General features: G+C 40.8%; 2 protein-coding genes across 2 annotated transcripts; both read left to right on the top strand.

The window, feature by feature from the left end:
- Positions 1-42,034: 42,034 nt before the first annotated feature.
- On the top strand, positions 42,035-99,052 carry LOC113566061. The gene is made up of 3 exons (XM_026989969.1): positions 42,035-42,296; positions 63,918-64,014; positions 98,918-99,052. The coding sequence occupies exons 1-3, from the start codon at positions 42,275-42,277 to the stop codon at positions 98,964-98,966; spliced, it is 168 nt and encodes a 55-aa protein (XP_026845770.1). The 5' UTR covers positions 42,035-42,274; the 3' UTR covers positions 98,967-99,052.
- Positions 99,053-99,057: 5 nt separating this feature from the next.
- On the top strand, positions 99,058-102,353 carry LOC6603522 (eukaryotic translation initiation factor 5). The gene is made up of 3 exons (XM_002028465.2): positions 99,058-99,757; positions 100,842-101,318; positions 101,392-102,353. Exons 1-3 carry the CDS (start codon positions 99,545-99,547, stop codon positions 102,118-102,120), a joined length of 1,419 nt encoding a protein of 472 aa, XP_002028501.1. The 5' UTR covers positions 99,058-99,544; the 3' UTR covers positions 102,121-102,353.
- Positions 102,354-144,179: the final 41,826 nt, after the last annotated feature.

Genomic DNA, 144,179 nt, shown 5'->3' on the forward strand with positions numbered 1-144,179 from the left:
CTTAAATACGAGCTTACCGATCTTAAAGCTCGGCTTCGAAAGCTCCGTTGCGATGCGCTGCACAGCACTTACGGCAGCTCAGCTCAGCTGTTCCCTACCTCGAGCTTGCTTGCACCCACCCCAACTATACTATGCCCTGCAGCGCTAATTGGCCCAAGGTTATTGCATGCGATATCCGAGCACCATAGCGATAACCTATTTTGAATCGGTATTGTCCAACCGCAACCGTTACACCACCCGATAATATGCCACCGTTAGACGGAATATTAGCGGGAATCAGGATCGAATGTCTTTCGCATGAAAGGTTCCTATTTCTCGGCCGTGCAGATTTTCCAGGAGGTAGAAACAATTACCCAGTTTTTTCCGCACGCGACATTTCAGAAATTTAGGAGCCAATTTGGCATTAAAATTTTGCGTGAATTTGCTCAAGGAAAAATTTCGGTGAAATACTTCCTGACCTTCTCGGAACGACACAGGCTTGGCTCGTAAATTGTATTGAGCAACGTTGCGCTCATACGCTTTCTTAATATTGCCCTGTATATCTTTTCGAATTAAAGCTAAATTGTCTGACCTAGCTACCGGGACAATGGGTTCGTCCAGCAAGTCTAAATCCTTCAGAAGCTTATAATCCATGAGTGAGCATATCTAAGCCAAACAGGGCTCGATATGGTGAACAACCTAAGGACTGATGTAGTGACGATCGCAGCGAACAAGATATACTTGAGAGATGCTGATCCCAGTATGTCTGATCCTGCTGAAGATATGCTCGCACGGCAGCTAACAATGAACGATTTACTCGTTCCGCCGCATTACTTTGGGGAGAGTATAGTGCCGTGTACATATGTTTAATTCCCAGCTGTGTCAAGAATGCGTTGAATTCTGTAGCTTTGAATTGTTTTCCATTGTCGCTAACAATAGTTTCCGGCACCCCATATGCATGAAAGATATGCTTTAGCAGAAATTCTTGGATTACTACGGAAGTAAATTTCTTCAGGGGGTGTAGCCAGTGGTATTTACTGAAGTGATCTAAAACAATTAGCAACCCAACATGTCCATTTTTGCTGCGTGGATAAGGTCCAAGCAGATCTATGTATAATCGTTGAAAGGGTCGACAAGTTGGTATGTGGTTTCCCATGGGTGGCCGCAGAGTATAATTAGGAGCTTTGCATGCTTTGCACACCTCACAACTACGAATATACTCTCGAACATCTTTAGCTAAGCCAGGCCAAAACAGACTTCTTCGAACTTTTTCTATGGTCTTTTGCATGCCGGCGTGCGCGGAAGTAGGATTGTCATGAGCTTGTTTAAGAACGTCGGTCTTCAATCGCTCGGGAACCCATAACTTCCTGACATGCTTTATGGAAAACGAGATTGCACGGAGTACAAAAACACGGCTGAGTATTGGACATTTCGGAGCAACAAATGCCGCGAAAGTTTTCCGAACTCAGCGGATTGTTTTGCTGAGGACTATGTCGCAGCGGCATTTTTTATAAGATTTTTTTATTATTATTTGTTTTCTATATTCTACCAAATTTTTCCTAGGGTGACATTTAATGGGTGACATAATAAGATAGGGATGGGAGTTGCGAATCTTTGGAACAGCGACAAAAGAATGGATTTTGTTTGGGCTATGGTTTCTAATTTGCATTGTCTTAGTATCAGTGCACTGGTTTAAGTGTCCACATATGATTCGGCAAGGGTACGCAAGCAGCATACGCTCTAGTTCCAGACAACCATATGCAGCCACCGCTGCCACTGGAATAATACCCGCCAATGGTAAGGGTATGAGTGAAGACCAAATCTGGGACCGCAATCTCTGTGCTTCCATCACCCGTACAGGGACAATCAGTACTGATATCCGGCCTAAACCAAATATGCAATATTCTGCAATTGTATGCAACCGTATGCTATGCGCAAAGAGTAACAATACCAAATCCGAATCAACCTCACAATTCAATCTATTGAAACTAATATCCGCTGAATTAACTGTAGCTTGCAGGACGCGACCTAAACCAATCTCGCTTGTTCGGTATGAATACGCAAGCAGCATATATACACATTCCAGACAACAAGTTTGACTAGCCCGACAGGATGCGTCAGCATGGGAACTACTTTCTTAATTCCGGATTATCACTTAAGCTTCCCTTCGTCGTAGACTCGACGACTTCCCATTAAAACTCAGAGGAACAACCAGTATTAGGATCCAAGCAGAATCCGCAATATTCTGAAATTGTATCGGAGCAATGACCAGATCGTTTAGAGAAAACTAAAGTCAGCATTAAGCATATGAATACAAACGAGCAATAGGTGGGACGAGCCAATAGCTGATTTTGTTGCTAAAGTGACCAATACTTTCTACTGTCACTATAACTTTTGCTAGTGACCCACGTTGGGCGCAAAAAAATTTATGTAACAACGTTACACCCTCGCGTCCAACTGGGTATAGACAGTAGCTAGCCTTGGAAAAAAACCTGCCCCACGTTGGGCGCCAAAAATTTATGTAACAACGTTACACCCTCGCGTCCAACTGGGTATAGACAGTAGCTAGCATTGGAAAAAAACCGGCCCCACGTTGGGCGCCAAAAATGTATGTAACATTTCCACGATATATTTCTATACGTGAGTAGGGGATGGATTGGAGGGGATGTCGAGGTCACGGCCGGTGGGGATTCTTTGGTTCCGTGCTCATTCGGTAACTTGGGGGGGGTTCGTTTGACCGCGTCTCGACTCCTACTACATAAACTTTAAAATGTTAGAATCCCGTGACTCTACAGGGAGCGAACTCCGAAAACAACACGATGCCTCTTCCGAGCATAACGGACATTACATGGCACAATCATAGGGCGTACCCGAAAGTACCAGGGGCTTTCGTCGGCGTGTTCCAAACTCTCGCGGGCGTGAGGTCTTGCGATGGAAGTCGACCCACACGATTCTATACCCACCCTTCCATAATTTCCAGGGGTGCGAAGGTTCTGGAAATCCCTAATATTCTTACCCTACCCCTTTAGGTCACCCTGTCCCTAGGAAATTATAAGTCTACTCCATGTTCATTGCTAGTACAATTCAATATATTTCGTTGTACTTCATCATAGACATTTTGCTTCAATCAAAACTAACAAACCAAGTTTCACTTCTTAACATAACACTAGTCTTGCACTACAATCAGCAGGCAACTCAAGAAAAAAATTAATGGAATGAGAAAAAAATAGGAGGCTTAATCACAAAAGAAAAAAAAATTTTTATAGCTATAGGTAGATATAAATGGTGGAGTATAATTAGATAAGATAGGAATATAATATAAGATATTAGAAATAAGTAAATTAGGTATGTATCAAGGAATTAAAAATTAATTACCAGCGATCAGCAATGGTGAGCCAAAACGAAATTTAATTTAACATTATAAATTTATTTAAAATTTTTTTTTCTGGGTTGAGGAGATTTTTTTCTATGTTGGTTAGTGTATTGCTTGGCTACGTTTCCATGCATTAAAAGAATGCAGGGAATGCGAGCAATGCAAGCTTAGCAGCATTGGCACCGAAGAGACCGAAAAGCTTCGAGCGTGTGGAACGCAAGCGTTGCGCTCTCTTATCAGCAGCGGCTGGCCGCTGCGCATGCGTTTTAGATTTGAACGAAGACAGGCGCAAAGGAAAAAATGGAAATTGGGTCACTTACGGCTTGCATACAGTGGTCCCTCGCTGAAAGGCGCCTTTCGTTGTGGAGCTGTGGAGACCCTGCAACCCGCAAAAATAAATTCCGTTTTGGGAACTGGCACATTCACGCCTAGCGAGGTAGGACTGTACCTCAGAGTTAAAGAATATAAGTGCTTAAAGAACAAGAAAAATTACAATTAAAACTACACTATGCTACAAAATCTCGGTCCGGATCCGTGGCGGCGTCTTCTAGGCCGTCGCAGACAGCGAGTTAGCGGCGCATAGGGAGGGGGGGTAATCACGATGCCCTCTATGCGTGTACGTTAGATATGGCGCAAGGGTTAGGGCCGGTGGCGGTTATGTCGCCGGGCAGGTGGATGCTTCAACGACTCCAAAAGGGAAAAAAAAAATCTCGGCCCCACACCAAGGTCGACTCCGAAGAGTACTCCCGTCAAGGGTGGGAGTTTGGTGTGGGTGGGGGCAGAACTTTGGGAGAGCCGGGTGGCTACCGCTCGGGGCCAGGGCCCTATGGGCGAAACAGAACCAAAACCACGAGGCTAAGAAAAAAATCTAAATTTTCCCTACAGGGCACTTTTACATACCGGTTTTTCCGGGCTTTTCCACGGAGACACGAGTGTTGGGTTCTCCTGGCCGAGTTGTGGGACGCACGGGTTTGCACCAAGAACAACACTTGCTGGCGAGGCGAGGCAAATATGCACTTTTCGCCAGGGTAGTTTCTTGCCAGTTTTCTCGGCGCACGGTTATTAATTGTCGCCCGATTTTTGCGGCGCGCCCACCGGGTGGGACTTTCCCCGTTCCGTTTTATTTATTTTCGGATTGTCTTTGTGGCACTTATTTGGGTTGTACTTTCTTACTTTTCTTTTATTTTGGGATTACACGTGGTCGATTTAGTTATATATTTTTTTACCGAAGCGGAGATAGCCACCGGCTGCACAGATTTAAATTTTCGAAAGAGAACGTTCTGGTGCTTTTGCACTGCTTAAATACGAGCTTACCGATCTTAAAGCTCGGCTTCGAAAGCTCCGTTGCGATGCGCTGCACAGCACTTACGGCAGCTCAGCTCAGCTGTTCCCTACCTCGAGCTTGCTTGCACCCACCCCAACTATACTATGCCCTGCAGCGCTAATTGGCCCAAGGTTATTGCATGCGATATCCGAGCACCATAGCGATAACCTATTTTGAATCGGTATTGTCCAACCGCAACCGTTACACCACCCGATAATATGCCACCGTTAGACGGAATATTAGCGGGAATCAGGATCGAATGTCTTTCGCATGAAAGGTTCCTATTTCTCGGCCCTGCAGATTTTCCAGGAGGTAGAAACAATTACCCAGTTTTTTCCGCACGCGACATTTCAGAAATTTAGGAGCCAATTTGGCATTAAAATTTTGCGTGAATTTGCTCAAGGAAAAATTTCGGTGAAATACTTCCTGACCTTCTCGGAACGACACAGGCTTGGCTCGTAAATTGTATTGACTAACGTTGCGCTCATACGCTTTCTTAATATTGCCCTGTATATCTTTTCGAATTAAAGCTAAATTGTCTGACCTAGCTACCGGGACAATGGGTTCGTCCAGCAAGTCTAAATCCTTCAGAAGCTTATAATCCATGAGTGAGCATATCTAAGCCAAACAGGGCTCGATATGGTGAACAACCTAAGGACTGATGTAGTGACGATCGCAGCGAACAAGATATACTTGAGAGATGCTGATCCCAGTATGTCTGATCCTGCTGAAGATATGCTCGCACGGCAGCTAACAATGAACGATTTACTCGTTCCGCCGCATTACTTTGGGGAGAGTATAGTGCCGTGTACATATGTTTAATTCCCAGCTGTGTCAAGAATGCGTTGAATTCTGTAGCTTTGAATTGTTTTCCATTGTCGCTAACAATAGTTTCCGGCACCCCATATGCATGAAAGATATGCTTTAGCAGAAATTCTTGGATTACTACGGAAGTAAATTTCTTCAGGGGGTGTAGCCAATGGTATTTACTGAAGTGATCTAAAACAATTAGCAACCCAACATGTCCATTTTTGCTGCGTGGATAAGGTCCAAGCAGATCTATGTATAATCGTTGAAAGGGTCGACAAGTTGGTATGTGGTTTCCCATGGGTGGCCGCAGAGTATAATTAGGAGCTTTGCATGCTTTGCACACCTCACAACTACGAATATACTCTCGAACATCTTTAGCTAAGCCAGGCCAAAACAGACTTCTTCGAACTTTTTCTATGGTCTTTTGCATGCCGGCGTGCGCGGAAGTAGGATTGTCATGAGCTTGTTTAAGAACGTCGGTCTTCAATCGCTCGGGAACCCATAACTTCCTGACATGCTTTATGGAAAACGAGATTGCACGGAGTACAAAAACACGGCTGAGTATTGGACATTTCGGAGCAACAAATGCCGCGAAAGTTTTCCGAACTCAGCGGATTGTTTTGCTGAGGACTATGTCGCAGCGGCATTTTTTATAAGATTTTTTTATTATTATTTGTTTTCTATATTCTACCAAATTTTTCCTAGGGTGACATTTAATGGGTGACATAATAAGATAGGGATGGGAGTTGCGAATCTTTGGAACAGCGACAAAAGAATGGATTTTGTTTGGGCTATGGTTTCTAATTTGCATTGTCTTAGTATCAGTGCACTGGTTTAAGTGTCCACATATGATTCGGCAAGGGTACGCAAGCAGCATACGCTCTAGTTCCAGACAACCATATGCAGCCACCGCTGCCACTGGAATAATACCCGCCAATGGTAAGGGTATGAGTGAAGACCAAATCTGGGACCGCAATCTCTGTGCTTCCATCACCCGTACAGGGACAATCAGTACTGATATCCGGCCTAAACCAAATATGCAATATTCTGCAATTGTATGCAACCGTATGCTATGCGCAAAGAGTAACAATACCAAATCCGAATCAACCTCACAATTCAATCTATTGAAACTAATATCCGCTGAATTAACTGTAGCTTGCAGGACGCGACCTAAACCAATCTCGCTTGTTCGGTATGAATACGCAAGCAGCATATATACACATTCCAGACAACAAGTTTGACTAGCCCGACAGGATGCGTCAGCATGGGAACTACTTTCTTAATTCCGGATTATCACTTAAGCTTCCCTTCGTCGTAGACTCGACGACTTCCCATTAAAACTCAGAGGAACAACCAGTATTAGGATCCAAGCAGAATCCGCAATATTCTGAAATTGTATCGGAGCAATGACCAGATCGTTTAGAGAAAACTAAAGTCAGCATTAAGCATATGAATACAAACGAGCAATAGGTGGGACGAGCCAATAGCTGATTTTGTTGCTAAAGTGACCAATACTTTCTACTGTCACTATAACTTTTGCTAGTGACCCACGTTGGGCGCAAAAAAATTTATGTAACAACGTTACACCCTCGCGTCCAACTGGGTATAGACAGTAGCTAGCCTTGGAAAAAAACCTGCCCCACGTTGGGCGCCAAAAATTTATGTAACAACGTTACACCCTCGCGTCCAACTGGGTATAGACAGTAGCTAGCATTGGAAAAAAACCGGCCCCACGTTGGGCGCCAAAAATTTATGTAACATTTCCACGATATATTTCTATACGTGAGTAGGGGATGGATTGGAGGGGATGTCGAGGTCACGGCCGGTGGGGATTCTTTGGTTCCGTGCTCATTCGGTAACTTGGGGGGGGTTCGTTTGACCGCGTCTCGACTCCTACTACATAAACTTTAAAATGTTAGAATCCCGTGACTCTACAGGGAGCGAACTCCGAAAACAACACGATGCCTCTTCCGAGCATAACGGACATTACATGGCACAATCATAGGGCGTACCCGAAAGTACCAGGGGCTTTCGTCGGCGTGTTCCAAACTCTCGCGGGCGTGAGGTCTTGCGATGGAAGTCGACCCACACGATTCTATACCCACCCTTCCATGATTTCCAGGGGTGCGAAGGTTCTGGAAATCCCTAATATTCTTACCCTACCCCATTAGGTCACCCTGTCCCTAGGAAATTATAAGTCTACTCCATGTTCATTGCTAGTACAATTCAATATATTTCGTTGTACTTCATCATAGACATTTTGCTTCACTCAAAACTAACACACCAAGTTTCACTTCTTAACATAACACTAGTCTTGCACTACAATCAGCAGGCAACTCAAGAAAAAAATTAATGGAATGAGAAAAAAATAGGAGGCTTAATCACAAAAGAAAAAAAAATTTTATAGCTATAGGTAGATATAAATGGTGGAGTATAATTAGATAAGATAGGAATATAATATAAGATATTAGAAATAAGTAAATTAGGTATGTATCAAGGAATTAAAAAAAAAAAAAAAAATTCAAAAGCAGCAGGGGTCATACCAGCGATCAGCAATGGTGAGCCAAAACGAAATTTAATTTAACATTATAAATTTATTTAAAATTTTTTTTTCTGGTTTGAGGAGATTTTTTTCTATGTTGGTTAGTGTATTGCTTGGCTACGTTTCCATGCATTAAAAGAATGCAGGGAATGCGAGCAATGCAAGCTTAGCAGCATTGGCACCGAAGAGACCGAAAAGCTTCGAGCGTGTGGAACGCAAGCGTTGCGCTCTCTTATCAGCAGCGGCTGGCCGCTGCGCATGCGTTTTAGATTTGAACGAAGACAGGCGCAGAGGAAAAAATGGAAATTGGGTCACTTACGGCTTGCATACAGTGGTCCCTCGCTGAAAGGCGCCTTTCGTTGTGGAGCTGTGGAGACCCTGTTAGTGTGTGCCCAGATCGGAGGGGGATTGGGAAATAGGGGGGGGGGGGGGGGGGTATGAAAAGGTTTTTTTTGTAGTCTGTTATTTTATGATTACATCGTTCAGTCTCCAACCCGCAAAAATAAATTCCGTTTTGGGAACTGGCACATTCACGCCTAGCGAGGTAGGACTGTACCTCAGAGTTAAAGAATATAAGTGCTTAAAGAACAAGAAAAATTACAATTAAAACTACACTATGCTACAAAATCTCGGTCCGGATCCGTGGCGGCGTCTTCTAGGCCGTCGCAGACAGCGAGTTAGCGGCGCATAGGGAGGGGGGGTAATCACGATGCCCTCTATGCGTGTACGTTAGATATGGCGCAAGGGTTAGGGCCGGTGGAGGTTATGTCGCCGGGCAGGTGGATGCTTCAACGACTCCAAAAGGGAAAAAAAAAATCTCGGCCCCACACCAAGGTCGACTCCGAAGAGTACTCCCGTCAAGGGTGGGAGTTTGGTGTGGGTGGGGGCAGAACTTTGGGAGAGCCGGGTGGCTACCGCTCGGGGCCAGGGCCCTATGGGCGAAACAGAACCAAAACCACGAGGCTAAGAAAAAAATCTAAATTTTCCCTACAGGGCACTTTTACATACCGGTTTTTCCGGGCTTTTCCACGGAGACACGAGTGTTTGGTTCTCCTGGCCGAGTTGTGGGACGCACGGGTTTGCACCAAGAACAACACTTGCTGGCGAGGCGAGGCAAATATGCACTTTTCGCCAGGGTAGTTTCTTGCCAGTTTTCTCGGCGCACGGTTATTAATTGTCGCCCGATTTTTGCGGCGCGCCCACCGGGTGGGACTTTCCCCGTTCCGTTTTATTTATTTTCGGATTGCCTTTGTGGCACTTATTTGGGTTGTACTTTCTTACTTTTCTTTTATTTTGGGATTACACGTGGTCGATTTAGTTATATATTTTTTTACCGAAGCGGAGATAGCCACCGGCTGCACAGATTTAAATTTTCGAAAGAGAACGTTCTGGTGCTTTTGCACTGCTTAAATACGAGCTTACCGATCTTAAAGCTCGGCTTCGAAAGCTCCGTTGCGATGCGCTGCACAGCACTTAAGGCAGCTCAGCTCAGCTGTTCCCTACCTTGAGCTTGCTTGCACCCATCCCAACTATACTATGCCCTGCAGCGCTAATTGGCCCAAGGTTATTGCATGCGATATCCGAGCACCATAGCGATAACCTATTTTGAATCGGTATTGTCCAACCGCAACCGTTACAAATTGGCGTTTATGCAAACCGGAACAGTAACACCAAACTTCTTTCATTTCAAACCACCATATCATCTGAATGAATTTGATAATGAAATGATTAAACAACAAAATATTAATCGTCAAACCATAAATGGATTGGAATGGTCAGATGGTGAAATATCATATTTAGTTTAGGTGAAATACTTTCACCACTAAATAGATTTAGCACCGTCATTGTACGTGGTGAAATTAAAAAAAGTTTTTATCTTAGTATTTAACAAATAATATTGCGGATCTCACTTAGAAAAAAACTGCCTTAGATGCTAGAAAACATTTATAAAATATTAATAAATAAAACATAACCAAAAATGTTTAAGCAATTTATACATCCTTTTACAATGCTTATTTGCGGACCTTCAGGATCTGGTAAGACAACGTTTTTAGAAAATTTAATAACCAAAAGGAATGATTTGCTGAGCATTTCAATTAATCGAATAATTTGGTGTTATGGAGAGGAGCATGCTAAACCAAATTTAAATACCATCGAATACTATAAAGGAGTTCCCGAAACCATTGAAAATGAAAATCATGAGCCTATTCTTTTAATACTGGATGACTTAATGATGGGTGCATTTAATAAAAATGTCTGTGAGCTATTTACAAAAGGATCACACCACAATAATTTATCCGTAATGGTAGTCACACAAAATATATTTCAGAAATCATCACATACTCGAGATATTTCATTAAACACAAAATACATCGTTGCGTTCAAAAATCCTAGATATAAATAGTGAAAAATTCCTTGGGTCGATTGCTTGATCTGTGCTTTGTATCAGATCCGACAATAGTGTTGTTAACCCGAGCCCTTCCGCTCACTATACCTGAAGACGCCTACCACCCTACTTTCGAGGTGTCGCTAGATATAGGACCAACCGTATTGGATCGGTCGAGTAGACTACCTGAACGTGTCCGCTGCTTTCGTAAAGCCGAAGCTTAATAACCTCATTAGGGAATTTGATTGGTCCGCTTTGTACTTGTGCACTGATGTCACAAAAGGCACAAACATTTTTTACAATGCTCTTGGCACATTTTTTTATTCTTGTGAAACAGTAAGCGTAGAACGTCCGCACACCCATCCTCGCTATCATTTTGTAATACGTCGGCAAATAATGATCAGGCAATTGCCGATCTTTTTGCCCAGTTTTTTCAAACCACCTATTCTGAGGAAAGCTACTCTGGTCAACCGTACCCATACGGATTACCGGGAGGAGGGCTGCGTTTTGCCTGGGATCCGCGCGTAACAGCCTTCTGCTGGTTTCACACGGGCTACTTGACGGTGCAGTAACTGCATCGCCTCTTGAAAGATGCAGTCATTGCATGTCAACGTCCAAGAAAGATAAGATTCAATTTCAACGCTTAGCAAGACAAATTTATCCTGAAAATTCTCAGGAGCTCTTCAGAATATATAAGGAGGTGACAGATGAACCACATGGTTATTTACTTATTGATCTTACTCAGGGAATAAATGATCTCCTTTGATTTCGTACACATATTTTTAGTTCTGGGTATACAGTTTGCTTTTCAGATGAAAATGGCTTACAAAAAAAATCTAAATCGACTGAAAGCGAACAAACTTTATTGTATGTGCTCAAAAGGGCAAATAATAAACTTCGAAATGCAATTATAAGTCATTGTGACATTGAGTTAGTAAAATCATTAGTGGAGATAGTGTTGAATACTCTACGAGGACATCATAAGATATCAAAAAAGCAAATATATACTCCAAAAAAGTATAAAAATGCATTACGTTTTATTTCATGTCCAAAACGGTCAATAAATTTTAAGAGATCCAAAAAGGAGGAATTTTACCCGTTTTAATAAGTTCATTGCTTTCGGGGATTTTTGGAAAAATATTGAACAATGCTTAAAAATAAGCATCAATTAAACAAAGTTATTTTAATGCATCCGAATGCATATCAAAAATTGGTAAATAATGCCCAGAAAAACGATTTAATAAATATAACGTTTTTGCCTATTTTAAATGATAAAAACACTAGTGACTTTAATAAATGGATTAAAATACGTCAAGAATTGTGTTAGGTTAGGTTAGGTTAGGTTGACCCGGACGGCCCTCAGAGGGGGCCCCACATAGGCCAGTATGGCCCTTAGTTGTCCGGATAGGGGGGGTATGAACCGTCGCGGCAGTGTTTAGTGGGTTTTGAAGTCCTCGAGGATCGAGGTATTTTTCGCATAGGCCAGTAGTTGCTGTGGCGTCCTCTTGGAGGCATCTTCCAGTGATGCCAGCACTGGGGCGCCCAGGTATCTCCTCCTTGCACTTAAGAGCGCAGGACAGTTGCAGATGAGATGTTCTAGGGTTTCGGTTGCCCCAGGTTCGTCACATTTCCTACAACTGTCTCTGTTTGTGATTCCTAGCTTTGTTGCATGCGCCGCAGCCAGGCAGTGTCCCGTTAATATTCCCACTAATAATCTGCAGTCCTTCCGTGGTAGGTGCAGCAGGTAGTGGCTGGTTTGTCATTGCGTTCCTTGCACATGATTTTCGAGGTTCTGCAGGTGGTGGTACTCCTCCACCTACTTTCGGTTTGTGATCCGGCCTGCTTTTCTAGATCGCTTTGCAGCGTTCTGAGGGAGACAGGCACGTTCTCGGTTCTCGTATTCGCCAGCCCGACGCCTTCCTTAGCTAGTACGTCCGCCGTCTCGTTCCCTTCAATGCCCTGGTGGCTGGGAATCCAGCCGCACTGACTTTGTCGTGCTAAGGGTATCTAGTGCCTCCCTGCTCGCCAAGACATTTCTGGAACTGTCTGCGGACGACTGCATGGATCTTATCGCCGCTTGGCTGTCGACGAATAGGTTGACCGCATCGTGTGCTCTTTCAGTGAGAAGAGCGACCTCTGCTGCTTTCCTGATGGCAAAAACCTCTGCCTGGAATATGCTACAATGGTCCGGTAGCTTATATGACAGCCTTATCTCAGTGTCTGTACAGTATAGGCCCGCTCCTACTCCTCCGTCCATCTTGGAGCCGTCCGTATATATATTGAGGTGCTCCGTTTGGTCTCTTCCGATTTTCCAGTCTTCAGGTCCCAAAGATGCAGTTGTTTTTACGTCGAGGTATGTTTGGGGGGTCATGTAATCAGTTCATCTGTTCATTTCCCTTCCAATTGAACTATGCCCGTATTCTTGTGGCGACATATTTCCTGAAGCGATGAGGCGTTGTGCTACCTTTCCTGCAGTCAGACGGGCGTGGATGTCTAGGGGTTCGATTCCGAGTAGGGTTTCGAGTGCTTTTGTTGGGGTTGACCTCAGCGCCCCTGTAATACAGAGCAAAGCCTGTCGCTTAGTCCTTTCCATAAGCTTATGATACGTTTTTTTTCCAGTAGCTTGCCACCACACTAAGACTCCATACAGCAGAGTTGGTCGCACCACCGAGATGTAAATCCAGTGCATCAGACCCGGAGACAGGCCCCATGTGCTGCTGAGCATCTTCTTGGATGCATAAAGCGCAATGGTGGCCTTCTTCACCCTTTCCAATACATTGGGTTTCCATTCCAGTTTACTATCCAGTACTGTGCCCAGGTATTTGACTTGTGTTTTTGGGGTTAGCCTAGTTTGATTGATCTTCGGGGGGGGTCCATATCGGTACCTTGTGCCTCTTGGTAAAGAGGATGAGGTCCGTCTTGTCCGCGATGATACTGAGTCCTACTTCTTCCGCCCACTCGCGTATCTCCCTGAGTGTTCGTTCCATTAGTGAGCTGAGGGTCGATGGGCAAACACCCGTAATAAGTATGCTTATGTCGTCCACATAAGCTGTTATTATTGGGGCCTTCCTTTCGTATCTCTTGATGAGGTCGTCAACCACCAGATTCCACACACGGGGCGACAGGACTCCACCCTGGGGTGTGCCTCTGTGAGCCCTTTTTACCATGGAAGCGATGCCCCACTCTGATTGCACCCGTCTACAACTTAGGAGGTCCTTTTTCTCACTCTCCAGCATCAGAATTGCCTGACGCAATCCACGTCTCCTGGACTAAAGCTATGTCAGCGGGTCTTTGCTCCATGTCAATGAGCAGCTCCATCAAACGTGGGCGTGGGAGCGCGGGGGTCTCCTCCATTAGAGAAGCTTCCACTACGCCGCCGTCATCTTCCTATTCTCATCACTGCGGTCCATCAAGGCCACAATGAGATGTCTCTTGGACACCTCGCTCATGGCCTTCTGTCTAGGCTTCCTCGGCTTAAGCTTGGGAGTGGTCACCTTGGGGCCGCGTTGCCGCTTGCTCGCCGGAGTGTCTTTGGCAGCACTTTCGATCGACTGCTGCCTCATGTTGGCCAACACCTTGTTGGTGCATCTGGGGCAGCTGCGCGGAGTGTTTGCGGCCCTCCTGTAACCGTTGCTCGGCCCAGGAGAGCTTTGATTGCTAATCTTGAGAGATATCAGGCTTGCCTTGGAGCCGGCTCAGTAACTTGAGTCCTTCATTGTATTGAGCTTTCGCCTTCATCCCCTCCCTGGAACGCTTCGGCCCTTCCCTACGCAGGGAGCTCGTACCAGATTCCGACGAGCGGGGACGGCTTTCGTCTTTGGTTTTGCTAATGGATAGCACGCTCTCCAGGTCCGAGTCTGCATCGACAGCGGTCTTACCGCTAGGCCCCTCTAGCCATGGACCTGGCTCAGTTCCCCAGACTTTAGATCCGGACCAAGCTGCACCATTGCCTTAGCTAGACACTGGATTACCTAGTTAAGAGAAAGCGACAGTGCATTACCCTTGTCCAGAAAAATGCAGTGCCAATAGTACAGCCGGCACTCTCGTGGAGGATTCAGCTAGAGGATTTTCGCCAGCCACAGTGCTGGAAAGCTAATAATAAAAAATAAATATAAAAAAAGCGGCAAAATGGGCATGAACAGCAAGATAAACATCAGAATCCTCCGGGATCAAACATCTGAAAAAACGTCAAGATGCGAAATATCACAGAATAAACGAAGGAAATTGACATCTAAATGCAGTGCATAGGCTGTCCCAATGCGGGGCTGAGATAACCCCTGTTTGTACCGGGAAACTTTGGAGATGTGTGGGAGGCAGAGAAGAGGCTGTCCTGATTCTGGGTCCGGGATCCTCGGTCTATCTACAGCCGTCGGTCGTCTTTCATTTCTAGAATGGTTCGTAAGGTCTTACCGGTTCGAAAGTTTTTAGCTATTCCACAATCCATCTGTGATGTTCCTAATCCGCACGTTTCCGCTGATGGTTTACAAATTAAACCCCATAAAACAAGGAAGAGCAACTGGAAGCCAAGCGAAGATACTCTAAAAAATTACGAGCAGCCATGGCCAAGCCAACCACCAGGGCTGCTACAATTTTTAAGGGAGGCCTTATAGCCAATAATAAGCCCAATTAACTAATTTAAATTTGTTGAAATTTCGCAATTCAGACCAAAACTTGTTCACATCTGTCAGATATTCCCACCGTTCCTACGAGATGTGATCAGTGTGCAGAGCATATTAATCGTGGGTAACAGTGGCGATTGACAACTTGCGCCGCAGCTGACTAACCACTCCAATTAAAAATATTAAAACTATTATTTAAAAAAATTTCAATTAATGTTAAAGACTATTGTTATTGTATGCTGCATTGCATACGGTATATAAATCGTCTAAAGCTTTGTCTTTGAAACCAGAACTTCAACTAGTTGGACTGCGGATATGAGGCCTAAAGACACGGCGACAGCCTCTGATCAGTGCAAAGGAAATTATTAACAGACAGTTGGTTGTACTGAGACCAGACTGTTTCTGATACTAATCTGTTAGATATAAAAGTATCCTTTATATTCAGGAGTATTGATTAGGTTATAATTCATTGAAAAAATTAAAGCTGATGGAAGAAAGCTGCGAAAGCAAGGACATTTATCTCCATATAAAGTATACCAATTAATAAATTCGAAACATCATGTAATCGACGTGCAGTCGACTTTATTTGTTCAGGGATTTCTTCGTTAATAGGTCGTTTAGGTGCTGCAACAAGAGTCGACAATCTCTGATATCATTGCTTGAGTTTTTTTTTGAAAAAGACAGACTGTTAACAGAATTACATTTTTAATTCATACTCTGCCGCTAGCGAATCATATAACATATATGAAATATGTATTACCTTATGACTGCTAGGCCTAAACCTGAACACCCTAACTATTTTGTGTCTTTCAGTTTTCGATTATTTTATTAATGTATTTTATACCTTTAAAATAGAAGAGGTATTCTTTTGCGTCTCCTCAACGGTCATACTGAAAAAAGAGTAAAAATCCTACGTTTTGCTATTTTTATGAAAATATATACCTAAATCGCTTAAGTTAATGAGAGTCACATGTGCTTTGACTACTTTGAGTAATAAATTTTAAAAAATTACGATATAAAGGTACAAATTTTAGCATTCAAATTCAAATTAAACACAACCTCAAAAATTTAAATGGCGTGGCTTTTACAATAATGTACATACATATATTTGTATTATGTATAAGTGAGTTCCGTGATTATATTCTGACTATTAGTGTTGCAGATAATATACAAAAAATTAGAATTGTTTATTTCTTATTTTCAGAAATTATATCTATAATCGCCCTTACCCCACATAACAGAAATAATATTCTCTTTTGAATAAATACATATGCATGTATGTACATTTATTAATGCATCTGACTAAATTTACTAATACGTAAATATATTTTATTTCTTTATTTAATTCTTTGTCTTTCGGTAAGTGTGTTTTATATTTTTTGCACGTAAAGTATAGGAAATTTCGAGGAAAAAAAGGTTTGATGTAAAAATACTTAAACATTAACATACGAATGTACGTTCGAATGGCGTGTGACAAATGCGGTATATACAAAATAAATATGTATTAGCGCAGGCTATAAAATTACTAAGATATTGAATTAGGCACAAAAGAGGTCTTCCCCTTGAAAAGAGGTTCGCACGGGGTTTTAATTCTCTCCACCTATGCTTCGTCTCTGATCGCGGCACCGCTGCCCACTCGCTTCGTGTTCGTCAATAACTTGGACAGCTGAGTCGGACCTAGAATCCTAGAACAATATAACAGACTTTGGCGAGGCGCATAAAATAGTACATTCTTGCGGTCTGAAGAATCTAACAAAATACAGTTTTTGGCAGCGCATAAAGGTCCTTTTCAAGGACCCTTATTTTTTCTGCACGCAGCATATGTAAAATTCAAACATGGACAAAATCAAGTGAAGGAACTTTAGTTATACACCGTCTTTGTTATTTATCCAGCTAAAAAACTCTGGAAAAATGGATCCATTTAAGAAGATTTCTGGCGAGTCATTATTACCGCCTGTTGTCTACGAAACAAAACGCTTTTCATATAGAACAATTCTAGTAGCTTCTGGTCAATAGCTAGCTTCAATAGTTCAATTGTTGAAAATTAACTATAAAATATTCCTGGTTAACTTCTTCCGTTTTTATCTGCTTTCGGCGTTTTAAGATAGCCTTTTCATAGCACCAGAACAGCATAGCACTATGTGACCCATTTCTCATGCCAGGTTTATATTGGCTTTTTCATAAGCAATGTGCCGAAAAGAAATAGCACTCTTTGTTATACCCGATACCAAAGACTATACAATACCAAGATGTTGCATGAGGAACAAATTCTTTTTCAATTTTCGTTTGACGCTTCATGGTACGGGCGCGCGGGGCTATTACTTCAATTCTCTTTTACGCTACCTTCGCCTCCGAAATGCTACTCGGCTTCGTCAATGCCTCGGTCAGCGTCGAGTCGGTGTGTCTCGAGAGAAAGAATACAAAAACAAAATATGAATCGTCTGCGTGCCGAAACCGTAGGGCAGCGAGGTCGCTGATGTCTTTGGTGCGGCACAGTGGGGACTCAGCCGAAATAGTAAAAAAATTCTAATAGAGAATTTTCCAATCGAATTTTCAAGATAGTTTTAGTTTAGGAGATATAAGCACTCAAAGTTTAACATTTTTTCAGTGTGCAAATATTTATTGAACTCATATTCACTAACTAATTTAGCAAGCTGAGACGGCCAAAGGTCCCACTGTGCCGCTCCAAAGACATCGGCGATCCGCGACCACCGCTTCGACGGTGCTGAGGCTCGAGAGTCCAGAATTGCCGAACAGGCGAAACCGATGGGCAGCGGGGTCGAGGTAGAGACGAAGTGCACGCGAAAAGGGAATTGAAACCCCGCGCGCTCCCTCGTGCCTTTTGGGTTCTAATGTTAGGACCCGCCATAGAACAGCTTTTTGGTCGCTCATGCAACATCTTGGTATTGTATAGTCTTTGCCGATACTCAAAGATTATAGGGATATGTTTGTTTTGTGAGATGTGGATGTGTGTAAAACAAAATGAAGCGTTTCCAACCCCATAAAGTACTTACATATATTCTTGATCAGCATCAAGAGCGGAGTCGATATAACCATGTCTGTCTGTCCGTCCGTCTTTATGACTATAAGCTAGAGCCTATAATAGCAGGAGCAACCAAATTGTGTATCCAGACTCTTGTGATATCCCATTGTTACAAGTCTTTTCAAAATTCTCCCCGCCCCTTCCGTTGCATCCACAATTTTTAAGATACGAAATAACTGAACGCAGAAACGTACGAAATTACAATATCTACCAGATTAGCGAATCTGGTTCGGATCGGATCTTTATTATAGCCAGAATGCACAAATCAATATATACAAAATTCACTAATCTGGCTGTGATCGGATGGGGGCGAAATTGTGAAATACTTGTAACAGTGAGATCTAACAGGATTGTGGATAAAAAATGTCGTTGCTCTAGCTTTTATAGTTTCTGAGCACTAGGCGCTCACAGGGACGGACATGGCTCTATCGACACGGTTATTGATGCTGATCAAGAATAAATATACTTGGTGGGGTCGGAAACGCTTCCTTCTGGGCGTTAGACACATCAATTTTCACCACAAATCTAATATACCCCTATACTCATTTTGAGTAGCGGGTATAAAAATTCTAATCAATTAGTATAAACGGATAAACGGGGTGCAGGAATTAACAGAAGAAAATAAGTACGGGTCGCGATTCCTCTCTTTCTATGTCTATCCCATCTCTACTGACAAGTACGAGTAAAATTCCATTACCAAACAAATCAATTCATAAAGAGAAAAACGAACTTATTAAATAAATTGTATAGGTTGTTAATCAGGTCACATACACTAGTCGGCATAATTATGTTGACGAAGTAAAAATCGTGTATTTTTTAGCATAACTTTTTTTGACTTTATTAAGAATTTTTGATTTATTTTTCTTTTAAATATATAACTAATAGAAACTTAAAAATAAGGAAACAAATATATTTTCATTCAAACTTAAAAAGATTTTAATTAATAAGTAATTTCACAGTATGGCATAAGTATTTTGACAAGATTGTTTAATTTAAATAACAAAGTTTAAACTTTACAAAAGTGAAAGAATCCAGCAAAATTTAATAAAATATATATACTCCTTTAGCTTCAATAACTTTTTATAGTCGCCGTGTTACAGAATCCACTAAATTTTGAAGGATCTCCGGAGATACCGCTTGCCAAAGGGAAGTGAGCTCAGAAATTGTCTTTTCTCTCGTCTTGTTGAACGAAACTGTTCACTATAAATGTAATAAGTTTAAAAAAAATAATGGTTTCAGAAATTTAACCAGATCATGCGCCAAGCGTAAAACAACTCCAACTGAAGTCCGAGTCCTACGAGCATTTACAAAAAATGTGTTTCTGAAGCCTTAAATTGCTGCAGACTTCTTCAACTTGACCGCAGAGAACCCAATCAGTTAATGCAGCCTGACGACGTTTAAAGAAATGACATTTTAATACCTCTAAGTCCAAGGACGTGCTGTTTATGACAAAGGCAAACAAACTAAAAAGACTGGCCTTTTCAAAGGAGTATGTGCATAAGCCAAAGAAGTTCTGGAGAAGCGTTTTGTGGACTGATAAAAGCTCATTTGAGTATAACTCATAAAAAACTAAAGTTTTCATAAGAATGAAAACAAAGCAAAGAAAAAGTAAACGGTTTGTAAAAAAGTGAGCCGTGGCGGAGGCTCTGTCATGTTTTGGGGATGTGTTGCATACAGTGGGCTAGGAGACTTTATTCCTATCACCGGCTCAATGAACCAGGGCAATTATTTATACACCCTACATGAACACGCATTCCCCTCCGGTAATAGGCTGATTGGAGAGACATTAATCCTGCAACAGGATAATGCCCCAGGCCACAAAGCCCGTATGATTACCACATTTTTGAGGGATGTTGGTGTTACCACCTTGAACTGGCCTCCTCAAAGTCCAGATTTGAATATTATTGAAACGTCTGGTTTGTTTTAAAACGCTAAAGAACAGTTCCGTTCAACAATACGAGAGAAAAGACAATTTCTGAGCTCACTTCCCTTTGGCAAGCGGTATCTTCGGAGATCCTTCAAAATTTAGTGGATTCGGTAACACGGCGACTTTAAAAAGTTATTGAAGCTAAAGGAGGATATATATTTTATTAAATTTTGCTGAATTCTTTCACCTTTGTAAAGTTTAAACTTTGTTATTTAAATTAAACAATCTTGTCAAAATACTTATGCCGTACTGTGAAATTACTTATTAATTAAAATCTTTTTAAGTTTGAATGAAAATATATTTGTTTCCTTATTTTTAAGATTCTATTAGTTGTATATTTAAAAGAAAAAAATCAAAAAATCTTAATAAAGTCACAAAAAAGTTATGCTAAAAAATACACGATTTTTACTTCGTCAAAATAATTATGCCGACTAGTGACTGTCTATCGGGCATAAAAGAAGAGCTGCGGCTCAGAACTTTCCCGCTCGTTGAGGTAACCCAGTAGCGTATTCCCTAAAGATGTTCAATTGGGATTTGTTTCGACTGACCGCTCTCCACTGCAACGTCAGTATTTTTTTAGCCTCCAAATTTTTTTCTGTTTTGTGTGGGGGGGTTCGGATTTGCGCGTTGTCTTCCAGAAAGATCTCTCAATCTCCGTATAAGTATCCAGAATATGCTGTTTCTGAAAACTCTACATTCATGTCTGAATTTGTTTGGTGTTACCACTAACCATACAGTATATACAGCGGCGAGCACGCGTGAATAAATGCTCATCACTTTTCAGTTTAATCACCTGTAAAATCTTACAAAATGAATTAATCCTTGTGATTTTTGTTCATAGATTATTTAATTTAGTAGGAAGGAAAACAAACAATAATTTTACTTCAAAGAGCTGCTTTTCTTTAAGATATTTTAATATTTTCATAAAAAATCCATGTATCAACTTTTGCACGTTTCAAATGTTTTACATAAATAATTTTTCTTTTTTAAGTTTTTCTGAATAAGTTTTGGCATACTCTCGAGTAAATTTAGTACATACTTGCAAGGTATCATGCCTCACTACGACTTCACGCGCTCCCAAAAACTCATCCAATCCCTTTGATCCAATGTTTTTTAAGCAGAGCCCATCGATGTTCAATGGGATTTTTATCTGGGCAGGCTTTTTCACGAATGTAGCCGTGTGATTCGGGTTACCGTCTGTGATCTCGACTATGGGGTAGACACATTTGTCTAAAAAATATGACAAATTGACTCCCAAAATATGAAGATCATTTTCTTTCTTCATTATTCCATCGATTTTAACCGATTGGACAACATTCCACCAAGTGGAGCAGCCATACACCATCAGGCTTCCTCTTCCGTGCTTTATTATTTCCTTGACCTGATGCTTTTTCAGCTTTCCACTTCCAGTAGTATTCATTTCGATCAGATTAAGACCGTTTTATTTTGGTAATATATGACAAAATTTCCTTCCTACAATCTTCCGTGGTCCAGTTTCTGGTCAAGTTGACAAGTTAGCTGTATCACCGTGTACGCAAAACGCCAATATCGGCCATATCCGCGTTAAAGGAGCGGATTTTAAGGATCTACAGTTTTCACATATTTTTGCTGTTTGCACCAAAACGAATTGTTATTGCCCTGGCCAATTTCCGAGCCAAATTTGAGGTTGGGTTAAAATAAAATTATTTATAAAGAAATAAAAAGTTAAATTACCCTGATATACACACTTAATCATAATAATAGGTACACACATCTACGTAAACTTTAACATAACAGAAAGCAGTTTTATTCAATATTTGAAACTTAAAATTAGTTCTCAATTATTCCAACAGTATTTGTTTTCAATAAAATAAACTTTATTAATATATTATAGGATAATGTTATAAAAGAAAAGAGATCAATTTGTACTTCAGAGTCAATGTCAGGCTGCTCAAAATAATAGGTACACTTCAAGTTTTGTTATGAAAAAAGTTTGTTAACTGATTATTATTATTTTTTTATTGCCTAAATGGAATTTAATAGTTAATATCCGATGTATCCACCTTTATTTTTTGTCACCTTTATAATTATTTTTGGAGTACTTTTAATAAGCGTCTGGCAGGTGTCTCAAACCACAATTTTTGGATGCCCTCGCATAATTTTTGATTATTTGAAAATAAAAACTTAGCTAATTTTGTTTTGTAAATCTCCCCACAAGTTTTCGATTGGATTTAAGTCGGCAAATTTAAAAAGCCACTTTAAAACGTCTATTGTTTGGTCCTCAAAAAAGTTGGTCAAAAGCTTGGATGTGTACATTGGGTCGTTATATTACTTAAATACCCAATGGAAACTCATGTTTTCTTCAACATAAGGTAGCATAACTGTCTGCAATCGGGGTTTGTATTGCTCAGCGTCTATTCGGATGAGCAGCCCCATTTCTTTAACTGGCACCTCCATGTTTGACAAATTTTTTTTTTGATACATGGATCAAAATTCTTTCGTTTAGGGCTTCCTACATTGCTTTCACATTCATTCCCTAATAAATTTTTTTAGTTTCGTCGCTCCACAAAAGGCTTCTCCACTTTTTCTCTCCGTCGCATCCTGCGCAGTCTTTATGATCTTTAGCAAAAGTTTGCCCCATGGCTAAATTTTTTTGACGCCTAAGTGGGACCTTTCTTTCTATTCTCCTTGGAAGGCTGGCTTGTTGTAGCCGTCTACGGATCGTTGGAGCACTAACTTCTAGTGCAATTTCTGATGCAATTCCCTTTGACGACTTAAATGAGTCCTTATTCCTCAAAGAAAAGTATGTAGTGGTCAAGTGGTTATGGTTGTTTTCTGTGGCTTTCCGCGAGATTCCTGACTAGGTTTTAATTTTTAAAGCATTTCAACAAAATTATGAGACCTTTTCATTAATTTGGCAATGGCCCGAAGAGATTGGCCTTCTTTTTTAAGACTAAGGCCTATTCTTGTAAGAAAAGAAATAAATTTTTGTTTATATTTAGACTGTAGTTAAATGAAATGGATGTTTAATTGCCAAAACGTCAAGAACTTCCAAATTATTCACTTGATATTCAAAATTTACTGACACTGTACCTATTATTTTGATCAGCCAAAATGTGATGTCAACTGTAATAAGTGTGATAATAATAGTAATAATGTGATAATAAGATAACTTCAATTCTTGGAGCGTCTGCTCCGCAGTGTTACTTTATTCCGAATGATTCTTATAATTTCATGTTGGGTTCAGCTAACTCGAAACATGCAATGCTTATATCTATGTCTTATATTTATGTGTAAGTATATTGGTGTATGCATATTTGTGTGAATGTACATGCAGAAGGCATATACATTGGAATGCTCATTTGACCACTTGGAATATATTGCCGACACTGCAGTTCTCACGCTGCAGGCCAGTCCACATATAAGGGAATGATCGTATTACGGCTCTTGAGTGTGGTTGTGTTACGTAAACATTGGGACAAAGTGTCTTTATGTTTATGAGCGTGATACTCTACATTAACTTTAGGCATATGACCACTTGACATATTGTATACACTACAATACGGTGGGCATATGCCTATTTGGCATACAACATACTACACCTCCCTTTTTAGAGAAATAACGTAATATAATTATGTAGTTATTTTGAAAAAATTATTTTTTTTTTGATATCTTGTATGTTGATTATCTCTTTTTTAAAATATTTGTGTTCATTGATAAATAACTTCTTTTTTTTTATTTTAATATATTTGATTTACTTCATTCAACCTTAATTTTTCATTCGACCTTCCTAGAAGAATTTAAATCTTCTCTATTTTATTCCCAATTGTTTTTTATTATATATTTCATTATATTATATATATATATATATATTTTTTTTTTTAATTTTATTAGGTTGATCAGACCCCTTTTTTTTCTCTTTCATGAAACGTTTCATTGATTATATATTTTTAACCTATCCTTATGTACTTTTTGTTTCTTATTCTTACTATCTTTAATGTAAATGTTATCATTATCCTCTATTTTTTCTACTATATTTGGTCCTAAATATACTGGGAGATAAGTACCTTATCTCCTACTTTTAATTCAAAATTTCTTGTTTTTTCATCGTATGCTTATTTCCTATAAGCCTTGGCTTTTTCTAACATAATTCTAGCTCTTTTGTATGCTATTTCTAATCTAAACTTTATTTCCTTAGAGTAGTCACCTAAATTGTAAATAGGATCTATGTAATATGTTCTGTTTAAATCTATGAACTGTTTTGGTAGTCTGCCAAATACTAGTTCGTATGGACAATACTCATGCGTTGCTGATGGTGTCGTGTTGAAACAATAAGTGAAATATTGAATCCAGACATCCCAATCAGTTTTGTCTGCAGAGATGTAAGAACGAATGTATTCATTAAACGTTCGATGACTTCGTTCTTTTGTCCCTAATGTTTGGTGATGATATGCAGTAGAGGTGAGATTCTCGATCTTCATATACATGCATAGATCAGTTAAAATCTGGTTTTTATACTCTGTTCCCATGTCCGAGATGAACGTCTTCATTGGACCAAACTTGAGTATGAAATTTTCGAATATAGCTTTTGCGACATTATTTGCGCTTTTGCTTTTTATTGGAATGGCTACTAAGTATTTTGTAAGGTCACAAATTAATGTGACTATGTATTCATTACCATTTTCTGATTTAGGTAGCGGACCAACTGTATCCACTATTACTATATCGAAAGCATTCACAGGTGTTTCTGTGAGAGTCAAAGGAGTTTTTGTGTGAGTCTTTGTTTTAGACATTTGGCATTTTTATACCCGATACTCAAAATGATTATTGGGGTATATTAGATTTGTGGTGAAAATGGATGTGTGTAACGTCCAGAAGGAATCGTTTCCGACCCCATAAAGTATATATATTGTTGATCAGCATCAATAGCCGAGTCGATTGAGCCCTGTCTGTCTGTCCGTCTGTCCGTCCGTCCGTCCGTCCCCTTCAGCGCCTAGTGCTCAAAGACTATAAGAGCTAGAGCAACAATGTTTTGGATCCAGACTTCTGTGATATGTCACTGCTACAAAAATATTTCAAAACTTCGCCCCGCCCACTTCCGCCCCCACAAAGGACGAAAATCTGTGGCATCCACATTTTTAAAGATACTATAAAACCAAAAACGCAGAATCGTAGAGGATGATTATATGTTCTAGAGTGTAAAATCTCAACCAGATCGTATAATTATTATAGCCAGAATCAAGAAAACAATTTCATTTTTTCTCGCTGTGTCTCTCTCTAACACACAGGTTTCATGGTCGGTTTTGCCAATTGCAAAATATGAGTTCAAGGATCTCAGAACCTATAAGAGCCAGAGCAACCAAATTTGGTCTCCACACTCCTGAGATATCGGACCTTGACCGTTTCGTGTCTAAATTTCGCCACACCCCCTTCCGGCCGCGCAAAGGACGAAAATCTGGGGCAACCACAAATCTCAGAGACTATTAAGGCTAGAGTAACCAAATTTGGTATCCGCTTTTCTGTTAGATCTTACTATAAAACGTATATCTCAGAATTTCGCCCCACCCCCTCCCGCCCCCACAAAGGACGAAAATGTGTTGCACCCACAATATTGCACTTTCGAGAAAACTAAAAACGCAGAATCATAGAGAATGACCATATCTATCCGGTTGCTGAATCTGGATCAGATCGGATCATTTTTGTAGCCAAAAGCAAGAAATCAATTTGCAGTGGCTACGCAGCGCCCGACGTCACGCTCAGACTGATTTTCTGTCTCTCTCGCACGCATTCTTTTTCGTGTCGTTCAATATTAGCGGCGTCTGCTGGAGGAGAGCCATACTGACTTAGTATCGGGTATAACTGTAGAGTTGCGGTGTCCGCAGCAACTCACAACGTTCCCCCTCGTTGACATCTACGTACGTACTCTTTTATATGACGTGTCATATTTTTCCAGTAGTAGTGTCTTTTTATTTTCGCTAGCGTTCTTGTTATGCCACTGTGGCCTCCTTGAATTGGGTCGTCATGGTATGTAGACAATATTTGTTGTATCTCTTTTTCATCTGTTATTTGGGTCACCGGCTGGAGTAGTGCTACTCTTAAAGATTTTAATATTTCATTGCCCATATTTTTAAAAGAATCTATTGAAACTGATTCAAAGATCTTTTCGCTCGGTGCCACTTTGAGTTGGCTGATTTTTAATATACCGGCCTCTTTTTCGAGCCTTTGGAAGAACTGACCTAGGTCGAGAATTCCATTAATATATAAATCGCTAACTTCAATTCTTGCGATAATTTTATTTCCATGTTTAAATAAACATTTATATTCTGTTATGCGCAAGGTCACTACTTTTCGTACTTCATCATTTGTAATGACTTCATGTACGTTGGGCTTAGATACATTTTTATGACTTTGCCTTGGCAGAAGTTCATATTTTTCTACTGTACAGTTTTTATTTTGTCTACTTTGTCGCCTGGTAGTTACTTTCAGGACTTTATGTTGCATGTCTTTGAGTTCGTTTATAGTAATACGTGAAAGTGCGTCTGCTACAAAATTATCTTTCCCCTTTAGGTATTCTACTGAGAAGTCAAATTCTTCAAGTTCTAACCGCATGCGAGTTAATTTCGAACTGGGATTAGTCATAGAAAAAAGATATGTTAATTGTCTGTGATCCGCCTTTAACAGTAAAGTGTTTGCCATAAATATATGGTCTGAAATGGGTAATTGCCCAATGAATTGCCGCTAACTCTTGTTCTGTTGTGCTCTTATTGCTTTCCCCTTTTGTAAATGAACGAGATGCATAAGCTATTGGGAGCTGAATTCCGTCACGGTTCTGAGTTAGAACCGCTCCGCAAGCTTGTTTACTAGCATCTGTTATAATGCAAAATTCTTTGCGAAAATCAGGATATTGTAATAATTTGGGGTGCATAAGCTTTTCTTTAAGGTATTGGAATGCGTTTTGGCATTCACTTGACCATTCAAAAGGAACATTCTTTTTACATAATCTAGTTATGTGCCGTGAATAGTCGGCGAAGTTTTTTATAAATCGACGATAATAATTGCAGAATGCTACAAATCGTCTCGCGCTGTCCGCATCTTGAGGGACAGGATAATTTTTGATGACGTCAAATTTCTTGTCATCTGGCAATACTCCTTTGTCAGTGCATTTGTGACCCAAGAATGTCACTTCATGCATGAAAAATCAACATTTTTCTGGATGCAACTTTAGGTTATATTTCCTACATACATTAAAAACATCAGTTAAGTTTTTAATCATGTGTTGGTTAGCCGTTTTGTTTTTCTGTTGCAGATTAAGTAGCTTGGCAGATACAACTTCTACCGATTCTCCTTTTACTGCATTTGACAGTTGCATAATGATTGCAGGAATTGTCTGCTCATTACTAATATTAATTTTACCTTGACATATGGTGGTGTTGAAAGTACCATTGCCTTTTCTGCTTTTTTCCTTATCGCAGTGAATAAGTGGGCTACAGATTGCGTCGAAAGCTTCTATATAATCAGTCTCAAACTGATGTACTGATATGTATTCGCTATGCGAATGTAAAACATTAATCGCATTAATGCGAAAATTTGGATAGCTTTCGAAGACGTGATCTATTTTCTCTTTATTCATTTCTAGATATTATCTAGGTCATTTGCCCTACTCATGTATCTTTTCTTGATAATTTTGTTATGCTCAACATAGAGTGTCAGCAGAAATTGCAAAACCAATACTATCGTGATAATTAATAACACGATCCACAATGAGTTTATGTCATCCGTGTGATCAATTATCTTGACGTTGTTTACAACGTTGGCAGTATTGTCTTTTGCCTCACTAGAATCACTAAACCACCCCATTATGTAGTTTTAATTGTTTTTATATATTCAATGAAAAGAATTTTTTTTTCGTTCTAACGTTCATGAAAGAAAAATGAATTTTATTTCACGCTGCAGGCCAGTCCACATATAAGGGAATGATCGTATTACGGCTCTTGAGTGTGGTTGTGTTACGTAAACATTGGGACAAAGTGTCTTTATGTTTATGAGCGTGATACTCTACATTAACTACAATACGGTGGGCATATGCCTATTTGGCATACAACATACTACACAACTCGCAATTTCGCTTAAAGCTCAGCTCTGTTATTCGGCGGTTTCCCTGTTTAATTTTTTTTTGTCACGGAACTGTAATACATTGACAAATAAAACATACCAAACAAAATTTTGTTTTCAACACTTAAAGTACGATAAAACTAATTATTAATGAAAATCTTCAAGGTGTACCTATTATTATGTAGTGTGTAGGTGTCAAGTTTATTTTAATGCATCAATAAGTCATCTATTTTATCCTTTTGCAATTAAGGTTCGTTTCTTTGTATAAAATGCCGTTTACTTTTCATTTCGTCAACGAAAATGTTTTTGTTTTGACAACGAATAAATCTTGCGGAATGTGAAAACGGGAACCTCAATTTATGTGTATTCAAAAGTAAATCGGAAAACTTTTGTGAATGTGAAAAACGGAGCCTGGCTGATTGACAAATAGTTGGTATATTTTGAGATTAAGAAAGTTTTTTTAGTCATAAAAGAAAAGACTAAATATTAAAGTAACGCAAAAATGTTTAACATGTTTTATTTAATTTAATTTTTTTTTTTTGTATTTAAAACAAATTCATTAATATATTTAGTGGCGAGCACGCCACTTGAGTTCTTTAAAAATTCATCAATCCTTCTGATTATACCCGATACACAAAATGAGTATAGGGGTATATTAGATTTGTGGTGAAAATGGATGTGTGCAACGTTCAGAAGGAAGCGTTTCCGACTTCTTAAAGCATATATAGTATGTCTATTAATTGTTTGCACGGCACATAACTTTGACATAACATGGAAAATATGAGTAAAGGCATAAGTTGGGGGAATTTTTTTTATTAACTGTTATCAAAATCTGTTTAAGCTGTAGGTATGACGAAAAAAAAGAGCAAAAGGAGTACCAATCGGATTTTATTTTGCCACAAATCATCCTTTTTTTTTGTGGAATTATAGCCAATTCTTTTTGTTAAGGCCTCCAAAGGTGATCAATGGGATTTAGGTCCGGTGAGTTTGAAGGCCATTCCATTAGGGGAATTTTGTTGTCCAGGAACCATTTCCTAGTCAGCATTTCGGAGTGATTCGGGTCATTATCCACTTTAATGCATTTTCTTTTCGGCATTATACTGTCGTGTATATTTACATAGAAGGTACACATTTTTTTGTTTATTTAATTAGACCAATCCAAATAAGATATTTCCACCACCATGCTTAACCGCTTTAAGTTTAAGAGTACCTTGTATCATGAACAGAATTCCTAAGGTGCCTAATATGTGGTTTTCCATCTAATCCAAACCAAATGATCTTAGTTTCATCTGAATACAACACAATTTTCTAATTTTTATGTGAAAAATGAACATTCTACAAAATCCGGAATTAATTGTTGGCAAGGCAATAACTTTTCAGGCTACTACTGTTTTAAGAGCTTTTCCATCGCGATTTTCAAAAGAATCGCGATAAAGGAATCAATTTTCTATAAGATTAGGTAATTTTATAAGAGTAACCTTATTGCATTATTTTGTACAATTTTGTAAACTAAAAAAGGTCAGAAATAAGGTAAGCAAAGTACTGGCACACTTAGCATTTATTTTTTTTAATGAGCTATGTTCTTGTAATTTGGCTATATGGTCACTTTTTTTTGGCAAGGATTTACATTAAGTTCTAGTTCTGTGGAACTGGTTGATATTCAATCTCAAAATACCGCCAATAGCTTAAATTTAAACAAGTTAGAGGTAAGGAAAAGAAACCACTAAATCTCAGAGGTAAATCATCCCACATTTTCCCAACCAAGCCCAATCGCAAGTTGAAAATGTGGAAATTACAAATAAACTTGATCAATGGTTCAAAAGATATTAAAAACTTTAAAATTCGAAACGCACAGGCCGAACCAGGGCTTTAATCATCCCTGAATCGATTAGTATTTTCAAAAAGATTAAAGATTTAAGATAAAATATAATCATTGTTTTATAGGATTAATGGAGTGCCACTTGTGAATAGCAAAGAATTTTTAAGTACGTTCCCTCTAGTAGTTACCATTCTCACTTACCTGGTTCCAGATCGATTGCCGAGAATGCATTTCAGCGGAGAATTGAACACATGCATGTCCTAGTGCGAAACCACCCCTGGTTCCACGATCCATCCCCTTCGATTACCCGTAACTAGTTGCTCAAGGGGTAGCTCCGAACAAGTTACCATTAGAACGACACCACTAGGTTCTCGATCGACTCCTCTTCGATTACCAGTATCTAGTTGCTCAGGACGTAGTTCCGACCTAGTTACCAGTAGTCGATCTGGAACTATTTATAATAAATAAATACAAATACAAATTCGATAAAAATGTATATTATATTAGAATATATATATATATATATTTCATATATGTACATATAAACTAGCTGACCCGGCAGATGTTGTTCTGACACACAACAAAAAAATGTTCTCAATTAAATGTGGCTAATTTATAAAGAACAATTTTTATATGACCCGGTGAAGTGTTTTCGGATTAGAGGCAATAAATAAGCAGATTTTTGATTTTATCATGTTTTTTTTTTGTAATTTAACGATTCTTTGATAAGTTTTAAAAAAATTGTTTAAGGCTTTCTTTTTTTTCCAGTCAAGCACCTTGTGATCACAAACTTTGCCCCGCCCACTTCCACCCCCACAAAGGGCGAAAATCAAAGATACGAGAAAACAGAAAACGCCGAGTCGTAGAGGATGACTAGAATGCAAAATCTGAACCAGATCGTACCAGAATCAAGAAAACAATTTCATTCTTTCACGCTCTGTCTCTCTCTAACACACAGGTTTCATAGTCGGTTTTGTCTATTGTAAAATATGAGTTCCTAGATCTCAGAGACTAAAAAAGCTAGAGCAACCAAATTTGGTATCCACACTCCTGTGAGATCGGACCTTGACGAAATAGTTTCAAAATTTCGCCACACCCCCTTCCGCCCCCGTAAGGGACGAAAATCTGAGGCAACCACAAATCTCAGAGACTATTAAGGCTAGAGTAACCAAATTTCGTACACACACTCCTTTAAGATGTCACTATAAAACGTATATCTCAGAATTTCGCCACACCCCCTTCCGCCACCGCATAGGACGAAAATCTGTTGCATCCACAATATTACAAATTCGAGAAAAGTAAAAAAAACCCACAATCATAGAAAATGATCATCTATCTAATTGAGGAGTCTTGATCAGATCCGATAGTTTTTATAGCCAAAAGGAACAAATCAATTTGCAGTGGTTACGCAGCACCCGACGACACGCTCAGACTGATTTTCTGTCTCTTTCTAACGCACTCTTTTTCGTTCAATGCAAGCGCCGCACAGTGGCGAATTCCGCCGTTTCAGCTTGCTAAATTAATAAATTCTGAACAAATAGAGATAACTTCATGAAACAAACTGCATTTGAAAGAAAAATCTTTCAAAATTGTATCTGCTTAAGTACATTATGCTACAGTGTCTAAAAGCTTCACAATAATGGGTTAAAGTTTAACTTTGTTGCTGGTGCATATTTTCCAACGTAAAATGCTCAATTTCTACTTTTTTTTTATCGAAAATTACTTTTTATGGTGTTTACTACAAAATATTATTTTTTAATTCATTTTCAACTAAACATAATACTAAAAAAATTTAAATAAAAAAAATTTTTTTTTAATCTGAAAGTTGGTTTAATTTTGTTGTTTCTGTAAAATAATCCTCCACTTCCTGTTTAGTGGGAGGAATATCTAATAAACTTATCATTTCTGAAGAATAACTGCTTGCCGATTTCATTTGTGATCTCACATATCTAATGGATGAAATATATGGATCTGAAGAGGCTGCCAGCATGTTGAAAAGGTCGTTGGTTTTGCTTAATTCGTGATGTCTTGCACGTATTCATATTCCTGTATTTTTTGTAATCTTTGTTTTTCGTTTCCTGGGCTTCCTCTGACATCTCTCCAATTGGTAGGCTCTGATGTTCAATTAAAATTTGACCATGTGCCAGAATTTCATGAAGCGTGGGAGCTAGCTTTGTTTTCAGGATATTTTTCCAGTAACAGCTCTGCAGTCTTCGAGGCATATTTACCAAACTTGCGGGTATTTTTTGTTCTTTGCAGTTTCAAATATTTAAAATAACACCCAATCTTCTGATAATGTCAATATCTTCAGTTATTAATACAGTAATTTTATTTTTCTCAAAGAATGTCGGTGATGGGCTTCTATCGCTTGTGTTTCCAAATCCTTGTTTGGGGCAGTCCATTTTTAGTGATAGTTTGTGTAAGAATTTTTCTTGAATAATTTTTTTCCTAGTCTTTTGTATTTCCTTGGCTAGCGTGCTGTTTTCGAAAGATTCTCCCTCTCGAAGAATGGTATATGCAAGTTTTAAAATGAACTCCATACATCTATGTTAAGTCTTGCATGCAGAACCTGGTCAAAACGCCAGGTAAAGGTCCAAATACTAGCCTGCATATTCATACATAACCAACAACATAATTGAGGTAGCGCGAGATTGAAAATTATTCTAATATTAAGTGTACCTGAGCATATGGATTCATTAGTACCTACATTTTGAGCAGTTTTTCAACATTGACTGGACTTTACAAAAATATTTACCTACATTTTCCCGAGATTTTTATTGTATATGTTCCTTGAACTATTTATTACCTAAGTCTAAAAAAAGCCCTTTCTGCGCTATGGAGCCGTTTTGTTTCTATACCGATTTACCTGTCACAACCTCGCACGAAAAACGGTCAAAATATGATTTTGTATGGGATTTAAGAGCTGTGATAGCCATTTTTGGGCTCGCTCGGAGCCCGTCACACTTAGGCCGGTTTCGGCCGGTTGTGATACCGCATAGGAGCATTCCTTCCTGCGTTGTGAGACTTTCTGTAAGCAATTATCCCATCCAGATGCTCTCACAAAGTTCGCTATCTTCCTGGGACATAGTTTGGACATCTCTGAGATGTCGTGTAGAAAGGCTGAGGCCAGGTGCTGTAGCCTTCTTCTGCTGAGAGCTGGGCAGGAGCAGAACAGATGTTCCACTGTTTCCTCCTCTTCCTCGTCTCTACAGCTGCGACAAAAATCGTTATGTGGGGCCCCCAGCCTGTTAGCGTGGGTGCCTATTAGCCAGTGTCCCGTGAGGGAACATATGACTACGCTGCACCTTTTCCTGCTTAGCTTGAGGAGCTCGGACGTGCGCTTCATGTCCATGGTCGGCCATGTTTGCCGAGTTGTGCGACATCGTGGCACTATTTGCCACATATCGTTTCTTAGTTGCTTGTATTGCTCTTTTATAATGAGCTTACAGGTGGCCAATGGCATACAGATATCCTCCTTGTCTTGGAGAAGGGGGATTGTAGTGACAGATCTGGCCAGCTCGTCCGCTATACAGTTGCCCTCGATGTCCCGGTGGCCCGGGACCCAAATCAGGCTAATAGCAAATTGCTGAGCCATCTCGTGCAGAGATTTGCGGTAGTTTGCCACGGTGGCCAAGTTCGAAGAAATCGCACTTAGCGATTTGATCGCAGGCTGGCTATCGCTATAAATGTTTAGCTTGGTTGCCGTAACGGCAACCGCTTGTAGGCAGTCTAGAGCCTCCCTGATTGCTATGACTTCCGCTTGAAAGACACTGCAATGATCTGGGAGCCTGAAGGAATGCCTTATGTTTAGCTGTTCAGATTAGATTCCCCCTTCGACTCTGTCGTCCAGCTTTGATCCATCTGTGAAGATGTTTATGGCCCCATCTGGGCCTGGGAGTCCCTCGAGCCATTCGTCTCTGTGAGGGATGATTGTGTCGAAGGGAGTGACTGTGTACTCTCTTGGAACTTGGTAGTCTGTTTTTGAGGGGACGGTATTGCTATTATTTAATATGGCTGAGTGACCTATGCACTGTGTCACCCATTGATCTGAGTCTCTTAGACGTATTGCTGCTGCTTCTGCCCGTTCCTTTCCTGCGAGGTCAAGGCTCTGTAGGCATAGGATGGCATTTAGCGCATCATTTGGGGTGGTGCGAAGAGCTCCGCTGATACATAGGGCGGCAGGTTGCTGGACTTTGCCCAGTTGATTGGTGATCGCCCTTTTTGATAGGGTCGGCCACCACACCGTAACTCCGTAGAGTAGTATTGGTCTAACTATAGCTTGATATATCCATTGGACTATGCTTGGGATCATACCCCATCTTAGCCCAATAGCTTTTTTGCATGTGTAGAGTTCAGTCATTGCCTTCTTCACTCTGTCTTTGACATTCAGGTTCCAGTTAAGCTTCTTGTCAATTACCAACCCTAAGTAACTGGCACTGTCGCTAAAGGAGAGCCCGCATCCTTGTAGTATTGGAGGGTTGAGGGGCGGGATCTTGTATTAATTTGTGAATAATACGAGTTCCGTTTTTGAGGGATTTACTCCCAGACCACGCGATTCTGTCCAATCCGACAGTTGCGCTAGCTTTGCGGTCATTAAGTCGCACAGTGTTTGGGGGTATTTCCCCGAGAAGATAATCGCAACGTCGTCCACATAGGCCACGACTTTGCAGCACTTCATGAAGAGCCGTTTCCGTGGATTTTCCTTTCCGGTAGGCATGCTGTGCGCCTGACAGCAACTGAGGGTGTATAGTTGTCCTCAGTTGCAGCCCGACGAGTCTCTAAAGTCTTTTGCAGCTGAGTGCGAGGCTTTTCCTGCTTTGGGAATGAAGACTATCTTTGCCTTAAGCCATGTTCGCGGGATTGTACCCACAGCCAGTATCTTCCTGAAGATACCTTGTAGCCAGTTGATGGCCGTATCCCCGGCCTTCTGAAGTTGGGCCGGGATTACCTGGTCTGGGCCTGGCGATTTGAACGGGTTGAAGCTGTTTATTGCCCAGCTTATGTTACGTTTTGTGAGGATGTGATCCATCGAGGTTACCGGTCCCTCTCCTGAGAGATGTACCGTCTCGATGGTTGTGCACCCTGGAAAATGCGTGTCTAGTAGCATGTGCAGGGACTCCTCATTGGAGTTAGTCCACGTGCCGTCATTCCTTTTAAGATACCCTACCGAGGGGTTAGTTTTTGAGAGAATCTTGCGAAGCCTTGCGGCCTCTGACGTTTCCTCAATTTCCGAGCAAAATTTTTGCCAAGAGGCCCTTTTTGCTTTCCTTGTTTCCTTTTTATATAGTGACAGACTGATTTTATAGTCTGCCCAGTGGCTCTCCTCGCTCGCGCCTTTGGCCCTGTTGAAGAGGGTCCTGCAGCTTTTACGTAGGATGTCTATTTGTTTTGACCACCAGGGGTTTTTCTTTTTCCCCCTAGGTTTGCTAGAGGGGCATGCTGCCGCGAAGGCTTTGTTGCATGCTTCTGTGAACCTGTTCACTAGGCGATCTAGGTCGTCTTTTGTGTCCGGGCATGATGGTGCTTTGGAGGGGAGTAAGTCCTCCAGGGCTGAGCTATATTTTTCCCAGTTGGCTTTCCTGGGATTAATATAGTCCTTAGGTTTCGGACACTCGAGGGATAGTGTGGTCTCGATGTATCTATGGTCAGAGAAAGGGGGGTCATCAAGGACTTGCCAACTCTTGACTATGTCTAACAGGTTGGGGGACACTAAGGTGATGTCAATAACCTCCTGTCGATTTTTAATTATAAAAGTGGGGTCGTTGCCCCGATTACAAATAAATAGATTTGAGTTGAGGATGAAGCTGAAAAGTGACTCACCCCTTACGTTTGTGTCCGTGCTTCCCCATTGGGTGTAGTGAGCGTTGGCATCGTAACCTATTAGCAGGTCTCTGTCCGACCTTTCGCTGTCGCTGGCTAGTTTGCGAACAAGGTCGTTGGGAGGATCGTTTCCCTCATGGGCCATGTAGGACGACATCAGCCTTAGATGTGTCCCTTTCAGCTCTAGGCTTGCCGCCGTGTTGTCACTATCGCTATAATTATGGAGCAAGAAGATATTAAGGTGCTTTCTGGCGAGAATGCAGGTGCGGGTTTTACTTTCATGTTGAGCTACAATTATCTTGTACTCCTTCGACCCTAGTCCACAAACCTTGTCTCCCACTATCCAAGGTTCCTGGATCAGGGCTACGTCTGCTCCGCTCTCTTCGAGGCGGAGTATAAGAGCAGCGGATGCTTCTGTACAGTGGTGGAGATTGATCTGAAGGAGCCTCAAGGACATCCTTAGTGTTCTCCACCACTGTAATGTCGGCATCCGGATCGTCCTCGACTTCCTCGTGGCAACACATCGCCTCGAAGTCGCATCTCAGTGTGCCATCGGTGGAGTAGCCCTCTGGGTTTATCTCTGTGTGATCGTCGTGTGCTTCGATCTCCGAGGCAGCGTCCTGCTCGACTGGCTTGTCGACAGGACGTGCCCCGGCCGCCGCATCCGACCTGTAGACCTTTACGGTCACAGAGCTGAACCCAAAATTGAGCTCGCCTTTGGCAGCCTCAATCGGGGCCAGCGACTCTTTGTTGAGGCCGACCACCGCCTGGTTTGTGGGGCCCTGTGTCGTCTCAACTTTGACCACCTTCCAATCCGCTGTTGGGAGGTGGGGGTTGCATTTTTACAACATTTTTAGGATGCGTTCCGGGTCCATCATGACGGCCTGGGGGTCCAGGCTGCTTTTCCAGCAGCTCGAAGAAGCGGTCGGCCAGTGCCGCTTCCACCCACTTCCACTGCTTCCTAGGGATTCGGGAGTCCGCGCTGCCTTTGTCCAGGACGCCAATCAGCGTCCTTTCTCTGGCAATCTGCGCGAATGATGTGTTAAGCAGTACGGTGGAGCGCTTCGGTGTTGGCCCCGGAGTCTCTTGCGAGCGCTGCCTTTTTGGCTGAGGGGCTTCCTTCTTCGGTGCTTCCTTGCCAAAGTTCGGCAGCACCTTCGAGGCCCACTCAACCTTCTTTATCCATTTGTCCGTCGGGCTGGACATCGCGGAGTATATTGCCAGCACTCCTTCTATCGGCATATGTAAAAGATTTGGCTTGGACACTAGTAGATGGTGACTCATCACCCGCCACTTTACCAGCAGGCAGAGCTGCCGCTGGATTGCATAGCCACTCTGCCAAGGTATCGGTTTTGGGAGCCAATTCACCACCCACCCCGACACCGGGATGGGACCCCTTTGGGCTCTCCCTAGCATCTTCCGCCGCGCAGGTTTTCACTGCTGATTTGCGGGTCGGGCCAGGCCTTTGGGCCGCTGCCTTCCCCTGTTTGGGATTGCTCCCTGTTGGCATTTGGGGAGTGCCAGACTCATTTTGGTCTTCTTTTCCCGTTTTTTTCCCACGAGCTGCAGAGAAGGTACGGTCCGTCCGGGCAGAGATCCACGTTGCCCGGATAAGGCATACTTAGAACAGGGGGCTGACAAGTCCCTGAGCTCTCCGTTAACGACTGGGCTAGTTTTATATACCGGGCCCCCAGCCAGGCTGACTCTCGACACGGGTCGAATAACACACTTAGTCCGGCCCGGTGTGAGGTGGGTGTGGGGGTTGGGATGTGGGTAGGTATTGTGTATGGATGGGAGTGTGTGAGCTACTTATACGAGGCGGCAACACAAGCGCATCGTCAGTGTTGCTACTTCGCGAACACCCGCTGGCTGTCCAGGGCTGCTTATTTTCGGTACTCTCCCTAGGGATGTCCGCTTATTCGCAGCTGACCCACCTATATGAACTGTATATAGGTAGGTCGTTCGCTATCCGCAACCTGCGACCCGTCCGGTGGCCTCAGCTAGGCCCCCTTTGAGCCACCTCACGAGCTCATCAGACCAGACCATACTGACTAAATATCGGGTATAAATGTAGAGTTGCGTTCGCAGCAGCAACTCACAACGTTCTCCCTCGTTGGTGTTATATACATATATATTTGCAATAATATTAATTACATATCATACGTCTGTGCCTAGAATTAAAAGCGATGTGCAATATTTTTAGCGCATGACACTTAACAGAAAGATTTATATGTCTTTCGCTATTCCTTAAATTTTTTGCAAAACTACATCTGTCTCTGCTTTTGTATCTTTTAGTCCAACTGTTACTTTCCTCTTTCGATCGCAGAGCATCCCTCGGCGGTAGCAGAAGTGAAGAAAAACCTGAATATTGGCGTGACCGACATGCACAAGCCACAATGCGCGCAACGATCACACACTTTATTCTATTATATAGAATCTATAAATATTATTGAAAAATGCGAGTTCAAGGATCTCAGAAACTATAAGAGCTAGAGCAACCAAATTTTCGATCCACACTCCTGTGATATCGGACCTTGACGAGTTAGTTTCAAAATTTCGCCAAACCCCCTTCCGCCCCCGTAAGGGACGAAAATCTGAGGCAACCACAAATCTCAGAGACTATTAAGGCTAGAGTAACCAAATTTAGTATCCGCACTCCTCACTATCTCACTATAAAACGTATATCTCAAAATTTCGCCCCACCCCCTTCCGCTCCCACAAAGGACGAAAATCTGTTGCATCCACAATATTGCAGATTTGAGAAAACTAAAAACGCAGAATCATAGATAATGACCATATCTATCAGAATGCTGAATCTGGATCAGATCAGATCATTTTTATAGCCATAAGGAACAAATCAATTTGCAGTGGCTACGCAGCGCCCGACGTCACGCGCAGACTGATTTTCTGTCTCTTTCGCACGCACTTTTTGTCGTTTCGTTTAATATTAGCGCCGTCTGCCGGAGGAGAGCCATACTGACTTAGTATCGGGTATAACTGTAGAGTTGCGGTGTCCGCAGCAACTCACAACGTTCCCCCTCGTTTTTGTTTTGTTTTTCAAGAAAAAAACTCATGAAACTAACTAAACAATACAAAAGGATAACGGAACACATTAAAATTTGAGTCCAAACGCCTTTTTTTCAAAAGAATCCTTAAGTCAAAAAGTACTCACTAGGTGCTTAGTTCGCAAATAAAATTGTTCTGTTACCACGTTTAATTCCATGAATATTAAATATATTTTTGTTTACCTCGGTGTTTTAGAACTAGTTTTCTACGGGAAAGCTTGGGACCTCCCAATTTGCAGATTGATGCTATGTTTATATCGTTATGCCATACTTTTTCAAATATTTCTTTAAATTTATGTTTGGAGTTTTGAGCTTTCATATTACAACGTTTATGGTGTGCTAAAGATTCTCAATCGGATTAAAACCAGGACCATTTCACGGCCAGTCCAATGTCCTAATTCCCACTGTTGATAAGGATTACTTTAGCTAAGAAAACCCATCGTTGGAAAATGAAGCTTTTTGAATATATCATTACCATCAATAAAATAAAAAAGTTGAAAAAAATATGCCTGACCAATCTTGCACGGTGGCAAGGAGCAGAAACGTCCTAGAAGATGAGGGCGTCAGCAAGCGGAAAGTGGTCCTCAACGTGACCGCATTTACATATCCGTCAATTAATGCCAGATGCCCTACTCTAAAATGCAAAGTAAAAAAATGCCCAGAACATCCTGTTCCCTCTTGCTTTTCCGACTTCGCGACGATCATTGGTCCTACTTTCCCAACGAGCCACGTTTATCTTAGATCAACAAGAAACATTACGTTTACAGTGAAAGTTTCGTTGAGTTTTGACCATTGGAGACTTTGCTGGAGCATTTCTAGTGTCAAAAGTGGTATTTTTGCTGGCCGCCGACCAAGTTCTATCTCCTGAAGACGCCACCCTAAAGTTTTGGTGCTTATATCGGTACCTAACGACTGAATATCTTATGCCATTTTGATCTGATTTTAGATGCTGAAGTGTGTAAGAATACGATCCTACTTTGATAGTCCCTTGAGGAGGTCGTCGTCCTCCTACTTCCTAAGGGATAGTTTTACCGTACCGTTTTTTTTTTTTTTTTTTTTTTTTTTGTTTGTTTTAAATTGTATATAAAATTGTTAAAAGGAGACTATCTCAACCCAAGTTTGGGGCTAATAGTACCAAAACTAATGTTTTTTGACCCCAATGCCAATATACATAGCTGCCCTATTATCTTCAGTAATTTTTGGCGTGTTATACATTTTTTGTTTGGTTTTAACTTCTTGCTTTTTTTAAGAAAAAGATACGTTAATTAACAGCTAATAAGTGTATCTACACAATAAAAATTGTTCCCAACTGACTTTTAAGTTTCTGGTTTAAAGTTAGATAACATGAGTGTCCCCATTTCACTGTCCACCACTGTATATAGTGTATGGTAAGTGGTTGTACTGAACAAATTGGAGACTTTCCAGCATACCCAAATCCAGGCCAATTAATAGGGACTAAGAATGAGTTCGAATAGTATGAATAGAATAAATTCTAGATTTTGTTTTTATATTTTGATGCTTTGCATTTTTGAATAGAATAAATTCTAGATTTTTTTTTATATTTTGATGCTTTGCATTTTTGAATGTGTGAAACGTAATTCGTAACTTAAATTCTTTTTTTTTTATACCCGATACTCGAGGTGTATTGGGGTATATTCGATTTGTGGTGAATAGGTGTGTAACACCCCGAATGAAGTGTTTCGGACCCCATAAAGCATTAATATCCTCGTCGATATACATAGCTATGTATGTCTGCCCGTCGGTGCATACGTTTACAAATTGGTTTGGTTTTGTGTGTTGTAAAAATTTCATATTTTTATTTTTATGGAACTCCGATTTTCAGACGTCCATAATAATTTTTCTGAAAGCCAAACGCTTTTCTTTCGATGCTATTGTTTCTTCCCGAAAATAAAGTCAAGTCAAAGTTAAAAAATAACTCAAAATTAAGATCAGTATTAGTATTACCCAGCGAGATCAAAAGCAGCACTCTGAAATTTTATGTATTTTTGACTTCTTTGACGATGTTTTTTTTATTTTTTGTTGTCGCTTAGTCAATTTCAAACAAAAGACAGTGTGTGGTCTTTGTCTGTTTTTATGTCATAAACATATACTAAGAAACAAACTATTTTTAAAATCACACGCTTGTAACGCTTTTTGGGTAATTTTGACCCAACGGAAGAAAATATTTAATTTATTAGAAAAACGTATTTTTTCCAATAAGATAATTTGTTTCTTTTACACTTATTCAAAATTAAATATAATTCTGCCTTTTTTTTTATCAATAATGAATTAATAATTTGTGGTACCAATCTTAGCAATGGGGTAAGGAAAGTTATTATGAAACGAGCCTCTGGATCGGCTTAAAAATTATGTTGGTAAATCTGAGTGTTCACGAATCATACACTCGGATGAGTCCAAACTTAATCTTATTGGTTTGCGCACAGTTCGCCGCAGAATCGGAGAACGCCACCATAAAGCATTCCCCATTTATTATAATATGGGCATGCATATCTAAATATGGAAAAATATGGATATATGGATATCTGGAAAACATAAAGCTTTCAAATTCAAAACTGCTAATTTTTTTAGTGGTTGTATTAAACTTTGCAATTATGGAAAACTGATCAATGCAGCTTTAAATCGTCCCCCAACTGTAGCTTCAACTTACCGTCTGGATTATATTAAGCTTTCAAATGCCAAATTTATATTTTTTTGTGTTATTGTTTCCAGAAATGTTGGACTTTAAAAGCTCGGGAAAAGTCGAAATATATTCATTCCTTATGTTTTTGTTTTGTCGTTAGAGTGCAGCCGCTTGACCAACCCTTCAAATGCCGTATTTTGCCGTTAGATTTCGTTTTTGTAGAATGTCTTTGTAGTAGAATGTGTGCGCCCTCTGGCGGAGAGGAGCCATTTCGACTGAGTAGTGGGTATAAATATAGAGTCGCGGCCGTAGCAGCGACTCAAAACGTTCACCCTCGTTTTTTTTGTTAAATAATTTTTTAATAATTTTAAAAATTTAGGTATTAGTACATATTTAACAAATAATTTTCTTCTTTTACAGAAATTTGCACATCCAAAAAGAAATAAATATTTTGAGGTACAAGCGTGTCCAGGGTTACTATTTCAAATGCTTAATCACTGAAATACTACAAATTCAACAAAATAATTTTCTTCTTTTACAGAAATTTGCACATCCAAAAAGAAATAAATATTTTGAGGTACAAGCGTGTCCAGGGTTACTATTTCAAATGCTTAATCACTGAAATACTACCACACATAAAATTGTTCACAATCATTGCATATATGCACTGAATGTTACTTTAAATAGGTGCGATTGGCTTGCTCTTGATTTGCACTTATAAATACCAAGTCATCCTGCAAGTGACTTCATAAAGGGAAACCGAGCTCAATTACTTACGTGTTTTAATCGTGAGCTGGCATTCCACACCCCAAGGAGAGGAAAGACAATATCTTATATGACTTTTGAACGATTAAGTGGTAAGTGCAATAGTGGCTACTATATCATTGATTTATTGAAGAATGGCTTCACCATGTCAAATTTAATTTTGATTTTATGTGTTTTTAAGTAAATACACTAATTAAGACAGAAGCTAAAATAGCACGTAATCTACATAAATGCGCAATTATAAGTGGTAATACTGGTATTTTACATTCGACTTTAAGGGGCGACTATAATTTGTGAAAAGGTGATTGACTGTTTCAAAAGTAAAATTTCGTCGTTTGATGAATTGTATTCCCGCAATCTTCAATTGATCTTCTTCCATTCCGGCCGTGCAGAATTCCAGCCAGTTTATTGTCTCCCATTCTCGCTGTGCTGAATTTCTACCATCTTCAGTTGATGCTTGGATGCTTCGTGTGTTTCTCTCTCGTATTATTGATCCTTCTTTGTAGCTAGTGTGACGACACAAATTTTTTATTTATTTTGTTTTGTACAACTGTGAACACTGAAACAATTTAAGTTAGTTTATTTTTACCAAAAACAATAATACGTTACATAGTTTTTTTTTCACCTAAAAGACGCAGTATTTTAATAAAAGTTAAAACAAATTTTGCATACCGAAACAATTTTCAACTTTGAGTGCTCATTTCTTTTAAACTTAAAGTCCGATTATTTGAAAATTTGATTTTTAAAAGCACTGGAAAAAACTATTAGATGCGTATATTGTATGCAAAGCGTTAAAAGAAATCTACGACTTTTGTCACCACTTTTCGTCTGATTCGCCACCGTGCGCCGCCCCCTCCCCTCCCCTCCCTTACTCATTGTCTCGCTGTCTCTCTCTCTCTCTCTCTCTCTCTCTCTCTCTCTCTCTCTCTCTCTCTCTCTCTCTCTCTCTCTCTCTCTCTTTCTTGCTCTCGCTTTCTCTCTCTCTCTCTCTCTCTCACACACCCACACTGTTCCTCGTGCGCACCCCTTGTAAAGGGGAGCGAGATCTATTAGATCATTAGGTGAAAAGACGATAAAGGAAGTTCAAGAATTAAAACAGAATTAACATTAACATTAAACATGGTCGTGGTTTTTCCCTTTCTCTCTATGTTTTTCGAGTCTCCCATGCAAGCGTGAGCATACGAGCCAAATTAAGATTGATTTGTGCGTTGCGTTCCTACCAAAATTCCACCCTCCCCGCATTAACCAACAAATCAATTCGTCCCTGTTTCGAACAGCGATACCAAAAGACTGAAAGAGAGAGAGATTATGCGGCAGTCATCGGATCCGATACCAACTCCGGCATTTACTCACTTAAAATATGTTGTATTCGTTACATAAATCATACAATCTCACATATGTTCTGACAGATAATTGGCTGTAAAAGTTCCTACAAAGTTCCCGCTTTCTTTTGGTAGTTTTTTTGCTTTAGCCTCCTCCTTTGCATAGATAGTAACCCTAATGCTTGCACACATCCATTTTTTTTCTATGTATTCTGAAAGACTTTTGTTCGGAGCAACAACCGTTCATAGCTCTTAAGTAACGTCAATAACCTCTCTCTAAGTTATCTGTTATCGCGCTCATCTATGTACACTCTCAGTACATACAAGCACACACATATGCAACGTCCTTTTTACTCATAATCCACTGATTCGACCCTTCCGTTGGCAGTCGGTCAGTCCTTTTCGTCGAAAGCACCTAACACCTAAAGCTAAGTTCACGGCCACTGCTTCTAAAATAAACACACAAATAATATCGCACAATAAACGCCAAATTGTAACCTTAACAACGGAGAAATTTTTTATTTAACGGCAGCTTCCAACAACTTTTTAAACTTTCGATTACCAATAATCCAATAAGCTGTCCAAGCTCTAGACAGTATGGTGGGTCTACTCTTTGCCTTGAAATTTATGTTTTTATAACGTTGCCCGTAAGCGTGCATGTTGCGCGGGGCATAAATCGCCACAAATCGCCATAAAGAAGCCAAGCGGCTTTCGTTGTGTATAAATTGTCTCAGAACAGGGCATCGATTACTTCAGTGCACCTCGAGCAACTGTCGTACCTGCGGGGGTAGACACCATACCCTCCTTCATTTTGGTAGCCCTGAAGATACCGCAGTCCAAGAGAAATCAGCGCCGTATACTCCATCTCAGTCTGCGCTGTCTGAGACTACGCCGGCTGAGCATACCACTGAGCCCTCTACTTCAGCGTCTGCCCTTATTACCCAAGATCTCAGGAATGGTGTTGTTCTACTTGCCACGGCTACGGTCTTAGTCAAAAATCGTTCCGGAGTTTTAGTTCCCTGCCGAGCGTTGCTGGATTCCGGCTCCCAGTTGCATCTAATAACTTCTCGTTTCACGAATCAGCTTCAGCTACGAAAAATGAAATCATCGACTGCAGTCTCGGGAATAGGCGACTCTAACTTCGTCACGGATAGATTTTCGGTCAATGTTAGCCTGCACTCTCGCTCATCGGATTACTCAACTCTCATCACTGCCATTGTAGCCTCTAGCATAACCGATCGACAGCCAAGCTTTGGAATTGACACTCAAAACTGGAACATTCCTTCTAACATACCACTAGGTGATCCGGAGTTTTATAAGCCGCAGCGCGTCGATCTGCTAATCGGCGCAAGTCTGTTTTTCGAACTCCTGTGTGTTGGTCAGGTCAAGCTACTGCCAGGATTGCCTTCAATTCAGAAAACGCGCTTGGGATGGGTCGTGTCTGGAGGTTTTTCGCGTTTAAAAGGTTCCTCGTTGATGGTCTCTCGCGCTCGGGCCGTAGCTGCTGAGGATAATAGTCCAGAGGACCGGCTTGAGGTGCTTCTTCGGACGTTTTGGGAGGAAGAAAATTGCATCGAACCAATAGTAAAGTCTACCAAAGAAGAGCTAGATTGTGAAGCACACTTTGTCCACCATTTCCGTCTATTACATAAAGGCGATTATTGTGTTCGTCTGCCAGCAAAATATAATTTGGATCTCCTTGGAGAATCTTACAATCAAGCGGTTCGTAGATTCCCGACCCTTGAGAGAAAGTTTGATCGTCGCCCTGATATTAAATCTCAGTATGCAGCATTTATAAAGGAGTACCTTGATTTGGGCTATATGGCTCAGTCAATCAGCAACTGCCGATATTTTTTGCCTCACCATTGCGTCATGAAGGAAGATAGTTCTACGACCAAGCTTCGCGTCGTTTTTGATGGATCCGCTTCAACCTCATCTGGATATTCCCTGAACGACGTTTTAATGGCTGGTCCCGTAATCCGACCCAAACTGTTTCATATTCTTGCTCGATTTCGGTCATACGCCGTTGCGATTACGGGGGATATCTGTAAGATGTATCGTTATGTAAGAGTCTCGACCGAGGATAGCAACTTGCAGTGTATTCTGTGGAGAAACTCCAGGGAAGAAGACTTGCGTGTGTTTCAATTGGACACCGGTACTTATGGGACGAAGTCTGCCTCCTATTTATCTGTGCGAGCGATGCATCAGTTGGCAATGGACGTGCAGATGGCGTTTCCAGTTGGAGCTGAAATCCTTCGCCGTGACTTCTACGTGGATGACTTGATATCTGGAGCCAGCTCGCAGGAGGAGGCTATCCGAATTCGGGAGCAAGCTACTGGAATTTTGTCTAGAGGTCAGTTCAGGTTAAGGAAATGTTGTTCGAACGTCCGTGCTGTGCTGGATGGAGTTCCGGAAGAGGACAAGGACAAGGGAAGGTGTTACTGTTGGTGTGATTCTGCCGTTGCGCTCTCTTGGATTCGGGACGAGCCGTCAAGATTTAATATATTTGTTGCAAATAGGGTGTCAACGATTCAGGAAATGACCGAAAAAATGGAATGGCGCTATGTTCCTACAGCTTTAAACCCAGCCGACATTCGGTCTCGAGGGGCTCATCCGACTGAGGTGCATGAGTCACCTCTTTGGTCATGGTCCTCATGGTCCTCCATTTCTTTGCGGCTCCACAGATGACTGGCCACCCACTGTGCTACCTGATAAGCCAGCCCTTGAACTTCGTCGGAAGGCTCTTCTGGTTAAATCGCCCTACATGGACATTGTTGCTGATTCCAAGTATGCGAATTCATTTGAACCTTTGCAACGCGTTTTCGGATATGTACATTGACAAGTTTTGCAACCGAATTCGGCGCCCCGGACTCACTGTCTCAAATATTGAACATGGAACCCAGGTATTGCTACGACTAGTCCAGCGTACTCAGCTATGGGAGGGCATGAAGTCACTGCGGGCAAGGGGAGCAGTATCCCCATCGAGCTCAATCGCATCGTTATCGCCATTCATGGATCGACTAAAAAACTCTTCGTTGGATTTTGATGGCTGTCATCCAATCATCTTGCCCAGCAGCCATCCACTGACTCTTGCAATAATCTCCCATTTTCATGAGCGAAATCTGCACGCTGGTCCTCGAGCTTTGCTTGGAAATTCGATCCCAATATTGGCCTATTGGGTAGAGGAAGACGGTAAACAAGTACGTAAGATGCTTTCGACTGAAGCCCAGGGTGTTGGAGCATATTATGGCGGATCTTCCAAAGGAGCGGCTCGATGGTTCTCATGCCTTTGAGATCACAGGCGTGGAGTTCTGTGGGCCGTTTTTCTACAATCCGGAGGCACGCCACAAGGCTCCAATCAAGTGCTACGTCTGCGTCTTCATTTGTTTCGTCCACAGTTGCTTTTCTACATGGACTAAAGCGCTTCATATGTACCAGACGAAAGCCGCGGCAAATTTGGTCAGACAACGCAACCAATTTTGTCGGCGCTAAGAATGAGCTGATGGAATTAGAGCGCCTGGTCCTCAGCGCTGACCATCAGAAGGCGCTGCTGGGTTTTTGCTTGGTCGAGGCTATAGACTGGCATTTCATTCCTCCGCAGCTCTCCTCATTTTGGTGGTCTATGGGAGGCTGCAGTAAGGACGGCCAAGTACCACTTCTACCGTGCGATAGGCAACTCGGTTCTTGGATTTGACGAGCAGCGGACGCTGTTGTGCCACATCACGGCAGTGATTAATTCAAGACCTTTAGTTTCAATTTCAGAGAGCCCTGCCGATCTAGATGTTCTAACTCCAGCGCATTTCTTGAATGGTGGCCCTCCTGCTTCGTTCGCTGAGCCTGACGTCACGCAGCTAAACTTCGATCGCCTGGACGGCTGGCAGCGCGTTTCGTATCTGCAGCAGCTCTTTTGGTCCCGGTGGAAGGAGGAGTACGTAACGTCCCTGCAGCAGCGCTCAAAGTGGCGCACTGCGAAGCCTAGTTTAACAGTCGCAGATTTGGTTCTTGTCAAGGATAAGAAGTGAGAAGTGGCCACTGGCGAGAGTGGTCGAGCTTTTGCCTGGACGAGATGGCGTTTCCCGAGTTGCTGTGCTGAAGACGTCATCTGGAATCACCAAGCGCGCAGTCAACAAGCTGTGCCTGCTGCCCCTTAAAGATGCTGTTGAAAGTCAGGCTTCCAACGGGGGGAGTATGTCGGGTCAAGCAGCTTAAATATTGTAAATTATTGCCAGTGGTGCGACCCAAAGGAAATGCATTTTGTTGTTGTTGTCATTTCCAACGCGCACTGTAAAGATCATTTGTGACCGCATATGCACATGCAGCGGAATTCTTTCGTCTCTATATATCGCAATCTCTCGTACTCGGCTTAACAGCGGCCCGAGCAACTCTAACGCTCTCGGGCTATCCTACTCTCTCGCTCGCTTGCTGCATAGGGCCTGGCAATTTGGCCCGTCAGCCCTTGCATTGTCAGTCTTAAGCTAATCGTCGCAGCTATTGGATTAACATCCTCGCATCAATCGTGCGCCCAATCATCCCCATATGTACATACGCGATAAGTTGGTTTACCTATGCAAATAAATTGTGAATTATATACAACCTCTCGACTTTCATTAACTTCAAAAATTGCAACAGTTATTAAAAACGCTTAATAGCTTAACAGTCTGCCAACACATAATCTTGCCACTTAGTTTTATCAATATTGAAAGACTTTAATGGTAAAGCTTTCATCAGTTTCAGGAGAATAATTGCTTCAATATTTAGAGGACCTTTATTATAATCACGAGTTTTTACCGATTAAGTAACTTTGTACTTTGAAGTGCAAGAGTCTATAGATGACACTCCACTTACCTCGGTGTTCGCTCTTTTTCGTACTAAGTTTAATATTTGCGCAGCTTCTGAAATTATGGTACACTGCGACCCACAATCAATGAGAGCTCTAAGGTTTTGATAGCCAGTATTCCTTGACCTTACTTTTATAAGTACTGTGGCTTGTTCTTTTGTCAAGCAAGTGTTAACATTTTCCCTTTTTTCGTAGCGAATATGGAGCATCGTTTGATGAAGTTTTTTTACAAATCCCACATAAAATTTCAGATAAGCATTTCTTATACAAATCATGCCTACAGCATTTTGTGCAAAGGCACTGTTTTTTAATAAACTGGCCTCTATCTATCGGACTCATTCCCTTAAACTTATAGCAGTGAATTATGGCATGTCCTGCCATTTTACATAGCGGACAATTTTATTTTATTATGCCATAATGCACTACGTTTTTTAACGGTTTCCATTCTTTATTCTGCGACGTGTAAAGACAAGTGTTGCGTTGTTCTAAAAATTCCATTACATCTGGCAATGCTTGGATCTCTTGTCCTTTTTATATGATTTTCATATAACTGTAATGCATCTTTGTTGAATTTTTTCAAAACAATGTGCGCGAAAATCACATCAACTTCTTCTGTTAATTGTGACTTTAATTTAATTAAATGTATTGACTCATTTATAGAATCAGAAAACCATTTAATATGTTTCGCTGAATCGTGATCTAACATTGGTAAGTCTAGTAATCGATTCAGCTGATCCGAAAGAATGTTTCGCTTATTTTCATACCGCTTGGTCAGCAATTCCCAAGCGGCATTATAATTCTCCAGCGGCCCAGTTAAAAGATGAGCTACCATACTCCGTGCCTCACCCTTTATCGCGATTTTCAAATAACTGAATTTTAGAGATGTACTCAGACTATCTCTGTTATGAATTAATTCACAAAATATTTGTGAAAAGCCGTCTCACTCTTTTTCTTCGCCCGAGAATGTGGGTACTTCTATTTTCGGAAGAGCAGGCAAATCGATCAAATTCCAACTCGCCGATTTCGTCTTCGAAGCTGTCATTTGATTCATAGCTATTATAAAACTCCTTGTTATACCCGATACTCAAAATGAGTATTGGGGTATATTAGATTTGTGGTGAAAGTAGATGTGTGTAACGTCCAGAAGGAATCGTTTCCGACCCCATAAAGTATATATTCTTGATCAGCATCAATAGCCGAGTCGATTAAGCCATGTCTGTCTGTCCGTCTGTCCGTCCCCTTCAGCGCCTAGTGCTCAAGAGCTAGAGCAACGATGTTTTGGATCCAGACTTCTGTGATATGTCACTGCTACCGCACCCCCTTCCGCCCCCGCAAAGGACGAAAATCTGGGGCAACCACAAATCTCAGAGACTATTAAGGCTAGAGTAACCAAATTTGGTATCCGCACTTCTGTTAGATCTCACTATAAAACTTATATCTCAAAATTTCGCCTTACCCCCTTCCGCCCACACAAAGGACGAAAATCTGTTGCATCCACAATATTGCAGATTCGAGAAAACTAAAAACTCAGAATCATAGAGAATTACCATATCTATCAGATTGCTGAGTCTGGATCAGATCAGATAATTTTTATAGCCAACAGGAACAAATCAATTTGCAGTGGCTACGCAGCGCCCGACGTCACGCGCAGACTGATTTTCTGTCTCTCTCGCACGCACTCTTTGTCGTTTCGTTTAATATTAGCGCCGTCTGCCGGAGGAGAGCCATACTGACTTAGTATCGGGTATAACTGTAGAGTTGCGGTGTCCGCAGCAACTCACAACGTTCCCCCTCGTTTTTGAGTTCAGTTTTGTACTGAGGAACTCAATTTTTCCCTTTCTGATTCTACACTCTCCCAGTTTAGCCTGATCAAACCTCTGCATGGTTTGCTCTAAATACGTCTTCAGATTTTCCACTATTCTGTCGAATCCCTCAGATACTTTTTCTATGCTATTGTCAATTTTGGGCTCATATCTTCCTTCAAGGTTCCAGTCTCCACTGATTGTAACTTTGTTTTTTCTACCTTCCCTTTCATTAGGGTTTCATTATTTTTTGACTCTACATACTTTTTATGTATGTCCTCTACATTTTTAATCATTTTTTCGTACTGCTGCCTCTTATAGTAGTCATGATCGACTACTCCATATGCTAACAGTGCAGAATTATTGCCTGTAACTTTGATCTTAAGGTCTCCTAACCTTAGGATTACATCGCTGGTCAAATGACCAGCTTCAATATTCTTAATCTCCTTTGCTATCGCGGCTTGAGTCTCTAATAGCTTAATTATTTGTTCCGACATCTTAGTTAAAATTTTTTTTTTTTACTTAATTAGACTTAAAAACAATTTGAGATATGAGTCTTAGCTGATGAATTCTGCTTCTGTTTTTGTTGTTACTGCTACCGCTGATCTTCCTGTCGCTGCAGTTACTGTCGCTGTCGCTGATCTTCCTGTCGCTGCAGTTATTGTCGCTGGCTCAGTGGGCTCACACAAACCAATTTATTTATTTATTTTCTCAAAGTCACAGTTATTTGCCACCCTTTTTTTGTTTTTTGAATTGCTAGCCATTAAGTACTTTCGATGTTTCGGATTACTATTTTTTTTTTCTTTCGATGTTCCGGCCTCGAATTATCTTTCAATTACAATAGATATACATCTTTCGTTATCTATTAAAATACAGCCTGTCCAGCTCGTATTTTTCCAAATTATTAATTGAAACTTCTGTTTCATTAATTTATTTTATACTCTGTTCCTTCCTATAGGAGGGAAATCAAAGTTTTTTATTTTGCTACCTTTAGCTGTCAGTGATCTAGACACTTGTTCAGTCTCAAAGGAGCTGGTTTAACTCCGTGCTCTCACCACAGGGGGGAAACAAGGTAGAGTCTCGAAGGACCAAAATGTTAAGACCTTAAAAGAAAAGTCTAGACATTTGCGAGTTGAGTTGTAAATTCAAACTAAATTTTATTCTTAAGATCAGAGTCTTATATGTGATTTGACAATGAGGTAGGAGGTACAATTTGGTAGTCTATAATTATCGTTAGACCTACGCAGAGGATACACTTCACTGAGGGTGTCTATTTGAGTACATGCTTACATTAGTTTTATTTTAGGACCGCATTTGTTAAGTGTTTTCTCCACTTGTGTTTTGTTGTCGTATTAATGGGTTACAGATCTCTGTTTACACCAGTGCAGTCATAACTTGTCTACTTTATGTGATTTCTTTAGAAATCGGTGTTGTTACATGAGTGAATGTGTACAATAATCTATTTATGTTTAAACATTCTGCAAGGGGCCGAAAGTGGCATTGTATTGACGATAATATGTTCATGTTTGAACATTCTGCAAAGGGCCGAAAGTGGAATTGTTTTGTATTTTGATTCTTGTGAACCGTTTTGTGTAAATTTTCTTTATTGCTATATTTACAAGTACAGATAATCATTTACAGTCATTACAGTGGGTAGGGAAGTGCTATCGTTTGCAGTCTTCGTGCTACTTTAATTCTTCTTACGGCATAGATTATTAATATTATCATTATTATGATTCCGATAATCAAGGCCGCATGTCCAGATACATGATGGAACTTAAGTCCTTTTAAGTCATGATGACCTTCTTTTAACAATTTTATTTCGTTTCTAACTTATCCATTTCTTCTGTATGGTTAATTAATGGTACTGTTAATGGATTCCAAACAATTTTTGGTATTTTGCTTATATTACTTATATAAAAGGATGAAATTGGCTCGTAGCTTTCTGTTTGAATACTGTGATGAGGTACTAGTATTTTATCATCCGTTCGCACAGTACAACCATGTATTATTGTTAAAATTCCTTGTTGCGGAAGATCAATTAGTTCTTGATTTGAGTTACTACATTGAATTCTAGCATTAGTGTTTACTGGAACTTTGAAGAGCCAACTACCCTGCCTTTCTAATTCGACCCAAAACTATCTTGTCTCTGCTATCTTCCTATACACGCGATTTGAATTACCTTTTACTACTACGAGAACTTCTGGTCTCTTTTGGAGTCATTCCTGAGTCTTGCTCTTCTGACTCAATTCCAGCTAATGAACAAATTTTAGTTATAGGTCGTTTTATCAACCCGTCTTTATGTTTTATAGTTACTACTCTGACTCTATCGTCCCTACCTTTATGTATTTCTTCTATTTTTACCAAGGGCCATCTAGCTGGGTGCCAGGTTTCATCTTTTATTAATACAATCTGTCCTGTTTTAATATTCTGCATTCCTATTTTCCATTTATTTCTTTGTTGCAGTGTGTGCAAATAATCTTCTTTCCATTTAATCCAAAATTCTCTTTTCATTTTCTGAATTAATCTCCATCTATCCAGATTCCCGATTTTTTCCTCTGAAATTGTCTCAATCGGGCCAAATATTGGCCTTCCAATTATAAAATGACCTGGTGTTAATACATCCAGATCGTCAATATCATTTGTAGCTGTATACAAAGGGCGTGAATTTAGTACCGCTTCAATTTGACATAATAGAGTTGCCATTTCCTCATAGGTTAAATTATTGTCCCCATACGAGTACGGCAATATATCCCTTATAGGATTTCTGCCCCCGGTTTTCAGAGCATCGGATATAGTAAGGCCCGGCGAAGTCTACACCTGTATTTGTAAACGGGTTCGACATTGTAGCTCTGTGTTTCGGCAGATTTCCCATAATTAGCTCTGCAGTATTCTGTCGATACCTAGCACAGGTGACACACTCTTTAAGTTTTTTCTTTAAGCAATTTTTTAGCCCAAATATCCAAAACTTTCGCTGGATATAGTTTCGCATCAGATTAATTCCACCTTGCAATGTTTCTTTATGTGCATTCTTGATAATTAAAGACGTCAAGTGACACTTATCTAAAATCAAGGGATGTTTAACCTCAAATTCCGCGTTGGAGTTTTGCAATCTACCTCCAACTCGTAACAATCCGTCTTTATCTAAGAACGGATTTAAGCTTAATAGTTTATTTTTTGTTTCTATTTCCTTTTTATTAATTAGGCTAGCTATTTCGGAACCGAATTGGCTAGCTTGTTGTTGTTTTACTATTAATACTTTGGCGCTCTTAATCTCCTTCACTGTCAAAAATGAAGGAAATTCTTTCTTTTTGGTTTTGATTTGAATAAACCTCAATACATATGCAATGACTCTTTCTAGTTTATGCATACACGAATATTTTTGTAATAATTCACAAAAAATTTTATTTTTTGCTATTACCATTGTTGTGCCAACAACTAATTTTTCTTCAATTTCCTCTTTTGGCCAATGTTCCTTAGATTTCGGCAACCATTGAGGCCCTTTCCACCAAATCTTAAAATCTTTTAGCTTATCTGCACTAATGCCCCTTGATGCTACATCTGCTGGATTGTCTTCAGTTCTAACGTGTCCCCATTTAATTTCCTTAATCTTTCTTACTTCGTCAGTTCGACGCCTGATAAACTTGTCTTTATTGTCTCCATTCTTTATCCAGGCTAGAGTAATAGTAGAATCACTCCAGGCATAACACTCTACATTACTTCCAACCGCTACTTTCACCCCTTGAATTAATTTTGCCAGAAGATGTGCTGCACAAAGTTCTAATTTTGGAATAGTTTTCCGATTCTTCTTTGGATTAACTTTGCTTTTGCTGGCTATTATAATTGTAGAACTATCTACCTTGGCATACACTACGGCAGCATAAGCCTTTTCGGATGCATCGGCAAGCCCATGAATTTGCATCGACTTATTGTGCTGAGAATTTAGCCATCTCGGTATCCGAATGCGCTCTAACTCTGTTAAACTATTTTTAAACGAATTCCATTCCCGAGTATCCTGTTCTGATAATTCTTCATCCCAATTTTTGTCTGCTAGCCAAAGTTTTTGAATAAACAATTTTCCGACAAGTGTCACTGGAGACAACCAGCCTAAGGGGTAATATATCTTGGCTAAGGTAGATAATACTATTCTTTTGTTATTTTTCTTAATTGGTTCATAGTGGAAATTGAACCTAAACTCGTCTTTAACCGGTTCCCATTGTAGTCCTAATGTTTTGACGGATTCGTTCTCCTCAATGGTTAATACTTTATTTTTTTGGTCATCTCTAATACCTTCTATAATTTCTGGGATATTTGTTATCCACTTTCTCAAGTTAAACCCAACCTTATTAAACTCCCGGGTAACTTCCTTTACATGCTTTTTAGCATCCAGTATCGTGTCGGCACCTCTCATCAGGTCGTCCATATAAAAATCATTCTTTATGATTTCCCTAATTGCTTGATTTTTGCAAATTTCTGCTATTGCAACAAGCACCCTGGTTGCTAAGTAGGGTGCTGAAGCTGTACGTAACGGTTGTAAGTTTATAATCTTTTAACTTTTCGTTTGGATTATCTCTCCAAATTATATGCAAATATTGTTGATCGTCTTTATCAACATTAATTTGCCGGAAAATTTGTTCAATGTCCGCAGATATTACAAATGGCCATTTACGCCATTTCACCATAATATCGAAGATAGCTTTTTGGACCCTTGGTCCAACCCACATGATATCATTTAAACTTTTATTGTTTGTGGTTTTTGCTGAAGCATCGAAAACCACCCTCAGCTTTATCGTTAGACTGGAATCTCTTATGACTCCTTGATGGGGTAAATAATATTTCCCATCTTCTTTGGACTCTACCATATGTTCTAAGTTTTTATATTCATGCATGAACTTTACATAATTTTCTTTTAATGTTTTATTATTGCTGAGCTTTCTTTCTAAACTATAAAATCGCGCTATAGCTTGGTGTTTTGAATCTCCTAGATCCTTTTCTTTTTTAAATGGTATTTTAACTACATACCTACCATTCTCATATCTTCTTGTTGTTTCCAAGAAATGCTCCTCGCACACATCTTCTTCTACGTCATTCTTTTCACTTTCCAATTCCCAGAACCGCTCTAAGTCCCCAACTTCAATTGTTGTCGCCACAGTAAATTTATCACCTTTTGATTTGGTGCAACCGGATATAATCCATCCGAATTCTGTATTTTGTCCAAGTAGTCCGTCTATTTTTACTACTCCGTCTTTTAAAATATGGGTATACAAATCTATCCCAATTATTACATCTACCCTACTTGGTTTGTTAAAGTTAGGGTCTGCCAACACATAATCTTGCCACTTAGTTTTATCAATATTGAAAGACTTTAATGGTAAAGCTTTCATCAGTTTCGGAAGAATAATTGCTTCAATATTTAGAGGACCTTTATTATAATCACGAGTTTTTACCGATAAAGTAACTTTGTACTTTGAAGTGCAAGAGTCTGTAGATGACACTCCACTTACCTCGGTGTTCGCTCTTTCTCGTACTAAGTTTAATATTTGGGCAGCTTCTTCTGAAATTATGGTACATTGCGACCCACAATCAATGAGAGCTCTAAGGTTTTGATTGCCACCATTCCTTGCCCTTACTTTTATAAGTGCTGCATTTCTTATACTTATTCTTTCTACTTTTATCAACGGATTCCACTCTTTATCCTGCGACGTGTAAAGAGAAGTGTACCGTTGTTCTAAAAATTCCATTACATCTGGCAATGCTTGAATATCTTTTGTCCTTTTTATATGACTTTCATATAATTGTAAGGTATCTTTGTTGAATTTTTTCAACACAATGTACGCGAAAATCACATCAACTTCTTCTGTTAATTGTACCTTTAATTTAATTAAATGTATTGACTCATTTATAGAATCAGAAAACCATTTAATATGCTTCTCTGAATCGTGATCTAGCATTGGTAAGTCTAATAAAAGTTTCAGCTGATCCGAAACAATTTTTCGTTTATTTTCATACCGATTGGTCATCAATTCCCAAGCGTCATTATAATTTTCTAGCGGCCCAGTTAAAAGGTGAGCTACCATACTCCGTGCTTCACCCTTTATCGTGATTTTCAAATAACTGAATTTTAGAGATGTACTCAGACTATCTCTGTTATGAATTAATTCACAAAATATTTGTGAAAAGCCGTCTCACTCTTTTTCTTCGCCCGAGAATGTGGGTACTTCTATTTTCGGAAGAGCAGGCAAATCGATCAAATTCCAACTCGCCGATTTCGTCTTCGAAGCTGTCATTTGATTCATAGCTATTATAAAACTCCTTGTTATACCCGATACTCAAAATGAGTATTGGGGTATATTAGATTTGTGGTGAAAGTAGATGTGTGTAACGTCCAGAAGGAATCGTTTCCGACCCCATAAAGTATATATTCTTGATCAGCATCAATAGCCGAGTCGATTAAGCCATGTCTGTCTGTCCGTCTGTCCGTCCCCTTCAGCGCCTAGTGCTCAAGAGCTAGAGCAACGATGTTTTGGATCCAGACTTCTGTGATATGTCACTGCTACCGCACCCCCTTCCGCCCCCGCAAAGGACGAAAATCTGGGGCAACCACAAATCTCAGAGACTATTAAGGCTAGAGTAACCAAATTTGGTATCCGCACTTCTGTTAGATCTCACTATAAAACTTATATCTCAAAATTTCGCCTTACCCCCTTCCGCCCACACAAAGGACGAAAATCTGTTGCATCCACAATATTGCAGATTCGAGAAAACTAAAAACTCAGAATCATAGAGAATTACCATATCTATCAGATTGCTGAGTCTGGATCAGATCAGATAATTTTTATAGCCAACAGGAACAAATCAATTTGCAGTGGCTACGCAGCGCCCGACGTCACGCGCAGACTGATTTTCTGTCTCTCTCGCACGCACTCTTTGTCGTTTCGTTTAATATTAGCGCCGTCTGCCGGAGGAGAGCCATACTGACTTAGTATCGGGTATAACTGTAGAGTTGCGGTGTCCGCAGCAACTCACAACGTTCCCCCTCGTTTTTGAGTTCAGTTTTGTACTGAGGAACTCAATTTTTCCCTTTCTGATTCTACACTCTCCCAGTTTAGCCTGATCAAACCTCTGCATGGTTTGCTCTAAATACGTCTTCAGATTTTCCACTATTCTGTCGAATCCCTCAGATACTTTTTCTATGCTATTGTCAATTTTGGGCTCATATCTTCCTTCAAGGTTCCAGTCTCCACTGATTGTAACTTTGTTTTTTCTACCTTCCCTTTCATTAGGGTTTCATTATTTTTTGACTCTACATACTTTTTATGTATGTCCTCTACATTTTTAATCATTTTTTCGTACTGCTGCCTCTTATAGTAGTCATGATCGACTACTCCATATGCTAACAGTGCAGAATTATTGCCTGTAACTTTGATCTTAAGGTCTCCTAACCTTAGGATTACATCGCTGGTCAAATGACCAGCTTCAATATTCTTAATCTCCTTTGCTATCGCGGCTTGAGCCTCTAATAGCTTAATTATTTGTTCCGACATCTTAGTTAAAATTTTTTTTTTTTACTTAATTAGACTTAAAAACAATTTGAGATATGAGTCTTAGCTGATGAATTCTGCTTCTGTTGTTGTTGTTACTGCTACCGCTGAAGTAACTGCTGCTGATACCGCTGTTGCCGCTGCTGGTGTTGCCTCTGCTTATGTCGATGCTGCTGATATCGTTGTCGCTGCTGCTGGTGTTGCCTCTGCTTAGGTCGCTGCTGCTATTGTCGATGTTATTGATGTCGCTGCAGCTATTGTCACTGTTGCTGATGTCGATGCTGCTGATGTCGCTGCAGCTATTGTGGCTGCTGCTGGGGTCGCTGCAGTTACTGTCGCTGGCACAGTGGGCACACACAAACCAATTCATTTATCAATTTTTTCACAGGTGCAGTTATTTTGGCACTTGTATTTTTTGTCAATTGCTGGCCATTAAGAATTTCCGGATGTTTCGGATTAAATATTTTTTTCTTTTCCTTTCGATATTTCGGCCTCGAAAACGCCACCGCCACGAAAAAATTTTTCTTTTCACTTACAATAGATTGTACATATGTAGTTATCTATTAAAAATACAGCCTGTCCAGCTCGTATTTTTAAAACTTATTAATTGAAACTTCCGTTTCATTAACTTTTTTATACACTCTGTTCCTTTCTACAGGAGGGAAATCAGAATTTTTATTTTGCAACCTTTAGCTGTCAGTGAACTAGACACTTGTTCAGTCTCAAAGGAGCTGGTTTAACTCCGTGCTCTTACCACAGGGGGGAAAAACGGAGAGTCTCGAAGGACTAAAATGTTAAGACCTTAAAAGAAAAGTCTAGATATTTGCGAGTTGAGTTGTAAATTCAAACTAAATTTTATTCTTAAAATCAGAGCCTTATATATGATTTGACAATGAGGTAGGAGGTACAATTTTGTAGTCTATAATTATCGTTAGACCAACGCAAAGGATACATTTTACTGCGGGTGGCTATTTGAGTGCATGCTTACATTATGGTTATTTTAAGAATGCATTGGTTAAGTGTTTTCCCCACTTGTGTTTTGTTGTAGTATCTTTTAATGGGCTACAGATCTTTGTTTACACCCGAACTGTCATTACTTATCTATTTTATTTGATTTTTTTAGAGATCAGTTTTTTGGATACATGAGTGAATGTGTACAATAATATGTTTATGCTTGAACATTCTGCAAGGGGCCGAAAGTGGCGAGTGGTTTCGACGATAATATGTTCATGTTTGAACAATGGTTCTTAATAATTGATTTTCAAACAGTCTTTAACGTCAAAAATATTACCACGATTCGGCATAAGTCCTACCTTTAAACGTATTAGAAAAATAATGTCCGGGAAATTCGAGCCCAAAGAAAAACTTGAGTTTCGTTGTCCATTACAATTCTTTCAATTGCATCATTGCAATTTGTTTCGTTGTTTTTCATAAGTACGCCCTCATATTGCATTTAGCCTCTCATCTCGTAGCTTTTGCTTTAGTAACTTTCTGAATCTTTTCCGAAACTTTCTGTGCAGTAGCGCTGGCTTTTGCTGGAACCCCTCTCCTCTCAGTTTTAACTAATTCCGCTTTAAGCGTTTGTCTGGCATACTGTCTGACAGCTATTTGTTTTAAATTATCAATATTTTTTAAAACTTTAATTAAGGAATTTTCCGATGCCATAAAATACATTTATTCTTGATCAGCATCAAGAGCCAAGTCTTCAGTCCGTCTTTACGAGCGCCCAGATCTGAATATCGGGTATAAATGTAGAGTCGCGGGAGTAGCTGCGTTTTCTTTTGCAATTAAGATTCGTTTTGTTGTATAAAAAACTGTTTTTTTACTTCGGCACGGAAAATGTTTCCGTTTTAAAAACGGACAAATTTGGAGTTTTGTGAAAACAGGATCATCAATTTATGTGTTTTCAAAAGTAAATCAGAACCGGTATCGCTGCATATAACCATTGAAATATATGGGCGTTACTCATCTTACTATTTATATGGTCTTTCCTTGGGCCGAGTGGAGTATGCCATTTCCGAAGGTAATGGTCTACATTATAGTTGCAAGGAATACCGCGCTTCGACGTTCGATCGTTCATTAGACGTAGAAAGAGCTAATCGTGGGTTTTATAAAGCAATATGTTCAGCTTTTGGCCTACTGCTGCTGGCTGAGTCTCCGATGTGCAAGATGCTTACTCCGCGGGAAGTGCAGGTGCCAACTACCTTCTGGCCTGCGGCATCTGTAAAAATAGCTGCAACCACTCCTTCAGTGCAGAAGCTGATATCGTTTGCGACACCAAGTGCAACGGAAGCCACTGGTGATGCAGATTCGGTAGCCGAACTTAGTACCTCGGAAAGCGTGCAATCAGAAATGTCTCTAGCACCCATGTCCGCTGAGTCCGCAAATTCACTAACTATCCCGTCCAATTCGATACGTCCAGTAAACAGAGGTCCCGGACCACCGGATATTGCAATCACAAGTGCCATGTGCCAAAACACCTGTCCGGGTTCCCACCAAAGCGGCAAGTTTTTTCCCCAGAACTTGCCCATTTAATGATGTACCTGCTTTCATACAAAGTGAAATAAAAGATGGCGGCTAAAAGGGGAGAAGTTTAATTTCTCTTATGCCAGGAAGTAGAGTCCTTTAAGATCATCGCATCACGACTCAATTCGAAACCATTTACTCTGTCAAATTTTAGCGGGAGCACTTGGTTTTGAAAGAGTACAGTACATCCTATTCCCTTCTACTACCACCCGTACAAAAAAATAACTTCTTCCCTTATTAGTAACTTATTAGAATACTATAGGCTTGCGCAGTAAACTTTGCACTCTCTTCCTGGAGAGTCCCAAATTTTCATCCCACGTTATTGTATTTACCGAGATTTGGTTAAGGTCGGACATCCTTAGCTCCGAAGTTTTGGTAGGTAGGTACACAACGTTTAGAAATATCCGTTCTTCTTGACGTGGAGGAGGGGTTTTGATTGCTGTTACTCATTTGCGGTATTATTTGATATGTTTTCTTTATCAATTCTTCACATGAATCTTGCGTCTTGCTCGTCTTTTTATTGATCATATTTTCTTCTTCCTCAAGCATAGATATCACTCAGTTATCGCAACAAACTATCCAATGTAACTACATATATTCAATACTAGCTAAACCGGAAGACTTTGTTCTCCAACGCAACAAAAAAATGTTCTTAATTATATGTGGTTAATTTATAGCGAACAATTTTTAGAATACCCTTTTTTTCCGCCTTAGAGGCAATATATAAGCAGATTTTTTTTTATCATGCTAATTTTTGTATTTTAACATCAGGGTATATGGCTTATCAGGTAGCAAGATGGGTAGCCAGTCATCTGAGGAGCCGCAAAGAAATGGAGAACCGTGAGCCCAAAGAGCTGACTCATTCAGCTCAGTCGGATGAGCGCCTCGAGGCAGAATGTCGGCTGGGTTTAAAGCTGTGGGGACATAACGCCATTCCATTTTTTCGGTCATTTCCTGAATTGTTGCCACTCTATTTGCAACAAATATATTAAATCTTGACGGCTCGTCCCGAATCCAGCAGAATCACACCAACAGTAACACCTTCCCTTGAAGACATTCATTCCAGCTATCTCAGCATAGCCAGCAACTCTGCTCCACATAGCTCCAACTTTGGTACCGTAAGTGTCTTCAAAAGAGCCACACGAGATTTGGCATAAAGTGACTGCTGGAATGCTGACCCTTGGACACGACATAAATGCATGCACCATAAGCCTTGATGCTGGCATCGCAAAATCCGTGAATTTCCAGCGTAGCGTATGGAAGGAGTGCAAGCCTAGGAAATTTAAACCGACGAATCTGACCAAAACTGGTGAATATTTCCTGCCACTCGGTGTTCAGTGCGACTGGAAGGCTTTCATCCCAGGACAACTTCTTTCGGCACAAACGCTGGAGAAAGATTTTGGATTTAGTAATTACGGAACCAACTAGACCGAGAGGATCGTAGAATCGCGGAATGGATGACAAAACAGAGCGCCTGCGGGAATTCAAAGAAGATTGTAGGGCCAAGTCCTAAAGTTTAAGTCTCATGGCTGACATCGTCGAACTTTAAAAATGTTTCCTCTTCCGGAACTCAATCTAAACTGACCTCTAATCTACGAACCGCTTGATTGTAAGATTCTCCAAGGAGATCCAAATTATATTTTGCTGGCAGACGAACACAATAATTGCCTTTATGTAATAGACGGAAATGGTGGACAAAGTGTGCTTCACAATCTAGCTCTTCTTTGGTAGTCTTTACTATTGGTTCGATGCAATTTTCTGTCTCCCAAAACGTCCGAAGAAGCACCTCAAGCCGGTCCTCTGGACTATTATCCGAAGCAGCTACGGCCCGAGCCCGAGAGACCATCAAAGATGAACCTTTTAAACGGGAACAACCTCCAGACACGACCCATCACAAGCGCGTTTTATGAATTGAAGGCAATCCTGGCAGTAGCTTGACCTGACCAACACACAGGAATTCGAAAAACAGACTTGCTCCAATTAGCAAATCGACGCGCTGCGGCTTATGAAACTCCGGATCTGCTAGTGGTTTGTTCGATGGAATGTTCCAGTTTTGAGTGTCAATTCCAAAGCTTGGCTGTCGATCGGTTATGCTAGAGGCTACAATGGCAGTGATGAGAGTTGAGTAATCCGATGAGATAGAGTGCAGGCTAACATTGACCGAAAATCTATCCGTGACGAGTCGCCTATTCCCGAGACTGCAGTCGATGATTTAATATTTCGAAGCTGAAGCTGATTCGCGAAACATGAAGTTATTAGATGCAACTGGGAGCCGAAACCTTGTGAGCACCATCGTTGCACAGCGCGCAGCGTGCTACGGTTTGGTTCGTTGTAACCAATGTGCACCTAGAATTATTATGCTTTCTACGTCTGCCCACTTGACTGCTCGACGCATAGCTTGCCAAAGAAAAGTCCATTGTGTCCAATGATCTACATCGCTGCTCCAAGAACGAGGCAATAGATTCCCAGAATTAAGTTTGCGAATGCGGGTTCGTTGAATCGCTCCTCCCACTTCTCTTGGTTCGCTAGATCCAGTTTTCGGAGAAGCTCCTGCACGACGATGCATCCTGCGATCTGCTCAGTGGTGCCCAAGCCGTGGAGCGAGCACATATGAGAATTCAACGTGTCTGAAAGCTCCCGAAGCATGACCACTGACCCAGGTTTCATAGCCATCGACGTAAGATGCAGTCATTGCATGTCAACGTCCAATCTGATTTGGGCGTGCCCCAAAAAATTTGTCTCTTTGACTAGCGGTTTTCCAAATTTCCTCAGATCCTCGTGAGCTTTCATTTTTCGGACACTTCGGATTTCATGCGCAACTAAAGAATATTAGTTTTTTCTAATTTTTACTTATGGCAGTCTCCATAATAATAAATGAACGATAAACATATGTATATTATATGGTTTCGGAAATGTATTTTTCACTGCATTTCAAGCATCTGGTAAAGACCTTTATACCCTCTGTTCTCTGTCATACATTTGACAACACTTTCACTTAAATCCACAACAAAGAGCGTCCACTAAGATCAAATAAATTAAAATAAAATGTTTAGCGCTTCATTAAGTCAATTTGGAAATCACTCTGGCCACCAATAAACTTAACAAACTGACCTATGTAAATTGTATGGGCAGTGCCTTTCATCTAGTATCGCATGTAAACACTAGATATTCTAATGAAATCTGGTTTGAGATACCGTTGTACTGAAATATTTGTCAGTTGATCGAAGGTGAAGTTATGAATATCCTAGTCGGTGTATTGAATGGAAATTATCTTAAATTTGTATTACTTATTTTTTTGTTACTCCCTATCTCTCTTTTTTTACATACACAGATCATTAAGAATAAGACCGTGACCAAATCTAAATTTTCTGTGAAAGCGAAGGTACAAAAAGCGCTTTCAAGTAAAAGTAGACCAAGTGCAGCCACGGGATCAGATTTGATGTGGTATAACTTTTGGTTGAATTTCGGTTCAAAATTGCTTCCCATTACACGAGAGCGTTTGCAGTTTAAGAAGGGCGGTATTGAAAAGGAAGAAAAAGAACTGCAAGCCTTATAATTTGTATAGTCTTTGTGTCCATTTTTATTCAATGGTAAATATAAGATAGCTTTTATCAAACAGAACTTTTTTAGTTCTGCTTTCAATTCGGCTATTGTTTATCTTTTTAATTTTTTATTATTATTTTAGAACAACCTGCGAAAAAAAGCGCACCTCCAATTCCACAAAAGCGAAGTAAAAGCTTTCAGCTGTGTATGAAAAACCAGAGGCGAACTATTAGTCACCGGTAAGTAAACATCCTCAACTGCATCGCATCTAAAGTTTCGGTATTATATTCCACATTATATGTAAACTAGAATGCAGATATGTGCATACGTGAGCTGTTCAATAAGTCCATGAACTTTTGGATGATTTTGGTTTTTGGATAAGCAATCATTTTACTTTTCAACGTAGTCCTATACATATGTCCACCGATTCTCCAATCTTTATATCCCTTCCAAAAATATGATTTGTCGAGTTCCTCAAAATGGGAATTTGTTTGTAAGATGATTGACTTAATTGTTTGATTTAAATCTCTTTCCGCCGAGCCATTTCTTCAGGTTTGGAAACAAGAAATAGTCACTCGGGGCTAAATCCGGAGATAGGAGATATCCGGAAAATCGCACTGAAAACCCCAGTCTTTGACTGCTGTTTGGTCTTTGGTGTGTGGTGGTGGATCCACGTTATACCCGTTTTAGAGCGCTGTCATTGCCTTCTTCACTCTATCTTTGACGTTCAGGTTATAGTTGTCCTCAGGTGTAACCCCCACAAGTCTCTCAAAAGTTTGGAAAAGGAAGGACTTTAAACTTTGGTCTAAAGTCTTTGGAGATTGAGTGTGAACCTTTCCCTGTTTTGCACCTCGCTCCTTGTATTTTTTCCATATTCGTCCAATGAGATGCAGAGAAAGGGAAAGGGCAGAGATCCCTTAAATCAGCATCATTAGAACAGGGAGCGGCCAAGTCCCTCAGCTCTGCGTGAACGACTGGGATAGTTTTTATATCGGGCACCACAAGCGCATCGTCAGTGTGGATGTTCATCCGCTCGCTGTCCGGGACTGCATATTCTCGGTACTCTCCCTGCGTTTATTCGCAGCTGAAATACCTACCGAGGTAGGCCGTTCGCTATCCGCAACCTGCGACCGGTCTGGTGGCCTCTGCTAGGCCCTCTTTGATTCTCCAGCTTATCACACCAGACTGCCAATTGGTTAAATTAGCTGAATTTCAATCAATTTAGAAAATAATATTGGGAAAGAAATGTGTTTTTATTGTCTTTTCATTTTTTGGCCTCGGTTGACATTTTCATGGAAATGGTAAGTAAGTATAACAAGTATTTGGTTTACAATTTTACCAATTTAATTTAAAGTGTACCAGTATTAATTCGAAATCGCTCAATGTTCATATAATTTGTTTTGTTGAGAGGATTATTATGAAAGAATTTCTCAAAACTCTAAGCGAAGCCATTCTTCATTGTGCTTAAATCAATGATAAAGTTACTTGTGTCATTGGTCTGATCGCGATATTACTTCAGATTTTGAAAGTGAAGTAATTTGGCGCTCTCCATGTCTTTGACAAAAATAAGTCATTTATTATCGAAATAAACCACAATAAAGTTGAATCAAGAAATATTTTGTTTCACCCAAGCAAAAAGTTCAAGACGTTACCACTACGGTTACCCCGTTACCGTGCAAAAATAAGTCGGAATACTGGCTGTCTATTTCTTCAAGAAATTCCTCAAATTGGCTGTGGTAGAGTGGGTTTGCAATAATGCTGTTAATGATCTTAATAACCAAGTCCATGATCTCAACTATTTCGGCTGGAAAAACCTGTTAAAAAACCTGTTAACCTGGATCAGATCAGATAATTATTACAACCAAAAAGAACAAATAAAATTACAGCGGCCACGATAGTCTAGCCACGCGCTTACTCATTATCTCTCTCTCTCTCTCAAACACACTACACCGTTCAGTGTGCGTGATCTGGTGGTAGGGAGCGAAATAAAACGACTAGTGTTGGTGTGAGATTAGGAAAAAGAATTTCAAGCAAAGTGGAAACAGATAAAACTTAATGTATAAAATCTCCCAATTGGTTCTAGCAATTTTTATGATATATATATATATTTTTTTTTTTTCTTTTTTTTTGTTTTTTTGTTTGTTTGGCAAATAACCAGCTTAAGCATGTGAGTCGTGGGGTTGGCAGACGGCTTGACCCCTAATATGTAATATGTTATTTAATATTATGTTTATTGATTATATGAGATCGTGCTAAACTGATAAAGTATAAGAACAGTTAACAGTAATGTAAGATATATTTTAATATTATGTGTATTGGTTATATGAAATAGTGATAAAGTATAAGAATAGTTAGTTTGAACGGCTCGGCTCTGATATACACTCCCCGACACTTGAATACGACACACTAAAAATGTACACTTCAGGCACTAATATTTCTGGCACAAGCCAAAGAAAACGGTGAATTTGAATTTTCATCAAGTCTCTATTCAGTTTAGCACAAATTAAACAAAAAAAAACAAACACATTCACTTAAGTAGATTAAAGAAAAAAATTTAACTGAAATAACTAAAATTTCCGTTCTTAAAAAATGAGACACTTGAATACGACACTCAAATTGAAATACAGTAGAGTCCGGTTATAACGACACTCAAGGGACCGACGATTTTACGTCGTTATACCCGGCAGACGCTCTAACCGAAAGGAGAAAAAAAAAATTTTTTTTTTCTTTATTTTATGGTTGCTATGTTCGTAATAGGTTTTTAAAAAGATTTAATAAAAAAAAAAATGTAACAAATTTAATTCAATAACATGTTTTTTTTTATAAAAACTCGGATATATATACATAATTCATAATATAACAAGATTAATTTCTATGTGTGGTTTTTCTTTTTATTCTTATTTTAAATAATCAGTAATTTTTGATTGTTTAGCAGTAGTTTGTGACATATAAAAACAATCGCGCACAGAATTATTTAACGTGATATGCTGTGCGTTGAGCACTCGTCATTAAAATTTGAATGGAATCTATTCAATATTTCAGATCGTTCGTTCTCTTTCGTAGTGATCAGACGCGTTTTTGTTTTGCGCTCCGCATTTTTTCCTTTTGTTTTGAATAAACAGCCGGTGTTTTCCTAAATAAACTTTAATTAACTTCCTAACCAGCCAACAATCTATTCTATTCCGCGAGTGCATGCCTTTTGATTTGTGTTAAGACATTATTTAACTATTTATTTTTCGGCGTCGGCTTGTCGTGTTTGTGTTGTTGCAGTGAGTGAGTACGCATTACATTGCATTGCAGTCCGCTCTCGTCTGGTAGCTTTTGTTGTGTTATCACTCTCTCCCTATCACCTAAACTTAAATAACTATTCTTTCTCTCTCGCTCTCGTAACTTTCTGTTCAGTAGCTCTCTCTCTCTCTCATTAGCTGCTGCTGCAACTGTTCTCCTCTCCTCCTATTAGCGTTTGTCTGGCACACTGTTTTGATAGCCATTTGTTTTGAAATATTATTTGATTTTAATTCTAATTTGGTTCAAATTTTTTAATATCGAGCTTTCTGTTGTATGTGCCAAAAAATCATGCAAAAAGCAGATCACCCACGATCAGCCGATTATCCCCTGCTGGCTCTGCGACAGCGTAGTGCACGCAAAATGCGCTGGATTTTCTGGCCTTGTGAGTGATGCCATTTCAAAGCGTAATGGTTTGCATTACAGTTGCGAGGCATGCCGTGCGGTGGAGAAAGACATGGTATCTTTCATGAGGCAGACGGAGCTGACCGTTGGTTTCAAAATCCAATACGATCGGCTCCTAGCCATGGAGGCTCAGTTTAGCGGTTTAAAACTGCTGAATGAGTCTCCGAGGCGCAAAAAGGTCACTCCGCGGGATCTGCAAGTGCCAACCGTCACTCAGCCGTGCGCCGCCGAAAAACTGACTCCGACCACTCCAAGTGTGCAGCAGTTGATCCCGTTTGGCACTCCAAGGGCAACGACAGCTGCTGGCGATGCAGATTCGGTAGCCGAATTCATCGCTTCGGAGAATGTGCAGCCAAGTACGTCTGCAGCGTCCGTGTCCGTGGTGTCCGCAAGTTCGCTAGTTGTCCCGTCTATCCCGATCCCACCAGTAAATAGACGTTCCGGACCTCCGGATATTGCCACCACAGGTACAAGACCTGTGGTGACGAAACCACTGGTGGGAGTCCCACCAAAACGACAAGTTTTTGTCTCACGGCTGGCCCCTGACCTCACATCTAATGATGTAATTGCTTTTATTCAAAGCAAAATAAAAGCCGTGGGGTTAAAGGTGGAGAAATTCAACTTCTCTTATGCCAGGGAAATAGCCTCGTTTAAGATAAGCATCTCCCCAACTAAATTTGACACCATTTGCTCCGCCAAATTTTGGCCGGAGCATTTGTTGGGGAAGGAGTTTAAGGCTAAGAAGAAGAATAGGCCCCCCATATCCCTTATCCATATCTTTCCAGTGTGCCACCCTCAACCTCAACCTCAACTACCTCAACTTCCCGTCTTGCTTCCACCTTTCCAAAAAACTAACTTCTCTTTTAGTAACCTATCAGAATGTAAGAGGCTTGCGTAGTAAGCTCAGCATTCTTTTCCGGGATAGTGTTGCATTTGCTTCCCACGTTATTGTGTTTACTGAAACCTGGTTAAAGCCGGACATTCTTAGTTCCGAGGATTTGGCAGGTCGGTACACAACTTTTAGAAAGGACCGTTCGTCTCGACGTGCAGGAGGGGCTCTAATTGCAGTGGACTCTTACTTCACGTCAGAACACTTCACAGTCCAAGTTCAACAGGAACTGGAATTCCTGTGTGTAAAACTGATTCTTCCCGCTTTCGCTATATTCATTACTTGCTCGTATATCCCACCTTCTTCGGATATTTCAATTTATGAGCAGCACTTGTCCGCTTTAACCGCTGTTTCTTCCTCGCTATCTGATAAAGATCGTATGATAGTTCTTGGTGACTTCAACTTGCCAGGAACTGTTTGGTCTTCGGTAAACGAGTCTAGTATCCTAGTGCCCATGTCACGACATGACTTTGTTGACGGCTTGCTTCACCTGTCCCTGTCTCAAGTCAATCATGTGAAAAATTCCTTGGGTCGATTGCTTGATCTATGCTGTGTATCGGATCCGACCATAGTGTTGTTAACCCGAGCCCTTCCGCTCACTATACCTGAAGACGCCTACCACCCTACTTTCGAGGTACGCTAGATATAGGACCAACTATATTGGATCGGTCGAGTAGACCACCTGAACGTGTCCGCTGCTTTCGTAAAGCCGAGTTTGCGAAGCTTAATAACCTCTTTAGGGATTTTGATTGGTCCGCTTTGTACTTGTGCACTGATGTCATAAAAGGCACAAACATTTTTTACAATGCTCTTGGCACATTTTTTTATTCTTGTGTCCCGCTTTCTTGTCCAATTAGATCTGGAAAACCCCCTTGGTTTACCAAAGAGTTATCCAGTCTAAAAAACTTAAAATCAAGACTTTATAAAAAATTTCAAGAAGTGGGCTCTCCTACTTCTCACTCTCGTTATTTAATAGCTCGGGTAAACTTTTCAGTTCTTAATGCTCAATGCTATAAGAACTACCTATCTCGTTGCAGGATACGTTTTTCTCAGGACCCTAAACAGTTTTACTGCTTCGTAAACAGTAAGCGTAGAACGTCCGCACACCCATCCTCGCTATCATTTTGTAATACGTCGGCAAATAATGATCAGGCAATTGCCGATCTTTTTGCCCAGTTTTTCCAAACCACCTATTCTGAGGAACGCTATTCTGGTCAACCGTACCCATACGGATTACCGAGGTCGAACGGCATTTTCAGTCCCTTGTTAAATGAATGTTCCCTACTTCATGATCTTCGACTAGTTAAGCCGGTGTTTTCACCGGGTCCAGACGGGGTTCCAGGTTGTGTACTCAGGTATTGCGCCGAGGCTCTGTGTGGACCATTGCTTAAACTATTCACCCTGTCCATTGATTCCTCTTACTTCCCCCCAATCTGGAAGGAATCGTTTATAATTCCTCTCCATACAGTCTGATGCAAAAAATTATAGAGGTATAGCAAAGTTATCCGCTATTCCTAAAATGTTTGAGAAGGTTTTAACTCCGCACTTGCAACATTTCTGCAAGTCACTTATATCTCCAACTCAGCATGGATTTATAAGGCGGCGATCAACCACCACGAACTTGTTAGAGTTTACCTCTTTCATTATTAAAGGCTTTCAATGTAACTTACAGACGGATGTTATTTACACCGACTTTAGTAAAGCATTCGACTCTGTAAACCATTCCCTTTTAGCACATAAACTTGACCTCTTAGGGTTTCCGCCCAACCTCCTGAGATGGATTTCTAGCTATCTTTGTTCTAGGTCTCAAAGAGTCCTCTTCAAAAACTCCCTCTCTTTACCAGTAAAGGTTTCTTCGGGAGTACCACAGGGCAGCCATCTAGGCCCCTTACTCTTCACACTCTTTATTAATGACTTGCCTTCAGTATTAACATACTCTCGAGTACTTATGTATGCGGATGATGTTAAACTCTGTGTCCAGTACAAGGACATTTCATTTCATTCTCGCTTGCAATCCGATCTCAATAACTTTCAGTCATGGTGTTGTGCAAACTTGTTACACCTTAATGCCTCGAAATGCAAAGTTATGACATTTCATCGTTCTAGCCCTTTGCTGGCTCCCTACACCCTATTTGGGGGTTCTCTTGAGATAATTACCCTGGTGGATGATCTGGGTGTTATGTTAGACCCCAAGTTAAAGTTTTCCGAACACATTTCTACCATGGTAAATAAGGCCATGGGCGTGCTTGGGTTTATAAAGAGGTGGTCAAAGGAATTTGACGACCCCTATATAACAAAGACTCTCTATACCTCGCTAGTTCGTCCGATCTTAGAATACGGCTCCTGTGTATGGTGCCCTCAGTGCATAGTACATCATGACCGTATAGAATCAGTACAGAACAACTTTTTACTCTGCTCTGTGGGGTCTTAACTGGGATGCGGGTGTGAGACTCCCATCTTACTCTAGTAGACTGGGATAAGTAAACCTCCCATCCTTAGTTAACCGTAGAAAAATGCTTGGTGTGATATTTATGCACAACTTGATCAGGGGTGACATAGACAGCCCTGATCTGTTGAGCCGCATAAACTTCACGATTCCTATTAGACTGACTAGAAATTTTACACCGTTGTTCCTTCCAATTTGTAGATCGAATTATTCCTTGCATGAACCGTTTAGGGTCTTATGCTCGGATTATAATTTCCTCTACCATATTATATCCAACACTAATTCTCTTCCTCTTATTAAATTACCAATCCTTACACACCTTTCTAGTAATTAGTAATTGTAATGGTATTTGTATTTCGATTGCATGCTTAGTTTCTTAGTAAGTTTAGTGCTAATTTTCCTCGAATGTTAGTCTCATAGCTATCTTTCTTGCATGTTCGCGTTTGGTTCGGCTACGCACCGCGCGTCATGCGGCAGCGCCCCTCGGTTGGTTGGGCGGGAGGAGGGCTGCGTTTTGCCTAGGATCCGCGCGTAACAGCCTTCTGCTGGTGTCACACGGGCCACTTGACGGTGCAGTAACTGCATCGCCTCTTGAAAGATGCAGTCATTGCATGTCAACGTCCAAATATAGGCACTCTCGGCGGTGCTTGTCGATATCTCTGACCCCCGTAGTAATTCTTAGTTCGACAGTGTCCCGTAAGTGCTATCCGGACCAAGTCAAGGGAGACTCCTTGAAAGGGGACAGCAGTAGTCCCCGGTTGCAGTTTTATTGGCCACGTACAAGTTTTGAATGGCCGGGCCAAGTGGCGCATAAAAACTTTTCCTTGCAGCTTTGTTAGACATTTGCTTTTTAAAATGGCTTAAAGCTGACATCTGCCAATTGCCTGGGAAGTTTTTGGGTTCCTCGTGGGATTGGAGGCGAGCTACAAAGTCGAACTATCTTCCCTCTGCCTTCATTCGCTTACTCGTTTTTTTTTTTTGCGGCCACTTAAGTGTCAAGCATTTGTGCAGCAGCTGCCACAAGGCAACAAGTGAAATGGATGCCGAGCTGTCTGCGCACGCGAACAATGCCACATCAACATAATCATTAGCATCATTATAGAGCTCCTTGTCCCCTCTTGTGGCACGCCCGGTTGTTTGTAATTTACGCTGTGCCAGCGGCCGTTGCGCATAACATCATTTGCAGCTCGTTAATCAGTTCTGACGTTGCAGGGGACTGAAGAAGTTTCAAGAACCAGAACCGAGCGCCAAAAACTTGCCCGTCCTGTGGCAGGTCTCGACTCCTGCAGCTATGGAGCCTATTTTGCCTCACAATTCTCCCTCATATTATCGCTCTCATCATTAAAGTTGATTTGTAACATTATGATTGGGATTAGGGTTTCATAGACATATCTCGAATAATAATAATGTCCCTAGCCACCGCATACTCCGTGGAATGCAGGGCATCTGTGCAGCTTTCGTTTCTTGCCTTGGTTCGCCATGCTCCTACACCTCCGACATCACAATGAGCAGGCACCATAATTTCATCGCCTTTTTTGCGGGTTTTATGTGGCATGGCTGAGTGGATTTTATGCTGTGCAACAGCAGCGGGAACAGCCAAATGAACATGCAACCTTCAGCAGCAGCAGCAGCAGCAATAACAGCAGCGTGGCCGGAAAGATGCGGCGATAGCAGGGTCAGCCAGCACCGAGCACCAGAGCCCGACAAGGCAGGGCAACAGCGGCGGAAGTGGGCATATTTCAGCAGCTGCGCGAGATAAAGCAGCCGCGATGATAAGCCTCAACTGTACACTCAGGGAAACTTCCGATTACTTAGGTTACCCAGACTGCTTTACAATAAATACCACGAACATTTACTGCATTTAAGAGAACAAGAACATGCGTAGAACGAAACAAAACTGAGCGAAACTTTAGTTAGCTTAGCGCCATAAATCATTCTTTATTTCGCTCACGCACACCCGCACCCGCATCCATAATATATGGGGCTGGACTTTAGCACCTTCCTGGTGGCCAGCAAATCAAGTCTCGTGTTTGGCCCGAGTGTTTTTGTGTGGCCGGTAATTAATTATGGTGTTATTTAATTTAATTGTGTGAGGCATTAGGAGGCGCTCCTGAGATGCTTAAGTGTGTCTACAAATGGGTTTCTATTTCTCCCTCTGAAAACCGAATATCCGCCTGAACAAGCTCTCCGTTTTGTGATATTTTGAATCCGCATTCGAAAAAAATATTTAGAGGAAATTCTATAAATGCCTAGAAATATCAATTTTTTCAACATTTTCACTAGCATTAAAATAAACATTTATTTTTAGTGTTTTTCCTATATACCATTTGGTGAACTTCGACCTCTGTTGTTCAAACCCTTTTCCCCTTCGATTTGATTCAGTTATTGTCCCCAATCAAAGCGTGTTTGGACGACAGGCAGAAGTTGTTGTCCTTTCAAGTGTCAGGCCTTGAACCGCTGACAACGAAATTTTGATGGGGGTCATGTGGAAAATTGGCTGGGAATTTTCCCTTTTCTGGGGTATCTGGAATTGGAAGCCTTCTACCCATTTATGTATGTTCGCATTTTAAATTAGCGTTAATTGAACCCATCTGGGCGGAGATTTGATTTCCTTTTTTGTGTTTTCTGTCTTGCTGTGCTTTTGCTTTTGGACATGTCAGCAAGTCAATCAGTTGGTCCATCAATCCTTGTGATTTTTTTTTTTAAGATTCTTTAATTTAGTGAGATTGAAAAATGACAATCTTTTCAATTCAAAGAGATCCATTTCCTTAAGAGATTTTAATTTGTTCAAGAAAAGAGCATGTATCCACATTTTCACGTTTCAAATTTGTTTACTTTAATAATTTTTTTTTAAATATTTGTTTAAATAAGTACTGGCATACTCTTGACTAAATTTAGTAGGTGCTGGCAAGGTATCATGCGCCATTCCGACCTCACGCGCTCCCAAAGACTCGCCCAATCCCTTTGGTGCAGACTCGTACTTTTCCAATGTTTTTTAAACAGAGCAGGCCACTGTGCGTCGGTGTGCGTCGGGCTACCGTCTTGCTGGAAAGTGATCTCGGATATGGGGAAAACACATTTGTCTATAAAATTTGACAAAATGGGTTCCTAAATATCAAGATAATACTCTTTCTTCATTATTCTATCGATTTTAATCAATTGTAGAACGTTCCACCAAGTGTAGCAGCCCTACACCGTCAGGCTGCCTCGTCCATGCTTTATTGTTTCCTTGACCTGATGATTTTTCAGCTTTCCACATGAGCAGTATCAGTAGTTTTCATTTCGATCATTTCGAAAATAAAACGGTTTATTTTATATCTGACCCAATTGCATTTTTGCAATCTTCCGTGGTCCAGTTCCTATGCTCCTCGCTAAATATAAGATGCGCAATATAAAAAACGCAAAATTGTAGAAAATTACCTATCTATCAGATTGCTGAGTCGTGATCAGATTGGATAATTTTTATAGCCAAAAACAAATCAATTTGCAGTGGCTACGCAGCACCCGACGTCACGCTCAGACTGATTTTCTGTCTCTCTCTCACGCACTCTTTTTCGTTCAATGCTAGCGCCGTTTGCCGGAGGAGAGCCATACTGACTAAATGACAGCAGCAACTCACAACGTTCTCCCTCGTTGGTGTTATATACATATATATGCGCAATAATATTAATTACATATCATACGTCTGTGCCTAGAATTAAAAGCGAATTGCACAATTTTCAGCGCATGACACTTAACAGAAAGATTTATATGTCTTTCGCTCTTCCTTAAATTTTTTGCAAAATTACATCTGTCTCTGCTTTTGGATCTTTTAGTCCAACTGCTACTTTCCTCTTTCGATCGCAGAGCATCCCTCGGCGGTAGCAGAAGTGAAGAAAAACCTGAATATTGGCGTGATCGACGATCACACACTTTATTTTATTATATAGAATCTAGAATTATTATTGAAAAATGTGAGTTCAAGGATCTCAGAAACTATAAGAACTAGAGCAAGCAAATTTTCGATCCACACTCCTGTGATATCAAAATTCAAATTCAAAATTTCGCCAGACCCCTTTCCGCCCCCGCAAAGAACGAAAATCTGAGGCATCCACAATATTGAAGTTACGAGAAAACTAAAAACGCACATTCATAGAGAATTACCGTATCTATGAGATTGCTGAATCTGGATCAGATCGGATAATTTTTATAGCCAAAAGGAACAAATTAATTTGCAGTGGCTACGCAGCGCCCGACGACATGTTCAGACACGTTTTCTGTCTCTCTCGCACGCACTCTTTTTCGTGTCGTTTAAGAGAGCCAGTTGCGGTCGCAGCAGCAACTTACAACGTTTCAGGCGTAAAAACAAACAACGCAGATCGTCTTCCGACCCGTGAACATTCCACATATAAATGGCCATGGGAAAAACAATAATTTTCCAAATTCAGACCACATATTTTCAAGGATTGGCGTTGTGATTTGTTAATAGTCGAATGGCGAATGCAATACGTATCGGAAATCGAAGTCTTTTAAACTCGAACGGCATAGCCGTTGGGATCATCGGAATCCTGGGAAAGAGAACCTTCGAATTTTCTTTTAAGTATCGTCGTGTAAATCAAATTTCTCATAAATTTTCTTACCAACAAACGCGTACCGTTGCACAGTTTTGGTTGGTTTATGTTTCCAACCAATCTTTAGGTGTCAATTGTGCGCCTTGGGACATCCAAAGAGTTGACAAAATCAGGTGGATAGTTGGTGCCTCAATCTTCATTTGTAACACAATTAATAGATTTGAATAAATGGATCCAAACCAATGATCTCGATCTGAATTATGTAGTTTATGTCACCTTCATCTTTATTCTTAGCCGCTAAAATTGCTCGCTCACTCAATAATTATTTTTGTAGTTGGAAATGATATTTGGGAATACTTTGTTAATGAGCTCGTCTTTTGTTGTGATAAAGTTACAGAAATTCGGAGGAAATGAAATTAATCCGCTCGATTCCTCGACAGTTGCTCGACCATTACCGATAATCAGAAATTGCTCTGAAAAAAATATTTAGAGGAAATTCTATAAATGCCTAGAAATATCAATTTTTTCAACATTTTCACTAGCATTAAAATAAACATTTATTTTTAGTGTTTTTCCTATATACCATTTGGTGAACTTCGACCTCTGTTGTTCAAACCCTTTTCCCCTTCGATTTGATTCAGTTATTGTCCCCAATCAAAGCGTGTTTGGACGACAGGCAGAAGTTGTTGTCCTTTCAAGTGTCAGGCCTTGAACCGCTGACAACGAAATTTTGATGGGGGTCATGTGGAAAATTGGCTGGGAATTTTCCCTTTTCTGGGGTATCTGGAATTGGAAGCCTTCTACCCATTTATGTATGTTCGCATTTTAAATTAGCGTTAATTGAACCCATCTGGGCGGAGATTTGATTTCCTTTTTTGTGTTTTCTGTCTTGCTGTGCTTTTGCTTTTGGACATGTCAGCAAGTCAATCAGTTGGTCCATCAATCCTTGTGATTTTTTTTTTTAAGATTCTTTAATTTAGTGAGATTGAAAAATGACAATCTTTTCAATTCAAAGAGATCCATTTCCTTAAGAGATTTTAATTTGTTCAAGAAAAGAGCATGTATCCACATTTTCACGTTTCAAATTTGTTTACTTTAATAATTTTTTTTTAAATATTTGTTTAAATAAGTACTGGCATACTCTTGACTAAATTTAGTAGGTGCTGGCAAGGTATCATGCGCCATTCCGACCTCACGCGCTCCCAAAGACTCGCCCAATCCCTTTGGTGCAGACTCGTACTTTTCCAATGTTTTTTAAACAGAGCAGGCCACTGTGCGTCGGTGTGCGTCGGGCTACCGTCTTGCTGGAAAGTGATCTCGGATATGGGGAAAACACATTTGTCTATAAAATTTGACAAAATGGGTTCCTAAATATCAAGATAATACTCTTTCTTCATTATTCTATCGATTTTAATCAATTGTAGAACGTTCCACCAAGTGTAGCAGCCCTACACCGTCAGGCTGCCTCGTCCATGCTTTATTGTTTCCTTGACCTGATGATTTTTCAGCTTTCCACATGAGCAGTATCAGTAGTTTTCATTTCGATCATTTCGAAAATAAAACGGTTTATTTTATATCTGACCCAATTGCATTTTTGCAATCTTCCGTGGTCCAGTTCCTATGCTCCTCGCTAAATATAAGATGCGCAATATAAAAAACGCAAAATTGTAGAAAATTACCTATCTATCAGATTGCTGAGTCGTGATCAGATTGGATAATTTTTATAGCCAAAAACAAATCAATTTGCAGTGGCTACGCAGCACCCGACGTCACGCTCAGACTGATTTTCTGTCTCTCTCTCACGCACTCTTTTTCGTTCAATGCTAGCGCCGTTTGCCGGAGGAGAGCCATACTGACTAAATGACAGCAGCAACTCACAACGTTCTCCCTCGTTGGTGTTATATACATATATATGCGCAATAATATTAATTACATATCATACGTCTGTGCCTAGAATTAAAAGCGAATTGCACAATTTTCAGCGCATGACACTTAACAGAAAGATTTATATGTCTTTCGCTCTTCCTTAAATTTTTTGCAAAATTACATCTGTCTCTGCTTTTGGATCTTTTAGTCCAACTGCTACTTTCCTCTTTCGATCGCAGAGCATCCCTCGGCGGTAGCAGAAGTGAAGAAAAACCTGAATATTGGCGTGATCGACGATCACACACTTTATTTTATTATATAGAATCTAGAATTATTATTGAAAAATGTGAGTTCAAGGATCTCAGAAACTATAAGAACTAGAGCAAGCAAATTTTCGATCCACACTCCTGTGATATCAAAATTCAAATTCAAAATTTCGCCAGACCCCTTTCCGCCCCCGCAAAGAACGAAAATCTGAGGCATCCACAATATTGAAGTTACGAGAAAACTAAAAACGCACATTCATAGAGAATTACCGTATCTATGAGATTGCTGAATCTGGATCAGATCGGATAATTTTTATAGCCAAAAGGAACAAATTAATTTGCAGTGGCTACGCAGCGCCCGACGACATGTTCAGACACGTTTTCTGTCTCTCTCGCACGCACTCTTTTTCGTGTCGTTTAAGAGAGCCAGTTGCGGTCGCAGCAGCAACTTACAACGTTTCAGGCGTAAAAACAAACAACGCAGATCGTCTTCCGACCCGTGAACATTCCACATATAAATGGCCATGGGAAAAACAATAATTTTCCAAATTCAGACCACATATTTTCAAGGATTGGCTTTGTGATTTGTTAATAGTCGAATGGCGAATGCAATACGTATCGGAAATCGAAGTCTTTTAAACTCGAACGGCATAGCCGTTGGGATCATCGGAATCCTGGGAAAGAGAACCTTCGAATTTTCTTTTAAGTATCGTCGTGTAAATCAAATTTCTCATAAATTTTCTTACCAACAAACGCGTACCGTTGCACAGTTTTGGTTGGTTTATGTTTCCAACCAATCTTTAGGTGTCAATTGTGCGCCTTGGGACATCCAAAGAGTTGACAAAATCAGGTGGATAGTTGGTGCCTCAATCTTCATTTGTAACACAATAAATAGATTTGAATAAATGGATCCAAACCAATGATCTCGATCTGAATTATGTAGTTTATGTCACCTTCATCTTTATTCTTAGCCGCTAAAATTGCTCGCTCACTCAATAATTATTTTTGTAGTTGGAAATGATATTTGGGAATACTTTGTTAATGAGCTCGTCTTTTGTTGTGATAAAGTTACAGAAATTCGGAGGAAATGAAATTAATCCGCTCGATTCCTCGACAGTTGCTCGACCATTACCGATAATCAGAAATTGCTCTGAAAAATCTTCAGCACATCTGCTTTTCATTTTGCAGTGCAGCCCTTATGTTTGTTGTCAGCTGAAGTTTCTTCACATAGCAAAATAAATTTTTTGATTTTATGCAAGCGGTTGGATCTTTCAATGTTCGGTTATGCGCCATTGTGCATTCGTCCCAGATGATGATTTTTGATGCTGAACAAAATTTTTTCTTTGCGAAGTTTTTTTCAATATTTTCAATAATTACCGGTAATTTTAATGCTAAATGAGCCGTACGGCATCCTTGTAACAATATGGCTGCTATTCCAGAAGAAGCAATATTGGATCTTCCACGAATAGTGGCTAAAACTATTGACCTGAGGAATGTCTTACCAGTTTTTGTTGGGGATTCAACAGGGGTACATTTTTTTGAACAGCTAAATTCAGTTCTCGATTAAATGCGTCATTCTTTTCACGATTCGGCGCTGGCATTCCTAAGCTGAGTAATAAACTACCGCATATGAAGTAACACATGTCTACAATCAATAGTAAAGCTTGGTTATGTATCTCCTCATTCATTTCAAGATCGGGGTTTCTGAAACTTACACGAAATACAAAATATTTTCTGACTTATTATCCTTGTATTCGGTGGGTTCGGAGGAGAGCATGTCGAAATAATGATAGCAAATAATATGCGTATCTGACTTGGAAATGTAGAGATAATAGCTTCCTCGATTGTCATGTCCTAATTTGTATCGTTTTCTGGTAAATTATGTTCTTCACAGGCAGCCCGATATGTTGGGAATATTGTTCCATTCACAGTGCGTAGTTACTTAAATGACGTTGAGCAACGCATATTATCAAGCAGCAACTGCAAAGAGAAGCATTCATCATTCTTTGGATGAACTGTATACATACGACCAAGAACGCACATCCAACTGTTGTCGACAACGAAATTTTTTTTTTCCCTGTGATAGTTTGACCGTTATCATCAGGTGATCGACGCCGATACAGTGGATAACCGCCATTTTCAGTGACGGTCTGCGCCGTTAATTTCTGTGGATATCGTTTGGAACACTTGCCGTCGACCATGCAAGATGATTGACGATTAATGGCGTCACACGGTCCATGAATCATATTTTAATTACGACATCATGTAGGTCTGGATCGGCTTAGTAATCGGGAATCTCAGCACATATGATATCATTTACTTGGTCTTGTTGAATTCTTTTCATTAACCAAATAAGAATGTGCGCGTGTGGCATGCCATTCGATTGAATACATCCAGCTTTGATTATTTCGAAAGACGCGTTCTTTAACAATATAGTTAATCAGGTACCTCATTTTTTGCTTGAATGCAGGTGCTGTGATGTTGTGCCTGGGAAGCAGCAATTGAACGAACAATTTTGGTTTACAGGTAAAAGTAATAAAGAGATCTGGCCGACCGTAATGACGAACATATGTATATTCTTGCATCTTGCCCATATTCATGCATATGACGTTGAGGTAGTATACGTCGCCGGCAGAATAGTTTTTTTTACCGATATTAGCTGCACTTCCTTCAGTACCAATTGCGTCACGTAAATGTAAATACTCTTCAGAACTCAATTTGGCTTGCTTTAGCCTAATAAAAGTTAAACGTTCCGTTTCTATTTTGACGTACATATCGACGGAATACTGCTATAATAATCGATGAAACCGCAGCAAAAAGTTGTCGGCATTTTTCAAAATCATCAAACGAGCTAACTTTCTTTGTAGTTTCTTCATTCAATGAATTTATCATTTTGATATTAAAATAATATCCATCATCTCCTTGCCACAACATGAGCGGGTACTGCAACGTGTCATATGAACGATGTGTTTCAGATATTTTTTGCTGTGGCCCAGTATCGCGATGTACAATCACAATATCACGTCTTTCCATGTTTTTTTACCAACAAGCAGGATAGCAACTTCATTTATTGATGGAGCATTAAATGTGCGTTCGTGTGCTCCAGATAGTCGTTTATCCGCTCTGATCACTACTTTTTAGTCATCATTTGGCATGTGCTCCAATGCACTCTGGAACAGCCTGACCAACGCATGATGTTCATGAAGTAGTTGCTGCAGACCTTTTTTGCTCTTTTCATTGCTGCATTTATCTCTTGACATCGATCAAGTTGTTCTTCCATGTTTCCCATGAAGAATATATGTACAAAATTATGCTGTGCATCTTCGAGAGGATGCAATTCGATGAATCTCTCCTTGTATCTTGAATTTCGGATTAAATCCTTGTTCATCGATAATTTTTGTTTCAAATGAGGTCATTTGGAAACAACCATTGTATTTTTAAATGTTTGCAAGAAAATTACGTAATTCGGGTGTTTCGGGACAAAGCAGTAAACGCAATGGCTCAGGTGGCGGAGTCAATAATGGCAATTTGACTTTTCCACTAAGGCGGGACAATCCGTTTCTCCGGAAAACTTCAATACGCCACAATATTCGCAAACAATGTGTATTGGCCCAATAAAAACGCAAGGATGCAAGCAGTAATCGGTGCTGCAATTGTATCGAAACGCTGCTCAATTGAAATCAGCTCTTGATAAGTCTACTTGCCTCGCTTTTCTCTTGTGTATGAGAAGCACGAAGTCGAGCCAAATCCACACGGCGCTCATTCATAGGTTCATTCCCTATATTTCGTATCCTTCTTAATTTACGGCTTTATCGGTAAAGATTTGATCGTCTTGATCGCGGCATTTTTAAAAATGAATTAAAAATAATACAAATTACAAATGTGAGGTATTTTTATTTGTTTTGGTTATTTACAATAGACGTCGGCCACTTAATTGTTATAGTTTTCAAAACATAGTTTCAATATATATTTTAAATAACCAAACCAAAAAAATAAAAAATACATCACTTATGGAAATCGGTTATTTTTTTAAGGTTATTCGATGTTTCCATACCGTACTAAAAGATGGCGCACCCTGTACATATTTATTTCGATTTACATTTTATAATGACAATATTCATTATATTAACAAACTCACAAATTTTCTTTTTTACCATTTTTTCTGCAATTGCTTTCCAATTTGCCAACAGGCTGTGTCATTCTATTCATAAACATTATAGTAGCTACTCAGATGGTTATTACTCATCATATTATTTTAGATGTATGATGTATGTGTCGTTACTTACTAGAGGTCTGCATGGCTCCATTCAAAACAAAAGTCCAGCAACATTCGAATTGAATAGAGTTGAAGGAGTGCGACGCACACAACGAATTGAGTTATGCGAGTTATGAATGCAAGAATGTGTTGGCTTCATATTTGTTAACATTAAATTGTATGATTGATAATAAATGAATGCGCAAACCTAAATGAATACAACCGAACAGAACCGAAAATTCGAATAAACCGACTTTTTGCATGCGTACTCTATGCATTCGTTCATTGCTTGGGTTTTTCGTTCTTCTTGTTCTTCTTTTCCCTAAACACAGCAAAATAACAACAATTGAAAGGATAGTGCTGACAGTGTTGCCAAATCAGTTATTAGTTTGTTTATTTCTTACTTTTTATTTGATTTTAAACGACATTTTCTCAAATGCATCTTAAAGCAACTTGAACAGAAGTGAACAAAAAACCACGCAGCAAGCAATCGAGCGGAGAACAAATGCATCTTGTTTGTGCTATTTTTTGTATTATGTATTCCACGAGAACAAGTACAGCGATTTACTTACCATTTTGGTGTATATTGCATGGCGTGGCATCGGTAAAAACTTACTGAATCCACACTGTACTGTAACGTTTGTTCGCGGTTTACGGTTATTTGTCGACATCAAAAACAAAGGCGGGTTTTTTCTGGTTAACTGCCGCTGTCAGGCCGATCGTCTGTAGAGCGTGCAATCATGGAACTTTGTCCAATTGGTTAAAATCGATGGAATAATGAAGAAAGAATATTATCTTCACGTTTTAGAAGCCAATTTGTCAAATTTGATAGACAAATGTGTCTACCCCATATCCAAGGTCACTTTCTAGCCAGACGATAACCCGAAGCACACGGCTAAATTCGGAAAAATCGTCCCAATAATTTTCACTTAATCCAGTGGCCTGCTCAATAGCCCAGATCTAAATCCCATTGAACATCGATGGGCTCTGCTTAAAAAACATTGGAAAGTATGTGTCTTCATCAAAGGGATTGGATGAGTTTTTGGGAGCGCGTGAAGTCAGAGTGGCGCATAAAACCTTGCAAGCACATACTAAATTTAGTCGAGAGTATGCCAAAACTTATTCGGAAGGTGATAAAAGCTAGGGACCTTTGTAAAAAATATATTTAAAAAATTATTAATGTAAAAAATTTGAAACGTAAAAAGTTGATACATGGAATTTTTTGAAAAAAATTAAAATCTCTTAATGAGAAGAATCTATTCGAATTAAAATGATTGTTTTTTTTTCTTTCTCACTAAAGTAAAGAATCCATGAGAAAAAAATCACACGCAATTTTAAAAGTTGTACAGGCGTTTAAACTGAAAAGTGATGAGCATGTATGCACACGTGCTCTCCACTGTATGTATTTTTGTACGTGTGCATAGAAAACGACATGTACAAATTGGTCGATCTGCTTTCAATTTATTTTCTGAAATTGTGGTGGAGGACGCAAATCCTTTTGCGAAATAAGGCAAATATTTTAAATTTAAATTGATTCTTAAATTAAATTAAATAAGCTCATACATCTGCCAAAAAATGTAGCAACTGTGAAGGAAACCACGCTGCCAACTATAGGGGTTGGTCGGTATATAAAATATAAAATATATAATCCGACAAAACTTGCTATATATACAATCAACTACCACCCAGGAGTTTATTTGCTAAGGCGTTAAATAACACGAACTAATCGTACGCCTCAGTCTCCAAACAAAAACTTTAACAAACCACAGCAGGAATAATGAAGCATCAGGCATCGCAGCAATGACTAGAAATTGATACCCAACATACTTCTGCAAATACATCCCGATTGCCTAGTGGAATTAAATCAATAGTGATAACTATAACAAACACAATGGCGGCAATACAACAAACGATGCAGAATCTTTTGCGCAATTAAAATCTCCTCGAGCTCCTAATCAAACAGAAATTTACTTAAATGGTTTTTCTTAATATATCTATCTACGAATGGCATTTCGCAGCAGTTGCAGTTTCTCGATCAATATGATCTTTGCGCCATGCTCATATCCGAGACTCACCTAACTAACAAAAATTATTTTCATCTCAATGGCTACAACTTCTATGCGACAAGTCATTCTGATGTAAAGGCTCATGGAGGTACTGGAATTCTGATCAAGCGTCGCATTTGTTATCATCTGTTCAGTTGCAGAAATATGTTTAAGTAATAGTGTATAATACCCGTCGGCATAACACAGTGGCACCGTGACACAGTGTTCTACGTAACATGCAATATAATACCTCACGACAACACACTAGCCACTGCAGTGAGTTCTGCTGACAATGCACTCTCTCCGCAGAGTGCGAAGACAGCGGGGCATTTGCTGACCATCAAAATGTCGCAATTGCCCACCAGACACTAAAATTATCCATAATACACAAAACATATATTTTACAGACTCAGCACGTTTGTACCTTTTGATTACCTATAAATAAGAATCATTTTTATTAATAAAGTCAGTATCAGAAACAGTACCATAACTGCCTGCCACTCATCTTCCATCGCAATCATCAGAGGCTGTCGCCGTGTCTTCAGACCCTCCCTTGCGCACCGTAGGATACCCACTCCGCAGTCCAACTGGTTCAAGTTCTAGTTGCGACGACCAAACTGTAGACGGTTTATGTACCGTATGCAACCCAGCTTCCTACACACTCACACACACTAACATTTGGTGACCCCGACGTGAGCTCCTCCCTCCGGTAGCTACCAAAGAAAGCGGTCTGATCCAGCAGTCCGCAAAGGATTACAGCAAACTTCTTTCACTATGTCGCCGACAAAAGGCCATAGTAGAGTCCGTTAAACGCAATCTGAAACAGCTTTCAGAGGCGGAAGGACGCACATCAAGTGATTTGATTAAATCACTATGGACTCAAGCGCAGGAAGTCCACTTCACAATTCATCAGGAATACGAGGACCCAGTGGAAGGAGGATATGACATGGAATCCTACCTAACACTGGAAAGTAAGGTCCAAAGAGCATTGGCAAAATCAGCCCCACCAAACACGGATAACGTGCAGCTTCCACGCATCAGCATCCCAAAGTTTGATGGGGATCTATTAAAATGGACCCAGTTCTTCGATCTGTTCTCATGCATGGTGCATGAGACCAACATGCCTACGGTGAAAAAGATGTGGTATCTTAAAACCACCGTTACCGGCGAGGCAGAAAGATTGATTCGACATATCGATCTAAAGGAAGAAAATTATGAAGCCGCTTGGGAAATACTAGTTGACGCATACAACAAATCCCAGAGATGTTTCAAAAACGGTACTGAACCGCTTCCTCAATCACCAAACAATTAATGACGATCCCAAGTCATTAAAAGAGTTGTATATAACAACCAAAGAATCCCTTGCATCACTAAAGGGATTGGGCATCAATATATCTACATGGGATCCGATATTGATTGCCATTATCAGAAACAAACTGGATGTAACAAATAAGGCCTTGTATGAGCAATCATTGGGAAGCTCAAAGGACATTCAGGCGCTGGATACGATGCTTCAGTTCTTGGAGCAAAGAATTCGGGTTCTAGGAACCAGTAAGAAGCAACCAGCATCAAGGAGAGAGCTAAAAGGCACGACATGTGCATCAGCAAACACAGGAAGAGCGCGAGCACCCTTATGCACATTCTGCAAGAAAGCAAGCCATTGGCTCTACGGATGCGAAGAATATCGCTCCAAATCTCCATCAGAACGACTAAATTGGGTACAAAAACAAAAAATGTGCGTTAATTGTTTTAGAACAAATCACAAAACAAACGCATGCCCTGGTCGAAACTGCTTCAAGTGTGACAAGAAGCACAACACGATGCTACATTTGGAAACAGCATCAGGCGCAGCTCCGACGGTTGGTGCAGCAAGTAACAATAGTTACAATCTTCTGGCCACAGCAAAGGTGGCAGTAGAAGCCAACAACGGGCAGGTTGCTAATTTCAGAGCACTGCTAGATTCAGGATCACAGATAAACTTGATCTCTGAACGAATGACATCAATGTTGTCACTCAAACTAAAAGACACAACATTGCGGATCGAAGGAATTGGAGGTCAATCAAAGACCAGCAGAGCACGAGTAAATGTGCTCATGAAATCCCTTCACAATGGTTTTACGCAAAGAATTGAAGCGTTCGTATTACCACAGATAATAGCTGACCAACCAGCTCAGGCACTCGATCCAGAGAGCTTAAACATACCAAGCAGGATCTCACTGGCAGATCCAAACTTCCATACGCCAGGCAAAATCGACATGCTAATCGGAGCCGAGCATTATTACTCGCTGCTGCTACCAGATCAACAGCAGCTAAGGACAGGAGGCCCTCTGCTACAAAACACGAAACTGGGATGGATTGTGGCAGGAAAAGTCAAATCTGCCCACAAGTCCTCACCCATTTGTGCAACGGGAGTAAACGAGCTCATGGAAAGATTCTGGACTCTGGACAATCTAGAGACGGAAGACAAACCACGCACTCCAGTGGAGGCACGATGCGAAGCTCATTTTATAGAAAATCTTCAGACAGCTTCAGACGGCCGCTTTATTGTAAAGCTCCCATTTTCCGAACACCCTTCAGCCCTGGGGGAGTCGTTGGAAACCGCAACAAAAAGATTCCTAGCGTTGGAGCGGCGAAGCTCAACAGAAACTTGGAAGAGTTATGTGGACTTCATGGAAGAGTATGAACGACTAGGACATATGAAGATTGTCCCAGCATCAAAAGTTCCCAAAAGGCACTACTTCATTCCACATCATTGTGTACTCAAACCTGAGAGCACCACCACAAAGCTTCGGGTAGTATTCGATGCCTCATGCAAATCCACAAGCGGGAAATCTTTGAACGACATTCTGCAGGCGGGACCCACCGTTCAGAGCGAACTTATGTCCATTCTGCTACGATTTCGGATTCATAAGTACGTGTTCACAGCGGACATAGAAAAGATGTACCGGCAAGTGTGGATGAACCCGGAGGATCAATTCCATCAGATGATAGTCTGGAGAAACAATCCATCCGAAGAGATCAGGTACTACCGCCTGAAAACAGTAACATATGGGACAACAGCTGCTCCGTTCCTAGCAACGAAATGTCTGGATCATTTGGCAATACAATACAAAGACAGACTACCAGTCGGATCAACAACATTAAAAACCGATTTCTATGTTGACGACTGTCTAACTGGAGCAAACACGATTCCAGAGGCAATTCATGTTCGACAAGAACTAAATAAGATATTACTACCGTCCGGATTCAAATTGCGCAAGTGGTGCTCCAACAATGAGCAACTTCTCCAAGGAATCCCCAAAGAGGATATTGTAACCGATGTAAAACTAGGAGAGACACTAGAGCACTACAGCGTGAACACTCTGGGTCTCATCTGGATGCCAAAGAAGGATACATTGTGTGGACGAACACAGAAAAGCCAGGCTACACGCATCACCAAACGGGTGGTATGCTCCGAACTGGCCCAAATCTTTGACCCACTAGGACTCTTTGCACCAGTGGTAGTCAAGGCAAAAATCTTCATGCAACAACTTTGGGAGCTCAAACTGGATTGGGATGACGAATTACCATTGCAACACCAAACCGAATGGAAAGAATACCGGGACGACTTACAAACTTTGAACAAAATGCAAATTCCCCGGCATATCTACGATGGAAAAATTCCAGTTACACAAGAACTCCATACGTTTGTAGATGCATCAGAACGAGCATATGGCGCAGCAGTATATGTACGCGCTACATACAAAAACAACCAAGTGTCAGTAAGACTGCTCTGTTCGAAATCACGTGTGGCGCCGACAGCCAAACAATCGCTACCACGGTTAGAACTTTGTGCTGCAGTCCTCGGTGCCGAGCTCACAAATCGAGTCCGACAGGATCTGCACATGGACATTAACACGGTTTCAGGATGGCTTTGGAGTGATTCCACAGTTGTGTTATCCTGGATAAACGCATCGTCATCAACATACCATACCTTTGTGGCGAATCGAATCGCCAAAATCCAGGCATTAACAAACCAGTCACAATGGCGTCACGTGTCATCGGCCAACAACGCAGCCGATGTCCTGTCAAGAGGAATCGCAGCAAGCAGGCTGGCAGATCACAATCTGTGGTTATATGGACCACTATTCTTGCACGGATCTCGAGACAACTGGACGAAGGCACCCAACATAGAACCCAGCAATCTTGAGAGAAAGGCTAAACAAGTAAGCTTGCCAATCACACCCAGCGCACTTGGGGATGAATTATATACTTGCAGACATAGCAACTCGTTTCACAAACTGCAACGCATTGTGGCTTATATGTTACGCTTCTGCTACAAAACCAACAGAGCGAACACCACGACGCTCTGCGCAGAAGAACTGACTCACGCCCGCACTATAATCCTGCGAACCATACAACAAGTCGAGTTTACAGCAGAGTTAAAACAGTTCCAACGATATAAGACTGTGGATAGAAAGAGCTCGATCATATCGTTATCTCCCTTCCTAGGAGACGATGAGCTCATCCGAGTTGGTGGTAGACTTGAAGAAGCCCTACTTCCATACAACGCAAAACACCCAGTTTTGCTGCCTTACAATGACCCAATCGTTAAAATGATTTTGCGGGAGCTACATGAGGAGAACATGCATTGTGGTGCTCAAGCATTAAGGGCAATCGCAAGACAACAATATTGGATTATCAATGACAAGACAATGGCTAGAAGCATCATCCACAGCTGTGTTAGATGCACCAAGGCTAGACCAAAGCTGATGCACCAGATCATGGGCAATCTCCCAGCACAACGACTCCCAGCAGTCGACTACTGTGGACCAATCTCGATCCAGATAAGGCATATATCGCCGTGTTCTGCTGCTTTTCCACAAAGGCAGTACACCTGGAGCTGGTAAGCGACCTGACCACAGATGCATTCTTGGCCGCCCTGCGTCGATTCTTAAGCAGACGTGGGAAGTGCCAAACTATTCATTGCGACAATGCAACGAACTTTGTGGGTGCAAACAACCAGCTTAAAGAATTAGAAGACTCTATATGCAGCTCAAAGGCAAGTGCTCTGATCACGAATCATTGCAACAAAAAAAAAGTGGATTTTAAATTCATTCCTCCCAGGGCCCCATCGTTTGGCGGCCTCTGGGAAGCGGCGGTAAAATCAGCAAAAAGGCTGTTGAAAACAACCACCAACACAGCCTCATTGACATTTAAAGAACTAAACACAGTGATAATCGAAATTGAAGCAATTCTCAACTCTCGACCCATCACTCCAATGTCAAATGATCCCACTGATACAATAGCGCTCACCCCAGGACACTTCTTGATTGGTGAACCATTGACAACGCCTCCTGACGTCAATGCTGATGACCAAGGAAGAACATTGGTCAAGCGCTGGGAATTGGTATCGCGCCTAAAGCATTCATTCTGGAAACAATGGTCTACAGAATACCTCCAAGAATTGCAAGCTCGGCATAAAGCTTGTATACAATGACTTGGACCCATATTGGAAGGATATGCAACTAATGTCTGTGCCCTGAATTAAAAAATGTTCCGGCATGTAACTCCATAGTTCAACACTTTCAACATGTGTATAACGAGCTACAAGCAGGAAGCGTTTTAATGAAAAACTCTCGAAAACGCAGATCGCCGCTGGACATCATAGGAAATGTAGCAAGCAGTCTTTTTGGTGTTCTCGACGCAAAATACGCAGAAGAGATGACTCAAGTAATTGAGAAAGTGAAAACCAATGAAGACTTTCTACTACATCTGCTCCAAAACCAAACATCAATTGTCGACGCGACAATAAACGTAGTCAGAAAAGACAAAGTAACAACTGATAATCGCCTAAAAATTTTGGAACAGCATATGGCTACTATCAACCGAGAAAGAGGGTCGTATCACAGCGATCATCTGACTCAAGCGTACTTAGGACTAATAGCACAATTAACGCTGCTCACAACAACTCTCCAACGAATGCAGTCCGACATATCTGATGTCCTAATCGGTATTCATCATCGGAGAATAAGCCACACGCTGGTGTCTCCCGAGCAACTAATAGACCAACTAGACCAGATACGGGGTCATTTGCCACAAGATCAAATGCTGCCGGTCACAACGAAGGAGGTGATTCAACTATACAGAATCATGCGAGCCGAAGGAACCCCGACTGCAAAACACGTCATCTTCAAGCTGACGCTACCGCTGGTCTCAACAGCTCAGCTCGAAGTCTTCAGCATCATCCCAATTCCGTTTTGGGATTCAACAAGCTGGAGTCTATTTGACCTCAGAACCACCATAGTAACGGTTAACATCCACCGAGACCAGTTCATGGGCACTACCCAAGAGGAATTCCGACGTTGTCTTAAAGTACACAACGAGGAGTTCATCTGCTTTGACCATCAGACGATCTTCAATGTGGACAATCGCTGTGAGTTTCAACTGTTTAACAATAAAACAGAAACACTGTGTCAGGTAACACACACAAAGGCTGACACGGTGTGGCTAAAAACTCAGCATTCAAATATATGGATCTTCGCAACGCATTCTACAACTAAACTTCAAGCAGTATGCAACGGAGTTCCGTCAACCATAACACTGGAAGGAACTGGTCTACTCTCCATGTCCCCTGGTTACACTGCTCGCAATACTAAAGTAAGCATCAGTACCTTCAGCACCACAATCAGCGAAATAAAATCGACTTACACTCACTCGGTTTGGTGACGTGAACCCACCGGAGACACCACCCTCGCCACCAATGTGGCAACTGAAGAACCAGACATCAGACTTTCTTCAAGAACTTGATGATCTACACCAGCAACTATCAGCCATCAATCATCACGAGCTGCCACACCATCTCACCACCGTGCAGCATCATCAACTCGCTGCTTATGCAGCCCTAGCAATATAAATTCTATTGATCATTGCCTTCATCTTCCGGAAGAAGTATCAACTATGGAAACCAAGGCCATCAAATCCCGATCCAGCCATGTCATCACCCCCTATACCCCTTGCACGCCGGTTTACCGTCGACTTGAACGATGGTTGAACACAGTCTCAACGGCCGGGAGAATGTTCAGTTGCAGAAATATGTTTAAGTAATAGTGTATAATACCCGTCGGCATAACACAGTGGCACCGTGACACAGTGTTCTACGTAACATGCAATATAATACCTCACGACAACATACTAGCCACTGCAGTGAGTTCTGCTGTCAATGCACTCTCTCCGCAGAGTGCGAAGACAGCGGGGCATTTGCTGACCATCAAAATGTCGCAATTGCCCACCAGACACTAAAATTATCCATAATACACAAAACATATATTTTACAGACTCAGCACGTTTGTACCTTTTGATTACCTATAAATAAGAATCATTTTTATTAATAAAGTCAGTATCAGAAACAGTACCATAACTGCCTGCCACTCATCTTCCATCGCAATCATCAGAGGCTGTCGCCGTGTCTTCAGACCCTCCCTTGCGCACCGTAGGATACCCACTCCGCAGTCCAATTGGTTCAAGTTCTAGTTGCGACGACCAAACTGTAGGCGGTTTATGTACCGTATGCAACCCAGCTTCCTACACACACACACACTAACATTATCATTTGCACAACTTATCTACAGGCAACATCAATCCATATGGAATCTCAAAGCGGTAACCTTAACCTAGCCGCATTGTACTGCCCACCGCGCTTCTCCGGTTTTGAAGAAGAATTTGTAAAATTCTCGATCTATTAGGTGACCGCTTTATAGCGCCTGGTGACTACAATGCGAAGCACACCCATTGGAGATCTCGACTCAGCAACCCTAAAGGAAGACAACTATATAATGCTATAATCACATCACGAAACAAGCATGAGATTATTTGTCCGGGCCGGCCTAAATATTGAGCCCCAGATCCAAAGAAGCCACCCGTCTTGATTGATTTTGCAGTTGCAAGAAGAGTGCTGCAGGCTCAGATTCGTGTAGAACACTTAACAGATCTATCATCGGATCACTCGCCAATCCTACTTCACCTTTATGACCAGGTTTTTATACCCGATACTCAAAATGAGGGGTATATTAGATTTATGGTGAAAATGGATGTGTGTAACGTCCAGAAGGAATCGTTTCCGACCCTATAAAGTATATATATTCTTGATCAGCATCAATAGCCGAGTCGATTAAGCCCTGTCTGTCTGTCCGTCCGTCCGTCTGTCCGTCCCCTTCAGCGCCTAGTGCTCAAAGACTATAAGAGCTAGAGCAACGATGTTTTGGATCCAGACTTCTGTGATATGTCACCGCTACAAAAATATTTCAAAACTTCGCCCCGCCCACTTCCGCCCCCACAAAGGACACAAAGAAAATCCGTGGCATCCACAATTTTAAAGATATGAGAAAACCAAAAACGCAGAATCGTAGAGAATGACCATATCTTTTAGACTGCAGAATCTGAATTGGATCGTATTATTATTATAGCCAGCATCAAGAAAACAATTTCATTTTTTCTCGCCCTGTCTCTCTCTAACACACACGTAGCATATGCGGCCTTGCTTAGAGTAAACATTAGCGCCTAGATCTCAGAGACTATAAAAGCTAGAGCAACCAAATTTGGTATCCACACTCCCAAGATATCGGACCGCGACGAGTTTGTTTCAAAATTTCGCCACACCCCCTTCCGCCCCCGCAAAGGACGAAAATCTGGGGATATTCACAAATCTCAGAGACTATTAACGCTAGAGTAACCAAATTTGGTATCCGCACTCCTGTTAGATTTCACTATAAAACGTATATCTCAAAATTTCGCCTCATCCCCTTCCGCCCCCCCAAAGGACGAAAATCTGTGGCATCCACAATTTTGAAGATACCAGAAAACTAAAAACGCAGAATCATAGATAATGATCATATCTATCAGGTTGCTGGATGAGATCAGATCATTTTTATAGCCAAAGGGAACAAATAAATTTGCACTGGCTACGCAGCGCCCGACGTCACGCTCAGACTGATTTTCTGTCTCTCTCGCACGCACTCTTTGTCGTGTCGTTTAATATTCGCGGCGTCTACCGGAGGAGAGCCATACTGACTTAGTATCGGGTATAAATGTAGAGTTGCGGTGTACGCAGCAACTCACAACGTTCCCCCTCGTTTAACCTCTAGAAAGAGAGATTTGATAAAAGTCACGAAATATACACATAAGTTTCCATTCTGTATTAGTTCCCATTAGTTGCATCATTAGTGGCTGTAATGTTACTTGCTGCATAACACTGCACTCCAATAGTTACAGGTAATCAAATTCACAACAGCAGTCGTGCTCCAAGGCATATTGAAGAGCTGCTACGCGATAAGAAAAGGCTTTGGCGAGAATGGCAAGCACATAGATCTCCTGCCTTGAAGGAGCGGTTAAAAATAGCCAACCATCTACTACGCAAAGCCCTAGAAGATGGGAAAACCCGATCCCAAACATACTATATGAAGCAACTCTCCCAAAACAGCAAACGATTCCTACTTTGGGAAGCTAAGTCAGGTGTAAGTCCACCATTGAGAGTAAATCTCCGTTACGTGCAGAAACTGGGTAGTGGGCTCTCAACATCAAAGAGAAGGCAAAACGTCTTCAAACCAAATCAAGCATCAAATAGCTTTGTGCTCCCACTAACCAATAATTTTGCTTACATGCTTACAACAACATCGACCTTCGGAGATGATACCATCATGCCATCCTCAGTCGCTCCAAGTGCCCTGCAAGAGCAACGGAACACTTATCATCTCATCTCGTGGCCTTGGAAAATGTCTAGCAGACTGGTGCAAACATTTCACCTTTACCCTAAACAGACAAACTTGCCCACCAGTGCACACTGGGCGGAATTCCCAAATAAGTGGGGTTGAACCAAATGTTAATTATATTTCAATATATTCAAAGTATAATCCTTATATATGAAAAATTAATAAATGTTTTTGCTAAAAATGCAACCGTGTCATTCTGATCAAGCTTCAAAGTCAATTGATGAGTCAGCTGATTCTTGCGATAAAATTGGCGCGAAATTTTTATTCACTTTGGCAAATTCACACATTGCAAAAATAAAATATGAAATATGGACTTTAAAGGCCCGGTTATGTAGATTGAATAACAAAAAACATTTTGTGTTAAAATGTGTTATGTTATATATGTTAATTGTTTTGTATTGTCAAAAAAAAAAGAGAAAACCAGACCAATGTGTTCTTGTGTGGAGTAAAAACCAACCTGTGTGTTTGTGCGTTATATAATGTATGCGAAAATAAAGTAGGAAATGTGTATTAAAAGTAAGTAATAATCCTGTTTGCGGCTTTTGCGGTACTTTGATCAGCTTGAGTTTAGTCATGCAACGCTGCTAGACGAATGGATTGACAACAGACGAAACTCTACCACGCTTGCAAACTGGATAGTTTGCCAATTGACGGAATGCTCACTGACCAACGAAAACATTAGTGAAATTAAGAAAGTTAGAAGCTTTGCTATTTATATTTCTTCAAATCTGCAAAAGTGCAACCGAAATGTGTGCACATTTATAAAAAGCATTCACAGTGGCTATCAATGCGCATACAAATTGTTTTGGAAAATAAAGAAGAGACGCAAAGTCTTCAATTGGGTAGACCAAAGCTAACTTATGATGAAGCAGAGCCCCGTCTAAAACGAAAACCATCTGCCATTTAGCAATCAGTAATAAAAACGATAACAAACTTTTAATTAACGCAGCAACAATGTCAGCCAGGAAATCATATGAAAATGATACTGCATTTGTACTTAAAAATTTTAGCACTTCTAAAAGCGACGCTACTGAAGCTTTAAGAAAGCTCGATATTTTAGAACCAATACCTTTAACAACCAATGATGCTTTGGAATTTTTGCTGAAACATTTTTTAAGCAAACGATTACATAATACAATTCGTCAAATAAGCAAACAGCATTATTGTGACATATGCCCAAGCTACCAAAATGTCCAATTGCAATTGAGACCTAAGGGAATAACTGTTACAGAAACTATGACAAAAGTTGCCTTGCAAGATTTGTTAAACTACACTGCCAGCCGCATAATAATGTTACAGGAGGAGTTATTCGCTAACTTAGAAGGAAATTCTAGTATTAAATTAATTGCGAGTTACGGATACGATGGATCAACTGGTCAAAGTATGTATAAAAAAAGATTTTAAACGAAGGAACCGGATACTGTTGATCAATCTTTGTTTGTTACTACCGTTATACCTCTGAAGCTTATCGATGAAGGAACAATTTTCTTAAATAATAGAACTCCGCAGTCTGCAAGATTTTGCCGACCCCTCAAAATGGAATTCGCCAAAGAAAAAAAGATCATATTCTTGCAGAAAAAAGCAATTTGGATATCCGAATAAAAAACAAATGAAAAGAAGATCACTGTCTCATACGACCTTCACATGTTTCTTATAGATGGGAAAGTTTTAAACGTTTTAACGGGCACAAAATCTTGCCAATTGTGTTCAATATGTGGTGCAGGCCCAAAACAATTTATGGAAAGTTATGATACAAATTCCTTTAAGCATTTTCAATATGGGATAAGTCCACTTCATGCTTGGATACGCATTTTTGAATTGCTGCTTAAAATATCATATAGAATGGGGTTTAAAAAATGGCAAGTAAGAAACGAAAATGACAAATTGGAAATGATTGCAAAAAAAAAAACACACACACAAAGAAGATTGTAGTAAGAAATGGGATTTCATGTGGATAAGTCAAAACAGAATGGAAGCGGAAGCTCGAACGATGGCAACACTGCGAGAAAAGCTTTTTCAAATACGAAATTATTCGCATTAATTTTATAACTCGATTTGGAGTTACTTGAGAGTCTGCATACTATTTGAATAGCTATTAATTGCAAATTTGCAATCGGGGCTTTAAAATTTCTCAGATAGAATTAGATCATACATGTTGCATTACTCTTGGTATCCTATGTCACCAACTCTCCATAAAATTTTAGTTCATGGATCACAAATAATAACTGCATCAGTGATGCCGGTAGGCTGTCTTGGGGAAAATGCGTCTGAAGCGTAAAATAAATTGTACAAGCGTGACCGGCCAATGCACGCTCGACACAATTATCGGGTAAATAATACGAATGACGGATGTATTCCAATGATCTATGGACTCATCAGATCCCCTCATCTCAAGTATATCTTTTAAGAAGAGGGCAGCTCGACATAAAAACAAACCTTTTCGCGAGATCCCATTGAGCATTTATAGGATATAAATCAATATTCGTTTGAATTATCTGTACAAAACAACTAAATGATAATTTAACATATGTAAATTGTTAGAAATAGTTAAATAGTAGAATAAATTAATAAAGAACCTGGCATTAAGTAAGAATTTGATCAAAATAAGAATTGTTTATCAACATTTTTTTTTTATATTTTTATATTTACCACTATTACATCAAAATTACAAACAGAATAATCCATTCCCTTCAAATTTTAGTATTTTTGTATAGCTCTTATGACTTTCCTTTGTGATCACGTATACGCCTTGTTGCCATGTATGGGCTATTGGGGTAGGCGTGGTCAAATGAACTTAAAATTTTGTTATAATATTTAGAGTGCTATATTTATCAAATACACCAAGTTTCAGCTCGATATCTGCCTTAATCGACTTTATGCCACTTATTTGGGAATTTCGCCCAGGGAACTGAACAACATCAAAATTCCACAAATTCCGAAGTAACATACCTTGGTGTCCACTTGGATAGACGGCTCACTGGGCGTAAACACATCGAAGCTAAGAGAAATCTATTCAAATTTAAAGCTAGTTTTCTAAATTTGCTTATAAACGTCCGTTCTCCACTAAAATAAAACTGGAATACAGAGTACTTTTGTAAAATGCAGTTCTCAAACCAATTTGGACATATGACTTCGAACTATAGGCAAACGCTTGCATAAGTAATCAAGAAATAATCCAAAGGGCTCAATCGAAAATACTGAGAACTATAACTGGGGCACCATAGTACATACGGAATAAAAATATTCATGAAGACTTAAATGTAGAATCTGTGAAAGATGAAATCGCCTAAGTAAAAGTAAAGTATCAGATCAAACTCTTGGCCGGTCCGAATAGGCTGGCACAGTTTTTAACTTAGCAAGCTAGCCATACACGACTCCGGTGATAAGACCTCCCCCCCATCAAATAATACTCTAAGTAATGAATTTTAATTAATTAAATAAATGTATTAGATTAAGATTTACCTACTTGTCGAAAGTATCCAAGAGAGAAGATTCGATAAATACAATAATACAATACAATACAAAAAAAAAATTTAATTCATATTTCTAAGAAATTAAATATGATAACAGATCATTTTATTTTTTTTATTATCCTGCGTTACCCAACAGCTCGATATTATCAATAGTCCATAGATTATAGCCAGTGGTGCAGCAGTTAAGTAAATCCCTATTATTGTTTGTTGTTTGCACTGCCAACTGTACCACATTGTACAATTTATGCATACATACATAAATCCCTTACGTCAGCAGCCTATGAAGCCGTTCTCTAGCGTCTTTCTTTTGCCTTCTCTATATCTATCAATCTGTCGCGCTCTCGCTTGCATTAGGGCATGTACAATTTGGCACACCTGCCCTTGACTTTGATCGGGATCTAGCAATTACTTCTTGCACATCTGTAGTTCTTCAACCCGACACCGTCTTGAGCCGACCCCCGCTTCTTCAATCTGACCCCGTCTTGACTCGAGCTAATCATCGAACAGACTCGTCGTCTTCTTGTCGTAAACCATCGCTATCCCTTCGACTTTGTATATACACCCAGCGGAAAAAAAACCGCACTCTGATATTTCATGCGTATTTTACTACTCCATTTTTTACTTCTTGAACAAATGTTATCCGATTTGTACAATTTATTTATTGTGTCAATAAATCCATTCCTAACCAAAGTATATACTGATGTCATATTCACATAATTAAAAACAAAGTTCTTCTAAAATTTCCTCTTACTCTATGCTTGTTCTCTATGTTTTTGGCTTTCGCTGTCTTATTTTGGCTGTCATAAGTGACATTCTCTATCGGATTGGGGCCGGGACTGTTAGATGACGAATCTAAGTACTTAATGTCCTATTCCGGCTTCATGTCTGTCTGTCGTTGAAAAAAAATTGAAACTCGTTGAATGCATTCTTAAAATAAAAAAATATCAAAGAATCACTTACAGAGCGTGCTCGATGACAAGGTGCAGAATCGTCGTAAAAGATGGAATCATCTTCTCTCTCAGTAACTGATTCCATACTGGATAAAATTTCTCTGCGAATAATTTAATCTTTCTTTTTTAAATTCATTATTAAATAAGCTATGTTAATAGTTTTAACTCTAACCTCATTGTATATAAATAAATAAATAAATTTTTACATTCACCATACCCTACCATACCATTATTTATCATAATGCTTTACGGTTGCAATGCAATAATTTTCGGCAAAGCTTTATATGATTCATTACCACTCAGATTCACCCCAATTAGATTTTTCTTTAGACCAATTTAATCAAGCACTCTTTATTCGAATATGCAGATGTGGCTTTTTGCTAGGTGACCTTCTTATTAAAGACGCCTCCTTTGGCCGACATTCTAGCCCAAATACATGGCATTGCTGCTCCTCTGATGCTATCTCAACAACATTTTTGAACCAGTCTTGAGGCTCGTTTCATAATAACACGATCCCATTGCTAAGATTGGTGCCACAAAATATTGTTTAATTACTAATTTAAAAAAAGGTCTGAATTACGTTGAATTTTTTTTTAGTTTACAAGAAAAAAATTAACTCATTTGAAAAAGAATAAGTTTTGGTTGTAAATGTCATTTTTCTATTTTATTTTATTTTAATTTTTTCTTCCGTTTGATCAAATTTGTCGAAAAAGCGTTACAAACGTGTGATTTTAGATATTATTTGTTTCTAAGTATATGAATATAATATAAGACCAAATAGGTGTGTACTTTTTTTAGGAATTGATTGGATTTTTTTTGTCTCTGGGTGTAAAAATGGGACTTGATTGAAAAACAAGAATTTAAACCTAAAAGTATGAGAAACCCTTTGACAGGGTTGCAGCACTTTTTACCTAATATGATGATAAAGTTAAACAACCGTTCTGATATGATTCTCTGTCTCAACAGGACTTCAAGTAACAGGCATCGAAAGTTACAGCCGTTCAGGTACACGTGAGCCGAATACTTTGCCGTGGCAAAAGACTTCTGATAATTACAAAAATTACAAAACACCAATTAATTATAACAAAAATATAAAATAAATACATTTAAATATATACTAAAATAATTACAGTATATATATTAATCTGGAAAAAATCAGAGAATACTGAAAAAAACGTACATTAATAATAAAATATACACATCCCAAAATCATTGTTGGTGCGAAAAAGCTGATTCGTAATCTCCAATTCAAAATCAAGTGAAGACTCAGCTCTCTAGGACTTTATGTTCCATTCCGAGTCGTTAAAAACCAAAAGACAGTAAAGCGCCACAAGAAACGGCACAGAAAGCCAAACTGTTCTGAGACTATAACGATCTCAACTCAGTCCCATTTAAGTATTTACGTGCACCGCCACGTAAATAAAACAAAGAAATGAGAATTTTATAAACGGAACGAAAAGCAAAGAAATCACTATACAGCCAAAGAAAAAGCCAACAAATTGCCTTGACGGTCCTCGTACAACACAAGCAATTACAATAAGCTTTTAAAAACGGTCATTAGCCTTTACATATTTTTTCCGAAAAAGTTCCAAAATGGCCACCGTCAACGTTAACCGTAGTGTGACAGATATCTTTTATCGATATAAAATGCCGCGTCTTCAAGCAAAGGTAGAAGGAAAAGGCAACGGCATCAAGACTGTTTTGGTTAATATGGCTGAAGTTGCACGCGCTATTGGTCGTCCGGCCACCTATCCGACAAAGTACTTTGGCTGTGAGCTGGGCGCTCAAACACTTTTCGATCATAAGGTAAGCAAAAAATTATTCGAGTCCTATTTGTAGTGGACGTGTATCTCGATTATATACAGTCTTGGGGAAAAAATGAGTATATTTATCTAAAGTTTTAGAGAAATATGTTAATTTTTATTAATTTGTCAGTTAGATTAGAAAAATGTTAATTTGCATATTTTTACACACACCAGCGTTAAGAAAAGCCGCTCTCTGAAATTTCATGAATTTTTGCCTTCTCTAATCGGTGGTATTCGAAAATGTTATTCTATTCATCTAATTACACTACACAATTAAATTTTGTATTACAAATTGTTAAATCTATCAAAAGTCGGTTTGGTTCGAAGCGTGAATATGGTGTTGCATAGTTTTGTACCCGATACTCTAACAGTATACGGGTTTATTAAAATTGTGGTGAAAGTGAATGTGTGTAACAGCCTGAAGGAAGACTTTCCGACCGCATAGACTATATGTATTCTTGATGAGCATCAATAGCCGAGTCGATATAGCAATGTCTGTCTGTCCGTCTTGCTTAAAGCCAAGTTCTCAGAGACTAAAATAGCTAGATCAACCAAATTTTGTTTGTAGGTTTCTGTCATCTCACACAGAATCAAGTTTATTTCGAAATTTTGCTATGCTCCCTTTCGCCTCCACAAAGGACGCAACATCTGTGGCATCCACAGTTTCGAAAATATACTGTTTGCGGTTTTCTCGTATCTTCAAAATTCTGGATATCACAGATTTTCATCCTTAGCTATTTGTTAAGGAAAGATCGTGTTGTTATAAGAAATAGCCTCAGGATCAGGTTCAAAATCCTGGTGAGAAAGCATCTGATGCTAATGACGTTTTGTAAATAATATTACGGCTCGTAGAACTATATGATTGCAAGTATATGAAATATACTTATGGACATTTGTTTGAAAATGATTTAGTGACAACCCAAAATAAAAATTAGACGAATAGAATAACGTTTTCGGAAACCACCGACTAGGGAAAGCACAAATGTATACAAATTTCAGAGTACGGTTTTCTTTTGTCGCTGTCTGCATATTTTTTCGAAGGCTGTATGCTATTTAAATATGACTAAAAAAATCTCTTTTTATAGAATGAACGGTTTATTGTTAATGGATCGCATGACGTCAACAAGCTTCAGGATTTGTTGGATGGCTTCATTCGAAAGTTTGTTTTGTGCCCTGAATGCGATAACCCAGAGACTAATCTGACCGTATCAGCAAGGAACCAGACAATCTCGCAGTCCTGCAAGGCATGCGGCTTCCATGGTCTGCTTAAGGTGAACCACAAAGTGAACACATTCATTGTGAAAAATCCACCATCACTTAACCCAGCCGCTCAAGGTTCCTCGCTCACTGAAGGGAAACGCTCGAAAAAGCAGAAACAGAAGAACGAAAACTCTGATGGCTCCATGTGTAACAACTCAATAGCCAACAATTCTGGCGGAGAGTCGGACGGCGGCAATGGCCCCAATCAGGCCAGCCAAACGGAGGCTGAAATAAGCGCGGCCATTCCGGAGAAAAATATAGGTGAAGACGATGATGATGGCTGGAGCGTCGACGTGTCTAAGGTAATAAACATGAATTGCTTCAAACCAAACTAATGCTGCCATTAATGAATCCATAATTTATGTACCCATATAGGAGGCCATACGCGCGCGCTTACAAGATCTAACCGATGGTGCTAAGGGCATGACAATTTCGGAGGACTACGACAAGACAGAAAAGGAACGCATTGATATCTTTTATGAATTGGTGAAAAACAAGCGTGACAAAAGAGAGCTGGAGGATGTTTCTGTACACAAGGAGCTGCTGATCGAAGCCGAACGATTGGACATAGTTAACAAATCCCCGCTGGTTCTCGCTGAGCTTTTGTTCACTGAGAACATTATTAATGACGTTCGCAAAAACCGCATCTTGTTACTTCGCTTTACTCATAATAATCCAAAAGCACAGCGCTATTTAATTGGCGGCATCGAGCAAACTGTCGAGCTACATACGAATACGCTAATGAGCAAGGTCGCCGGGATCTTCAAAATCTTTTACGATTTGGACATACTCGATGAAAAAGTGATTCTGGACTGGGCACAGAAAGTGAGCAAACGACATGTTTCCAAGAAAATTGCCACCGAGATACATGAGAAGGTAAAGCCGTTTGTACAGTGGCTCAAAGATGCCGAAGAAGAAGATTCTTCCTCTGGAAATAATGATGATGCTGCTGGCGATTCTGACGTGGAGATTGAGTACGATGATCGGGCCCGCATTGAACCATTAAAGGTTGCCGTATCCTTGGAACGTGGGCTTGGCGTTGCCGTTAGTAAGAAAGCCCAGGAGGATGAGGAAGGAGATGAAATTGATATAGACGACATATAGACAACCTCAAAACATCACCTGCAATGTTTTTTTTAAAACGGAATCGGAAATGTTCTAAACTTTGAAGTAATACGATGTTGCTTTCCTTTGATTTACAGCTTTGCTAAATTTCGATTGTAAGCATTGCATAAATTAACCAGCTATAAAAAAATAAGTTAATTGAACTTAATTACATCTGCATATATACACAAAATAAAAAACTCAACAGAATGCAATAGAAACCAATTGAAAAATTTGTGTTTATACATTTTTGTTTGTTTTCCTTTTTTGGGGAAATCTTATAGTTTTCTATATAATAATGTATAATGAAATCGAGCAGGCTTTGCAGTTCTGAAAATTGAATTATATAATATATATTATGGCCCTGCGTGTTCACACCAAAAATTTATCAAAACGATTTAGATTCCGCATTAAAATAGACAATTTAAGTCAGTGATCTTTTTTGTTGGTGAAAATTAGCTAGAACAATGAATGTATACTTTTGTGGTGACCAGGCTGAAAAACATTAATAGTTAATACAATTAAAAAATTAATTCCATAGAATTCTGTCCCGATATTTTCTAAATTTATTGAAAGTTAACTAATTTAACCAATAGACATAAAAACGTATTAACTTTGACGTGAAAACCTTTTAAAATCGACAAAAGTAAATTTTTTGCTATTTTTGTATGTTAACGGTCATGTTTTCCTTTGTTATTGACTCCTTTAAGAAATATGATTCTTGATTGAAGTTATCAATCACAATCTCGGATAAGGGTATGTTTTTTTTACTTTTATTACCTCGTAATAACGTAACGTACGTCAGATGCCTCTGCGGATTGAATACAAAAAACAGGAAAGGTTGATATATATAGAACAGTAGGACCGACAACATATCGAACGAATAAGAAAATTTTGATTGCGGTACAAAATTAAAAACAAAAATAGTTTACAATCAAAGAAATGTTTGTTCGTCGTTTGGACCAGGAATCTGTAATATTATTATTATTAATATGATTAATTTTCATATTAAGACATTTTTGGCTGTTCTATAGTGTATTTCACTAAAAGCAAAGGCCAGCGTCAGATGTCCAAGCTTTTATTATTTTATAGAGAAGGATACCGAAAATATCACCTGTTTTTAAAACCACGCATGAGTGCGTCATCCTGTTCAAGTATGTACATATGTATGTATGAATATGTACCAAAGGTTAAGTCTACATATATGTAATGCTTTGCATGGCGTTATTTTTCAAGACATGTATTTTCTTTCTTTTTATTTTAGATTTTTTTAGTTAGCTTACATGTTAAAATGTACAATAAAAACAATATTCAAAATTCATTATTGATTTATTAGCTTTGTTGATTTAAAACGTTTTTTTCTTCAGAGAGATACATTTTTATTGTGGGGAAAAATATTTTACTTAGGACCATTTAATGTTTAATGAAATCCCTTAAAATTATCGGGGGTTGTCCAACCTGAGCGATAGTTGGCCAGGGCTGAGGGCGACGCGCCATCTAGCGGAAGTCCAGGGAAGCTTTTGCCCATAGGCGGTCCGGAATACACCCACCGGAACCGGGCCAGAAGGTTTCGTGGAGATGAAAACTGGAGTTCGTGAGAATGTCGACTGCATAGAAGACTGTCCAACGTGAACCTCTCCGAGTGAGTTCGTTCCAGTTGCGTGTGTGTGAGCCGAGAAGCGCGGGACGTGAGACGGTGGGCAAGAGGACGAACGATGGTACCAGGGCAATTCTAGCCCGATCGCGGGGTCCTAGCAGCGCAACGAACCTACATATATAGATTTATGGCTGACCAAAAAAAAACACAATTCACTTGCAAAACACCTTCCACATTTAATGTCATTTTGTTTCGAGTGTTGTCCTTTATTGTTTTGTTACATTCATTAGTGATTTAACTAACTTACCGTACCCGAGATCAATGACCGCAAATGTAAAAACAACGACACATTTCCCTATAGAACTAACTGCCAACAGCTGATCGGCTGCATAGGCTTAAGGGCTCGCGCACACTATAGCTGAAAGCGGAGCTGAAATCGACGCTGAAATCAGAGCTGAAAGCTCAGCTGATCTGAGAGCTTTTCTCAGGCAGAATCAGCTTGCAGGTGCGTACATTGACAACTGATCTGATTGCTGAAAGCCATTGCCTCCCTTTGTCTATCTCCTTAAGTGGCATCAATAGATATCATTATAATTATTATTGTTATATTGTTAATGAATTATTACTTCACGTACAGTAGCCAGACGGGAGATTTCTTCGTTTTTTATACCCGATACTCAAAATGAGTATTGGGGTATATTAGATTTGTGGTAAAAGTGTATGTGTGTAACGTCCAGAAGGAATCGTTTCCGACCCCATAAAGTATATATATTCTTGATCAGCATCAATAGCCGAGTCGATTGAGCCATGTCTGTCTGTCCGTCCGTCCGTCTGTCCGTCTGTCCGTCTGTCCGTCCCCTTCAGCGCCTAATGCTCAAAGACTACAGGAGCTAGAGCAACGATGTTTTGGATCCAGACTTCTGTGATATGTCACTGCTCCAAAAATATTTCAAAACTTTGCCCCGCCCACTTCCGCCCCCACAAAGGGCGAAAATCTGTGGCATCCACAATTTCGACGATACGAGAAAAATAAAAACGCAGAATCGTAGAAGATGACTATATCTTCTAGAGTGCAACATCTGAACCAGATCGTATAATTATTACAGCCAGAATCACGAAAACAATTTCACTCTTTCTCGCTCTGTCTCACTCTAACACACAGGTTTCATGGTCGGTTTTGCCAATTGCAAAATATGAGTTCAAGGATCTCAGAACCCATAAGAGCTAGAGCAACCAAATTTGGTATCCACACTCCTGTGATATCGGACCTTGACCGTTTCGTGTCCAAATTTCGCCACACCCCCTTCCGCCCCCGCAAAGGACGAAAATCTGGGGCAACCACAAATCTCAGAGACTATTAAGGCTAGAGTAACCAAATTTGGTACACACACTCCTTTAAGATGTCACTATAAAACGTATATCTCAGAATTTAGCCCCACCCCCTTCCGCCCCACAAAGGACGAAAATCTGTTGCATCCACAATATTGCAGATTCGAGAAAACTAAAAACGCAGAATCATAGAGAATGACTATATCTATCCGGTTGCTGAATTTGGATCAGATCAGATAATTTTTGTAGCCAAAAGGAACAAATCAATTTGCATTGGCTACGCAGCGCCCGACGTCACGCACAGACTTATTTTCTGTCTCTCTCGCACGCATTCTTTGTCGTGTCGTTTAATATTAGCGGCGTCTGCCGGAGGAGAGCGTATCGGGTATAACTGTAGAGTTGCGGTGTCCGCAGCAACTCACAACGTTCCCCCTCGTTTTTTTTAAATTGCGTGTATTTTAACCATATTTCCGTTGAGTTTGTATTCGTATTACTTTTATTTTACGAATTATTATTACATTTTTCAATTATTATTTATTTTGTATAATAATAAACATTGTGATGTCTTTCGAGCGTTTACTGTACTTTGGGACATAGTATATTATATTTATTGGTAATGGTAAATAATAAAACTGTTTTGTCCAATTTATCGCCTTCCAGAAATTATAGAAATAAAACTATTATTCAAATATTTTTAATAGTCCCGCTTATTCCCCAGCGCTGGGTTAACCGTAATTTCGCTTAAAAATGTATTGCAGCCCATTTTCGATCACTTATGAACCAATCACTTGAACAAAATCAGCAATCAGCTTGCTGAAAAAACAAACATGCTTGATCGATCAAACTAAGCTGAGCTGATTTCAGCGAGCTTTTTCAGCTTTCAGCTCAGCTCAGTCTGCAGTGTGCGCACTTGCACCGGTGTAGTGTGTTTGTTTTTTCAGAGCTTATAAATCAGCTATCAGCTCCGCTTTCAGCTCCGCTTTCAGCTACAGTGTGCGCGAGCCCTTAGAGTATGATACTGGGAGCACACGAACTCTTCGCAAAGAAAGTAGGAGAGAAGAATAATTAATTAGATAGACGTAATTTGCATTCTAGATTAAGGAATTTATCATATGAAAAGCGGTTAAGAAATTACTTAGAAACCCAAATATAATATTTTCTGAACTACGAGTGGATGGTATGCGAGCACTGTCGGTGCGGGTGAGAAAGGCGAGATCCCGGTTTAAGCAAAGGCGAACTATGAGGAGGCAGGGGATTGCTTCAGTAAAGCGCTGTTGCAAGAAAGACCTGAGAGTTTTCGCAGAAATCTCTATAATGGGCGAGTCCGTGCGAGGCCTGTTGGATTCGGGCGCTACACACAGCATGCTAGGGCGAAATGGTCAGGAATTCCTAGAGAAGCTGGGCGTGGAGGCTCATCGATATTCTTCTATAGTGAAGGTAGCGAATTGGGGAAAATCGCGCAATCGTTGGCCGAGTGGAATTACTGGTGAAATACAAGGGAGATGTACAAAGATTGTTTTTCGTATGCGCTTTCTTGTAACAGGAAATTTACTTGGGGGTAGACTTTTGGCGGGTATTCTCATTGGCTCCTGAGGTGATGGGAGAAGGTCCGGTAGGGGCATCTCACAGATTAGTGAAAGAAGTGCTGGCTGATCAAGTCGCTCACTATGTGGAAGGCCCGGAGAAGGAGATAGTGCAGGAAGAATGGGAGTTGTCAGAATAGCAAAAGGTAGCCTTGTATCAGGTGAAGGCAGAGTTTCTGACTTTCGAAGCCGTAGGCCTAGGGAGGACGTCGAGAGAGACCCACAAAATTTAGTTAGTGGAGAAGGAAGTCGCCAGCGATGCAGGAAGTGGTGTGTGGGGAGGTGGACAATATGTTGGCTTTGGGAGACATCGAGTACAGTGATAGTCCGTGGAGCAACCGTAGCACGGTGGTGCGAAGGCCGGGCAAAAATCATTTCTGTCTCGATGCCCGAAAGCTCAACAAAGTAACGATCAAGGACGCTTACCAGCGTCTCCAGCGTCGATTTAAAATTCGCTTTTTGCCAAATCGAGCTGGACGAGCCGAGTTGAGGATATACTGCGTTCACGGTACCGGGACGGCCTCTGTACCAGTTCCGTTTGATGCCCTTTGGCCTCTGCAACGCTGCACAACGCGTATGTAGACTGGTCGACAAGGTCTATGCGTATCTAGGCGACTTGTTGAGTATAGCTGAGGACTTCGAAACGCACGTGAAGATTCTGCGACAGGTTGCCGAGCGTCTACGAGAAGCGAATCTAACGATAGGGCTGAGTAAACCTCATTTTTGCTATAAAAACATTAAATACCTGGGATTTATAGTGGGAGCAGGAGCGCTGAAGATGGATCCGGATCGTGTGTCGGCCATTTTACACATCCCCGAGCCGCGATCTGTCGGAGAATTGCGTAGCTTCGTGGGAACTGCGGGCTGGTATCGGCGCTTTATGAAGATCTATGCTGAGATAGCCGTTCCGCTGACAGACGCCCTGAAAAAGTCGGGAAAAGGGAAATTTAGATTAACGGAAGAGGCAAAACAAGCCATGGGGGAGTTAAAAGCTGCACTCACCTCGGCACCAGTCCTACACGCAGATTTCAAGCGACACTTCTATATACAATGCAACGCTTCACATTATGGGGTAGGAGCCGTACTCTTCCAACGGGATGACGAGCAGAACGAGAGGCCTATAGCGTTTTTCTCTGCCAAACTAAATTGCCACCAAAAAACTACTCGGTGACAGAGAAAGAGTGTCTGGCAGCCCTCATGGCGATCCTAAAGTTACGTAGAGCTGGTGCCGTTTTCAGTCATTACTGACCACGCCAGTCTCAAATGGCTCATGACCATGAAGAATCTGGATGGTCGCTTTGCTCGTTGGTCCCTTCAACTGCACGCACGCCTTCGATTTCGGCATAGAACACCAGAAAGGAGTGGACTATGTAGTGACAGATATATTGTCGCGCAGTATTGAAGAGGTGGATGTGGATCCGAGTGGTTCCTGGGTTTCGAAACGGTGGAGTTTGAATCTGAGGAATATCAGGAGTTAAGGAAGGCAATCACAGAGAACAAGGAACGCTTACCTGACTTCCAGATTTTTGATGGCATGATATTTAAGCGCATGCGCTTTTAGCGATTTGACAATCAACTGGAGGGTTCCGTCTGGAAATTGTGGGTTCCGAGTTCGCTGAGGGCCGCGCTGATAGACAAAGACCATTTGGATGAGAAGACAGCGCACGGAGGAATCGCGAAAACCTTTCATTTATTGCGTAGGCAGTTTTACTGGCGGAACATGGCATTAGAGGTGCGAGATTATATCCGACAGTGTACCGTGTGCAAGGAGTCGACAGCGCAGAATTATCGGATGCAGGTCGGGATGGGGCAAGAGGTGGGCACCGATCGCCCGTTCCAAAAACTGTATATTGATTTTTTGGGCAAATATCCGCGATCAAAGAACGGGCAGGCGTGGATATTTATAGTAGTTGACCAGTTCTCGAAGTTAACGTTCTTGAAGACCATGACCAAGGCCACAGCAAAGGAAGTTGTGAGATTCCTCGTGAATGAGGTATTTTACAAGTTTAGATCGCCGGAGATTAGTCAGTGACTTACTAGAAATTTTATACCGTTGTTCCTTCCACTTTGTAGATCGAATTATTCCTTGCATGAACCGTTTAGGGTCTTATGCTTGGATTATAATTCCCTCTACCATATCATATGCAACACTAATTATCTTCCTCTTATTAATCCTAACACACCTTTCTAATAATTAGTAATAAGTAATTGTAGTGGTATTTTTTTACCCGATACTCAAAATGAGTATTGGGGTGTATTAGATTTGTGGTGAAAATGGATGTGTGTAACGTCCAGAAGGAATCGGAGTCGGAGACTCCATAAAAAATATATATTCTTGATCAGCATCAATAGTCGAGTCGATTGAGCCCTGTCTGTCTGTCCGTCCCCTTCAGCGCCTAATGCTCAAAGACTATAAGAGCTAGAGCAACGATGTTTTGGATCCAGACTTCTGTGATATGTCACTGCTACAAAAATATTTCAAAACTTCGCCCCGCCCACTTCCGCCCCTACAAAGGACGAAAATCTGTGGCATCCACATTTTTAAAGATACGAGAAAACCAAAAACGCAGAATCGTAGAGAATGACCATATCTTTTAGACTGCAGAATCTGAATTGGATCGTATTATTATTATAGCCAGCATCAAGAAAACAATTTCATTTTTTCTCGCCCTGTCTCTCTCTAACACACACGTAGCATAGGCGGCTTTGCTTAACGTAAAACATTAGCGCCTAGATCTCAGAGACTATAAGAGCTAGACCAACCAAATTTTTGATCCACACTCCTGAGATATCGGACCTTCACGAGTTTATTTTAAAATTTCGCCACACCCCCTTCCACCCCCGCAAAGTACGAAAATCTGGGGCATCCACAAATCTCAGAGACTATTAAGGCTAGAGTAACCAAATTTGGTATCGGCACTTCTGTTAGATCTCACTATAAAACGTATATCTCAAAATTTCGCCCACCCCCTTCCGCCCACACAAAGGACGAAAATCTGTTGCATCCACAATATTGCAGATTCGAGAAAGCTAAAAACCCAGAATCATAGAGAATGACCATATATATCCGGTTGCTGAATCTGGATCAGATCGGATAATTTGTATAGCCAAAAGCAAGAAATCAATTTGCAGTGGCTACGCAGCGCCCGACGTCACGCTCAGACTGATTTTCTGTCACTCTGGCACGCACTCTTTGTCGTGTCGTTTAATATTTGCGGCATCTGCCGGAGGAGAGCGTATCGGGTATAACTGTAGAGTTGCGGTGTCCGCAGCAACTCACAACGTTCCCCCTCGTTTTTTTTAAATTGCGTGTATTTTAACCATATTTCCGTTGAGTTTGTATTCGTATTACTTTTATTTTACGAATTATTATTACATTTTTCAATTATTATTTATTTTGTATAATAATAAACATTGTGATGTCTTTCGAGCGTTTACTGTACTTTGGGACATAGTATATTATATTTATTGGTAATGGTAAATAATAAAACTGTTTTGTCCAATTTATCGCCTTCCAGAAATTATAGAAATAAAACTATTATTCAAATATTTTTAATAGTCCCGCTTATTCCCCAGCGCTGGGTTAACCGTAATTTCGCCTAAAAATGTATTGCAGCCCATTTTCGATCACTTATGAACCAATCACTTGAACAAAATCAGCAATCAGCTTGCTGAAAAAACAAACATGCTTGATCGATCAAACTAAGCTGAGCTGATTTCAGCGAGCTTTTTCAGCTTTCAGCTCAGCTCAGTCTGCAGTGTGCGCACTTGCACCGGTGTAGTGTGTTTGTTTTTTCAGAGCTTATAAATCAGCTATCAGCTCCGCTTTCAGCTCCGCTTTCAGCTACAGTGTGCGCGAGCCCTTAGAGTATGATACTGGGAGCACACGAACTCTTCGCAAAGAAAGTAGGAGAGAAGAATAATTAATTAGATAGACGTAATTTGCATTCTAGATTAAGGAATTTATCATATGAAAAGCGGTTAAGAAATTACTTAGAAACCCAAATATAATATTTTCTGAACTACGAGTGGATGGTATGCGAGCACTGTCGGTGCGGGTGAGAAAGGCGAGATCCCGGTTTAAGCAAAGGCGAACTATGAGGAGGCAGGGGATTGCTTCAGTAAAGCGCTGTTGCAAGAAAGACCTGAGAGTTTTCGCAGAAATCTCTATAATGGGCGAGTCCGTGCGAGGCCTGTTGGATTCGGGCGCTACACACAGCATGCTAGGGCGAAATGGTCAGGAATTCCTAGAGAAGCTGGGCGTGGAGGCTCATCGATATTCTTCTATAGTGAAGGTAGCGAATTGGGGAAAATCGCGCAATCGTTGGCCGAGTGGAATTACTGGTGAAATACAAGGGAGATGTACAAAGATTGTTTTTCGTATGCGCTTTCTTGTAACAGGAAATTTACTTGGGGGTAGACTTTTGGCGGGTATTCTCATTGGCTCCTGAGGTGATGGGAGAAGGTCCGGTAGGGGCATCTCACAGATTAGTGAAAGAAGTGCTGGCTGATCAAGTCGCTCACTATGTGGAAGGCCCGGAGAAGGAGATAGTGCAGGAAGAATGGGAGTTGTCAGAATAGCAAAAGGTAGCCTTGTATCAGGTGAAGGCAGAGTTTCTGACTTTCGAAGCCGTAGGCCTAGGGAGGACGTCGAGAGAGACCCACAAAATTTAGTTAGTGGAGAAGGAAGTCGCCAGCGATGCAGGAAGTGGTGTGTGGGGAGGTGGACAATATGTTGGCTTTGGGAGACATCGAGTACAGTGATAGTCCGTGGAGCAACCGTAGCACGGTGGTGCGAAGGCCGGGCAAAAATCATTTCTGTCTCGATGCCCGAAAGCTCAACAAAGTAACGATCAAGGACGCTTACCAGCGTCTCCAGCGTCGATTTAAAATTCGCTTTTTGCCAAATCGAGCTGGACGAGCCGAGTTGAGGATATACTGCGTTCACGGTACCGGGACGGCCTCTGTACCAGTTCCGTTTGATGCCCTTTGGCCTCTGCAACGCTGCACAACGCGTATGTAGACTGGTCGACAAGGTCTATGCGTATCTAGGCGACTTGTTGAGTATAGCTGAGGACTTCGAAACGCACGTGAAGATTCTGCGACAGGTTGCCGAGCGTCTACGAGAAGCGAATCTAACGATAGGGCTGAGTAAACCTCATTTTTGCTATAAAAACAGTAAATACCTGGGATTTATAGTGGGAGCAGGAGCGCTGAAGATGGATCCGGATCGTGTGTCGGCCATTTTACACATCCCCGAGCCGCGATCTGTCGGAGAATTGCGTAGCTTCGTGGGAACTGCGGGCTGGTATCGGCGCTTTATGAAGATCTATGCTGAGATAGCCGTTCCGCTGACAGACGCCCTGAAAAAGTCGGGAAAAGGGAAATTTAGATTAACGGAAGAGGCAAAACAAGCCATGGGGGAGTTAAAAGCTGCACTCACCTCGGCACCAGTCCTACACGCAGATTTCAAGCGACACTTCTATATACAATGCAACGCTTCACATTATGGGGTAGGAGCCGTACTCTTCCAACGGGATGACGAGCAGAACGAGAGGCCTATAGCGTTTTTCTCTGCCAAACTAAATTGCCACCAAAAAACTACTCGGTGACAGAGAAAGAGTGTCTGGCAGCCCTCATGGCGATCCTAAAGTTACGTAGAGCTGGTGCCGTTTTCAGTCATTACTGACCACGCCAGTCTCAAATGGCTCATGACCATGAAGAATCTGGATGGTCGCTTTTCTCGTTGGTCCCTTCAACTGCACGCACGCCTTCGATTTCGGCATAGAACACCAGAAAGGAGTGGACTATGTAGTGACAGATATATTGTCGCGCAGTATTGAAGAGGTGGATGTGGATCCGAGTGGTTCCTGGGTTTCGAAACGGTGGAGTTTGAATCTGAGGAATATCAGGAGTTAAGGAAGGCAATCACAGAGAACAAGGAACGCTTACCTGACTTCCAGATTTTTGATGGCATGATATTTAAGCGCATGCGCTTTTAGCGATTTGACAATCAACTGGAGGGTTCCGTCTGGAAATTGTGGGTTCCGAGTTCGCTGAGGGCCGCGCTGATAGGCAAAGACCATTTGGATGAGAAGACAGCGCACGGAGGAATCGCGAAAACCTTTCATTTATTGCGTAGGCAGTTTTACTGGCGGAACATGGCATTAGAGGTGCGAGATTATATCCGACAGTGTACCGTGTGCAAGGAGTCGACAGCGCAGAATTATCGGATGCAGGTCGGGATGGGGCAAGAGGTGGGCACCGATCGCCCGTTCCAAAAACTGTATATTGATTTTTTGGGCAAATATCCGCGATCAAAGAACGGGCAGGCGTGGATATTTATAGTAGTTGACCAGTTCTCGAAGTTAACGTTCTTGAAGACCATGACCAAGGCCACAGCAAAGGAAGTTGTGAGATTCCTCGTGAATGAGGTATTTTACAAGTTTAGATCGCCGGAGATTAGTCAGTGACTTACTAGAAATTTTATACCGTTGTTCCTTCCACTTTGTAGATCGAATTATTCCTTGCATGAACCGTTTAGGGTCTTATGCTTGGATTATAATTCCCTCTACCATATCATATGCAACACTAATTATCTTCCTCTTATTAATCCTAACACACCTTTCTAATAATTAGTAATAAGTAATTGTAGTGGTATTTTTTTACCCGATACTCAAAATGAGTATTGGGGTGTATTAGATTTGTGGTGAAAATGGATGTGTGTAACGTCCAGAAGGAATCGGAGTCGGAGACTCCATAAAAAATATATATTCTTGATCAGCATCAATAGTCGAGTCGATTGAGCCCTGTCTGTCTGTCCGTCCCCTTCAGCGCCTAATGCTCAAAGACTATAAGAGCTAGAGCAACGATGTTTTGGATCCAGACTTCTGTGATATGTCACTGCTACAAAAATATTTCAAAACTTCGCCCCGCCCACTTCCGCCCCTACAAAGGACGAAAATCTGTGGCATCCACATTTTTAAAGATACGAGAAAACCAAAAACGCAGAATCGTAGAGAATGACCATATCTTTTAGACTGCAGAATCTGAATTGGATCGTATTATTATTATAGCCAGCATCAAGAAAACAATTTCATTTTTTCTCGCCCTGTCTCTCTCTAACACACACGTAGCATAGCCGGCTTTGCTTAACGTAAAACATTAGCGCCTAGATCTCAGAGACTATAAGAGCTAGACCAACCAAATTTTTGATCCACACTCCTGAGATATCGGACCTTCACGAGTTTATTTTAAAATTTCGCCACACCCCCTTCCACCCCCGCAAAGTACGAAAATCTGGGGCATCCACAAATCTCAGAGACTATTAAGGCTAGAGTAACCAAATTTGGTATCGGCACTTCTGTTAGATCTCACTATAAAACGTATATCTCAAAATTTCGCCCACCCCCTTCCGCCCACACAAAGGACGAAAATCTGTTGCATCCACAATATTGCAGATTCGAGAAAGCTAAAAACCCAGAATCATAGAGAATGACCATATATATCCGGTTGCTGAATCTGGATCAGATCGGATAATTTGTATAGCCAAAAGCAAGAAATCAATTTGCAGTGGCTACGCAGCGCCCGACGTCACGCTCAGACTGATTTTCTGTCACTCTGGCACGCACTCTTTGTCGTGTCGTTTAATATTTGCGGCATCTGCCGGAGGAGAGCGTATCGGGTATAAATGTAGAGTTGCGGTGTCCGCAGCAACTCACAACGTTCCCCCTCGCTTTTTTTAAATTGCGTGTATTTTAACCATATTTCCGTTGAGTTTGTATTCGTATTACTTTTATTTTACGAATTATTATTACATTTTTCAATTATTATTTATTTTGTATAATAATAAACATTGTGATGTCTTTCGAGCGTTTACTGTACTTTGGGACATAGTATATTATATTTATTGGTAATGGTAAATAATAAAACTGTTTTGTCCAATTTATCGCCTTCCAGAAATTATAGAAATAAAACTATTATTCAAATATTTTTAATAGTCCCGCTTATTCTCCAGCGCTGGGTTAACCGTAATTTCGCTTAAAAATGTATTGCAGCCCATTTTCGATCACTTATGAACCAATCACTTGAACAAAATCAGCAATCAGCTTGCTGAAAAAACAAACATGCTTGATCGATCAAACTAAGCTGAGCTGATTTCAGCGAGCTTTTTCAGCTTTCAGCTCAGCTCAGTCTGCAGTGTGCGCACTTGCACCGGTGTAGTGTGTTTGTTTTTTCAGAGCTTATAAATCAGCTATCAGCTCCGCTTTCAGCTCCGCTTTCAGCTACAGTGTGCGCGAGCCCTTAGAGTATGATACTGGGAGCACACGAACTCTTCGCAAAGAAAGTAGGAGAGAAGAATAATTAATTAGATAGACGTAATTTGCATTCTAGATTAAGGAATTTATCATATGAAAAGCGGTTAAGAAATTACTTAGAAACCCAAATATAATATTTTCTGAACTACGAGTGGATGGTATGCGAGCACTGTCGGTGCGGGTGAGAAAGGCGAGATCCCGGTTTAAGCAAAGGCGAACTATGAGGAGGCAGGGGATTGCTTCAGTAAAGCGCTGTTGCAAGAAAGACCTGAGAGTTTTCGCAGAAATCTCTATAATGGGCGAGTCCGTGCGAGGCCTGTTGGATTCGGGCGCTACACACAGCATGCTAGGGCGAAATGGTCAGGAATTCCTAGAGAAGCTGGGCGTGGAGGCTCATCGATATTCTTCTATAGTGAAGGTAGCGAATTGGGGAAAATCGCGCAATCGTTGGCCGAGTGGAATTACTGGTGAAATACAAGGGAGATGTACAAAGATTGTTTTTCGTATGCGCTTTCTTGTAACAGGAAATTTACTTGGGGGTAGACTTTTGGCGGGTATTCTCATTGGCTCCTGAGGTGATGGGAGAAGGTCCGGTAGGGGCATCTCACAGATTAGTGAAAGAAGTGCTGGCTGATCAAGTCGCTCACTATGTGGAAGGCCCGGAGAAGGAGATAGTGCAGGAAGAATGGGAGTTGTCAGAATAGCAAAAGGTAGCCTTGTATCAGGTGAAGGCAGAGTTTCTGACTTTCGAAGCCGTAGGCCTAGGGAGGACGTCGAGAGAGACCCACAAAATTTAGTTAGTGGAGAAGGAAGTCGCCAGCGATGCAGGAAGTGGTGTGTGGGGAGGTGGACAATATGTTGGCTTTGGGAGACATCGAGTACAGTGATAGTCCGTGGAGCAACCGTAGCACGGTGGTGCGAAGGCCGGGCAAAAATCATTTCTGTCTCGATGCCCGAAAGCTCAACAAAGTAACGATCAAGGACGCTTACCAGCGTCTCCAGCGTCGATTTAAAATTCGCTTTTTGCCAAATCGAGCTGGACGAGCCGAGTTGAGGATATACTGCGTTCACGGTACCGGGACGGCCTCTGTACCAGTTCCGTTTGATGCCCTTTGGCCTCTGCAACGCTGCACAACGCGTATGTAGACTGGTCGACAAGGTCTATGCGTATCTAGGCGACTTGTTGAGTATAGCTGAGGACTTCGAAACGCACGTGAAGATTCTGCGACAGGTTGCCGAGCGTCTACGAGAAGCGAATCTAACGATAGGGCTGAGTAAACCTCATTTTTGCTATAAAAACAGTAAATACCTGGGATTTATAGTGGGAGCAGGAGCGCTGAAGATGGATCCGGATCGTGTGTCGGCCATTTTACACATCCCCGAGCCGCGATCTGTCGGAGAATTGCGTAGCTTCGTGGGAACTGCGGGCTGGTATCGGCGCTTTATGAAGATCTATGCTGAGATAGCCGTTCCGCTGACAGACGCCCTGAAAAAGTCGGGAAAAGGGAAATTTAGATTAACGGAAGAGGCAAAACAAGCCATGGGGGAGTTAAAAGCTGCACTCACCTCGGCACCAGTCCTACACGCAGATTTCAAGCGACACTTCTATATACAATGCAACGCTTCACATTATGGGGTAGGAGCCGTACTCTTCCAACGGGATGACGAGCAGAACGAGAGGCCTATAGCGTTTTTCTCTGCCAAACTAAATTGCCACCAAAAAACTACTCGGTGACAGAGAAAGAGTGTCTGGCAGCCCTCATGGCGATCCTAAAGTTACGTAGAGCTGGTGCCGTTTTCAGTCATTACTGACCACGCCAGTCTCAAATGGCTCATGACCATGAAGAATCTGGATGGTCGCTTTGCTCGTTGGTCCCTTCAACTGCACGCACGCCTTCGATTTCGGCATAGAACACCAGAAAGGAGTGGACTATGTAGTGACAGATATATTGTCGCGCAGTATTGAAGAGGTGGATGTGGATCCGAGTGGTTCCTGGGTTTCGAAACGGTGGAGTTTGAATCTGAGGAATATCAGGAGTTAAGGAAGGCAATCACAGAGAACAAGGAACGCTTACCTGACTTCCAGATTTTTGATGGCATGATATTTAAGCGCATGCGCTTTTAGCGATTTGACAATCAACTGGAGGGTTCCGTCTGGAAATTGTGGGTTCCGAGTTCGCTGAGGGCCGCGCTGATAGGCAAAGACCATTTGGATGAGAAGACAGCGCACGGAGGAATCGCGAAAACCTTTCATTTATTGCGTAGGCAGTTTTACTGGCGGAACATGGCATTAGAGGTGCGAGATTATATCCGACAGTGTACCGTGTGCAAGGAGTCGACAGCGCAGAATTATCGGATGCAGGTCGGGATGGGGCAAGAGGTGGGCACCGATCGCCCGTTCCAAAAACTGTATATTGATTTTTTGGGAAAATATCCGCGATCAAAGAACGGGCAGGCGTGGATATTTATAGTAGTTGACCAGTTCTCGAAGTTAACGTTCTTGAAGACCATGACCAAGGCCACAGCAAAGGAAGTTGTGAGATTCCTCGTGAATGAGGTATTTTACAAGTTTAGATCGCCGGAGATTAGTCAGTGACTTACTAGAAATTTTATACCGTTGTTCCTTCCACTTTGTAGATCGAATTATTCCTTGCATGAACCGTTTAGGGTCTTATGCTTGGATTATAATTCCCTCTACCATATCATATGCAACACTAATTATCTTCCTCTTATTAATCCTAACACACCTTTCTAATAATTAGTAATAAGTAATTGTAGTGGTATTTTTTTACCCGATACTCAAAATGAGTATTGGGGTGTATTAGATTTGTGGTGAAAATGGATGTGTGTAACGTCCAGAAGGAATCGGAGTCGGAGACTCCATAAAAAATATATATTCTTGATCAGCATCAATAGTCGAGTCGATTGAGCCCTGTCTGTCTGTCCGTCCCCTTCAGCGCCTAATGCTCAAAGACTATAAGAGCTAGAGCAACGATGTTTTGGATCCAGACTTCTGTGATATGTCACTGCTACAAAAATATTTCAAAACTTCGCCCCGCCCACTTCCGCCCCTACAAAGGACGAAAATCTGTGGCATCCACATTTTTAAAGATACGAGAAAACCAAAAACGCAGAATCGTAGAGAATGACCATATCTTTTAGACTGCAGAATCTGAATTGGATCGTATTATTATTATAGCCAGCATCAAGAAAACAATTTCATTTTTTCTCGCCCTGTCTCTCTCTAACACACACGTAGCATAGGCGGCTTTGCTTAACGTAAAACATTAGCGCCTAGATCTCAGAGACTATAAGAGCTAGACCAACCAAATTTTTGATCCACACTCCTGAGATATCGGACCTTCACGAGTTTATTTTAAAATTTCGCCACACCCCCTTCCACCCCCGCAAAGTACGAAAATCTGGGGCATCCACAAATCTCATAGACTATTAAGGCTAGAGTAACCAAATTTGGTATCGGCACTTCTGTTAGATCTCACTATAAAACGTATATCTCAAAATTTCGCCCACCCCCTTCCGCCCACACAAAGGACGAAAATCTGTTGCATCCACAATATTGCAGATTCGAGAAAGCTAAAAACCCAGAATCATAGAGAATGACCATATATATCCGGTTGCTGAATCTGGATCAGATCGGATAATTTGTATAGCCAAAAGCAAGAAATCAATTTGCAGTGGCTACGCAGCGCCCGACGTCACGCTCAGACTGATTTTCTGTCACTCTGGCACGCACTCTTTGTCGTGTCGTTTAATATTTGCGGCATCTGCCGGAGGAGAGCCATACTGACTAAGTATCGGGTATAAATGTAGAGTTGCGGTGTCCGCAGCAACTCACAACGTTCCCCCTCGCTATTTTTATTTTGAATGCATGCCTAGTTCTCTTAGAAACTTTAGTGCTAATTTTCGTCGAATATTAGTCTAGCAGCTATCTTTCCTGCATGCTCGCGTTACAGCATTCTGCTGGTGTCACACGGGCCACTTGACGGTGCAGTAATTGCATCACCTCTTGAAAGATGCAGTCATTGCATGTCAACGTCCACGAAAAATGGGGCTCAGTTCGTCTCAAAAACTTTTAGGGAGATGATAGAAGCATTCGGAGTCACTCATATGAAGACGCCAGAATATTATCTGCGGAGTAACGCAGCCAAAAACGTGAATCGCACAGTTCTCAACGCGATTCGGGCGTATCTGGAAGACGACCAACGGGACTGGGATGCGCATCTGCCGGAGATAGAACTGGCCATTAGGAACTCGGTTCAAGAGGCGACGGGCGTAACACCATTCGTTGCAGTCTTCGGGCAGCAACTGTATTTGCATGGGTCATGCTACAAGCTGGCGAAGCGACTGCGGTCAATCGGCGAGCATGACATATCGCTGCTGGAGAGTCAGGACAAGCGACAACTCATCCAGGAGAAGATTCGCGCGAGTCTACATCAGGCATACGTGCGTAGTAGGGTGCGGTACAACCAGCGAGCTCGGGTGTTCTACGCGAGGCTGGGACAAGAAGTATTCCGCCGAAATTTCGTCCTTAGGACTTTGTCGAATGCTTTAATACCAAGTTCGCGCGCAAGTTCATCCGATACCGGGTAGTGAAGCCAGTAGGAGAGAACGCGTACGCTCTGGAGGACATTAACGGCCGTCCCATAGGAGTGTACCACGCCAAAGACCTGAGACTGTAGTGAGGTGTGGGTGGGGACATCGGGGGGAGCTGGAATCTGTTACTAGGGATATAAGCAATAGTATTAACTATATGTATTAGTAAGGGTGAAAAGGGTGTTTGTGGTTAGTGGAAATTTTTCTAATGTTTATTTATCTATATATTCATCTACACGCAGTAAAGTTAAAGTCTAGTTTTAGCGAAAGATGAGATTGTCGATTATTACATATTAAAGCTTGGATATTTGGAAACATGATGCACTAATTTAAAATAGAGGGAGGACGCGTGGCGTAAGCCATGGATTAGGCCAGCCACAGCCGTTCCAGCAGAGGGTGGCCAAAATGAACATTGTGTGTGGTCACAGGTAGGGCGGGCGCGCGAATTATAAACACCCAAACTTCACCCATTTGACAGCCGTTTTTGTTGTTCTCAATTTGTCATTGGAAGTATTGTAGGTTTGGTGTTAGTTCTGATGTCCCGAGAAGTCGTATGTCTCTAACTTTGTTTACATTTGGCGGGCAAGGGGAACTACTCAGCACTCGGCCGATAGCTAGCCGGCGTTGCCCATAGGGAACCAAGCCAAGTGTAACAGGGTGTCACAGAAAGCTCCAAAGATTATGTCTCGAGAGGCTTATTAAATCAACCGAGAAATACGTTGGTGCTAAAGCATCTCCAGGGAGATAATTTTTATCGGATCTCAGAAAATCACGCGCAGCATGTAGGCCTGATTTTTAGTATTTTGATTTTTTTTAGTGATCTGAGAAAGATAATTTTGTTTATAAAGTTACAAAAACTGTTTCATTTTGCCACTGCCCGCTTCTAATATCAGAACAATTTGTAAACAACACAATTTAAATTTTATCCAGCTCAATAGAGTGATAACGCTGACAAACATACTTAATTCGATACCTCCTAACTTACCGGCTAACTTACCGGCTAACTTACCACCTAACATACCACCTAAGAAACATAATTATGTGCAGCAACATGCAGACGAAAAACCATGCGTCGGTATGCGCGGCTGAATAAACAGAAAGGTTAAATTAAATCTCCTCAGAATCTCCTTCTCGTCGCCCACAACTCTGGCTCACTCCGCGCTTCCCTGTTGTCTCAAGCCTAATTTAAAGGCAATGAATCATCGCAATTTTGTTCAAAATATGACATGGTGCCCGAGCAAAGACATTGGGACTAGCAGGAAGAAGGAATATTAGCCAAAAAGAAGGAAGAGCAGCCTATAAGAGATAAACAGACGGAAGACAATAAGGAGGGAATGGACATTGAGTTGCCAGCACCCAAGGAAGTGGATTCATCCGACCGTCAGATAATAATGTCGAAGCAATAATAACAAAAAATACTTATTGGGTTGGCAATCAAAAGTACATGTGTACAATACATTAGGCTGTGTTTGTGTAGCCACCGAAAATTGACTGGCTATAATAATGATGATCTGATCCAGATTCGGCGATATAGTATTCTTTATGTTTTAGGCGCTCATCTGCAGCGACAGGCAAAGGCGACCAGGAAACGTGTGTTAGAGAGAACGAAACTGTTTTCTTTATTCTGGAGAGAGAGAGAGAGACAGAGAGAGAGAGAGAGAGAGATACAGAGAGAGACAGAGAGAGAGAGAGAGAGAGTCAGACACGCTTGATGATTTTCAGAAGTTGCTAAACGTAGTAAAGGAATATGCTATTCAACATTTATTGAACAATAAAAATTGGTCAATTTAACATAAAAGTGGACTGTTAACTATTTTTTGTAGGCTTCAATGGAAACCAATCGAACTACAATTTTAGGAGATGAATTATATAATATAGATTATATACATAGATATAATATACATATTATGGACAAATTTCGTATTTTTCAACTTTGACCTCAAGTCGGCACCTCTAAACGTTGTTGAATCGGGCTGAAATTTTATATTTTATTGTACCCGGAATAGACCTTTGATTCCGACAAATTTTTTTCATCCATACAAATATACGAAACCATTATGTATGTACATACATGTGCAAATGTATAATTTGATAGGATTCAATGTGTTTTATCTGCATTTATATATACATACATATATGTATTTGTATATACATATATTTATATATGCACTACTTACATGTATGTACATATATCAATAAACAATCATAGAAATTACACATTCAGGCAGGCTCCGTTTTTCATTTACTTTTGCGGGAGACAGCTGTGCTCACCCAGATGTTCTGTTAAGCGCATGTTACAAGCACAGTCTGAGCTGTTACATGCACATTTGTGCTGTTATACGCAAAAATTTATTAATTGCCAACGTTCCGATAACCAAATCGGAATGCGTCAGCTGCTTACACCAAAACGAAATTTGTTGTTGCTGTGGCCAATTTTTTCCGAGCCAAATTTTAGGTTGGGTTAAAATAAAATTATTTATAAAGAAAGCAGAAGTTAAATTACCCTGATATAGGTATCAAGTTGATGTTAATGAATCAATAAGTCATCTATTTTTTTCCTTTTGCATTTCGTTTCGTTTTGTTGTATAAAAAGCCGTTTACTTTTCATTTCGTCAACGAAAATGTTTTCGTTTTGAAAACGAAGAAATCTTGCGGAATGGGAAAAAGAGAGCCCCAATTTATGTGATTTCAAAAGTAAATCGGAAAACTTTTGTGAATGTGAAAAACGGAGCCTGGCTGATTAAGTTATGTCAACACCTGTTTTTGCGAATCTTCATGTTATAAAAAAATGGTAATAAAATAGCTAATTAAGTGAACCAATTATATTATATTATATATTATATTTTTATTTGATTAGCTGTAAATAAGTAAAACACAAATAAACAGAAACAAATTCAATTCAAATTGTTTAAATAACGATCACAAAATAATTTTATAGCACAAAGCGTACCACACCTGTGGGGTCAAGAGAGTTGCACAGGGCGTACCAAACCTGTGGGGTCAAGGACCGTAACAGGGCGTATCACACTTGTGTGGTGGTTTCGGATTGAGGATGAGTTGGGTTAGGGCGGAGGCTTATTGAGAAGGGGCACAAAAAATCTCGGTTCTCTAGAATGTATTGCTTGGCTTTGGTGTTGTGTTTTGTATATTTCAATTTATTCAGAAATCGTTTATAACACAAGATACGCAAAATGAGCATAGGGGTATATTAGATTTGTGGTGAAAATGGATGTGAGTAACGTCCAGAATGAATCGTTTCCGACCCCATAAAGTAGATATATTCTTGATCAGCATCAATAGCCGAGTCGATTGAGCCCTGTCTGTCTGTCCTTCCATATGAGCGCCTAGTGCTCAAAGACTATAAGATGTAGAGCAACAACGTTTTATATCTGGACTTCTGTAATATGTCACTGTTAAAAGAGTGTTTCAAAATTTCGCCCCACCCCCTTCCGCACCCACAAAAGACGAAAATCTGTGGAAAATGCACAATATTGAAAGTACGAGAAAACTAAAAACGCACAATCATAAAGAATGACCATATCTACCAGATTGCCGAATTTGGGTCAGATCGGATCATATTTTTAGCCAAAAGTAACAAATCAATTTGCAGTGGCTACGCAGCGCCCGACGACATGTTCAGACACGCTTTCTGTTTCTCTCGCACGAACTCTTTTTCGTGTCGTTTAGGGGAGCCATACTGACTATGATATCGCGTATAAATGTAGAGTTGCGGTCGCAGCAGCAACTCACAACGTTCCTCGTTTTTTGTGTTATCGATGGCTAAGGTGATTTGGTTTGGGCTCAGCTAGATCGCTTGGCTGAGCGAACTGATCGATGAAAGTACTGATCAATGAAAGAGAGACGAAGGTGTCTATCGTGGTCTGTGCAGGTGGCCGAAACTGGTGTCAGCGATTTTTGGGATCCGGGGCATTGTCGCCTAGCGCACTCGGGTTTTCTTTCAGTGTCAGCATTTGTTCCTTGACGGCCGGACACGCGTCGAGTTTCCGCTGGGATTTGTGTGCGTGTTTTTGTTTCGCGTGTCTTGGTTTAACCATTGCCAGTGTTAACGTCGTCACCTTGATGTTATGGCGCCTACCTCGTATTTCCGCTGTTCTACGTCGCTTGCACGGCGGGGCCGGGGACGGGGCCGCTATTCTCGCCAGCGGGTTCGTTGAACTCGTGATTGTGGAATTCTTTCGGGTCGTTGATATTTGCGATCTTCCGTCTTCGGCTGCAGGGGTGTTGTTATTACACGATGTTTTTGGCAATTTTGAGAAGAGGCACTGAAAATCTCGGTTCCTTAGAGTGACTTTTATTGCTTATTAAAAGAAAGCTGACAATTGTCTCGCGGAACAACGTCTGCACTCGGGCCTGGTTTCCGCGTAAGTAACTTAAGTTCGTTGATAATTATCATATCGGTATCGGTGTGTGTTTTGGGAGCTTATGAGTAGTAGTGGGGAATAATGTGTAATTGTGGGATTCGCGAGGTGGCGAGTAGAAATAGGCTTTCTTTTACAAATGGCATATTTATTATGGGGTGTTTTTAAAGCCAAACACAGGTGTTCAGTTGCAGAAATATGCAAAAGTAATATTTTGTGATACCAGTGACACAGTGTTTAATTTAACATGTAATATAATACCTCACGTCAGAACTCTAGCTACCGCAGTGAGTTATGCTGACAATCCACTCTCTCCGCAAAGGGCGAAGACATCGTTGCAATTGCTGACCATAAAAATTACGCAATTGCCCACCAGACAATAAATTTATTCTTGATACACAAATATATATTTTTACAGACTCAGTACTTTTGAACTTTTTGTTACCAATAAATAAGAATCAATTTTATCAGTAAAGTCAATATCAGCAACAGTACCACAACTGCCTGTCAATCATCTTCCATCGCAATCATCCTTTGCGCACCGTAGGATACCCACTCCGCAGTCCAACTGGTTCAAGATCTAGTTGCGACGACCAGACTGTCGATGGTTTATGTACCGTATGCAGCCCAGCTTTCTACACACACGCACATTATCATTTGGAGACCCCAACCATGGTCATCCTTGCAAAACTGTCAGACAAGCTACAGTGAAAGGATTCGATCTGGACATCAGATTGAAGGAGGGGCATCAGTCAATTTGGCACCAGGCCATACATTTACGGTAGCATCTCCTACCAATAAGTATCACTTTGGCAAATCTGACATATTCAAGTTATCAGCCAACAGAAAAATAGCTTCAGAATTCAATTATCACCGAGAAAATACATTTTTGTTGTTCGTGCGTTCCATATAATGGAAACAGCACAAATCCCTCCGTCCAATACATCCAATAGTACATCCGTACTTCTTTGACCAACAACGGCTGCGATTCGGAGCGTATCCAGCTGCAAAGCAAATAAAACACTCCCAACGGGTCAAAAAGTAGTAAGTACAAACAGATGGATACAAAAATGGAGGAAGATGTGCCGCTACAATGGCAATGGCATGTGCAGCATGTTAAAGTTATTTTATTTTTAATGCAGCAGAAGATCAGCATACAGAATGATACATATGTGTTTTCGAGTAATTTACGCAAGAGACTGAGAAAAACTTCTATATGCAGCAGGGCACCTGCGCAGTATTGTAAGGGATCGATAACTAATTATCGTGGCGGTCACTTTGAACACTCTTCCTCAACAGTACGCATGTTTACAAACTTTAAACATACTTAACTAATATATGATAACATTTCAAGCAACTTATAAATAATCTCTTAATCCGAATGCGAATACAAATTTATGGTGCTTAACTTTGACTAAGCTCTTTGTGAAGACATCTGCTATCATCGCATCGGTTGGTAGATACGCAATGTCGACTTCACTTCTCTTGAGAACCTCTCGAATACGATATGATGTACCTTGACGTCGATGTGTTTTGTACATGCATGAAACATGGGGTTTCTAGCAAGCTGCTGTGCTCCAATGTTGCCGTCGTACATCTGACTCCTGGGACATCAGCTTCAAGTCAATGAGTAGTAACTGAGCGCAACCATCGTTTGCTTTCTTGACTCCCAAGAAACTGCTCCTCCTGCCAACATGCATAGCCAGTGAATGACTTCCGGTTCTTCATATCGCTTGTTCAATCTGCATCAACAAAACACTCAATTTCCTTTCCTTGCTTTGTGTAGCATATCTCCCAATCGATAGTTTTTGCCAAATATCGAATATCGGATGGGCTTGGCTGCCGCTTCGTGCTCGGAATGGCGATCCTTGTTACGTTGAGCTAATTTATTCAACGAATGCGCAATGTCCGAACTTAGCTTCTGGAACGATGTGATGTCGACTTTGCGGCAGTCCTCGACAATCTTTCATACTGTACTGTTCGAGTACCAGTACTGCCTTCACGTTTCACCTCAATACCTAAAAAGTATTGCATAGGCCCGATGTCAACCACATCAAACTCTGCTGCGATCCTTGTCTTGATATCAGATATATCAGCTAGGTCTTTACACGCCCAAATGATGTCATCTACGTAGATAGCTATTAGACACATATTTTTACCTGGCTTACAATATAGACAAGGTTCGTTGACAGTCGGTACAAAACCAATGCGCCTCAGCGTTGTATCCAACATAGAGTTCCACACTCTTCCTGATTGTTTTAGCCCATATATGCTTTTGTGAAGCCTCAAAACGTGATTTGGGTGAACTTCGCTGATGAAGCCCTCGGGTTGTCTCATAAATACCTTATCTTCCAATTCGCCGTTGAGATACGCCGTGACAACTTCCATTTTATGTAGGTGGAGACCAAGTGCAATTATCAGCCTGGCGTACAACGGTGAAAATGTTTCCTTGTAGTCGATCCCGTAGCGTTGGCTACAACCTTTCGCCACCAGTCGTGATTTGAGCTTGTTCACGCTTCCATCCGGATTGGGCTTGACTGCGTAAACCCATCTGCATCCAATAGACTTTAGGCAATTTAGTAAGCGACCATGTGTTGTTCTTCACGAGAGATTCAGTTGACCGTTCAGCTTGTTCGTAGTTTTCTGGAACTTGTATGTCTGTGCCAGTATCGCATTGTTCATATGATACTGCATCCTCGGTCGTCCTGGTTTGCCCGTTCTCTTCTTGATTCTGGAATTACAAGAATTGTCAGTACTGGAACTAATCTCCTTCTGATTTTCTGCCTCATTTCCTGGATTTACAAATTGCTCGCTATCTATTTCGGGTTCAGAGTTCTGGTTTTGTTGAACCTCAATTGATGCCATGTCATTAGAATCTGATGTATCTAGTTTGCTCCCTATCAGGTTCTACAAACTTACATCCCTACTCTCTGGTTTCTTTACTGACCAAACGGTATGCTTTGGTCGTATCGGAGTAGCCCACCATTATATACTCTAAGCCTTTATGTGCGAACTTTGATTTCTTTGTTTCATCTAGAGCAATCGCTACTTAGCCAAAAACTCTTAAATGTGATACCCCTGGCTTTCTTCCTGTCCATATTTCAAATGGTGTCATCCCATTCATTGAGTTGTTTGAAACTCTATTTCGCAGTTCGAATCGCTTCTGCCCTATAGCTTTCACTCACCTCAGCATGCATTAGCATACTTCTTCCCATTTCTACCAATGGTAACAAGATACAGTTTTCCAGCGTAACGGATCTATCACCGAACTTTACTGGAACAGTTCCACGCTCTTCAGCGATATGTGATATAACCGCCGGCTAAAAATACTTTTTGATTATCTTCCGTGAACGACACAAAGCGTTGCTTGTCACAACATAGATGCGCCGTTGCGCCACTGTCTGTGCAACATGCATTTAACATCTGGTCATTTTGGTTAGCTAAATTTAGGATTTGTTTTTCGCCCTTGTTGTTTGCTTCTTCCTGCTTACTTTTAACACGGCATTCTGATTTCAAATGCTCTTCCTTTCCGCACTTAAAAAACTTTGCCCTTCTTAAAGATTTTCTTAAAATTTTTGTTGTCATAACTAACGTGTAGTTCCGCTCTACTTGTAATTTCCTTGCTAATGCTATCTTCCTACATATTCGCTTCTTCAGAAATTTTTAATTTTATCATACTCAAGCTCGGCAAATCATCTCGCGTTTCAATCGCAACAACAAAACTTTTATAAGGTTTGAGAAACTAAACGCAAAGTATTTAGCAACACAACTGATAAAATCTTTTCATCATCCTTTATGTTGACCTCTGCTAAAGCCTCGTTTACCACCTGGAATTTTCGCAAATATTTCTGTGCCCTTATACCATCCTACATTTTTAACGTCAACAATTGCTATATTAAAAGCACTACCCTTGCTGGTCCGCTTGGCCTGCCACGACGACACACAATTTTTAATATTGTTCAGTTGGGTCGATTTAATACAAAGTAGAATTGACGCCAACGCCTTTTGATCCTTTAGTTCAAAAACTGCACGTTGTTCATTTGTTGCGCTTTCACTAAGATCAATTTTGCCACTGACGATTGGCCACAAATCATTTTGTATGAGAGCACTGTAAGGAATATCTCAGGCCGAGGTACAGCTTCTAAGTCTGTCCAGGGCCCGGTCCTTCGCCACAGCAAAATTTGTTGTGTGAGGACCCAAGGGGAGAGCCGTTCGTGGCGAAAGCGCGCCCGTGGGGTTGATCGTGGGACGGTCGGGCCTGGCCCGGCCACGAGGCGTGGTTGAACCCATGCTTGGGAGCTGCAGAAACGTGTGTCGATGTTAATGCGTGGGGTTTGGGTCAGGGATCGGAAGGGTGTTGGAGAGGGGAGGCCAGCTTAAATTTTTGGGTCAGGGATCGGAAGGGTGTGGGAGAGGGGAGGCCAGCTTAAATTTTTAAATTTCCGTAAAGACTCACGTACAACATGTAAGCGATACGTTAAGATTTTTACCGAATGCATTGACAAGCTATCGTAGACAGCTAGCTTTCGTGGGGAACGTCAAATCGTCCGTAAAGAAAGTCATGAGGAACCTCCACTAATTCCTAAAGAAAGCGATCTAATTCAGCAGTCCCCGAAGGCTTACAGAAAATTGCTTTCACAATGTCGCCGACAAAAGGCCATAGTAGAGTCCGTTAAACGCAATCTGAAACAACTTTTAGAGGCGGAAGGACGCATATCAAGTGATTTGATAAAATCACTATGGACTCAAGCACAGGAAGTCCACTTCACAATTCATGAGGAATACGAGGACCCAGTGGAAGGAGGATATGAACATTGGCAAAATCAGCCACACCAAACACGGATGACGTGCATCTTTCACACATCAACATTCTGAAGTTTGATGGGTCTATTAAAATGGACCCAGTTCTTTGACCTGTTCTCATGTATGGTTCGAGAAACTGACATGCCTACGGTGAAAAGAATTTGGTATCTTAAAACCATCGTTACCTGCGAGACAGAAAGATTGATCCGACTTATCGATCTGATGATCCGGGATGATGCCGGGAAATACTACTAGTTGACGCATACAACAATCCCAGAGATGTTTAGAATACGGTACTGAACCGTTTTCTCAATTATCGAACAATTAATGACGATCCTGTGGGACCTGTTCCCTCGTTACTCCCTATCGTTTAAATGGGGAACTCATCGTTGGTTCTTTCCTTAAGGCTATTGATTAGTGCTATGGGATATATATGGAGACTTGAAATTAATAAAAGAGTAAAATGTCTTATGTATTGTGAAATTAACGTAAACTCCTTGTTCTGTCGTTGTTTTGTAAAGGGTAAGTCATATACCTCTTTCCTTTTGCGATGAAGATTCGTTTTGTTGTATAAAGAGCCGTTTACTTTTCATTTCATCAAGGAAAACGTTTTCGTTTTGAAAAGTTAGAGTGTTAGTTGCGGAGTGTTACAACGGGAGCACCAATATATAAAATATAAATTTCTTGTTTTAAATTAATAAGTCTGAACCAGTTCGAAAAGCGAAAACTAATTGTAATATTGAATATCGAGGCACCAGGTATTGAGAGAAAGAGTGGTTGCAAGTAACGTTCGAAAAAATATATCTTTAGAATGTATGGTAGAGCGTCACTTGGCAAGTAGCCGAAAACAAGATACCCCTTAGATACAGGGGTAGCGCGTCACTTGGTGCTCCGTTGAGCTCAAGAGCGTCAACGAAAATTCAAGAAGCGAAAACGGAAGAATGGACCGGTGCTGCCTCTTGCATTTATGTGTGGATATTTTCTATGACTTGGGTGAATCAACAAACTTTCCGGTGAGGTTCTAACCACGAGAAAGAACAAAAAAAGGCTGAGGGGGGAGGGGCTACAGTGATTGTAGTAAACGATAGATGTATGCATGTATAACTGTTACGTCAAAGAGCCTGTTCAGGGCAGAAACTGTAACAGGGCAACCGCGCTGTTAAAAACTCAGGCTAACAGCCTTTTATCGCTGCTGAGTACCGTGCTCAGTTAATAGCCAGTTAACATTGCCCTCTGCCTCGCTCTAGCTCTCTCGGTTCTGTGCGCTCTTACGATCCGCACGTCGCTTACCGTTTTCTTAGCATGTAAGCTAGAATCAGTTACGTTTCCACCCTCGTTTCAACCGGTCGACACACCACACGAATCACCACATATACTACATATGTACATATATACATATTAGGCACACATGCATTTCTTATTACGACGGAGTTGAAATTATTCCTCTTCGTTGGATAATTACGTTTCGTCTCCACCCTTGTTACGATTGGCCGCGTTACCCACTTATTCACGCACAATTAAACAGCAAAACGAAAATATATAGAATCATACACGTTTCTTGGAGAAACTACACCCTAAAGTTTTTCTTTTTAGCACCTTCCAATTCGTCGCTGGATAGCAGCTGCTCTGATGCGCCCCCGTACAAACATTGGTCCTTCGAGCCGGATCTTCTCCTAACCAAAAGGAGAAGTGCACCCCAGCCAGCATCGGCGGATCATTCCAATCCAAAATAAGTACAACTTCGTCACTTTCTCATCTCCTCCTGGTGGTTCTCCGTTTCTCCGAATGCTTCCACATCCAGTTGCTTTCTGACTGCTACTGGAAGCCATGATGCAATTATACAAGGTGGTCTCGTCGTGAGCCGCAGTTCGTTCGTGTTGTCCCTTATCGTCAGTGCATGCTTGCTTGTTGATGATGAAGGTTGTTCACGGACGAATTTTTTGATATATTCTTAGCCCTTATGTCCCGACAACAACAAAATTACATATTGCATATTATATAAAAAGCATTTCAAAAAAATACCACAGAATTAGAAGTAATCTTTATATATTATGTAAAAGAAAATTTTAATATAACTAAAAATGTTGAAGAAAAATTATTAATGGATGCATAAAATTTAAATATTAATATATCAGTAAAATCATTTTATTTTAAAATTTTAAACCCACGGGCCTGTTAAGGGTTAATCAACATCAACATATGCGTCTCACTCACTCACTCACTATACTATGTGCCTTTTACTCGCACTTATTGCTAGCATACGTTAAAGGACTGAGTTTTGCCGACGAGACCACCTTGTATAATTGCATCATGCTGGAAGCAGACGTGTTTTTCAAGCGTTCCGCTGTGCCGTCGCAGCTTGCTAAATTAATAACTTCTGAACAAGTAAAGATATCTTCATGAAACAAACTGCATTTGAAAGAATCGTTCAAAATTTAATCTGCTTAAATATATTATGCTACAATGTCTAAAAGCTTCACAATAATGGGTTAAAGTTGAACTTTGATGCCGGTGAATATTTTCCTATTTAAAATGCTCTATTTTTATATTTTTTTAATCGATAAACTACTTTTAATGGTGTTTTTTTACTATAAAATATTATTTTTTTATTTAGTTTTCACCTAAACCTAATCATTAATATTTAAATAACAAAATTTTTTTTTAATCTGAAATTTGGTTGAATTTTTTTTGTTTCTGTAAACTAATCCTCTATTTCCTGTTAGGTGGGAGGAATATCTAATAAACTTATAATTTCTGAAGAATAACTGCTTGCCCATTTAATTGTGATCTCACATATCTAATGGATGAAATATATGGATCTGAAGATGCTGCTAACATGTTGAAAGGGTATTGGTTTTACTTCATTCGTGATGTCTTGCACGTATTCATATTCCTGTATTTTTTGTAATCTTTGTTTCTTGTTTCCTGGGCTTCCTCTGACATCTCTCCAATTGGTAGACTCTGATGTTCAATTACAATTTTACCATGTGCCAGAATTTTATGAAGCGTAGGAGTTAGCTTCTTTTTCCAGTAACAGCTCTGCAGTCTTCGAGGCATATTCACCAAACTTACGGGTATTTATTTTTTTTTCTTTGGAGTTTAAAATATTTAAAATGACACCCAATCTTTTGATAATGTCAATATCCACCCCAGTTTTCTCTGCAGTAATTTCTTTTTTCTCAAAGAATGTTTGAAAGATGAGTTTCACCTTCAGTCCACCTTTAGTGATAGTTTGTTTAATTTTTCTTGAATAATTTTTTTCCTAGTCTTTTGTATTTCGTTGGCTGGCGTGCTGTCAAAAGATTCTAACTCTCGCGGAATTGCACATGCAAGCATTAAAATGAACTCCAAACATCTAATTATTGCATGTAATGGGGAAATGCCATATTCTCACTTTTCCTCTTCAATTATGGAATCATCCAAATTTTGAAATTCCTTCTGTGTTTTTTGTTTTGCAAAATGCGCATTTCAAGGTCGATTTAGTATTAGTAAGTTCGTTAAGAAATTTTCCATCAATCATAGTAACGAAAAATTCAAAATTTACACTAATGGGTTTTTCTTCGTTGACTTTTGAGCAGCTTTTCAACTTTGACTGGACTTTACAAAAATATTTATTATTTACTTATTTATCCTTGAACTATTTATTACCTATGTCTAAAATCCCCCCACGAAAAAATGACTTTTTTTTTTAAAGTTTGATTTTTAAAAGCTCCGGATTTTCAAAAACCACTTTGTGTCGTTTCAGTAAAGTAAGAAGTAATTTTTCCGAGTGGAAAGTGTTTTAAAATCGCCGCACCATTATAGGGGTCTGAAAATTCCTTCGACCATCTTTTGATAAAGCCTAGGACTCCATTAGCTTTATTTGAAATAGCGGATATATGAGAATCAAAACATAAGTTTGGTACCAAGATAATGCCTAAGTCACTAAGTTTTTACAGGCGTTCCAAGGAAATGTTATTAATTGTGAAGTCAAAAAGGTAAGGCTTGTTGCGATGGAAGGTCATGACGTTACATTTGGAAATGTTAAGAGGAAGAGCGTTAATAATACACAAATTTTGAGAGCGTCGAGATCCGATTGAAGAAATAACGGGGACACCGGATCGCTGCAGGAAAAACATAGCTTGACATCATCAGCATGTATAAGGACTCGTGAATTAGTTAAAACTTGGGGAAGATCATTGATAAAGAGGTTAAATAATAAGGGCCCGAGATGGCTACCTTGCGGCACACCCGAAGAGACAAAAACTGGTTTAGAAAGAGAAGATTGGAAGCAGACACGCTGAGAACGATTGCAAAGGTACGCATTAGTCCAGTGAAGAAGTTTAGTCGGAAATCCTAGTAGAGATAGTTTGTGGATGAGGAAATTGTGATTAACTGAGTCGAAAGCATTACTAAAATCAGTATGAACTATGTCAGTTTGATATTGCTTTTCAAATCCGGCAGTTACATAGTAGGATCCGTGCTGTGATTCTGATAATAGGGAAGTACAAAAGTGTTGGAGCTGAGAAGTAATCATTTTTCGAAGAGCTTAGGAATGGCAGATAAATTGGAGATACAACGGTAGTTTGAGACATCTGATTTAGACCCCTTTTTATGAATAGGAATTATGTATATTTCCTTCCAGACGGTGAGAAAATCACCAAGCTCGAGAGAGAGGTTGAACAGTTTTAAGAGAGGCACGCAAAGAGAATACGCACAAAGTTTAAGCACGGCTCTGGGAACCAAATCTGTTTAGGATCTCGTTTAAAATTGAGCTTGCATTTAGCCAAATAATTTGTATAGCATAGGGCATTACAAAAGGGAAAATTTAGATTTCGCAATTGAATACTTAGAAAAATCTAACTGCGAGCCAGACAGTTTAAAATTCTTTGGACGTTGACATGCAATGACTGCATCTTGCAAGAGGCGATGCAATTACTGCACCGTCAACTGGCCCGTCTGAAGCTAACAGAAGGCTGTTACGCGAGCATGCAGGAAAGACTAATATTCGAGGAAAATTAGAACTAAACTTACTAAGAGAACTAGGCATGCATTACAAACACAAATACCACTTCAATTACTAATTACTAGAAAGGTGTGTAAGGATTAGTAATTTAATAAGAGGAAGAGAAATAGTGGTGGATATAATATGGTAGAGGGAATTATAATCCGAGCATAAGACCCTAAACGGTTCATGCAAGGAATAATTCGATCTAAAATTTCTAGTAAGTCTGATAGGAATCGTGAAGTTTATGCGGCTCAACAGATCAGGGCTGTCAATGTTACCCCAGTTAAGGCCCCGCAGAGCAAAGAGTAAAAAGTTTTCTATACTGATTCTATACGGTCCTGGTGTACTTTTGTACTGAGGGCACCATACACAACACATTCTAAGATCGAACGAACAAGCGAGGTATAGAGAGTCTTTGTTATATAGGGGTCGTCAAATTTCTTTGACCACCTCTTTATAAACCCAAGCACGCCCATGTCCTTATTTACCATGGTAGAAATGTGTTCAGAAAACTTTAACTTTAAACCTTAACTTCATCACCATGCTCGCCTCCTGCTCAGACGTAGTGCGTCTAGCCACGACAGTCATTATGATAAAGAGTTGATTTGGTGATCTTCTTCCTTGCCGGGCTCTTCTGGATTCAGGCTCTCAGATTAATTTAATAACCTCTCGCTTTGCTCAGAAGCTTCAGCTGAAACGAGCCAAAGGGTCGGTATCAGTATCCGGTATCGGCGCTGATTCGGCATTTCATACGGAAGGTTCAGTTAATTTGGTCATTCAATCCACGATTTCCGATTACTTCACGAGTCTCACAGCTCTCGTTGCTTCGCGTATTACAGGAAACCAGCCTGCTTCTTCATTTGATGTATCCAAATGGGAAATGCCATCCAATATCAGCCTTGCTGACCCACACTTCAACAAATCTCAGCGCATCGATGTACTTATTGGAGCCAGCTTATTTTACGACATTTTATGCGTTGGACAGATCAAATTGGAGAGGGGACTTCCTATAATACAAGAAACCCGTCTCGGCTGGGTTGTCCCAGGTGGAGGTCATTACTCCCACAGCTCAGTGCTCCTAGCTGCCTCTAGTTCGTCGAAATTGAGTCAAACGCCTACCGTTGGTTTGGATGAGCTAGTGAGAAGGTTCTGGGAAGTGGAAAACTGCCACGGTCCCGCTACAGAAGCAACAAAGGAGGAAATTGCTTGCGAGGAACATTTCAAAAAACATTGCGGTCGGCTTCCAAGTGGCGAGTACGCCGCATTTATAAAGGAATACGTCGATTTGAATCACATGCCCCCTGTCAAAAGTGACGCACTTATACAATGCAAATTTTTTCTTCCTCATCACTGCGTCTTAAGAGAAGACAAAACCACCACAAAACTCCGAGTAGTTTTCGACGGATCCGCTTGTACATCTACAGGATATTCCCTCAACGATATATTGATGTCAGGCCCAACAATTCAGCCAAAGTTAGTTACGACTCTTCTTCGATTTCGTACCGTTCGTATAGCATTGACTGGTGATATTTGTAAAATGTATAGATGCGTCCGTGTCTCGCCCCAAAATAGTTTTCTGCAGTGCATACTTTGGCGTGACTCACCCCTCGAGTAGCTAAGAAAATTCAAGCTGGATACCGTGACCTATGGAACGAAACCAGCAGCATTTCTGGCCGTCCGTTCTATGCACCAACTAGTGGCAGACGAGAGTTCGTCATATCCAATTGGCTCTGAAGTTGTGCTGCGGGACTTTTACGTGGATGATTTGCTAACGGGGGGAGATACTACAAATGAGGTGCTGGAAATAATTCGCCAGGTGACAGGACTCTTAGCCAAAGGAAATTTCAAGATCAGGAAATGGTGTTCCAACGATACATCTGTACTCGATCAAACACCCCATGAAGATAGGGAAACATTTGTTAAATTTACTGATGGCAGAGATGTAACCAAGACGCTAGGTTTAGCATGGAATCCCATTTCGGATGAGCTATTATTTTCATTCTGTCCCAATCAAGTCCCTTCGAAATCAAATAAGCGAGTATTGTATTGTCAACTATTGAACGATTTTATGATCCACTCGGACTTATAGGGCCAGTAATTACTAAAGCAAAAATATTTCTACAGCAGCTGTGGAAAGAAAAGCTTCATTGGGATGAAAGTCTTCCAGTCTCCTTACGCACAACTTGGATCATCTTTATTCAGCAGTTTGACTCTATGCAACAAATTTCTTTCCCGCGCCTATCGTTCCTTCGAAGCAGCAACCTTGAAATGCATGGATTTTGTGATGCCAGCATGAGTGCTTATGGAGCTTGCATCTACGCTGTTTCGCAAGGCGACAATGGAGTCAAGGCAAATCGTCCATTACTAAAATCAGTATGAACTATGTCAGTTTGATATTGCTTTTCAAATCCGGCAGTTACATAGTAGGATCCGTGCTGTGATTCTGATAATAGGGAAGTACAAAAGTGTTGGAGCTGAGAAGTAATCATTTTTCGAAGAGCTTAGGAATGGCAGATAAATTGGAGATACAACGGTAGTTTGAGACATCTGATTTAGACCCCTTTTTATGAATAGGAATTATGTATATTTCCTTCCAGACGGTGAGAAAATCACCAAGCTCGAGAGAGAGGTTGAACAGTTTTAAGAGAGGCACGCAAAGAGAATACGCACAAAGTTTAAGCACGGCTCTGGGAACCAAATCTGTTTAGGATCTCGTTTAAAATTGAGCTTGCATTTAGCCAAATAATTTGTATAGCATAGGGCATTACAAAAGGGAAAATTTAGATTTCGCAATTGAATACTTAGAAAAATCTAACTGCGAGCCAGACAGTTTAAAATTCTTTGGACGTTGACATGCAATGACTGCATCTTGCAAGAGGCGATGCAATTACTGCACCGTCAACTGGCCCGTCTGAAGCTAACAGAAGGCTGTTACGCGAGCATGCAGGAAAGACTAATATTCGAGGAAAATTAGAACTAAACTTACTAAGAGAACTAGGCATGCATTACAAACACAAATACCACTTCAATTACTAATTACTAGAAAGGTGTGTAAGGATTAGTAATTTAATAAGAGGAAGAGAAATAGTGGTGGATATAATATGGTAGAGGGAATTATAATCCGAGCATAAGACCCTAAACGGTTCATGCAAGGAATAATTCGATCTAAAATTTCTAGTAAGTCTGATAGGAATCGTGAAGTTTATGCGGCTCAACAGATCAGGGCTGTCAATGTTACCCCAGTTAAGGCCCCGCAGAGCAAAGAGTAAAAAGTTTTCTATACTGATTCTATACGGTCCTGGTGTACTTTTGTACTGAGGGCACCATACACAACACATTCTAAGATCGAACGAACAAGCGAGGTATAGAGAGTCTTTGTTATATAGGGGTCGTCAAATTTCTTTGACCACCTCTTTATAAACCCAAGCACGCCCATGTCCTTATTTACCATGGTAGAAATGTGTTCAGAAAACTTTAACTTTAAACCTTAACTTCATCACCATGCTCGCCTCCTGCTCAGACGTAGTGCGTCTAGCCACGACAGTCATTATGATAAAGAGTTGATTTGGTGATCTTCTTCCTTGCCGGGCTCTTCTGGATTCAGGCTCTCAGATTAATTTAATAACCTCTCGCTTTGCTCAGAAGCTTCAGCTGAAACGAGCCAAAGGGTCGGTATCAGTATCCGGTATCGGCGCTGATTCGGCATTTCATACGGAAGGTTCAGTTAATTTGGTCATTCAATCCACGATTTCCGATTACTTCACGAGTCTCACAGCTCTCGTTGCTTCGCGTATTACAGGAAACCAGCCTGCTTCTTCATTTGATGTATCCAAATGGGAAATGCCATCCAATATCAGCCTTGCTGACCCACACTTCAACAAATCTCAGCGCATCGATGTACTTATTGGAGCCAGCTTATTTTACGACATTTTATGCGTTGGACAGATCAAATTGGAGAGGGGACTTCCTATAATACAAGAAACCCGTCTCGGCTGGGTTGTCCCAGGTGGAGGTCATTACTCCCACAGCTCAGTGCTCCTAGCTGCCTCTAGTTCGTCGAAATTGAGTCAAACGCCTACCGTTGGTTTGGATGAGCTAGTGAGAAGGTTCTGGGAAGTGGAAAACTGCCACGGTCCCGCTACAGAAGCAACAAAGGAGGAAATTGCTTGCGAGGAACATTTCAAAAAACATTGCGGTCGGCTTCCAAGTGGCGAGTACGCCGCATTTATAAAGGAATACGTCGATTTGAATCACATGTCCCCTGTCAAAAGTGACGCACTTATACAATGCAAATTTTTTCTTCCTCATCACTGCGTCTTAAGAGAAGACAAAACCACCACAAAACTCCGAGTAGTTTTCGACGGATCCGCTTGTACATCTACAGGATATTCCCTCAACGATATATTGATGTCAGGCCCAACAATTCAGCCAAAGTTAGTTACGACTCTTCTTCGATTTCGTACCGTTCGTATAGCATTGACTGGTGATATTTGTAAAATGTATAGATGCGTCCGTGTCTCGCCCCAAAATAGTTTTCTGCAGTGCATACTTTGGCGTGACTCACCCCTCGAGTAGCTAAGAAAATTCAAGCTGGATACCGTGACCTATGGAACGAAACCAGCAGCATTTCTGGCCGTCCGTTCTATGCACCAACTAGTGGCAGACGAGAGTTCGTCATATCCAATTGGCTCTGAAGTTGTGCTGCGGGACTTTTACGTGGATGATTTGCTAACGGGGGGAGATACTACAAATGAGGTGCTGGAAATAATTCGCCAGGTGACAGGACTCTTAGCCAAAGGAAATTTCAAGATCAGGAAATGGTGTTCCAACGATACATCTGTACTCGATCAAACACCCCATGAAGATAGGGAAACATTTGTTAAATTTACTGATGGCAGAGATGTAACCAAGACGCTAGGTTTAGCATGGAATCCCATTTCGGATGAGCTATTATTTTCATTCTGTCCCAATCAAGTCCCTTCGAAATCAACTAAGCGAGTATTGTATTGTCAACTATTGAACGATTTTATGATCCACTCGGACTTATAGGGCCAGTAATTACTAAAGCAAAAATATTTCTACAGCAGCTGTGGAAAGAAAAGCTTCATTGGGATGAAAGTCTTCCAGTCTCCTTACGCACAACTTGGATCATCTTTATTCAGCAGTTTGACTCTATGCAACAAATTTCTTTCCCGCGCCTATCGTTCCTTCGAAGCAGCAACCTTGAAATGCATGGATTTTGTGATGCCAGCATGAGTGCTTATGGAGCTTGCATCTACGCTGTTTCGCAAGGCGACAATGGAGTCAAGGCAAATCGTCTATCTTCCAGATCTCGTGTAGCGCCACTGAAGACTATCACAATACCCAAGTTGGAATTACGTGGTGCAGCGCTACTCGCTCAGCTTATGCATGAAGTGTCTCTGATGAACTTCAATTGCTCTTATTATTGCTGTATTTTCAATTATTATTATTATGCTTATTATCAATGTATTTGTCGCTAATAGACTTTCTGTTATTCAGGAACTCACATCTGAAATGTCTTGGCTGCACGTGCCAACTTATCTACACCCTGCCAATATGCTTTCTCGAGGATCATTACCAGCTGAGCTCATCAATTCTCATCTTTGGAAGTATGTACCTACATACTTGACAGCCTGTAAGGATCAATGGCCAAGTACGCCTGCTCTTCCAGAGCCGGTTTTGGAGGCACGAAAAACCATACTAATTACAAACTGCGCGTCAAGATATTTGGTGGAAGAATCAAAATTTGTAAATTCCTTCCCCAAAATGCAACGAATTTTTGCGTATGTATGCAAATTCATTCATCGACGAAAGTCTGGAATAACTGTGGAGGTCTTGCAGCGTCTTGCAGGTCTTGCGTTTGGGAATCGAACTGCTTCTTCGTCTTACTCAGCAATCTCGTGTATCTACTGAAATAAGAGCCCTGGAAACGCGAAAGGACATCAAGGCTTCAAGCTCGATCGTCTCGCTTTCGCCATTTTTAGATGATTGCGGTTTGCTTCGAGTTGGAGGGCGTCTTAAAAACTCTACCTTGGACTTCGAAGCACGGCATGCCATAATATTGTCCAAGAATCATTCCATCACTTCTGCTCTGATACGGCACTTACACGAAAAACACCTTCACGCAAAAACACCCAGTCGCTATTAGCCATCATTCGTCAAACGTACTGGCCAATCGGTGGCCGAAAGACCGTAGCACACATAATCCAAAAGTGTGTCAGATGCTTTAGAGTGAAGCCTCGAACTCTCGAGCAAATAATGGCAGATCTTCCGGTGGACAGAGTCAGCGAATCTCGTGCATTTTTAGTTACCGGCGTGGACTATTGCGGTCCGTTCCTGTATAAATGAGAAGTTCGAAACCGGCCCCCACTAAAGTGCTACATGAGCATTTTTATATGCTTCTCCACCAAGGCGGTTCACATCGAGCTTGTGAAGGATCTTACAACGTCTGCGTTCCTCTCTGCTCTTCGCCGTTTCATTTGCACCCGTGGAAGACCGATTCGTATTTGGTCAGATAATGCCACCAATTTTTTTGGAGCGCGGAACGAACTGGCGGAACTTAAGTCGCTATTCCTAAGCGATAGTTATCAAGAAGCCGTGCATCAAGCTTGTCTCGCCGATTGCATTGATTGGCGTTTCATTCCTCCTAGATCAACACGTTTTGGAGGATTGTGGGAGGCGTCAGTCAAGATTGCTAAACATCATCTTCGACGTGCCCTTGGATCCTCGCTTCTTGGATTTGATGAGCTGCGCACTCTCGCGTGCAATATCTGTGCAATCATTAATTTAAGGCCATTGTTTCCTTTTTCAGAGAACCCTGCAGATCTCGATGTACTCACGCCCAGCCATTTTCTGGTTGGCGCCCCCTTCACAACCTTCTTGGAGCTTGACTTGGTTCAGCTTCAGCAAATCTTTTGGTCTCGCTGGCGCCAATCGTATTTAACCAGTCTTCAAGAAAGAACGAAGTGGCGCACCCGGAATCCTGAGCTTCACGTCAATGATGTCGTTCTTGTTAAGGACGAGAACTTCCCTCCTCTGAAGTGGCCACTAGCGAGAATCCTCAAGCTCATGCCAGGAGCTGATGGCGTATCTCGAGTCGCCTTGATCAGGATGGCTACAGGTGTTAGCCGAAGAGCACTTGCAAAACTATGTCTATTGCCTCTACGAGATGAGGTGAAAGGCATGGATCCTTCCACGGGGGGAGTATGTTCGGGCAAAGCCCGAGTGTAAATTTTTTACCATCGTTCTATTGCCTATCAATTCACTTTCCTTTCCATTTTGGTCATTATACTAAACTAACGTAACGTAAGCGTAGCTTTATCTATGCTCGCTCAGCAACATGCTCTCATTTAATCATCCTAGTCGTCCTAGTCTTTATCTATGCTCACTCTTGTTATCTTTTCTTTCCTATGCCGTCGCTAAGCCGTCAGCAGCTGCGCCTGCTCTAGTAGTTACCGCTTGATATAGTTGGAGAACAGACCCTTTTTGTCCCCAATCTATTACTTTGGCTCGAGATCGGCTCGCTTGCCTCATCCAAGTGTATCACTCTTATACTATTGTAAAAGGCTCCGGCATCTTCGGCCACCCTCAACACACAAAATAACTATAATAAAATTTATAACGTTTCGGAAATTATTAATTCGTGAAATTATTGAACAATCATAGTCAGCGAAAAAGCTCGTTGTCTCAACAAGCGGTAATGGACTGAAAATGCCGTTCGACCTCGGTAAATCGTATGGGTACGGATGACCAGAGGACCTTTTCTCAGAATAAGTGGTTTGGAAAAACTGGGCAAAAAGATCGGCAATTGACTGATCATTATTTGCCAACGTATTACAAAATGATAGCGAGGATGGGTGTGCGGTTCTACGCTTACTGTTTACGAAGCAGTAAAACTGTTTAGGGTCCTGAGAAAAACGTATCCTGCATCGAGATAGGTAGTTCTTATAGCAATGGGCATTAAGAACTGAAAAATTTGACCGAGCTATTACATAGCGAGAGTGAGAAGTAGGAGAACCAACTTCTTGAAATTTTGTATAAACTCTTGATTTTACGGTTTTATGGCTGGATAACTCTTTGTTAATCCAAGGAGGTTTTCCAGATATAATCGGACAAGAAGGACACAAGAATCAAAAAATGTGCCAAGAGCATTGTAAAAAATGTTTGTGCCTTTTGTGACATCAGTGCACAAGTACAAAGCGGACCAATCAAAATCCCTAATTAGGTTATTAAGCTTCGCAAAACTCGGCTTTACGAAAGCAGTGGACACGTTCAGGTAGCCTACTCTACCGATCCAATACAGTTGGTCCTATATCTAGCGACACTTCGAAAGTAGGGTGGTAGGCGTCTTCAGGTATAGTGAGCGGAAGGGATTGGGTTAACAACACTATGGTCGGATCCGATACAAAGCAAAGATCAAGCAATCGACCCAAGGGATTTTTCACATGATTGGCTTGAGACAGGGACAGGTGAAGCAAGCCGTCAACAAAGTCATGTCGTGACATGCGCACTAGGATACTAGACTCGTTTACCGAAGACCAAACAGTTCCTGGCAAGTTGAAGTCACCAAGAACTATCATACGATCTTTATCTTTATCTATCCGTTAAAGCGGACAAGTGCTGCTCATAAATAGAGATATCCGAAGAAGGCGGAATATGCGAGCAAGTAATGAATATAGCGAAAGCGGGAAGAATCAGTTTTACACACAGGAATTCCAATTCCGGGTGAACCTAGACTGTGAAGTGTTCCGACGTGAAGATAGAGTCCACTGCAATCAGAACCCCTCCTTCACGTCGAGACGAACGGTCCTTTCTAAAAGTTGTGTACCGATCTGCCAAAACCTCGGAACTAAGTATGTCCGGCTTTAACCAGGTTTCGGTAAACACAATAACGTTGGAAGCAAATTCAACACTATACCGGAAAAAAATGCTGAGCTTACTACGTAAGCCTCTAACATTCTGATAGGTTACTAAAAGAGAAGTTAGTTTTCTGGAAGGGTGGAAGCAGGACGGGAAGAAGAGGAAGATGACGATGGCACATTGGGATGATTTGTAAGAGTTATGGGTGGCCTATTCTCCTTCTTAGCCTTAAACTCCTTCAACATCAAATGCTCCGGCCAAAATTTGGCAGAGCAAATGGTGTCAAAATCAGTTGGGGAGACACTTATTTTGAATGAAGCTATCTCCCTGGCATAAGAGAAATTAAACTTCTCCACCGTTAAACCGACGGCTTTTATTTTGCTTTGTATAAAAGTAGTTACATCATTAGATGTGAGGTCAGGGGCAAGCCGTGAGGTCCGGAACGTCTATTTACTTGTGGGATCGGAATAGACGGGACAACTAGCCAGCTTGCGGACACCACGGACACGGACGCTGCAGACGTTTTATATCAATTGTTAATCAACCTTTTTCCAATATTTCCATTACAGGTACCACGCATGTGGTTCTAAAAACAATCGGCTTAAAGGTGGAGAAGTCTAGTTTCTCCTATGCAAGGGAAATAGTCTCCCACACTCCAATTACAAAATATTTGTGTTGGAAAAGTTATTATTTTAATTTGATCTCTCAATCGATGTTGTTTAATTTTACACTACATATATTTTTTGTGTGTTTTTGGAAACAGAAACGTATACGCCTTAAATAAAAATACGTGTTTTTTTTTTTTGCATCATCTCTGCATTTCCATTTAGATACGCACTTTATTTTCTATCATAGTTTCGACACGCTCTCTACTGAACCCACCGAATACAAGGATAATATGTTAAAACATATTTTGTATTTCGTGTAAGTTCCAGATATCCCAATCTTGAAATGAATGAGGAGATACATAATCGAGCTTTACTATTGATTGTAGACATGTGTTACGTCATATGCGGTAGTTTATTAGTCAGCTTAGGAATGCCAGCGCCGAATCGTGGAATGAATGACGCATTTAATCGAGAATTGGAACGGGCACCAGAAATTGAATTTAGCAGTTCAAACAAATGGGCCCCTGTTGAATCCCCAACAAAAACTGGTAAGACATTCCTCATGTCAATAGTTTTAGCCACTGTTCGTGCGAGATCCAATATTGCTTCTTCTGGAATAGCAGCCATATTGTTAGAAGGATGCCGTACGGCTCATTTAGCATTAAAATTACCGGTAAATATTGAAAATATTGAAATATTGAAAAACTTCGCAGTGGAAAAATTTTGGTTTTCAGCATCGAAAATCATCATCTGGGACGAATTCACAATGGCGCATAAGCATTGAAAGATCTAACCGTTTGCAGAACATCAACGAATCTATGGTGCTATGTGAAGAAACTTCAGCTGACAACAAACATAAGGGCTGCACTGCAAAATGATACATCTGCTGAAGATTTCTCAGAGCAATTGCTGATTATCGGTAATGGTCGAGCAACTGTCGTGGAATCGAGCGGATTAATTT

The sequence above is a fragment of the Drosophila persimilis genome, unplaced genomic scaffold (genome assembly GCF_003286085.1).
Source record: "Drosophila persimilis strain 14011-0111.01,24,50 unplaced genomic scaffold, DperRS2 tig00000477-arrow-pilon, whole genome shotgun sequence".
Taxonomy (NCBI): Eukaryota; Metazoa; Arthropoda; class Insecta; order Diptera; family Drosophilidae; genus Drosophila; species Drosophila persimilis.

What these genes read in the sequence shown, in the direction of transcription:
- LOC113566061 (XM_026989969.1), top strand. Translation starts at nt 42,275, where the DNA reads ATGACTTTTGAACGATTAAGTG. An exon ending in GACTTTTGAACGATTAAGTG is followed by an intron (nt 42,297 to 63,917) that starts GTAAGTGCAATA and finishes TTATTATTTTAG; the next exon opens with AACAACCTGCGAAAAAAAGC. An exon ending in AGGCGAACTATTAGTCACCG is followed by an intron (nt 64,015 to 98,917) that starts GTAAGTAAACAT and finishes CTGTCTCAACAG; the next exon opens with GACTTCAAGTAACAGGCATC.
- LOC6603522 (XM_002028465.2), top strand. Translation starts at nt 99,545, where the DNA reads ATGGCCACCGTCAACGTTAACCGTAGTGTGACAGATATCTTTTATCGA. An exon ending in AAACACTTTTCGATCATAAG is followed by an intron (nt 99,758 to 100,841) that starts GTAAGCAAAAAA and finishes CTCTTTTTATAG; the next exon opens with AATGAACGGTTTATTGTTAA. An exon ending in GGAGCGTCGACGTGTCTAAG is followed by an intron (nt 101,319 to 101,391) that starts GTAATAAACATG and finishes GTACCCATATAG; the next exon opens with GAGGCCATACGCGCGCGCTT.